The sequence below is a fragment of the Carya illinoinensis genome, chromosome 2, assembly GCF_018687715.1.
Source record: "Carya illinoinensis cultivar Pawnee chromosome 2, C.illinoinensisPawnee_v1, whole genome shotgun sequence".
In the NCBI taxonomy this organism is placed as follows: Eukaryota; Viridiplantae; Streptophyta; class Magnoliopsida; order Fagales; family Juglandaceae; genus Carya; species Carya illinoinensis.
Genome location: NC_056753.1, coordinates 31,955,811 through 32,081,965, shown reverse-complemented (window position 1 = coordinate 32,081,965; position 126,155 = coordinate 31,955,811). Strand labels below are relative to the sequence as shown.

Sequence of the window (126,155 nt, the reverse complement as noted above, 5' to 3'; positions counted from 1 at the left end):
GAACATAAACAGTAGGTCATATAAGAAAGTTGTCAATGCTAAAAACCTACTTCATCAACATGAAAAGTAGATTAGTAATAAATTATATAACATGCAAATTATAATATAACATTATTTTATATAAATTATAATTTATATATAAATTTATATATGTGATTTAAAATTTCTATTCATTCTTTATATAAAAAAAGAGAAATGTAAAATAATTCTGTTTAAATATATTTGCCAACTACATTTACGAATACATTATTCAAATAAAATATTATTTCTTTATTAATTCAAATTCATTATGAAACATTAAAATCAAATAATAATATCTTATAAAAATTTTAGTATTTTATTTCTTTATAAAAGTTACATCACTTTTTAAAAATAATTACTTTATTAAATTAAAAAAACGTACTTTGCACGTTGCTATGGGTAGGTTTGTTTCCAATGCTTTGCCAACTACATTAAAATTTCGAGTGTTAATAAAAGAACTTCGTTCTCCAAGAAAAATGGGCACTTACAAAGGGTGTTAAAAATGCACATCAGTAAAGGCTGGCCAAAAACACATTGATTTCTATGTCTGTTAAAAAGAATAATTATGGATCCTTTTAATGAGCATGACAATTCCTATTTAAAAGTTTTCTTTTAATACTTTTCTTTAAGCCTACAGATTTTTTGTTTTTTAATACTTTTTGCTAATTACTATTTTTATTTTATAAATGATATATAAAATCTCAGTAGTAATGTTATTATTTGTTTAATTCACAAAAAATGTTACTCATCATTTCATATCATATATTTTATATATTTTAATATTATTTTTTATTTTTTTATTTTATTTTTATTAAACTATTAAGTTGTTCTACTTATCATCTATACACTACATATTTATTATAAAAAAATAAATAAAATAAGTATGATGTGTAAAAATGATAAGTAGAAATTATCATTGATTAATTTGCTATTCAAAATTTATTTTATAGGAGCATCGACCATATGTTAAAAGTGTTGCGGAAAAATTATCAAAAAAAATTTGAAGGATTCAAGTTTATATAGATCCACAAAAATTGAAGGAGAAAAAATATAGGCATTTTAATGTCCTCTCTACTGAAGTAATGCAAGATAAGGAAAATGTTAGATCGTTATCCTAGAATTAAAATTATTTCAAATAGCTTTCATAAAATTATAGACGATGCTTATTTATAGGATCATACTATAGATTCTATTAATACTATTCTTTTATAATATATTACAACGTGTAATTATTTATTAATTATATAAACATTACATCGTTAGTTATTTAATTAACCAAAACATTACATTTTTATTAATAAAAAATTAGTTCTTAACAAAAAAAAGACATAAACTAAGCAAATGTGCATTGCACGTTGCTTCACCTAGTATATATATATATATATATGTACAAACAAATTTATAGACATAATTAACATGGCATAATTTAATTTATAAGAGATTTGAATTATAAACTTCTCTTGCTAATTAAATTTATCGTGTCAATAATATGGAGAGTGTGTTTTGGCTCACAGTTAGAATTTTTCATCTAAATTTTAACAATACAAACGCTAATTATCTGTTAGCAGACATCCTATTTTGCTAAGTAATTAATGATAGATGGATGGAAAAATTAATTTTAAAATTTTAAAATATCAAATATAAATGCTATAATTGAAAAAAATAGAAGTCACTATTTGTAAACTAGTGAAAATTAAGATAATGAATTTCTAATTAACTAAACTAAAAAGAGAAATACTTTAACTATAAAAAAAAATAATATAAAAATAAATTCACAAATTGACATAACTTGATATAATACATTCGGTCATGTCAAGTTGGGTTTGTATTGTATATAAGCCGAGCCAAAATTAAATGGGTGAGATATTCAAGCCCAACAGGTTAATTTTGAGTAGGGATCATGTTAGATTTGCAGTTTGTGATAAATAAATGAAAAATGGCAATTGTACTTTCTTTCTTTTTCAAACATTTCATCTATTATTAGAAAATATGAAAGTATTCGTACAGACAATATTTAAAAACTAAAACGTCACAGGTGGGTCTTTTCCATTATAAAAATCTAACAAGGATGTAGGGATTACAATAAGGGGAATGTTTCCAAATATAAATTTGGATGCAGCTCACTGCGCAATGGAATGCGCGTATCAATTTTCATTTCGATATATTTTCCTAAGCTCCCAATTTTGAAATCCTTTTAGAGCAACCTTCATATCTTGAATGATTGGTTGTGCAGTCCAATCTGGGACATAATTTTGATCTTTGACAGCTTTTAATGTGTTTAGTGAGTCCCCTACAATCAATAATTTCTGAATTTGGTACTCCTTTGCTTCTTGGATTCCTATTAGCATTGTTGTAGCCCCACCCTGATTAAGATTTGTGTTGCAAATGTGCTTTGTAATTACAAAGATAATGGAACCATCTAGTACTCTACAGATAGCTACTGCTGCACTTTCTTTTTTTCTGACCGCAACATAAAAGGTAAGAATGCAATGATCCACCGAGAGAGGCTTTGATGAGTTGCTAGGATTAATTTGATTATTGCCCCAATCATCACAGTGTTCTTTAAACATTCTTTTGGTGGAAGAAACAAATTCAGGTAAATCAAGATTTAAAGCTTCTTGAAGGACCTGTTTCTAAGGAACCATATATTATCTATAGTCAAAACAGCAAAAATCTGGAAGTGATGTTCATCTTCTTTTGAAGTTCCTATTGTGTTAACTGGATCCAGAATATACTTAATCCACCTGTTTGTGTCATCTTGGGTATAATAGGAAATATTTAATGGCTAGGGACAGTGTCGCCACAAAAATCTTGTGAAACTACAATTCAAAAAGAGGTGAGATTGGGTTTCTTCTCCTGTGTTACAAACCGAACATTCAATATCATCAGGATTCATCCGGACTAAATTCTTTATTCTGTGTCGTGTTGGGATGATGTTGTTTAAGATTTTCCAACACAATAACTTAAGCCTATCCTGAATCTTTAACTTCCATAATTTTTTCCACATTTCTTCTTGAGTGTTATTGTTCTCTATCCTATCCTGAATGTGGGAAATGCTAATGTTAGCAATAGGCTGATTTAACACTAAACACACTAGATTTATGATGACTCCATATAGGTTTATCAAGTATATTTTGAAAGTCATATTGAGCAAGAGGGATCTTTTCAATCTCACCAATAGTATTTTGTTGGAAGAGGGCTTGTAGTAGGATGGTATTCCATCTTTTAGGTTCTTCCATTGTTAATTCCAATACTCGAAGAGAAAGATCTATTGGAATGTTTGTATCCTTTAGAGTTGGTTTAAAATTTAAGTTGTTTGGAATCCAAGGATCAATACAAACCCTCGTATCAACTCCATTGTGTATTTGGTAACAAAGTCTTTTTTTTTTTAGGAATTCCTTTTGTTTGAGGATACCCTTCCAAATCCACGAGTCAATAGGTTTTTGATTCATATTGAAGAAGGATGATCTATTTAGATACTTTCCAATAAGAACTTTTCGCCAGATGGTGTTTTCTCCTATAAGTATCTTCCAACCAATTTTTGTGAGTAAAGCTTAATTAAAATCAAACATCCTCCTGTTACACAGACCACCCATATATTTTGGTCTACAAATAGAATTCCAAGATTTGAGTGTAAGATTATGAGATTTTCCATCGAGGAAACCCCACCAAAATCTCATGAAGGCACGATCTAAATTGCTAGCTATACCTCTTGGAATGACAATTGTTGACATAATGCAAGAGGGCATAGCACTAGCAACAACTTTAATAAGGGTGGTGCGTCCAATTTGAGAGAATAATTTTGCTTTCCAACTCTCTAATTTTTGAAAATTTTTTTGCTAAATTTCCTGGAAGTGGATTTTTTTCAACCCATTGAGTGATAAGGGTAGACCTAAGTATTTGATGTTTGGAGAAGCATTCTTTAGCTCAAAAATAGATTTTACACATTGTTTTTGGCGAAGAACTGTATTGTCACTGAACTTTATTGATGATTTACTGACATGGACTTTTTGACTAGACTAAGAAGAGTATGTCTCAAGACAATTTTTGAAACTATTTGCATTAGACCAACTTGCAATTCCAAAAATGATAAGGTCATCAGCAAAGAGAAGATGCGAGATAGGGAGATTGTTTCTGCTAATAGAGATGTCTTTAATGTTCCCATAAATTTCTTCTCAAGTAATGAGTTGAGAGAGTACTTCGGTCCCTAGAATAAATAGGAAAGGAGATAGAGGATTGCCTTGCCTCAGGCCCCTACTAGGTTTTATAAAACCTTTTGGAATGACAGAATAGGATACCGTAGTAACACATTCTTTTATCCAATTGACCCAAACTCCATTAAACCCAAGGCTTTCCATTATTCTAATAATAAAATCTCACTCCATGAAATCAAACGCCTTTTCCATATCTATCTTGATTGCCATACTTCCATTGTTTCCTTTTTTCATTTTCAAGAAATGGAAGATCTCCTGAGCCAGAATTGTGTTTTCCTGAATTGTTCTATCAAGAATAAAAGCAATTTGAAAATGAGAGATGATTTTTGGAAGAATTTTCTTAAGCCTGTTCGCCAATATTTTTGCTATCACTTTATAGCATACATTTGAAAGACTAATAAACCTAAATTGGTGGACATTGTTGGGACTATTTATCTTTGGTATAAGAGCAATGTGAGTATGATTAACTTCTTTGAGAAGTTTGCCACTCATAAAGAAATTGCGAACAGCTTTGATAAAATTATCTTTAGCAATTTCCCTATAATGCTTATAAAAGAGACTAGTAAAACCATCTGATCCAGGAGCTTTTTTGGAATGGGTCTGACGAAGAGTTTTGAGTATCTCATCCTCAGAAGGAATTTCACATAGGAACATATTTTCTTATTCAATGACTTTTTTAGGAAAGAGAGACTCGAGATCATGACTTAAAATTGGATTAGAGGTTGTATACACAGCTTTGAAATGATCCAAGAAAGAATTTTGAATGACATTCGGATCCTCAATCCAATTGTTTTGACTAAGTTTTAAATAGTCAATGGTATTTCGACGTCTTCTCACAGTGGTTGAAAGGTGAAAAAATTTGGTATTCAGGTCCGTGGTGGTTAGCCATTGTACTCTAGATTTTTGTCTCCAAAGGATCTCTTCTCTTTTAAGTAATTCATTCAGTTTTGCTTTAGGTTCTTCCTCTATTGCCATAATAAAGAGATCTGGATCTTTTTCTTGGATATCCAAAAGGGCTTTGTTGGTTTCACTAATTGAGGATTGAATATGCCCAAAGTGAGTCCTATTCCAGCTCTTCAAAGCACGTTGAACCATTTTGAGTTTTTTAAGCAAGATGTAGCTCGGATTTCCAGTGAAATGACTATTCCTAGCATTTTGGACAATCATTTGACTAGTGTGATCCCTAGTCCAAAATTTTTCAAATTTGAAATTTGAACTGTGAGGCCTCATTTCCCTTGTGTTGAGCACAATAGGAGAATGATCAGATGCACTTAAAGGGAGATGTTGGAGGGAAGAATTTGGGAACAAAGTCAACCATTGATGATTTGCAAGACCTCTATCCAAAATTTCTCTGATGTGTTATGTACCTTTCCTATTATTTGTCCAAGTATATTTGGGCCTATGATATCCTAGATCAATCATGCCACTTTTATTCATGTACTCCATTAGACCATAGTGACTAGAGGAACTAGCAAAATGGCGACCCCAAATTTCTCATTTTGGCTTAGAATAGAATTAAAGTCCCCTATATCAATTCTAGGTCCTTCAAAGTTTGATCCATTTACTATTAATCTGATCCAAAAAGCTTCTTTTTTACTATTTTGTGCAGGGGAATAAACAAAATTAATCAATCAAGGTGTGTGCACAGGGTCCGAATACATAAGCATGGTGATTATATTATAATGAACATAAACTGGTTCTACATCAAGTCTATCCACCCATATTGCCAAAAGGCCCCCCCATTTATCATTGGAATGAGCATATACATGATTTACAATAGAGAAACCTAATCTACGTACTATATTAGACACATCCGATCTACACAAAATCGTCTCCATCAAGAAGACTAAATCAAGCTTTTGATTCCTGATTATGCCCTTTAAACTTCTAATTGCATTGGGTCGGGCAAGGCCCCTACAATTCCAAGATAAGATTTTCATTTCTTCCCTAGTGGCAGTTTTAGCCCTGCCACGGTAGCCTTATCATCAAAAGAAACATTTTGGAAAAGTTGTATGTTACCCGTTTTGAATTCATCTCTCTGGTATGGAGTAAATCGAAGCCTTTTTGACCTTCTGCATACCATTTCGTTTCTTCTTTCAACAGGAACCGCTTCTGATGCAGATATGTTGTGATAAGCTCCATCCTCCAAGTCTTCTCCTTCTCCAGTAGTAGTGAAATCCTTCCTGATTAGAGTTTTCTCTGAGTTAATCCTAGCTTGAGGAGGAGGGGTTATGGGTTTGAAATTTTCAGTGAAGGAGAGTTTGTGTGCTGATAGGAACACGAACAGCTGGGTTTCGATAAACTGGTTTGAAGATGAAGGGTTTTGGATAATTTTTTCAGAAACGATGTGAGCTGGTTGATGGAGTGGATTGCTTGTTTGTGTTTTATCATGAAATTGACTGGTTTGATACGACAAGTTGAAGATATCTGGAGATTTGTTGACCTCTGTTGGGTTGCTAAGCGGGTGGGCTAGTTTGGAAGCTATGACATTAAAGCATGTGGCTTCCGTGTTGGGCCGAAGTGAAAAAACTGAGCTTCCTAAGGGGCTCACTAGCAAAGAAACTATAGAGCTTTTGTTTGAGCTTTGTAAATTCTCGAATTGAGATAATATTTGCTAAAAAAGGCTTTTGTCCGTTTCTTTGTATTGATAAGCTTCTGTCGATGCCTCCTGCTTACTAGAGTTGATAGGCTTTAAAAGGACCTTGTCTGCTTTTAAAATATGGAGGAGCCTTGTATGTCGTTGGATCAACTTTATTTAGCTCAAAGGACTGGATCATTTCTGCATCTGGTATTATTTGCTTAGCAGATGTTGGCATGTAATGAGTAAGAGTAATTCCCGAATTTGGATCTTTCAGAATTGTCTCCCTTGTTAATTCTTTGCCACGTGTTTCTACCTCCATCTCGCTGAGAGCCATGCATGCCAGGCTTCCATGGACATCTGAGATATTACTGTTTTGATCATCTTGTTTAAACTGCCACAAATGTTGAGTTGATGAAGAACCTTCCGATGATAGAACTTTTTGCTAGGTTGTTGATTCCTTCCCTTTACCCAGTGTCAACGGAAATAAAATTTTTGTTTCTGAAATATCTTTATTTTTGTACTCAAACAATTTTTGCTCGAAAATAGACCTTCTACTAGCTTGACTTTCTGCACGCATCCATGACCCATAATTTGATACTTCCGTTTTTGTTTGAAAAGAGGGACACACCTGTTGAAGATGACCAATGCATCCACAACAATAACAAAACTCTGATAGTCTTTCATATTTTAAAGTAACCCATGTAGTTGGTCTACATTTACGCACCAGATGTACGCACCAGAGGGAAGCCTTCAGGCAGCGGTTTCTCCACATTAATTTCTACTTGTATGTGCATGTACCGAGGAAACAAAATACCAAGATTTATTGCTTTTTCGATCTGAATGAGGTTTCCAATCTTTGAGCCAATTTTTGCTGCATTATTATTTGTCATATATTCCAGAGGAAGAACGTGTATCTGCACCCAAAAGACAAACATCTTTGTATTCATTTCAATAAGGCTTAAACCAAGTGGCCAGCTAACAACGACCATATGAAAACCTTTTATATTTCATGGTCTTTGTTATAAGACCCTTTGCTTTTCCTGCTCAGATGAGAAAGTGAAAGGAAACATATTGATGTCCAAATCTTCTATGTTAAGCCGAGGCAAAAAGCTCCATGCTGACTTTATAGTTGCATGAAGAGCAGATTTACTACTGTTTGGCTATTGAAATTTTTTATCTCAAACACAAAATTCTCATCTCATCATTATAACTTTCTCAAATCTCCATACAAAATATAATAAACAATTCAACTTTTTCTTAACTTTTTCAAATCTCAAAATAATAATAATATTAAAATATAATATTTTAATATTTAATCTTAAAACTCAAAATTTTCATCTGAAAATTCTCAGTGGCCAAACAGAACCATCTGAAAATATTTTAACTGTTTGGCTAGTTGAGATGATTCTTCCAACTAGAACATGGGCCGATAGCTGCGAAGCTACATCAGTTTCAGGTTCAAGATTTAATTCGCTCCAATTTGTACGGTTGGTCTTGTTTGATGCTTCATCTGGGTTTTGCTTGGGGAGCGAGAGTTCCATGGTTTCTGAAAGTATGCAAAGTGCAGTGTGATAGACAAGCAGGATCAAGGGTAAAAGGGTGAGGGTGATGAGATTTGATAGGGGCGGTGATTTAAAGTTGTAACGAAGGAGAGAATTTAATGCAGTTTTGGAAGGATTCAAACTAATTTTAAACTCAGAGTACTCTTTTTCAGGAAGGATTTGACTCACTGGGGAGATGGGGAAAACTCATCGTGGAGCTGGTTTTCACTTAGCTGTATCTTGAGATGTGTAATTATTAAAATGGCAATCGTGCTTGTTTTGTCTTGGGTTATTTCTCTTCAAAAATGGAGTTCGGATCGTAAAAGAGTCATGCATTAACCCAATCTATTTAATTTAACAACCCTTTAACCTAAACTTATTTTAATTTTGTATTAAGTTCACGAGTGTGTCAACAACTGCAAGACCTAGAAGCAAAGCAACCACTACATTACTGCACTTCCATCTCGGATGGGCTAAGGGCTCTATCGGATATTTTACCTTCTTTTTTTCATCACTCAATATCTGATATGTTACTTGAGCATCTAACGTACGCATTTTTTTCTTTTTTCCTTCTTTTTTTTAAATGATATATTAATATATGTAATTGGTATCGAAGGCTGAAGATGAAAACAATTTGATGCGTCACAACAACCAAAAAAGCATTTTCTTTCTATTTTAATTTATGGTTCTTCCAAATTTTTGTGAGAGCCAATCGGTATTATAAGATCAGATCAATCTATGGCAGTATCATGCATATTAAGCATCCATAAAGGTTCTGTTATCATGCTTAGGACCAAAGTTTTGAAATCCGTTCCGGAGACCATTCCGGTCGAGGCACTGGAATGGAATATTTCGGTACCGGTACGTTTCGGTGTACCGGTTCGGGATTAATTATATATTATATATAAATATTTATATGTATATATAAACTAACAATTAATAAAATAAATACATATATATGTAAGTGTGTGATATGTATATGTGTATATATATAGAAGAATTAAAGATTTATAAAATGAATATATATTGAAAAAAATCATAAACTTGAGTTAAAACACAAAAATAAAGGAAAAAAATTAAAGAATAGACAGATTATTAAAAGTAACAATATTTCTAGTGCACGGAAAGAGGTATTTGAATTCTAAAAGTACAATTTTATTCATTATTTTTCAACTTATTTACAAAAGAGTTTTTTTTTTTTTTTTTGGGACCGGAATTACTATTCTGGCCGAAATACCGGAATTACTATTCCGGCCGGAATTGACCGGAACGGCCGAAATTTGACCCGGAACGAAATAGACACCTATCCGGTTCCGGTCACTGTTCCGGCACGAAAAATTCCGGCCATTCCGGCCGGAATGGTTTTTAAAACCTTGCTTAGAACCCTTCATTAATCTGTCCTCATGTGTATCCATCCTTCCTTCCCTCTCTCATTCTTTCAATGTTTCTTTCTTCAGTTTTTTGAAATATACAGTGACATAAATTTTCCCGTTTCAATTTTGTAAAAAGTGCAGGTGACTAAATTAAAGACAATATCTCCTCGCTGGGACTTTGTTGATGCCCCTTGTGAGCATGCTTCCTATTGTAGAGGATGTAAAACGCAAAACCTCTCTTATGAGGCTCAGCTTAGTGATAAGGAACAAGCCCTTGAGTTGTTGACACATGTTGGCAAGTTTTCTTGTAAAGAACTGGAATCCCTTAACATCATGAAGCCAATTGTTCCCTGTTATATCCAGTTCCATTATGGGAACAAGATTAGAGCTGAACTAGTAAAGAACCACAAAACTAACATCTTTAGCACAAGTTTAATCAGATCAAGAAGAGCGTATCGCATCCCAACCAAGATATTTCACTCGTACCAGATAATCATATAATTAAGAATCACCCAGGAAATGATAAATTGGTAAACAAAAGGAAGTGAACACAATCTATGCTAGAAATCTCAAAATTGGCACATCCCATGCATTTTCAAGTTTTAAACCTCAAGATAAGTCTTGAACAAAACAAAGTCAGATTTTAAGTATAGACTACTAAACTAAAATGTAGCTTAGCTACAAACAAAATATAAGATTGTGAAACTAGTGCTTCATGATCAACCACTGCCCATAACCAAACTCCTCATTCAGCAAGCTGCTTACTTCTCTGAAGAATTGGGTCCACGCTTCTTACCAAATCCAACTACTGTAAGATAAACCAACCAATAGCACACTTGTCAGTTGGTTCCGTTGACAGGTAAACATGACTCATAGAAAACAGTCAATCAATTGTTATAGATATCACATAAATATATATATATATATGCTTTTTTGGTTATGCTGGGTAAAAACAGCTAGGAAAGGAATGGAATTTTGAACCCGTACCCTTGCCCTTCATCCCTTATATGTAGAAATAGATGTCATTCAATCTAGACCGCATTAACACATCTTACATGACCCTTGGCTATCGATAATTCACAAACATTAACCTCCTCAGAAACATACTTTTCAAGAAAAGTACGTTGACCCTCTCAAAACCCACATGCTATCAGTATGAACCTAGAATACTAGGCCTGGGGAAAATCAGCAACGGCCTTGTTAGATACAGGTAAGTAATACAATAAAATTAAGGCCATGATTATAATTTTGTAAAAAGAGAGGGTCAATATGCAAATGGTCACATATATATTCCTTTTTTTATGCAAGTAATAATTCTTTATTAATTAGCACAAAAACGAAACTAAGGTACACAGAAAGTATACAAAACAAACACCTAGCTAAGAAGATAAAGATACAAGGTCACATGTATACTCTTATCCTACAATGTTTCTATTCTTCCTAGTGTAAGGTGTTGAACAATGGTGTTTATCAAGAGCCATGTAATGTGGCAAGTTTTGAAACATGTATTCCTGTTAAAAGTATAGATCAGCAAAATCCATGGCATGGGTTGTCATGGGTTTTGCCCCTATATCTCGAGCAGCTGAATCATAAAGAAAGTGGATTCTATGACCAGAGGTGCCTGCTATAGATGCATCAGCCAATGTTACCATTACCAGTGAAACTAAGCTCAAAATGAAATTTGATGCCCACTTGACCCCAAGCCAAAATTGAGCTGTTTTAATTCATGCCAAGCATTCTTCTTGCATGTTATTTTGATGCCAAAAACTATTTTATGGAACCAATACAGGGGATACATCAATGGGACATTTCATACCCACTGGACACCAAGCCACAGAACATAACAGACAATTATACGACTCTATAACCATTAAATAAAAACATTTTACAAAACACTAAGTGATATCGATATTGGGAGTTAACCATGCTTTATAAGAACAGCTAGCCATCAACTAAATGTATGCATGCATGCACACTTTATATTCTTAGAAATTGTTCCATTTAAATGAGTGGGTTTAACTCAAATTCCAACCAGAAAATTTTCCCTTTTTCAGGAACGGTCACGTAGAACATTTCGCAGCCACTATTCTTCTTTTTTCTTTTTTTACCTTCCCAACAGTCAAAAAACCAATTGTAGGTTACAGTAATACACAATCCAAAGCACTAAATAGAACTAGTAGACAAAGAGACATGTGATAAGATTACGAAACCTAAAATCATTATAGTAGAGAGAGAGACACTGACCGGCGGTGACGAAGCGGCGATTGTACTGCATACGCTTGTGGGCGCGGCCTCGCGGCTTCTTCTTCTTGTCCTGCTTGGCCACCTTTGGAGTCTGACCCCTCACCTTTCCGGCACGTGCCAGCGATCCGTGAACCTTACCTGCTCAGTTTCACAAAACCAATCAAAATACACGAAAACATATCTTAAATCTATAACCTAAAACAAAGAAATTAAAGTAAGGAAAAACTGGCGATATCGCTAAGGAGAGAGAGGTAGAGAGCCTCGAATTACCCATGAATTATTTTTAGAGCTTCTTGCTGTGATGGAACCGCCGGCAAACACTTGACGAGCAAGAGAGAGGACTCAGATCAGACCCCGAGTGTGTTGTAGAGGCTAGGGTTTCGTGGGAGGGTATAACGCGGCTGTTCATCGAGATCAACGGCTTATATTAGCTTAGTTAGTAGATGTTTGACCTCATACGCTGTCGTTCTCGTCCATCTCCCGCAAAATCTAACCGCCACAAACACTCAAAAATTAATAAAAATACAAAACATTGTAACCATATTAATTTTCAGAGAAATGATGTTGGCAATTCTAATTGTGTAAACATCGTGCAGTTATTTTTTTTAAAAAATAAATTAATATAGAATTTATATGAAAAAAAATTAATTTTTTAATCGTAGATCTCACTCTTTTTTAAAGTGATTGTGTGACGTTTGTATATTTCATAATTATATGTAACATTACTCTAATTTTAATACGTTAAATAAATAAACATATTTTTTTGTTTTTCCTAATTTTTAATTACAAATACTTGGTCTATAAAATTATAAAACTTATTTTACTATAAAATATATTTGATATTTGATATCGAACCATCAAATTATAATTTAATATTATAAATTATTTTATAGATAAAATCTTTATTATAAAACTTATTTTACTATAAAATATATTTTATATTTTATATCGAACCATCAATTTATAATTTAATATTATAAATTATTTTATAGATAAAATCTTTATTACTTCTAACAGCAACACCCTAAATTGCTAACAAGTGTACACATGTTAATCATTATGATAAAATTGATATTTGTGGAAATAAATCTCTATGTTTTCCCTTAAAAAAATCATTATTAAAGTTACCTTATTGTATTTAGAATACAATTCTATTATATATAATTATTTTTACGTAATTTTTTATATATTTTATTAATATAATTAATTAAAATAATTATTTTATATTAAAAAAATTGAAGCAGTAAATCATATTAATAAAATTTGTAAAATATATATAAAAATTTTATTTGATGTCTATATTTTATGAAATAATTAATGATAGATGGGCGGAATTTTACTGAATTTTAAAATCTCTAAAAGAATTGTTATAATTGAAAAAATCAAAGTGACCTTTTGTAAACTAGTGAAAAATAAAATAATAAATTTTTAATTAATTATATTAAAAATCAGAGCACCTATATGGTGGTGCGGTGAAAGTGCTACATCCCCTGAGGGATGTAGCCAGAACTTTAAGCACAAAATTTTCTTTTTATTTTTTATTTTTTCATCATTTTTTTATATTTTTAAATATTTTTTTAAAATAAAAAATTCGTAATATTATTAAATCATTTTTAAAAAATGATTTGGAAAACTGTTCGGAAACTATTTTCGGGTGAAATAGCATTTCTGTTTTTTAAATCAAACGACAGTCACAGTTACATACTTAGAGCATCCCCATCCGGTTTTCCAAAGCACTATATTTCTTATAATTTAGGATTTATTTTAGAATTTTTATCAAAATACACCCCACATCCGATTCCCTATTTTAGGGAAAAGGTTTAGAGAATAAACAGTAAGTCCCTATATTTGGGGACTCACTATTCATTCCCTAAATCATTTTTATCAATATTTTATTCTAATATATAAAATAAATAATTTTCCAATCATCTACACTTTCTCTCATATTCATATTTATTATAGTTTTAAATAATAATTTTAAAAATAATTTAATTAATTACGAAAATATAAAAAAATTAATTTTAAAAATATTATCATATTCACAAAAAAATAATTTAATTTTTTTTTTTAAAAATATTTACTAGAGTAACAGTTCAAAAAATAAGAAAAAATATTGAGTAGTTAAATTTGTAAATAGAAGTGAAAAAAAAAGTAATAAAAAAAGAATAGAAAAATGTTATTTAATAGAATAGAGATAAGGATGGGGAATGAGATGCAGAAGGTTTTTGAAAGATGAATAAAATTTAAGGAAAAATTTGAGAAAATGTGATTTTAAATTAAATTATAGGGATGAGGATGAGGAATGGGACGAGGATGCTCTTACATCTCGTCGATCTCGATACAAATTTGCAAATACAAAGACTCAATGACCAAACTACCCTCTATCCCAGTCCAGCAGCCAGAGGCACGGCCTTTCTTCCTTCCCCCACGACTCAGGGAGTCCAGTGCTTACCAAGCGCCTAGAATGGCGACTCTGCCGAGCCATGGGCTCAGGAACCTGACTACTGCGCGCCCATGGCTCCTAAATCGTCGTCCTTCTTCAACCTTTGCCTCTCTATCTTCTTCCTCAATGGCCGAGGACTCGGCCGAGGCTCCGCAGCCTAGCGCCTCCAAGCCCAGTAAGTCCAACAAGTCATACTTCCCGAAGCGAGGCCAGACCTTGGAACTTCTATGTGAGTCCCTGGCTTTTAAGGGGAAAGGTCTGTGCAAGGTGGCGGATACCGGGTTCGTTGTCATGTGCGACCGCGCACTTCCCGGTGAGCGATTCATTGGGCGTGTCACTCGCAAGAAGGAAAACTATGCGGAGGTATTTTTCAGGCTCGGTTTGGTTTCTGAGAAAATGAAGCAATCAATATGGGGGAAAATAACTTGTCGGCTCTCATTTTCCTTTTTTGGTTTTGAGTTTGGAGGTCTAAGGTGAGAGTGGGTGTGTCCGGGTTCGAGTGTTTGTATGAGTGTTCATGTGAGAGAGGAGTTTAAGCCAAATGCCAGACCAAGATGACTATTGTGGTTGAATAAGAGTCTGACATCAATTGGTCGAAACATTTAAATATAGGTTCAGTACCTCAGTAACGGTTTATGGGGATTGCATAGGTGCTTAAGAAATGCAGGGGCGGAAATCGGAGTTGTTGTTCTTGGTCTTATTCTCCTGATAAATTACATTAAATCAAAATGAAAATTTGGATCTGATCATTTTTCTCTGTTCAATACTCGATTAAGAATTATCGTTTGTTATGGTGATGGTTTATGGACTTATCATCTGGATTCTGGAGAGACCTTACAGCTTTTCTGAATTCAGTCTCTACGGTTCAGTTACTTCAGCTTTTTTTGCTCCCTTAGGTCTTGAAGGATGCAATTTTATATTATATGGATTACGCATGGATTACTTTGTCAATTTCTTGATATGGATTTTCATTTAACCCTCGTAAGATCTAAAACTTAAATATGGAATTGGGAACGTGGCTCTCCCATAAGGCTCATTTGGAAACCCTTGGTGATTGGATTAATAACTGGGGCTTGGCTGATGAAACTGACTAGAGCTGACACTTTGCGTTGTTATGTTGAGCCCGGGTCGTGTCAAATTGGGTTCGTGATGTATATGAGCCAAGCCAAAATTAAATGGGTCGGATCCTCAACCCCAACTGGCTAATTTTGAGTTGGGTTTATGTTAGGCTCACGTTTTGTGACAAAAAAAAGGCAGTTGTACATGCCGCATGCTAGGTTTTTTCTCTTCAAAAATCGAGTTCGGATTGTAAATGAGTACCCTAATCCAACCCATTTAATTAAACAAGTCAAACCCTTTAACCTAATCCTGTTAATTTCGTATTGGGTTTGTGTCAAGTTCACGAGTTGTGTCAACAATTGCAAGCCCTAGAAGTGAAGCAAACATTACATTATTGCACTTCTATCTTGGATGGGCTCTATCTGATATGTTACTTGAGCATCTTAACGTGTGCAGTTTTTTCTTTTTCACTTTTTCATGATATATTAATATATGTATTTGGTATCAAAGACTGATGATGAAACCAATTTGATGTGTCACAACAGCCAAAAAGTATTTTGTTTCTATTTTAATTTTTGGTTCTTCTAAGTTTTTATGAGAGCCAGTCAGTATTAAAAGATCATATCAATCTATGGCAGCATTATTATGCTTATTAAGTATCCATAGAGGTCTGTCCTTGTGCTTATAACCCTTTAGTAATCTGTCCAAAATGCCAACAGTGCCCCCGCGCGCGCGGGGGGGGGGGGGGGGTGTGGGGGGAGAGGAGGGGTTAGTTGACTGGAAGTGGAAGTTAATAGTGATAATAGTGATAGACATGCAACTTCGAATAGTGGCGCCACTGCATCAATTCTATATTTTAGTGATAGGTGTGCAACTCTGAATAGTGGGACATGTGTATCCATCCTTCCTTTCTCACATTCGTACAATGTTTCTTTTTTTTGCCTTTTTGAAATATGTAGTTACATATAATTTTTCACTTCTCAATTTTGTAAAAAGTGCAGGTGACTAAATTAAAGACAATATCTCCTCATTGGGACTTTGTTGATGCCCCTTGTGAGTATGCTTCCTATTGTGGAGGATGTAAAACACAAAACCTCTCTTATGAGGCTCAGCTTAGTGCTAAGGAACAACAAGTCCTGGAGTTGGTGACACATGTTGGCAAGTTTTCTAGTAAGGAACTGGAATCCCTTAACATCATGAAGCCAATTGTTCCCTGTGATATCCAGTTCCATTATAGGAACAAGGTTAGAGCTGAACATAAACCTTGTCAATTTTGTTGCCTTAAAGTTTTCTGAATCCATTAATTCATCTAGTTTTCTTCGCACTGTAGCAGCTTTAAAATATCTCTTATTTGATGGAGAGTAGAGCACTTGAGCACTTGGCAAGATTTTTGCCTGATTGTGAATAATGTTGTACTAGAAAATTGGAGTATTTCACCAAACACATACTCCTATAGTTTTTTTTTTTTTTCTTTTTAATAGATAATAAAAGATTTTATTCGAAGTAAATAGTCATAGCTCAAGTACACAGGAAGTATACAAGAGAATACACCTAAGTACAAGCTAAAGCAAAAACAGTACTAAGTGAAAGCAAAAACAGTACAAGAGAATACACCTAAGTACAAATGTTGATATCCCTCACAAGATTGTTCACCCAAAAATTTAAAGTGCTAAAGAAAAAGTCCCTAAATTCTGTCATTGTGTGTTCACAATCCTCGAAACACCTCCCATTTCTCTCAAGCCATAAACACCAAAATAAATGTAAGGGAATCATTCTCCACTCAGCTGAGCTGCCTCCACTTCCTCGACATACTCCTATAGTTTTGTTTGGTTATTGGTGCTTTGATCTGAAGGAGGGTACTCTCAAACTATAAGTAGGATGAGTTCACTTGTTTAATTTGTTGGCTCATTAATTGATCACTAATTCATTGTTGGAAATCAAGTATATGAAAGGCATGCCATTATTTAAAGATGAAATGTAGGATGCTTAAGCTAAATAACGGTACGAGTTTGTAATATACACCATTAGATTAAAAAAGTAGGAGCTTTATTGTAATGAGAGCTATGCATCTCATAATAGCCAAGTATGCCAACTCCCAACCATGTTATGTCTGTATCTCCTGTTTCAATTTCATCATTCACTCCAACTTGATATCTCTATTAATGTAGAACCCATGGCTGTCCTATACTTACTGTGAAAAAAAAGTGTATGAGTAGATTATTTGAAATTTTTAAAACATCCTAGCTGCCACTTTTGTGCTTCTGCAGATGGAATTCTCCTTTGGTTCTCAAGAATGGTTACCTAGGGAATCATTATCAGAGAAACAAGACAGTAATGAGAGTTATGCACTGGGACTTCATGCTCCTGGCTTTTTTGACAAGGTTCTGAATGTGAACAAGTGCTTACTGCAAAGTGAGCCTGCCAATGTGGTGTGTTATATTTTCTTTGGGTTATTAGATGCTCTTGAATGTTGAAATAACTTCTTAGATAAATTTCTTAGCATATTTTGGAAATTTCCAACTGTGGAGCCAGGATTCTGTCCTTGCATAGAAGTTTCAGGGTATGAATGAAAGCAACGAATTGCTATATTTTTACCAGTAAATAAATGAATGAAAGCAATGAAGACCTATTATAAATGCTGGTTATTTCTTGAGGTTTATTGCAATGTTCTGTGCACAACAATTTGTAAGCTAGTGTAGGATGCACTTGCAAATCTATGAATCTTCATCTTTTCTTGCTAAGAAGATAAAAAGTTCTTGAATTAATTGCTTTTTATTGCCAAGATGTTAGCTTGCTTGGAAATGGGTTGTATTTCCTTCAATATCTAATGAATTCCTAGTGCTACCTACTTTCTCTGCAATAGGTTTTTGCAATTACTCTCACTTCCTGTGCCATAATTTTTACGATTTATCTTCTTCATCTGCTATTGTTTAGCTCAAAATTTGCACCTTATTTATTTTTTGATTTAGTATTTGGCGGATACTAGATTATTTGACATTACGTTTTTACTTTGTCAGTGAAATTTGTTAGAAAGTTGTTCTTTCCCGCCTGTTTGACTTGCATTTCTGATATATAGGTTCTTGCAGCTATCCAAGATTGTTGGAGAGATACACAACTAGGTCTTTCTGCTTACAATGTTCATTCTCATGCTGGATTTCTTAAGCATTTAATGCTAAGAACTGGAAGGTACTGTGCATTCTGTAACATCTGCTTTTACATTTTATAACCAGGTCTTTTCTATTTCCTATATTTTAACTTGATGTAATTTTTTATTACACCTGCATTGGTATGAGTGAAGGTACATATACTTTAAAGATATGAGCTTTACTCAACGATGCGATGGTAAGATCTTACTTATCATGGGCAGTAGTAAGAACGAAGAAATTTGAAGTGCAAACAGAAGCTAAAATGTGTCAAAAGACACTTGGGTAGCCTGTTGATAGTCTTATTCTGAAAATGTAAATAAGAAATTGGTGAAACATACATGAGGAATATGATCAGGCGCTAAATTGGAAAATTGGAAAACTATCAGTTGATAATATTTTCCTAACCAATTGGCAAAAAGGAATTTGAAATTTTAGCACCCCTTACCTGTGCTTGGTATGGGTTTATGGGTCTTCGCTTTTAGAGGTAAACATTGTATTTGTTGAATGTTTGGTCAAAATCATAGATATAAGTATGCCATTAGAATTTTCTTTTCTTTTTTCTTTTATACTTTGGGTCTTTAATCAAAAATGAGTTCAGCATATCTTGTTCTTGGTGTGTTCATGGGTTTAATATTATCATTGCAAACTTTGTTTTCCCTTTAATATAACGGTTATGATTCAATCATATGATGGTTTTAGCATAATTGCTTTATTTTATTCCAGGGATGTGAAGACCGGTCTGCCTGAACTTATGGTCAATTTTGTGACCTCATCTTACAAGCCAGAGCTGCTGAGGCCCCTAGTTGAGAAAATATCATCAGCTCCTGAAGTGGTTCGTAAGAAATATTTTTAACATCATTTTATTCCCATATACAATGTTTGTGTTTTACTTTTGAAGCAAACTTATAGTGTAGTCAATTTCCTTAAGTGTCTTTTTTTCTACTGTTGGGTTGGATCGGTACCGATTAAGATCAGTTGATGCCCAAAAGACTGAGTAAAGCGATGATTCCTTCTCTCTTTTTGGGTGGGAGAGGTGTGGCCATTTGGAGGTCTCTTTGTTAAGATTGGCTACCTTTTGGTTTTTTTTGTTCTCATTTTTCCAGTGCTGTGTCATTGAATTCATATGGCTTAAGTCATACTTTACTAATCTTCTTCTTGTTTAACTTTTTATTTTTTGAATGGCCAATAGGTAAGCATAATGAATAATGTAAATACCTCTATTGGTAGCACTTCAGTTGGGGAGGAAGAATACACTTTGTATGGAAAATCTACCATCACAGAGATCTTAAGGGGGCTTACATTTCAAATATCAGCTAACTCTTTCTTCCAGACAAACACTCGGCAGGTATGCCTACTGAAATTGATACATTACCCAGTCCATTCTTGCTTTCATACTATTTTACTACAAGTTCTTGCTCAATTTTCCCAGTTTGCTTTGTTGATAATTCATAAGTAAACGTGTTTTCACTGCTTAGGCAGAGGTATTGTATAAGCTCATAGAAGATTGTGCTGGTCTTAGAGGCGATGGATCAGAAGTTGTTCTTGACCTGTTTTGTGGGACTGGCACCATTGGTCTGACTCTTGCCCAAAGGTAAACCTCTCTTTCTCATGCCTTATTTTTTCCCTGAAGTATTGTGAATCTGACTCATTTTGCCTTCATTTTCTTAATTTGTCAGGGCCAGACATGTTTATGGATATGAAGTGGTTGCTCAAGCCATTGCAGATGCTTGCTTGAATGCCAAGCTGAATGGAATCCACAATGCCACATTTGTCCAGGGGGATCTGAATAAAATTGATGAAAGCTTTGGCAACAATTTTCCTAAGCCCGACATTGTCATTTCAGGTTATTCTGATGCCTCCTCCAGTATAGATTCATCTCATTTTGCATAATTTTAGTGTCAGAGCAGAAAGGTTCTACAATATTACAATTAGCCTTGACATACATCAATAAGTTATAAAATGAAAATAAAGCTTCACTGTCTGTTTAGCTGGTGGATACAGACTTCAATTATTTCCATAAAACATGTACTTTTTTTTATAAGCATAAAACATGTAATGCTACCGGTCACCTTTTGGTTCCAAATACATGATATAGAAACACGTTTAAGTTGCAAGTAAACTTGGCGATATTGATTATGATCCATCAACTTGCAATTCCATCTTGCACCTTTGATGTTTTAGTTTCATATTGACTGAATTGGCCCCATAGTCATTTAATCCGCAGAACCAATTTTCATGGAGCATTAGAAGTCAAAACATCGTACCTATTTTGTCTGAAGGGAATCATCTTGCATCATTATGCGTCAGCATTATCCTCGTTTACTTATATGTTGCACCTTTGATGCCTTTAGTTACATTTTCTGGTATTCACTTTTGATGAGCATGCACAGCATTGTTTTGCTTTGTTTTGATGTATGAAATCATGCAGATCCAAACCGTCCAGGAATGCACATGAAGTTGATTAAATTTCTACTAAAGCTCAAGGCACCACGCATAGTCTATGTATCGTGTAATCCTGCCACATGTGCACGTGACCTCGATTATCTATGTCATGGCGTGGTATGCATCAGTTCTTTTAACTCCTCTGTTCGTTGGTTTCCAGTCATTTGATTGTTTGAAAATCTTTTGTTGTGCAGATAGAGAAAAATATACGAGGTGGTTACAGGCTGAAGAGCCTACAGCCGGTGGACATGTTCCCGCACACTCCTCACATTGAGTGCATTTGCCTGTTGGAACTTTGCTGATTTATATTTGTAACAATAGTTCTCATCAACGTGTAGGCACCAAATCGGGCTTGTGTATCTGATTCTTTCCTTACAATTTTGCTGTTGGAAATAGATTTAGCTCAGGTGGAGAAGAAGTGGAGCTGGAAATCAGTGGGGTGGAATTCTTTTGTGCCCCTTTTTAGTATACTCTCTCTCTCTCTTCTTCTTTTTCTTTGGTTTTGATGTTTTAAATGGCCAATTTCTGGTGTCCTAGATGGCCTCTCACAATTTATTCATTTAATTATCCATTTAACCCATCAATTTCTCAAAAAAAATTCTCCTGCAATGTGGTTTTTTTGTTTTTTTGTTTTTTTAACCTTTTTTAATTTTTGAGATCAATGTGGAGTCATATATGATGATGTGAAGAAGTAAGCCGAATCCTTTCATCGGATGCATGAGACAGTTTGAGCAAAAACCACTTCTAGTTCTACTTGCTTGTTATCTGCCGCTGGTTCTAGCCCCTTACAACTCTCTGGTGAAACAAAGATACGTTCTTGTATTCCTCTCTGTTTTATTGCTATTTATGAAAATAAAAATTTTATGTACAGTCACTATTATATAATTCTTTTATACACTTTACTGATGTAATTGATTGAATATTAAAAAAAATTGATGCAGCTAATCACGTTAATGAAGTGTTCAAAGAGGACAGAAAAATAATTGTAGAAAGTATTACTCAATTTGAAAAATGGATTTTATTGAAGTTTGTGGAAGTTGTGAGATCCTCTTCAAATATATTTGGATTGGAAAGTTTTTTAAATGAGCTATTATTGGAGTTTGAAAATATTTGGACATATTGGAAGAAAACTTCTGTTGAGTCTTTTTTACTTTTTTTTTTTAGTTTTGTAAAAATTATTGTGGATTTTCTTTGTTATGGAAAGTGGTGTACTTATAATTTTACTTACTATTTTATTTATAATATCAAAAGTTTTATATGTAGTCACTTTTGCATACTTGTTATGTACTCCATTAACGAGATTTGAAAATAAAAATCAATAAATCAAAAGTCTGTGACCTGAATGACTCCCAAACTTTCAAAATGGAGATCTTAAAACCTCCTCCAAATATATAAAAATAAAAAATAAAAAATAAAGAGCAATTAGAACAGTTCTTAGACCCAACCCAAACCATTCTTTGAAGTTCCAAAAAACACCATAGTCTTTTGAAACTCCCTCCAAAAAAAGAAAATGGGCCAGAAGAAACGCTCCTCGGCTTCCAATCGAGACCCCCACCGTCTGGCTCCGACGATTGTTCAACGACGATCACTCAAGATTGCGTACGTGCCCTCAATGCTGGGAACCGCCCCAGAGCCCTCAAACTCATCAACCAATATTCCCTTTCCCTCCACCCTGACTTCGCCATTCCCCAATCCATCCGAGGCACCATTCTCCACAAAATCACTTTGCTCACCCATGACTCCATAGCCAAGCTCAAACTTCTCTGGAAAGCCAGCGATTCCCCCTACAACTATCCCCAAAGTCGGTCACCTATGCCTTATTCTAGTTGTTTTTTAGTATTTGCTCCTACTACACATCCAATGACAGAAACGACCATTTTTCCCCCATATGCACCATAGTTCCCTCCCACCTATCTGATTTACTAGTTCTTGCATTAGTTTGACCATGATAAGGCATTCATCACAATTGATAGTACCCAAGCTATGCAGGCACCAGACAACACCAAAACGGCTGCAAAAATACACGGCACAAAGACAGGCAAAGACTCTACAGCAATACATAGCACAAAGGCATGTAGTAGCAATTGAGGACTCTACAACAGTACACGGCACAACAGGCCAAGGAATTCTCAGAACCATATCAGCGAATATGCTTGTATAGGAAATAGGTTGTTATGTATTGAGCACTATAAATATTGTACATAGATGGACAGGAAAATAGAGAGGAAATTATTCAAATATTCCTTCATCCCAAAGAGGCATTTCAGTGAACACTAAAGAGTGCATCGGTTTCTTCTTACTCTAATAGACCACCTACAATCTTCTTATGATCTCAAAATTTTCCCGACCCAAGTAATCCTATCATATCCGCCCAGAGAAAATGTATTTTGGTTCCCAACATGAGCAGAAAAACCGGATATTGACAATCACCCAGTAAGAATTAATAGTCTTGAATGGCACCTTCTTTGAGCAAAACCTAACTTGCTCATTGGTACATTTGATCGCCAAAATTTAAACAAAAGTCCAGTCCTATAAGATTGAACATGGATGATATATCCGGCGTTTTGATTAAGAAACACTGTCAATTGCCAAAATAACCATGCACATGCTTTTGCGCATGTATAAGGCTTTTTACAAATTCATTGCAATGCAAGCACAGAACATTATTGGATAAAGTTGCATTTATTATCTCCGCAACCATAGAAAATTGTGACATGCAACAAGGCCCACCACCATGTTATACAAGGAATGCTATTCATCTTCAATATGTCCCAGTCCAGCAAGTAAAAACGACTTTCCTTCCCTAGAATATTTATCTGGGTCGATCTTGCATTCTTGTATTGTATGCTGGCAAGATCTTCGACAGGTGTGTCGAATAATTTGGAGGATTTGAGAAGTTTAAATTGGATTGTTGTCATTTTGCCTTTACAAATTCAATCTGAAAAAGATCTCCCCTATCAACTTGGAACCAAAATATAGTGTTCGATCTGCAAACATCATGATTCCCCGTCTTTAGCTGATGATGCAAAAAGAATCTGATACTTCACAAAAAGGATGTCCCACTCTTTCTCTATATTTATCATCACCAAAATATATTGTACACGTAATCGCTTACAAAGATTTACTTTTATTAAATGTTAAAAGTATTTTTCTTTGAGAAATGTAGTGAGATATTTATGTATATTGAGTTGTTGGACACACTTGCACATATAAAATGACACATGTCACTCTTTCTTTCCTAGCCATTACACCTCACCATTTCCTATATTGACCGCATACCCTTCATTCACATACTTGATATCATTCCATGGACATAGACCCCCACTTCTTCCAATACAACCCTTCACATTTCTAGGCAATCCTAATCGTTTCTCTTGTACAAATTCGCACCCTTTCTTGGGCTAATGAAAAGTCATACTTGTCTTGTTGGAGAAGTGTGAGAATGCTCTAGAACCATCTCCCAACCCTGGCCTATATATACCCTAGGCCAGCTTCCAAGCAATTCATTCCCTCATATCCCACCAAATATTCCCAAACAAAGAGCGAGTGATATCTAGTTTTGCTCAACTTTCCTCTTATCTTGTTCAAGTGTTGTCTTACCCAAATTATTTTCTATATTGATGTATTGTTTCTATCAATAAGAATACATTTTTCCTCTAGTTTGATCTTTCTTCTATCTTCCGGTTGTGAGTCCATGGGCTAGTGTAATTTTGTTACCCTACTTGAGAATTGGTTGTTTCTATATATTGGAAACCATATTTCTCTTCACCTACCACACACAGCCACCACCATTCTCCCATAGCATCTCTGCTCCTGTTAAGCTCTAAAGTCAGCATCTCCTTGTTCCAGTCATATCAAATTAATTCCTATGGTAAGAATCAAATTTTCTGTAGTTTTAAATTCAATAACTTCATTCAATCTTTGATTATTTTTGCTCTATGTTTCTCTCCTTTTGGGTTAATTTTGATTAACGTGAGTTCCAGCAACAAGTGTCGACTGTTCCTTCTGTTTTTCAAAAAGCTGTGTTCTTTCATAGATTTTTGTAAATCTTGAACATGTGAATTTTCGATGAGAAAAATGGCTTTTATATATATATATATATATATATTTATTCAGGAAAGTGGCACGAAACGGACGGCACGTGGGAGTGGGAAAAAGAAGAGCATTCTATCGCTGGGACCGTGGGGAGGAAATGGTGGGGCCAGCTGGGACGATGGGATCTACGATGGAGTGAGAGAAATCACTCTTTTTTATGGCCTTTGCATCGATTCCATTCGTGTGGTCTATGATAAGAACGGTACGCCCGTCTTTGCAGAAAAGCATGGAGGCGGAGGAGGTTATAAAACGGTTGAGGTTAGTATTTTTCTTTTACTAAAAGACTCTCTAATTCAGATTTTATTATTATTAAAATAATTTTATTTAAAATCTTTACATCACATATGACATAATTTAATTTAAAAAATTAATTTTAAAAATTAAATATTGTAAATTATAATACGTGGATGATGTGTGGTTTTAAGGCTTTCAATGAACATTCAAAAGCAACATCATTACAAATTTTTCATCTTGCGATTTTCAATGAAAAACCTTAATTTCCATGAACATTCAAAGCAATACCTATTACCAACCAGTTTTTGCCTGCATTCAATGCAGATAAAGCTGCAATGCCCAGAGGAGTTTCTAGTGAGTGTGAGCGGGCACTACTCTGTGTTTAATGGGGGCCAAGTGATCCGATCACTGTCGTTCAAAAGCAACAAAAGAAACTTTGGGCCATTTGGAGTGGAAGAAGGGACGCCATTTACTTTCTCCATGGACGGAGGAAGTATCGTGGGTTTCAATGGCAGGAGCGGTTGGTACATAGATTCCATAGGGTTCCGGGTGTCACATGTCCAACCTGGAAAGCTCTTCCAAAGGATTCAGAAGGGCCTTCAAAGGCTCACCAATACTGTTTCAAGGCCTTATGCCCCCAGAGATAATGAAATCTAAGCTCATCACCACACTCCATTGCATTCCCATCCACTTTTGGTGCTTAAAATAATCTGTATTACACTTGTTGAAGCTCTTACATGACAATTTAACAAGTGGGAAATGCTTTTAGTGTTAACTCGGTCAACTCCAACTAAATTTATAAAGCTATACCTATGGAAATGTCAGAGTCTGGGTTGAAAGTCCGTCTGTTTGTGGGGGCCATGGGCCATCTTATACTTAATAGTTATTTTCATTACTCGTGGAGATCTTGTTGTATTAATTGGATTTTAGTGGTAGTGGGTTATTGGGCTTGACCCTTAGAGAAATGTACTTTTCAGTGTAGGCCCATATGGGGTCAACCTTGTTGAAGTTTCCAGACTATATGCAAGGAGCTAGGGTTTTACTGAACTTAATCTAGAGTGATATAAAATTTTGTGTGTTTCTTTCTCATTCTCTCTCTCATTTTCTTGGAGCAGCTCCCCTCCAAGAGGACAAATCAATGTTATCTTCTTTTAATCCCTTAGGTGTGTTTCACGAAACTTGTTCGATCATGTTCTGGATTCATGGAAGTATGTATTTGTGGGAATTTTGCAAAGCCTGCCGAAAGTTTTTTTGCAAAAGTTGACTGATTTTCCTTTAAAATACTGTGGTTCTGATGATTTCGGGTACATTGGGATTGCTGCAATGCATTTGGATACCAATTTTCCTTCAGCGGGTGGTAATTATGTACTATTTATGTAATTTCAGCGATCGAAAAAAAAAAAAGGTACGAAAGGACAGGAGCTATTCAAAATTTTGCATGCAATGACGCTAAACATCTTCCAAGTCAGTCTGGGCTGAATTGAAACCTCATGCTCGGAATACCCGTTGGTCTGTTTTGTACGAGTCAATAGCTTGGTTTTTTACACCTCAACCAAAGGTCTTTTTTGTTCTCATTTTTCCAGTGCTGTGTCATTGAATTCATATGGCTTAAGTCATACTTTACTAATCTTCTTCTTGTTTAACTTTTTATTTTTCGAATGGCCGATAGGTAAGCATAATGAACAATGTACATACCTCTATTGGTAGCACTTCAGTTGGGTTGGAAGAATACACTTTGTCTGGAAAATCTACCATCACAGAGATCGTAAGGGGTCTTACGTTTCAAATATCAGCTAACTCTTTCTTCCAGACAAAACACTCGGCAGGTATGCCTACTGAAATTGATACATTACCCAGTCCATTTGTTGCTTTCATACTATTTTACTACAAGTTCTTGCTCAATTTTCCCAGTTTGCTTTGTTGATAATTCGTAAGTAAACGTGTTTTCACTGCTTAGGCAGAGGTATTGTATAAGCTCAGAAGATTGTGCTGGTCTTAGAGGGGATGGATCAGAAGTTGTTCTTGACCTGTTTTGCGGGACTGGCACCATTGGTCTGACTCTTGCCCAGAGGTAAACCTCTCTTTCTCATGCCTTATTTTTTTTCCTGAAGTATTGTGAATCTGACTCATTTTGCCTTCATTTTCTTAATTTGTCAGGGCCAGACATGTTTATGGATATGAAGTAGTTGCTCAAGCCATTGCAGATGCATTGCTCGCTTGAATGCCAAGCTGAATGGAATCCACAATGCCACATTTGTCCAGGGGGATCTGAATAAAATTGATGAAAGCTTTGGCAACAATTTTCCTAAGCCCGACATTGTCATTTCAGGTTATTCTGATGCCTCCTCCAGTATAGATTCATCTCATTTTGCATAATTTTAGTGTCAGAGCAGAAAGGTTCTACAATATTACAATTAGCCTTGACATACATCAATAAGTTATAAAATGAAAATAAAGCTTCACTGTCTGTTTAGCTGGTGGCTACAGACTTCATTTATTTCCGTAAAACATGTACTTTTTTTTTTTTTTTATAAGCATAAACCATGTAACGCTACTGGTCACCTTTTGGCTCCAAATACATGATATAGAAACACGTTTAAGTTGCAAGTAAACTTGGCGATATTGATTATGATCCATCAACTTGCAATTCCATCTTGCACCTTTGATGTTTTAGCTTCATATTGGTTGAACTGGCCCCATAGTCGTTTAATCCGCAGAACCAATTTTCATGGAGCATTAGAAGTCAAAACAAGGTACCTATTTTGTCTGAAGGGAATGATCTTGCATCATTATGTGTCAACATTATCCTCGTTTACTTATATGGTGCATCTTTGATACCTTTAGTTACATTTTCTGGTATTCACTTTTGATGAGCATGCACAGCATTGTTTTGCTTTGTTTTGTTTTGATGTATGAAATCATGCAGATCCAAACCGTCCAAGAATGCACATGAAGTTGATTAAATTTCTACTAAAGCTCAAGGCACCACGCATAGTCTATGTATCGTGTAATCCTGCCACGTGTGCACGTGGCCTCGATTATCTATGTCACGGCGTGGTATGCATCAGTTCTTTTAACTCCTCTGTTCGTTAGTTTCCAGTCATTTGATTGTTTGAAAATCTTTTGTTTTGTAGATAGAGAAAAATATAAAAGGTGGTTACAGGCTGAAGAGCCTACAGCCGGTGGACATGTTCCCGCACACTCCTACATTGAGTGCGTTTGCCTGTTGGAACTTTGCTGATTTATATTTGTAACAATAGTTCTCATCAACTTGTAGGCACCAAATCGGGCTTGTGTAATCTGTTTCTTTCCTTACAAATTTGCTATTGGAAATAGATTTAGCTCAGGTGGAGAAGAAGTGGAGCTGGAAATCAGTGGGGTGGAATTCTTTTGTGCCCCTTTTTAGTATTCTGTCTCTTCTTCTTTTTCTTTGGTTTTGATGTTTTAAATGGCCAATTTTTGGTGTCCTAGATGGCCTCTCACAATTTATTCATTTAATTATCCATTTAACCCATCAATTTCTCAAAAAATGTTCTCCTGCAATGTGGTTTTTTTTACCTTTTTTTAATTTTTGAGATCAATGTGGAGTCATATATGTTGATGTGAAGAAGTAAGTCCAACCCTTTCATCGGATGCATGAGACAATTTGAGCAAAAACCACTTCTACTTCTACTTGCTTGTTATCTGCCGCTCGTTCTAGCCCCTTGCAACTCTCTGGTGAAACAAGGATACGTTATTGTGTTCCTCTCTGTTTTATTGCTATTTATGAATATGAAAATAAAAATTTTATATGCAATCAGTTTTGTATATTTTTTATGCATTTTAGTGATATAAATGGTTTGAGTATTAAAAAAAATTTGATATAGTTAATCACATCAATGAAGTGTGTAGAGAGTACATAAAAGTAATTGCAAATAGCATTACTCAATTTGAAAAATGGATTTTATAGGAGTTTGTGGAAGTTGTGAGATCCTCTTCAAATATATTTGGATTGGAAAGTTTTTTAAATGTGCTATTATTGGAGTTTGAAAATATGTAGACATGCTGGAAGAAAACTTCTGTTGAGTCTTTTTTTTTTTTTATAAGTTTTGTGAAAATTGTTGTGTATTTTCTTTGTTTTGGAAAGTGGTGTACTTACTATTTTATTCATAATATTAAAAATTTTATATGCAACTTTTACATATTTATTAGGTATTTCATTAACGAGATTTGAAAATAAAAACTAATAAGTCAAAAGCATATAGCCTGATTGACATAATTCTCAAACTTTCAAAATAGAGATCTTAAAACTCCCTCCAAATATATAAAAATAAAAAATAAAAAAATAAAGAGTAATTAGAATAGTTGGTGGACCCAACCCAAACCTTTTTTTGAAGTTCCAAAAGAACACCATAGTCTGTCGAAACTCCCTCCCATAGGGGTGTACAAGAAACCGGCCAACCGATCTCCACCGACGGCAACCGACCGGAACCGGCCGGAACCGGCATGAACCGGCGAAGAACCGGTCGGCCGGCGGTAGAAATAATCAGGAACCGAGGTCGGTCGGTTCGGTTCCGGTTCGCACACATAGGAAACCGATAAACCAGCCGACCCTATATATATATTTTTTAAATATATATCTTATATAAAAACGACGCCGTTTCATATGAAACGGCGTCGTTTTTATATAAGACTTTATAAGTTGGACGACGCCGTTTGGTCTCAACCAAACGGCGTCGTTTGGTTGGGAACGGGTTAGGGTTATTACCCTTCCCGTTCCCCCCTTCCCTCTTCCCTCTCCCTATTCTGTTCTGCCGCCCCCCCCCCCCCCCCCGATTCTCTCTCTCTCTCTCTTTGATTCTCTCACTCCGTGACTTGCTCCGTTGGACGCCGCCGCAGGCTGAACCGGTGAACCGCCGCAGCCCATCTCCTCCCTCGCAAGCCGGCCTCTGTAAGTATATCTTGTGATTTTTCAATTTTTTTGTTCTGTTATATATATTATTCGAAATCTATTTGTTATATAGATATAATCTGTATATATAATGTTATATATAATGTTATATATATATAATCATATATAATGTAATCATATATATGATGTATATAATCATATAATCATATATAATGTATATAATCTGTTATATATATAATGTATATATATTAATCGTATTTTATATATATAATTATAATGTTATATTATATATATCTGTTATATATAATAATATGATTATATATATAATGTATATATATATAATCATATATAATGTATATAATATGTTATATATATAATGTTATATATATATATATATATATTATATATAATGTATATATATTAATCGTATTTTATATATATAATTATGTATGTTATATTATATATATCTGTTATATATAATAATATGATTATATATATAATGTTATATATATAATCATATATAATGTATATAATGAATAATCTGTTATATATATAATGTTATATATATATTATATATATAATGTATATGTATTAATCATTTAATCGTATTTTATATATATAATTATAATGTTATATTATATATATCTGTTATATATAATAATATGATTATATATATAATGTATATATATATATAATCATATATAATGTATATAATCTGTTATATATATAATGTTATATATATTATATATATAATGTATATAAATCTGTTATATAATTTGTTGTGTAATGTGTATATATATAAAAGATTAATTATTTATATAAATTGAGAGAAGATGAGTGAACAACTTAGATTAGAGTCTTAGACTTGTGATGTTTGCCATGTTGCAAACTAGCTGCTGGGATATTTTGTGTTATGTTTGCCAATTTTCAAATTTGTGATGTTGTATAACATTTATATTTTGTTTTATAATTTAGATGGATTCTTCTTCGTCTCCTATTGATGTTGATACAAATGAAACTCAACCAACCATTAATTTGGAAGATGTGAGAGAGACCAATGTTTCAAAACCCCTTACTGCCCCTACTAGTAGTACTTGTCCATTACCTAAGAAACGGAAAGGGACGGACAAGTCGATTGTATGGGATCATTTTACGAAGGTGGATGGTTGTCCTGTAGATGATCCAAAAGCTAAATGTAATTATTGTGGCAAGATGTATGCTTGCCACTCAAAGAGGAACGGAACTTCAACGATGCAAAATCATTTGCCTTCATGTCGTAAAAATCTCCATAAACGTGGACCTTTGGATAAGTATCAAAAAACATTGACAGGTGAGGCATCACCTGAGGAGGGGATTGGAGAGAGTGATGGTAGTACATTAAGGACTCTTGTAACTCACAAATTTAGTGAAGAGATTGCGAGGTTGGCTATTGCAGAAATGGTAATTTGTGATGAAATGTCATTTAGGGTTGTTGAAGGACAGGGATTTAGAAAATTTGCTTGGTCTCTTGAACCCCGGTTTAAAGTTCCATGTCGTGTCACAGTTGCAAGAGATTGTATGAAATTGTATGAAGTAGAAAAGGGGAAGCTTAAAAAAGTGTTTAGAGATGGTGGCATGAGGATTTCCTTGACGACAGATACATGGACATCAGTACAGAATTTGAATTATATGTGTCTGACTGCACATTTCATTGATAAGAATTGGAAATTGCAGAAAAAAATAATTAACTTTTGTTTAATCCCTAATCATCGAGGGGAAACCATTGGAAGATATGTTGAGTCGTGCTTGCTTGATTGGGGTATTGATAGAATATTTACTGTAACTGTTGATAATGCAAGTTCGAATGATACTGCAATTTCCTATTTGAAACAGTTTTTGACAGGAAATTTGTTGGGGGGTAAGTATATGCACATGAGATGTTGTGCTCACATATTGAATCTTATTGTGAGTGAGGGTTTGAAGGAGTGCAATGATGCAATTACAATGGTTAGAAATGCAGTGAAATATGTGCGTTCATCCCCAGCAAGATTAGAGAAGTTTAAGAGATGTGCAGAAAAAGAAAAAATTGATTGTAAGAAAATGTTGTGTCTTGATGTACAGACACGATGGAACTCAACCTATTTGATGTTGGAGGCAGCTGAGAAGTTTGAGAAGGCTTTCAGGCGGATGGAGAGTGAGGATTATAATTTCCTCTCTTACTTTGATGATGGGCACATGGGACCTCCTAAAGCTACAGAATGGGAGACAGTGCGGGTGTTTGTCAAGTTTTTAGAGATGTTTTATGAAGCCACTACGAGATTTTCTGGATCTTTATATGTGACAGCTAACACCAGTTTTTTAGAGATTTGTGATCTCCAAACAGAATTGATTATGCTGAGTGAGAGTACTAATACTTGTTTGAAGAGTATGGCCATAAACATGAGAACCAAATATGATAAGTATTGGGGGTCATTAGATAGGATGAACTTGTTCATGTTAATTGCTGTTGTGCTTGATCCACGAAGCAAGTTAGGACTTCTTTCTTTTCATTTGAAGAAAATCCATGATGAGTTTCGTGCTGAGGAGTTGGTTTCGAATGTGAGACAGATATTAGCAGATTTGTATGAAGAGTATAATGCTACATTCGGTTCCACCACAAGTACTCCAGTTTCTCAACCCCCTCCAATATCTAGATCCATGAATGTTAGTGATGGCAAACATGAGACTAAATGGTTCAAGGAGTGGTATAGGGCATCTTCCACCATGGGATCTAATATTACCAAAACTGAAGTGGATCGATATTTATCAAATGCTTGTGAGGCACTCAGCGAATCATTTGACTTGTTGACTTGGTGGAAAATAAATGAGGCTAACTATCCTATACTTGCGAGGATTGCACGAGACTTATTAGTCATGCCTGTTTCCACAGTTGCATCCGAGTCAGCATTTAGCACGGGAGGTCGTGTGCTTGATCCTTTTCGGAGTTCGCTGGCTCCGAGAACTGTTGAGGCACTTATTTGCACTCAAAATTGGTTAAGGCATCCGGCAACACACATTGATATCCGAGAGGCGATGGATAATGTCGAGAGCTTTGTAGTAGAATCAGGTAATGTTTTCAAATTTTCATTGTAATTTAATTTTGAATTCACTAACATTTGATATTTTATTCTTATTTATTCTTATAGAGTTGACCGCACAATCGAACGTGACAAGTATTGACGATTGAAGATTGAAGACTTGAAGCAATATTTTTCATTTATTTATGTTATTTGTTGTGCTTGTATTTTTGCTATGCTTAAGACAATTTGATTTGTTTTTCAAATTTGTAATATGTAATACTAAATATCTAGTGAAGTTGTTTTTATTTATTTTTAATTATGTAGTAAGTAATATAGTAATTAGTTAGTTAATATGATGAATGCTTTGGTTATTTATTATTTTTATTTATTTATAATATGAATTATGATAAATGATGAATTATTAGTTAACAACAAAAAATTAAAAAGATGTTGGATGATGAATTCAGGAAAAATATATATATATATAACAAAAAAAAAAAAAAACCCAAACATATTGGATAAAAGGGCCAAAACAGGGCCTCAAACCGGGCCCAAAACCCACGGCCCAAACAGGGGGAACCGACCGGAACCGGCCGGCAAAGGAACCGGCCGGTTTCCTCCCCCCAGCACGGTCGGTTTCGGCCGGTTGCTTTATTTTTTTTAAGGAGCCGGTCGGTCTCGGTTTAGGCCTAAAACCGAAACCGGCCGGCCGATGTACAGCCCTACCCTCCCAAAAAGAAAATGAGTCAGAAGAAATGCTCCTCGGCTTGCCGATCGAGGACCTCCACCGTCCGGCTCCGACGATTGTTCAACGACGATCACTCAAGACTGCGCACACGCTCCTCAATGCTCTCAATGCTGGGATCCACCCCAACTCCGTCATTCTCCAATCCATCCGAGGCACCATTCTCCACAAAATCGCTTTGCTCACCCACTACTCCACGGCCAAGCTCAAACTTCTCTGGACAGGCCGCGATTCCGGCCTCCAAACCCTTCAATTGTCCCCAAACTCGATCACCTACGCCTTATTCTTGCTGTTTTTGAGTATTTGCTCCTGCTACACATCCAACGACAGAAATGACCCTTTTTCCCCCATATGCAACATAGTTCCCTCCCACCTATCTGACTTACTAGTTCTTGCATTAGTTTGACCACCCACAATCTTTTTATGATCTCAAAATTTTTCCAATCCAAGTAATCCCATCACATCAGCCCAGAGAAAATGTATTTTGGTTCCCAACATGAGCAGAAAAACCGGATATTGACAATCACCCAGTAAGAATTAGTAGTCTTGAATGGCACCTTCTTTGAGCAAAACCTAACTTGCTCATTGGTACATATGATCGCCAAAATTTAAACAAAAGTCCAGTCGTATAAGATTGAACATGGATGATATATCCGGCGTTTTGATTAAGAAACAGTGTCAATTGCCAAAATAACCATACAAATGCACATGCTTTTGCGCATGCTTTATAAATTCATTGCAATGCATGCACTGAACATTATTGGATAAAGTTGCATTTATTATCTCCGCAACCATAGAAAATTGTGACAGGCAACAAGGCCCACCATCATGCTATTCATCTTCGATATGTCCCAGAACCGCAAGTAAAAACAACTTTCCTTCTTTAGAATATATCCTCTTTTTATCTGGGTCGACCTTGCATTCTTGTATTGTATGCCGGCAAGATCTTCGACAGGTATGTCGAATAATTTGAAGGATTTGAGAAGTTTAAATTGGATTGTTGTCATTTTGCCTTTACAAATTCAATCTGAAAAAGATCTCCCCTATCAACTTGGAACCAAAATATAGTGTTCGATCTGCAAACATCATGATTCCCAGTCTTTAGCTGAGCTGATGCTGCAAACGGAATCTGATACTTCCCAAAAAGGATGTCCCACTCGTTCTCTATATTTGGCATCATTTTGTTAAATGTTAAAAAGTATTTCTCTTTGAGAAATGTAGTGAGATATTTATGTATATTGAGTGTTTGGACACACTTGCACATATAGAATGACACATGTCACTCTTTCCTTCCTAGCCATTACACCTCACCATTTCCTATATTGACCGCATACCCTTCATTCACATACTTGATATCATTCCATGGACATAGACCCCCCACTTCTTCCAATACAACCCTTCACATTTCTAGGCAATCCTAATCATTTCCCTTATACATATTCTTCCCCTTCTTGGGCTCATGAAAAGCCATGCTTATCTTGTTGGAGAAGTGTGAGAATGCTCTAGAATCATCTCCCAACCCCTATATATACCCTAGGCCAGCTTCCAAACAATTAATTCCCTCATATCCCACCAAATATTCCCAAATAGAGAGTGATATCTAGTTTTGCTCAACCTCCTTCTATCTTGTTCAAGTGTTGTCCTACTCAAGTTACTTCCTATATTGATGTATTGTTTCTATCAATAAGAATACATTTTCCCTTTAGTTTAATCTTTCTTCTATCCTACGGTTGTGAGCCCTTGGGCTAGTGTAATTTTGTTACACTACTTGAGAATTGGTTGTTTCTATATATTGGAAACCATATTTCTTTTCACCTACCACACACAGCCACCACCATTCTCCAATAGCATCTCTCTGCTCTTTTGTTAAGCTCAACAGTCAGCATCTCCTCGTTCCCAATCATATCAAATTCTTATGGAAAGAATCAAATTTTCTGTAGTTTTAAATTCAACAACTTCATTTAATCTTTAATTATTTTTGCTTTATGTTTCTCTCCTTTCGGGTTAATTTTGATTAACGTGAGTTCCAGCAACAAGTGTCGACTGTTCCTTCTGTTTTTCAAAAAGCCGTGTTGTTTCATAGATTTTTGTAAAAGCTTGAACATGTGAATTTTTTATGAGAAAAAATGGTTTTTTGTTTTTGTAGGAAAGTGGCATGGAACGTGGGAGTGGGAAAAAGAAGAGCATACTATCGGTGGGACCGTGGGGAGGAAATGGTGGGGCCAGCTGGGACGATGGGATCTACGATGGAGTGAGAGCATTCACATTGGTTTGGTCAAATGAAATGCTTGGTCAAATTTTACATAATTTGATTCAAAAATTCTTCACATTGGATTGAACAAATCTAAAATAATTTATACTTTTACTACAGTGGTTGGCTAAAAATAGAAGACCACTATTCATTTATCAAATATTAAAATATTAATTTATCATTCCAAACAAATAAATTAAATTAATTAGATCAATATAATTAACATTTAACATTTAGAATATAATTATTATTAACATTTAATAATATTTTTTAAAATTAATTGAATATAATATAATTATTATTAACATTTAACAATACTCTTTTTAATATTAATTTAATTAGAATATAATTACTATTAGCATTTAATAATACTTTTTTGTAATATTAATATAATATAATATAATTATTATTATTAATATTTAATAATACTTTTTTAAATATTAATTTAATTAGAATATGATAAGAACGGTAAGCCCGTCTTTGCAGAAAAGCATGGAGGCGGAGGAGGTTATAAAACGGTTGAGGTTAGTATTTTTCTTTTACTAAAAGACTCTCTAATTCATATTTTATTATTATTAAAATAATTTTATTTAAAATCTTTACATCACATATGACATAATTTAATTTAAAAAATTAATTTTAAAAATTAAATATTGTAAATTATAATACGTGGATGATGTGTGGTTTTAAGGCTTTCAATGAACATTCAAAAGCAACATCATTACAAATTTTTCATCTTGCGATTTTCAATGAAAAACCTTAATTTCCATGAACATTCAAAGCAATACCTATTACCAACCAGTTTTGCATGCATTCAATGCCAGATAAAGCTGCAATACCCAGAGGAGTTTCTAGTGAGTGTGAGCGGGCACTACTCTGTGTTTAATGGGAGCCAAGTGATCCGATCACTGTCGTTCAAAAGCAACAGAAGAAACTTTGGGCCATTTGGAGTGGAAGAAGGGACGCCATTTTACATTCTCCATGGACGGAGGAAGTATCGTGGGTTTCAATGGTAGGAGCGGTTGGTACATAGATTCCATAGGGTTCCGGGTGTCACATGTCCAATCTGGAAAGCTCTTCCAAAGGATTCAGAAGGGCCTTCAAAGGCTCACCAATACTGTTTCAAGGCCTTATGCCCCCAGAGATAATGAAATCTAAGCTCATCACCACACTCCATTAACGCCCACCCATCCACTTCTGGTGCTTAAAATAATCTGTATTACACTTGTTGAAGCTCTTACATGACAATTTAACAAGTGGGAAATGCTTTTAGTGTCAACTCGGTCAACTCCAACTAAATTTATAAAGCTATACCTATGGAAATGTCAGAGTCTGGGTTGAAAGTCCGTCTGTTTGTGGGGCCATGGGCCATCTTATGCTTAATAGTTATTTTCGTTACTCGTGGAGATCTTGTTGTATTAATTGGATTATAGTGGTAGTGGGTTACGGGGCTTGACCCCTTAGAGAAATGTGCTTTTCAGTCTAGGCCCATTTGGGGTCAACCTTGTTGAAGTCTCCACACTACATGTAAGGAGCTAGGGTTTTACTGAACTTAATCTAGAGTGATATAAAATTTTGTGTGTTTCTTTCTCATTCTCTCTCTCATTTTCTTGGAGCAGCTCCCCTCCAAGAGGACAAATCAATGTTATCTTCTTTTAATCCCTTAGGTGTGTTTCACGAAACTTGTTCGATCATGTTCTGGATTCATGGAAGTATGTATTTGTGGGAATTTTGCAAAGCCTGCCGAAAGATTTTTTGCAAAAGTTGACTGATTTTCCTTTAAAATACCGTGGTTCTGATGATTTCGGGTACATTGGGATTGCTGCAATGCATTTGGATACCAATTTTCCTTCAGCGGGTGGTAATTATGTACTATTTATGTAATTTCAGCGATCGAAAAAAAAAAAAGGTACGAAAGGACAGGAGCTATTCAAAATTTTGCATGCAATGACGCTAAACTTCTTCCAATTCAGTCTGGGCTGAATTGAAACCTCAACCAAATTTGATTTGCTCGGAATACTGGTTGGTCTGTTTTGTATGATTCAATGGCTTGGTTTTTTACACCTCAGAAGGTTTTAAGACTTTGGTACTCCCTCCATGAAAAGTCAGAACATCATGATGAGAAGAACCATGCAATCCATTCATTCGTAGAACCTTCTGAGACTAAAGAATAACTTCGGCCGTGCATATAAAGCCCCGGGTCCTGGAGTGCAAGGATAGCACCAAAAATTGTCCGAAGTTGATCTCGCAATTCCTTCCCACCAAAAAGAGAGAGATGATGCTATAGTTTGCCACCTAGCATGCATCAAACCTGAGCTCTCTGCCAACGGCAAAGGAGGAGATATTTAGCTACCTGGATTTAAACCATGAATACAAACAAAACTTTAACATACTTGATAAGATAATTCAAACAAGACTTTGTTTTAGTACCATTGGTCCAAATTTCTTCAACATTATTTCATCACACAACAATGGCAAGTTTCAAGCGACTAAAAAACAAACCATCCATGTCCTGGATTAAAAACTTATCTCTCAATTCTACCTCGAGGAATCACAAACAGTTTTCACAATTGAGCAAAGGTTCTCAAACACTGCAGAAGAGGATCCAGGCAGCAAAGTGACTGGAAAAGTTTAGAGGAAACATTACCGAGTTAATATCATTACACATCCAATGGAAGAGAAGCAAAATAAACCCTGAAGCAGTGAAATCACAGACTGTATTTTTGAGTCTCGCAGGCAGCTGCAGGAGCAAAGACAATTGTACCTGGTGCAAACTTTCACAACATCCTCCAACAAGTGCAGTAAACCACAGGCGATCGACACTTAATCCGAATCCTCGTATACTTCTCCATCATCAGATAACTCATCAAAGGATCTCATATCAAGCTGGTAACGAAGTATACCCCCGATCCCACCAAACCCTCTGCAAAATTGTGATCCCTCTTGAGATTTGTTGGTAACAAATTCAAGTGTGCAGCCAAACCGCTTATACTCATTGGCGAACCACTCAAGTAAGGACATCTTCTCCTGAACTTCCAAATCCGCAGAGGTAGCTGGATCCCGAAAGTTGCTCTGATCAGCCTCTTGTTCCTTGTTCAGGTGCTTTATTATTATCTCACCAGTGGTGCTGTGTTTCAGGACATACCTATTAATGTCCAAATTTTCCCAAACAATAAGTGTTTCTACAGCACCCATTTCTAGAGCTTTCAATGTGTCCTCTACGCCAAAGACATATTTCCCAGTATCCTGGCTGATCTCGTCAAAATATTTCCCAATAAGGCGTTTCTCTTGTATAAACTTCACATTTGACAGGATTTCTGATGACAGCTCAATAGCTTGATTGAAACCATTTTCGCCTCCATAAGAAACATCAACCACATTCAATATCTTTGCCTGCAATCGAGGATCAAACATATCTGACTGACTCAGCTCAGTTTTGAAGTCGGCAGAACCTGCAAGTATTAGCCCAGAAACATTAGGCTGACTCGTTGCAGGATTAATGAAGAATTGTGTGGCAAGTTCTGCAGTTTTTCTCACATAGTTGTGCCTCTTTTCCATCCGAAGACGAGCAAACCGCAGAGCTGACTGCCCTCCTCTTCCATGCTTCTTTGGTAGATCAACTGTGAATTTATGAAGAACCTCTCGTGTGTTTCCACTCAATGTCCCAAAAAGTGTGCCATTTCCATCCATGACAATAAAACCAAACTTGTCATCAGACTCTAAGAGTTCATTTAGGGCTTCTGTGTGAAACTTATTATCACAGAGGTAGAGTGATGCATTTATAGGCTTAAAAGGCTCGAAGTCAAACGTGACCTTCTTTTCCTTCCCATCCTCAGTAACAATTGTTCCAGTATAAAGGACAAGCCCATTGGGAGGAACCTTATTATACAGCTTCAGCCTCTGTTGAGCAGAAGTAATGGCGGCCAAAACCGACTGACGGTTGACTCTGCTTTTGATGTTTGAAGCAGTTCCAAATTCATCACCCAACATCTTAGTCACACGAGATATTTGATCACGTGGAGGCATTATAAGAGATATCATGCTGGTACCATTTCCTCTTGCAGATTCCAGGGCTTTGATCAACTTCTTGATTTTCCATATCTCGATATTCTTATCCGTTTCATGACCATCTGCCATTGTTTGTTATGATAGACACAGCAATACCAGCCTAGAAATATGTGTAAGTTAGAAAACCAACATATTTAATGCCAAAAAAGGTACTAATATTTTTTTTTATATTTTTTAGGTAAAGAGATTAATAACGCCCACCGTGGGACTCCTTTTTTTATTTTTTAAAATGTGTTTTTTCCAATAGAGTAACTAGTTTTGGCCGGGGTCCTCTAACTTTTCCGGGCTTGACTTGACACGGTCAGCAGTACTGGGTCCCGGTAAAAGAGAGGCTTGATGTGGCTTTCACTAGTCACTCTACTGGGAAAACCACATTTTAAAAGTAATAAGAAGTTTTATTAAATCAAGTAAATAGGCATAGCCCAAGTACACACAGGAAGTGTACACGAGAAAATGCCTAAATACAAGAAAAAGGGTACTAATATCAAAGATCCAAGGGCATTAAAACCTAAAAATTATAAGAGCAGAAAGAGCACAAAAGCACACTTTGTGCACAACGGTCATAATAAGTTCACTCATATTATGAATGATATGCTAACAGTACTTCACATCCGAAAAAAAGGTGCAAATACCATTCACAGATATCAGCCTTTTTTTATTTTATTTTTTCCCTATCTTCTATGATTTTCATCCTATTCTACGGAAACATAAGACTATTCTGCGACAATATATTATTACTAGAAAGCCTATTTAAATCAAAATGAATATTTCCACAAACTTGAAATTCCTCTTTTCTCTTTTTGATTTAAGTCATTGTCTTGTTCATCTTCCCACAAACTTTAACACTATTTATAGCCATCTTTCAGGATGGATTTTACATGTATGCATCTATGTAGATATTAAGCAGAATATGTAACAGATATGAATAGACAAGAAGCTGGCCATTAAGTTGTCAAGATTATTTAACAATTTACAACAACTAAGAGACAAGTTGATGGTAGGACGGCAATCATACAATCGTGATGAGATTTCCTGATGAGATTTTAAATAATCTAAGTGACAACTTCTAATCCAAATTTCCTGTTGAGATTTTACATAATCGTACTGTCGTAGGATAACATGAAAGAAAACCAGATCGACGATAGACCATATACATGAAGAAAAGAAAGAACTAAATCGTAATAGCACCCAAATAATAAAGAAACGGTTACAAGTTTATACCTCAACGGTAACCACGACCTGGAAGAAGAGCAGTCTCAGCTTCCGTGGAAGCTCTCCCTCTCCCTCTCCCTCTCCCTCTCAAAGTTGCTTAGTTACTCTTGCTGGGAGCTAGGGTTCTCTTCTCTTCTCAAATCTCTCTATTTTTTATTTTTTATGTCTTGGGGTAGATTATTGATGATATTGGGGGCCCAATCCAAACTTTATGACCCAATTAATGCTTTATTCTCCCCAAACCAATAAATCTGAACTCGACTCGCTTATTTAAAATTGAAGACTGGCCTATGACGGGCTTTCGGCAGATAATCTCTCTCTCTCTCCCGATAAAGGAACGTGATTCTTCAGCTAAATTTTAGAGTTATGACATGCGTTTAAAATGAGAAATGATATATTAAATATCGTGTATTTTTTTAAAATAATAAATAAATATAAAATTTATGTAAAATTTAATTTTAAATTTTGTTTCAAGTAAAGTCGTATACTAATCTACATATCAATACTAATTACTTCATATTCAAAATTTAAATTAGTACTACTGTTTTCAATACAAAATTTTTTTTGACCAATCACGTTAAATTGATACACTAATATAAAATTTTATTTTTGACCAATCACATTAAATTAATACACATATTATTACGCAGTATCCTTGCAATTAAATTTTTTTCAAATTTTAAATATATAAAACCACTTAAAATATATTAATCTTAATAGAGGTGATTGAAAAAAAATAAAAATTAAGACAAAATAACAGTATTTTTCTTGATATCTTAACATTTTTATTATATATCTTTCATTTCTTCGAGATTTTTTTTTTTTTTAAAGAAATTTAGCAAAATTTTGTAAATCAATTTTTTAAGCAGTTTTTGCAAGCCCATCCATATCCTCCGGTGGCTTTTCTGGTTCTGAAATCTCCATGACGGAGAAGCAAAGATCAATGCATCCACGCTTTGCGACGTCATTCTTCACGGCCTCTCCGTTGTTTAGAGATAGCGAGACAGACTTCTTTACCAACATGGTCTGTTTTGGAGCTTTTTGGACTGCTGATCGTTGCAGCTAAATGCCCAGAGAACCACGTACCGATGCATTAGTTGCTGAAAAAACATTTGCACGAACTTATGAGGCTAGAGAACGAACCAAACAAAGCAACTAGGCGCGAGACAAACCCACTCCCAATTGAGTTTCGACAATTCATGGCCAGATTCATTTTAGAAAAGTTAGTAAATTGCTCTTTTATGTACAAATGAAATGGTCTAAAATTCCTAGAACAAAAACTATATGGAATAGCTTGGCCGATAACATGCTACATTATGATATGACGGTTTGAGGTTCTGAAAGATCTTCAGCCTTTACCAATCTAGTCCGGTTATCACGGCAAACTTAAGATAATAGCACATTGGTAAAGATTGCTAAGACACCTACGGCCTAATTTTTGACTCACCATCAGCAAATACGAGGAATGAACTCATGTACTCGTTTTACAAGTAAACTTCAGAATTCAACTGCCCAAAAAAGAAAGCATCAGTCTATTAAAAAAAAAAAATCTCAAGAATAATAAGGAAATTATGTTGAGGAGAATCAAAACCACGGAGGAAGCACACTACAATTTATGAAAACCCCTGGCTCATTTCCTACTGGAAACTCTCACAGCCTGCCTGTTCCTCTTCTTGACACCAGATTTGGAAACTTTGGGGCTCCTGTGCACAGCACTCAACCTAGCAAGGGCGGCTTTCTTTAGATCAGGCCTGTAGTAGTTATCCGCAACCTGTAACAAGTGAATATAAACGATCTTAGAATATAACTTGGCCTTAATTGTCACAGCATTGTAAGATTGAGAACCAAACACTACGAGGAATATAAAAGTGCATGGGCAAACAAAGCATGCACACGATTAGAAAAGAAATGGTAATCAAATGACCTTGATGTCCTAATACATAAACGAATGCGATAGTGCAGCTAAAAGTTTTTTGAAGACTGAAGCTCTGAAGCCAAGCATAAAGTACATTTCATCGAGAAAACCATATTATATGGTTTCTTCTTACATGTTAGTGGCTCATCACAGCGTAAAGAAGAAATTTGGGGGCAGAAAATAGATCAAGATTTCGAGTGGAGATAAAGCTTCCAGTGTGTCTCACCTCAACATCTCTGAAGAGACAAAGTACTTGTATATGTAGCTCCCCCCCCCCCTTCTCCTCTTCCTTTCTCCCAAATCTAAAAGGACCTAGCTTCTGAAATTACCTGGTTGGCCACTGCATTTGCCATCCTGCGGAACTCCTTTTTCATCAGAGACTTGTGAAGCAAAGCAGCAGGCTTGTTCTGTTTCTTGGTCTTGGTTGTAGCAAGCAACACCGATCTATCTTTGCCCTCAGGTTGAATGGTAACTGTTTTCTTGTTTGCCAAACCTGATACATCCCAATAAAAAGGCACATTCATGAAACATGCATAAAGATCCTTGACTACTCCTATCCACCAAATATAGCTAAAGTATTATTTAAAAAAAATAAAAATCAGCTATGCTTCAAGAAAATCAGAACCATATGATATTTTAACTTGGGTTCTAAAACCTCAGTTCCGGCCACTTGTTCCACGAATTCCTTAAGACTTCCAATATAAGCAACAAAATTTAAATGAAGAAGGATTCGCCCGAGTTCTCATTGCATTTATCAATAATAAATATCAAGTGTGTTGCTCTTCTAGGAAAAAAATATTTTCAGATCTATCGGAAAGGTCCATGAATTCACGAAATAATCTTCTTTCTATATAGTAGACTGCTAAAAAGGATGTAAAAACTTCAATTTGGTTAATATCCCGCCGCCCTTCCACACCCAAATCAAACAGAAACTCTTACATTAAACTTAAACTAAATTGATTTGAAGTACATAGAACTTGAACTGGTCGGCCAAACTTGAACCATATCTGCGGAAACCCGCTGCAACTCCCATTTCTACAAAACCTAAATAATTCTGAAAAATGAAACTTTTCAAACTTTTTAACCGTAAAATCCTCCACTCCACATACTCGGAAATAAAACAAACATAAAATTCATTATTCATAATCTTCTCCAACAATTTAATGTCTGATGCAGTTTGTTAAATATAAAAATTAATAAATCAATATTTAATTATCTCTGAAACCAAAAAATACAGAACTTTGTTTCCTCTTCCGTCTCAAACCAAAAAAAAAAAAAAAAGATCTCTAAAGTACACAAAAATCATAAATTAAAAGCTTTCCTATCCTTTTCCTTCTCACAGCGCAAAACAAAAAAATAAAAACGCGGAGTTTGCCTTCATTATCTCTGAAACCAAAGAGACAGCAAAATGACCACGGTGACCCTACTCATGACGACAATAATCTGACACTTCACAAATAGACAAAAACAACAACGTAAGTAAAATCAACACGAGAAGAAACCATCCTATTTTTTTTTATAAGTGAGAATCTATCGTATATTTTTCTAAAACTAAACATAAAGCCAGCTAATAATCTAACCAGAGTGCTTGTAGGAGTTGAGGTTGTAGAGGTTGTTGCTCTCCTTGCTGAACTGCACGCTGGCCGTTCCATTCCCAAACTCCTTCACCAGGAACGAGTTGTTCTTCTTCACCATCTCCCATATCAACTGCCCGGGTACTGTCGCCATCTCCTTCCCTGCTCCTTGCTACACCAGATAGAAATTCAGAAAATAACACTAGGTCCAAATACACATCCACAAATATATATATATAACGAGAGAGATAGGGACCTGTTTGTTTCTGTTTATGAATCCGTGCCGGGGGGTATTTAGAGGGTGGAAGCGAGGGAAGGGTTTATGTTGCATTTTATATTGGAGCCCTAATTTTCTGCATTATTTTGTTGGACTGGGTGGGCACGGTTCATTTAACCATATTACGCCCATGTCCTCGGAAATTCATTGCTCGGGAAGGAAAAAATGAAAAATCTAATTATAAATATAACTGCGCATTAATATATTGATCAAAAAAAATATTTTATTAAAAATAATATTAATTTAAATTTTAAATAAAAAAATTAATATTAATATATAAATTAATATACAACTTTATTTATACATAACAAAATTTAAAAAAAATTATTTAAATTATACGACAATTTATATAGAAATGATAAGGCTATAACCCAAAAAGACATCAACGATGGTATAGTCTCAAATAGATACATGTAATTTTTTTTTTAAAAAGTGAATTCTATTAAAATAATTCTTTTGTACTTTTAAAATGAAATTAATTTTTTTATAAAGATTTGTAGACTTTTGTCAATTTAAGACTTATATAAATCATTTTTCAAACTTATTTACACTATTAAATAGAGTAAAAAATAAGGATGGACCTACGAAGACTCTTCCAAGAAGTAAAAGGACTTCCAACAACAAATAGCCTCTAAACATGATTATGCCTTGATTGGATCAAAGTCTTGCCCAACTTAAAAGAAAAATATATTTACTTCTCATCATCCTATACATCATATCACACCTATATTTAAATATATATATATATATATACCCATCCTCATCAGACTTGGAAAACCTCTTGATGAGAGAATTTCAAATTGTTAGAATCTAGTATTTTAAATTTCATTCCGATAATCGTTTAAGTAGTTAAACAAAATATTTTAATACTGGTGCATTTAAGTGTACCATTTCAAGATTAATTATAGATTATATATAAATATTTATATATAAATACATATAGCTTGATGGCTTGATGGCATATAATTCGAACCCTCCACCCCTCCTATAAAAAAAAAATAGAATAAATATATATATATGTGTGTGTGTATGTGTAAGCATGTGTCATGTATATGTGTGTTTATATGGAAGAACTAAAAATTTATAAAATGAATATACATTAGAAAAAAATCACAAACTTGAGTTTTGAGACAAAAGCAAAAAAAATAGAGAAATTATTAAAAATAATGATATTTAAGAAAAAAAAAATAGAATGAGAGGCATATTTAAAGTTTAAAAAATTTAAAATTATATAAATATATTTTATATTTAAGAATTAATTAAATAGTATTTATATTTAAAATTCACAAAAATGTTATCTAAACACAAAAAAATTACTAATACAATCCAAAACGGAATAGGTTTCAAAATGCCAATTCCGGTAAGAATAGTCAGAATTTGTCCGAAATAATCAAAATAGACCGGAACGAGCAGAGTTTATAGCAAAACAAAATAATGAGGTATTATGTACCAAATAATAGACTGAAATGAAAATTTTCAGCTAAAATGGAACGAAATTTAAAACTATGATCCATATAACTAAGAGGATTTCATTGTTCTACTGAAATCTCCATGAAAGAGAGAAGCAACGACCAAAGCGACATCATTCTTCACGGCCTCCCCGTTGGTTAGAAACAGAGATGCTTATTGTAGCTAAATGCCTAGAAACTATATGGTGCACTAGTTCTTTTTTCGCTTCTCTTTTGGGACATATGGTGCACCGTTGCTATGAAAACATTTGCACGAATTCTCAGGGTTCGGGAACTAAACAAGCAAACAGGCGTGACAAACCCATTTCCAATGACACGACTTTTGAACAATCCATGGTCAGATTCCTTTTAGACAAGTATTAAATGATCTTTCTCATCGTTCTTCAAAAGATCAATCTAGCCGGAATTCAACTAGCCCAAAATAAGCATATCATGATGCTAAAATAATTAGGTAAAAAGCGACTACATCTGTCTATTAAACAAACAAACAAAAAAGCATCCCGAGAATAAGTTACCACAATGAAGATGGAAACAAAAAGGGAATCCAGAATACTGTGGAGAATCAAGACATCATCGGAAGAAGCACAATACAAATATATCATACCCCTAACTCATTTCCTACCGTAAACTCTCACAGCCTGCCTATTCCTCTTCCTGGCACCAGATTTGGCAACTTTGAGGCTCCTGTACACAACACTCAACCTGGCAAGGGCGGCTCTCTTTAGATCTGGCCTGTAGTAGTTATCTGCAACCTGTAATTAGTGAATATCGCACGATTTTAGAATATAAACTGGCATTAATTGTTACAGCATGGATAATTAAGAACCAAAGACCATTCTGAATGGAAGGTCCAAGGACAAACGATGCATATACACGATTAACGAACAATGTTATAAGGAAGAAGGTAATCAATCGAGATTAATGTGCCAATACATACAATATGAGATACAAAGCAGTGAAAAACTGTTTGATCACTTGAAGCTCAGAAGCCAAGCGTAACAAGTACATTTCATAGAGAAAACCATATTATATGCTTTCTCCTTACATGTTAGAGGCTCATCACTGCAGAGAGTTGAAATTTGGGGGGAAAACTGGATAAAGATTTTGAGAGCACGTAAGTTTCTAGTATGTCTTATGCACAAATCTCTGAAGAGACATGGTACTCAAATATGTAAAGTACTCAATCAAATTTTGCCAAGGGCATGTGCACCCATTGCCAATAAAAAAAATTATGTAAAGAAAAACTGTTTGAACACTGGAAGCTCAGAAGCCAAGCGTAACAAGCACATTGCATCGAGAAAACCATATTATACGATTTCTTCTTACATGTTAGTGGCTCATCACCGCAGAGAGTTGAAATTTGGGGGCAAAAACCAGATAAAGATTTTGAGTGGAGGTAAGTTTCAAGTATATCCTATATACAAGTCTATGAAGAGATCAAGTAAAGTACTCAAATATGTAAAGGAAAAAACTAAATGAACACTGGAAGCTCAGAAGCCAAGCGTAACAAGCACACTTCATCAAGAAAACCATATTATACAGTTTCTTCTTACATGTTAGTGGCTCATCACCGCAGAGAGTTGAAATTTGGGGGCAAAAACCAGATAAAGATTTTGAGTGGAGGTAAGTTTCAAGTATATCTTATATACAAGTCTATGAAGAGATCAAGTAACGTACTCAAATATGTAAAGGAAAAAACTAAATGAACACTGGAAGCTCAGAAGCCAAGCGTAACAAGCACACTTCATCGAGAAAACCATATTATACGGTTTCTTCTTACATGTTAGTGGCTAATCACCGCAGAGAGTTGAAATTTGGGGGCAAAAACCAGATAAAGATTTTGAGTGGAGGTAAGTTTCAAGTACATCTTATATACAAGTCTATGAAGAGATCAAGTACTCAAATATGTAAAGGAAAAAACTAAATGAACACTGGAAGCTCAGAAGCCAAGCGTAACAAGCACATTTCATCGAGAAAACCATATTATACGGTTTCTTCTTACATGTTAGTGGCTCATCACCGCAGAGTTTTGAGATTTGTGGCCAAAAAGAGGATTACAATTCAATGAAGAGATAAAGTGCTCAAATATGTAGAGGACACCCCCCCCCCCCCAAAAAAAAAAAAAAAAATTCTAAAAGGAGCCAGCTTATGACATTACCTGGTTTGCCACAGCATTTGCCATCCTGCGGTACTCCTTTTTCATCACAGACTTGTGAAGCAAAGCAGCAGGCTTGTTCTGCTTCTTGGTCTTGGTTGTAGCAAGCAGCACCGATCGGTCTTTGCCTTCAGGTTGAATAGTAACTGTTTTCTTGTTTGCCAGACCTGATACATCCCAATACACAAGCACATTTCAGAACACTTTTTTTTTACAAGTCCCTTTCATAACACACATAAAAGACCCTAAATTAATCCTACCAACAAAATGTATTGTTCAAGTCCTGCTCTCTCTTCTTTTTCATAAGAAATAGTTCAAGCCACGATAAAAAACATTAGAAAATAAAAAGTAAATCAGAACCTTGAGACATTTTAACAAGTGCTAAACTCCGTCAAGAATTTTAATACAGAGCAACAAAAATTTAAATAAAGAGAAAATGCTGCGATTTCTCTCTGCATTTTTCTAGCACGTCTTTAAAATAAGACACTTTAAGAGAGGAAATGCAAAAAATGCATCTTCAATTCTCTCCAAAGACCAAAAAGTGTGTCTTTTTGGACTCCAGGAACAAAAATATTCCCAGATAACAGGTATCAGACAGGTCCAAGGTTTAGCAAAATAATCTTCTTTCTATATAGTAGACAGCTTGGAAGATAAAACTCAATTTCCTTAATGTCCCACAACCCTTCCCTGCCATCAAACGGAAACTGGTACATTAAACTTGAACTAGTGAGCCAAACCTAAAAAGAGATCTGAGGACTCCTGCTGCAACTCCCACTTCCACAAACCCTAAATCATTCTGAAATATGAAACTTTTTAAACATTTTCTAACTAGTAAAAAAAGTTTCAAACTTTTAACAGCTCCTTTCCTTCCAAATAGTCGGACAAAACACAAACATAAAATTCAGAATTCAGAATCTTTTCCAACAAATTAATTTCTTTAAATAGTAATAAAAAACTTTAAAAAGAATTCCAGCCCCAACAAAAAGGGGGGAAATGTAATCACAATTATTTTCTCAAAAACCAAACCAAACCAAAACAAATTTCCGATTCCTTTTTCATGACCTAATTGCTACAGACAAAATACAAAACCTTATTTGTTCTTCCGTCCGGGAAAATCATCTATAAAGTAAGCAAAAAACCAGAATAAGTTTTCCTTTCCCTTTCCTTCTCACAGACCAAAACGAGGGAAAAAAATGCAGAGTTTGCCATCATTTTCTCTGAAATAAAAGAGACAGCAAGACAATCACGATGACTCCACTCATGAAAGACAACGAAAATGAATCTAACACTACCAAAATATAAAAATTCAAGATTAAAAAAAAAATTAAAATCAATACAATCAGAATCCATCTTATTTTTTACTAAACAGAAAGCTTGCGAATAATCTAACCAGAGTGCTTGTAGGAGTTGAGGTTGTAGAGATTGTTGCTCTCCTTGCTGAACTGCACGCTCGCCGTTCCTCTCCCGAACTCCTTCACCAGGAACGAGTTGTTCTTCTTTACCATCTCCCATATCAACGGCCCCGGTACTGTCGCCATCTCCTTCCCTACACCTCGCTACACCAAATCCAATCATTAGATAAACCATGGTAACCAGAAACCCATCACACATGTATATACATACAATAGAGAGACGGATAGAGAGAGCACCTGTCTGGTCCTGTTTATGAATCTATAGTGCGGAGATTTGGAGAGTGAGACAGAGGGAAAGGAGTCGAAGGACTGAAGTTATTTATATCGGAACCCTAATATTCAGCACTATTTTGTTGGACTGGGTGGGTATCGTCATTTCACAATATTTACGTCCATGTCCTCGGAACGTTTCTATAGGCCGGCCCCTAACCCTATACCCTAGTTTGGGAAGGAAATTTCGTTTTGATTATACGACAGTTCGTATAAGCTGAAAGGGATCAACGAATACGATGGCAATGTTTTTGTCGTTGAGTCAAGTAAATCCAAGATTGGTTGAATTTTACTAGGTTTTCTTTTAAATAATATTCTTATTTTCTTGTTATAAAATATATATATATATATATTCTTATTTTCATATGTTACACGTCTTAAATGAAAAGTCATCTAAGTAGCAAACACATAACAGATTGAAACCACTTAATTCTTAAAAGTTAGTCATATTAACAAGTGCAATACTGTGTAACAGAAACTTCCAAGGGTGAGATCGAAAAACTCTACCTTGGACAGGTTCTTTGACATTACAAAAAATAAAAATAAAAAAAGTGTAACAAAATTTAGAATAAAATGTTTATCCATTTTTCAAAAGGACGATGCTACTGTGCTGCCCAGTAGGTCCTTTGTAAATTTTTTTTTCTTTTTTCATTTCACATTTTTTTAATATATTTAAACATTTTAAAAAATAAAAAAAAAAATACCAATACATTTAAAATCACTTCCTTAATCACTAAATAAAAAAAAATATTAATTTTTTTTTTTTTGTGACCAGCAGTCACTTCGATGGGGCAAATAGAAGGGGCATACAAGCATTTTCCTTTTCAAAAATATTATGCATCTCACTTTTTACTACTTTTTTCCTTTAAATTTTTACTTTAATTTTTATTTTTAAGAAAATAAAATATCCTTGATTCTATTAATAACTCTAACTTATGACCAACAAAAAGAAAAAAACAGCGTAGTTACTATTTACAAAGACTACACCTTAAATAAAATAAAACAAAACAAAACCAATGTGCCAAAAATCCAAACTGTATCCTTTATGACAAAAATAAAAAACACTCCGGCCTACACAAACTGAAGCAAATAGGAACACCTGATCTAAGTTAACATTGCCTGTGGCTGTGGTAACGTTGGCTATAGTCTTGCTTGGGTCCAAGTCTTGCCTGACTCAAAAGCAAATTTGTACTAAATGCATAGGGCCATGCTCATCACTAGTTCAAGAGAATGCAGCGTGTTCAATGAGGCCATCCAAGAGGACCAAGACTTGCAAAGGTACAGGGAGACAAAGAGCAACGGTTACATTAAAGAATTTTAATTGCATTAAATACAGAAGTACAAGAGGGGTGAAAAATTGAAATGCCTGGAACGAACTCCCAATTACATACATTAAAGATGCTGCAGTTCAGAAGAAATCATCATCACTTTTTTATTGAGACCAAATCAAACTGACAAGAGATGCCCAACACCAACTTCATTCTTGAGGTTCAAAACTGAAGACAAGATATCTGGATTCAAAGGAATGAAGCTGTAAATAAAAAGGCTCATTGCAGTAAATTTCAAAACATGTCTAAAAACCGAGTACACTGAATAAAGTTATTGCCTCCGAATCAACCTGAACCCAAAAAATAATTACCTAATATCAGGTCAACAATACCCAATACCAGATCTTTACATAATGTTACATTATGTACAGAGCCAAAAGCAGCTTCCATTAATTTTACTCCTACAGGTTCTACAAGGGACCGTCATGAAAGTGTACAAAGGATGCCTACCTTACCAGTAGAATATATGGTGCCGCAGACTGAGCATGGTTAAATAAAACAGCAACGTGGCTGCTGAACTGAAAGGAAAAAAATAAAAATACCTAAGACACCAAACCAAAGTCACAGGTAGAATCCAGCAACTGCAACTCCTCCACCAGAACCAAATTTATGGGATGCTCGATGTCAACACACGGTGTGTTGGCCTTGCCAATCCATTCACTGCTTCGTTTATTCTACTGAATACTACTTTTAGTGGGATACAGGCTACAACAGGACCTTTAGGCTTATCTACCACTGGTTTCTGCTCTTCTTCGGACTGCTTGTGACCAGTCAAGGAAGAAAGTTTCCGTATCTTTTTAGACAATAACCCAGATTTCTTTATTTTTGGTAATTTAACAGGTGAAAAACGGGGTTGCAATGCCAAGAGCTTGGCAGGAGCTCTTCCGGATACTGAATTTGCCCTGGCAGCATTACGCCTTTCACCAACTTTGAGATTACACTCCATGCTTCTCAACAGATAATCACAATGGCCATCATCCAAAACCTCGACTGTGAGAGGGTGACCAACAATAGCTTTACCATTCAACTTACTCATGAGGGAAACCAATGGCACATGCTGTGGCCGATAGCTTGCTTTCACTTCAATCTTAACATCATACAGTGAAGCATCAGTGGAAATATTTCTGACAGGAAAATCTGGTATCTGATATCTGGAGTGAACTGTAAAGCGGGACTGACGATACGGAAGTGACCTTTGGGGTGTCAAAGAGCCTTTGGGTGATAGATTCACTTCAGCTATTGGCACTCTTGTATGAGAATCCCTCTGAGACATTTGCTTGCCCCAGTCCCTGAAACCATTTACCGAGCCTTCGGCAACTGATTTGCACTTTGGTCGCAAGGTACAATTATATGATGTGAGGCATCCACCAACGCCAGTGCCATCAACTTTCTGATCTGAACCCTCCAAATCCTCTATACCTGCCAAATAAGCATTGGATTCATCATCCATGTCCACATATTTTCTGGAGCCCTGTTTTCTATTTTTACTTAAATGTCTTGAATTCCTCTTTCGTTTTAACTGCCACTTTGAAGTACCTTTCTCTATCCTCTGGCTAATATTAGTAATATGAACAGTAGCTGTACTGGTAGAACCAGATTCATTAAGTCCCTCATTTCTCAACAATGCAGCTTCAGCTTGACTACCTTGACAAGATTGCCTTCCCAAAGCGACAGACACGGGTATAGGCGAAAAACCTGGCACACAGATCATATATCAGCACAAGGAAACATTTATACTCTTCTTCACTAGTTCACAATCAGCTGAACAAATAAACAGAATGCTTCGTTACACTACTAGCTAGTTTGCATGAAAATAACTCCTAAGAAACTATATGGAACTTTTGACCATGAAAGTAGAACTTGAAACACTCAGCTGACTCATGGATGAATGGCATATGTCCTGTCACCTCTATTATATTCCAATGTAAGTTAACCGTAAGAGGCATAGGCAACATACAAATAACATATACAAGAACGTATACAAGAATACCTAATTACAAGTAGAAAATGAACGTCTTACAGTCGTAAATTAAAATCCAAAAAAGAAAAAGAAATTCAAATGTCTCCGGACAAATGCTTGACACACAACATCCACAGAGCCCAATCAGATATTTCAGGAGATTTTTTGCTTTTTTTTTTTTTTTTTCTCTAGGTAGGAGGTTGATAGCTACAAACAAAAATCCATCGTCTATCAAGGCCTATAAGTTCCATTTTTTTGGAGCTTCAAATTCACCTCTCTTCCAATGCCATCTAGATTGCCCTCCATCGTGTCACCATTAGGGCATCTAGATGGCATTGGAAAAAGTTAAGTCTTCATCTATTTAGCATTAATCCATCAATCTCTACCAAGAACATAATGCGTCACCTAGTACCTTCCTCCGCATATCGCATCCCCCCTCCCGGGGACCCATGGGGACCAGCGGGGTGGGCGCACAGCATCATACACATAAATCTTACAAGTGCATATGAACCCAAACACATGTACCCATACCGTTTCCTGCTCAAGGAATATGTATAAACACTTTTTTATGTGTATACATACATAAACCTTCTTTAGCCTAAAGAACAGGACTTAACAGATAAATTTTCCATTTTGGCTATCTGAGAAAATAATCCTGAGACCCAGGCTTAAGCCTGCTAATTGGGTGCCTAAGTATGTGAACAACCATTTTAATGTACTATTCCTATTCCTATCATCCTCTTTGGTGGATTTGTGGAATGGCTCATATTTTAAAGGGGTGGCTTTTGCTTTCCTTCCTTTTCCCCCTTTCTCTTGAATATACCCACATACTATGAGGATGCACTTAAGAATTTTTTTTTTCTTGCAATTTTTTTCTTTTCAGTTAACACCCATAACGTGAGAAATGAAAGGAGCATAATCTTAAACCAGAACAAATATGAAAACGGTAACAAATAACTTACACTGTTCTAAAGAATTTGGTTGTATATATGCAGCATACCTTTCTACCAGACCAAGTTGCAATCAACTAGAAATAATAAATATTTATCATCAATTTGAATGTCATCTGAGCAAGAATGAGAAAGATGAAAAAAAGATGCTATGCACATTTGATATTAATGAATTTTATCATTTTAACTCAAGAATACCTTCAGTGTGTTTTTCCTCCCCAACAAATGGCACATCAAATAACTTATCAGAAGAACCATTCTCAGCTAACCCAGCTGTGCTGGAAATTTCATTCTCCTTAGTCTTGTAAAGGATTTGGGAAGCATCACAGGCATGTTCAGAAGCATTTAAAGGGACTCCATTCTCACACGAAACTCCAGTGCTGTCAGAATTGTTGTTCACAATCACAGATTTCTTTGAGTCATTAGATTCCAGTCCTGAAACCCTGCTATCAGACATACCCTGAAGAGGTGAACCACTTGAACTGGGAAATTGATCACAAATAACTGGAACAGAAACCATGGCTGTACACTCCAAAACCTTTGTCAATGGTCGGCGACGGTTTTTCCTTTTCAAAAATTCATGAACATTTGCCACTTGAGATCTCTTCCTTTTGAGTGACGGCAAATAACCTTTGCCACCATTAACAGGACTCCCATTAGATATCCAATTCCCGGCACTTGAATCACAGAGTGAAGCACTATCTTGTTGAACTAGATCGAGCATCCCTCCAGCTTTTCTTTTTGACATGACACCCATGCCCAGGTCCTCAAGTCCTCTCATACGCTTAACTCCTTCTGTTCCATCATCCTCCGAATCATTTGGGGTCCTTCTTCTTCTTCCCAGGACAGATTGCACCTTAGCAGGATTATTATGATTTGGCTCTTCAAAAGATAAACCAGATTGAGATAACTCTGGTGCTGAATTTGAATTGTCTTCAGAATCACTAGCATCGTCACCCCGATCCACGTTTTCTTCAACAGAACGAGACATGCTAGGTGACTCTCTGGCTGAACTACCAAGGTCACCACCTGAATTATCCCGTTGAAAGAAATCCAAGCGATCTGTGCCAAGGCGAGTACTCTCAATCTCAAGAGCATGGATAATGGCATCTTCCCTCCGAGCGTATTTAACAGCTTTTTTATTGGAATTAGCTGCAGATACCTTTGCCTTTTCAATGCATTCATCATATTCCCCACAACGAAATGCCTTAACCCTCTTAGATTTTTCAAGATTATACCAATCCCTGTACCAACAAACAAAGAGGGATTCTGTCAACAAATCCATACATGTTAAAAATAAAAGAGAGCTGAACACCACTATACATCATTACAAAAGCAGGAGGGGGGAGAAATCAATCGTCAAATTGATATTACAAATTATCTTAACTACTCCAACAAATACGTGTCACTAAAGAGATAAATTTGGTGCATGCATAAACAACTCAAAAGTCACATCTAACGGATAAAGAATGCCATCACAACCATATCAAGGCAAATGAAGCATGGAAAATGTGGAATTTTGAGGTCTCAAAAGATCAATAGCGGTAAGTTGAGGAGACTTTATGGATCAAAGCTTAGGAAATTGTTTTTCAATACTTTACTCCATTGGTCGGTTGTAATTGATTTCAATGGAATGAGTTTCCATGAATTTCTTGTATCGCTAAACTAGCACGCTAAGGTGATGCTCTTGTATATCTCCTGTATACCTGGGCTTTTGCCTATTGATCAATAAAATTTTGTTTAACAAAAAAAAAGTTATTTATCAGTACGAGAAAGAGTCAAAAAGAAGCTGAGAGAAAGAAGATCAAGTTTGGCCATCATAACAAGGTAATTAATATTTATAAAATAAATAAATATTAAAAAAAAAGAAAAAAAAAAAGAAAAAGAAAACAACAACAACAACAACAACAAGGTAATGAATAAAACATATCACAACTGATTGTTTTCGCTCTCCTAAAATTTGCATATTCTTTCAAATAGATATGGTTTTTGCACCATAACAGCAATGGCATAACTTTGGAAGGAGGGATGTCTCCTAACAAAGAGGGTCATCATGGTGGCAATAGCATGTATCTTATTTCATAAGCAAGTTTTCCTCTCTGTTTTTTCTTTTCTTTGGTTGGGCCCACTTCATTAAAAATAATTTCAATTTTACATAACTCCCCTTCACTTGCAATCAAATTGTAAAATAGTTGTAAAGAGATGTAAGTTTATCATTTTCTTTTTCTATTTACCCAAAAGGTAAGAAAAAACCCTTCCGCGAATGATCAAAACATGGGAAACGAGAGAAAATAAGAAATCCAGAGAGACTGCATCCTGCTTCATAAACATTTTTTGTGTATGAATGCAATGCCGGTTACAATGCGTTCTTTTAATGCATAACAGAGATAAACTTCATATCAAAGAAAAGACTAACTAATGCCATTAACATTGACATCACACGCTTGTAAAGCAAATTAGTATCGCTGGCCATAGCCTATTTCGAACAACTTTACTAACAATCATGTAAAGCATTACCAACAAAATAATGGCAAAAACCAGCACCTCAACAAAAGCATTACCAAAAGCTCATATCTGAAACAACGCAAACCAGATACATACTAAGAAAAACGTAAAAAAATCAGAGACCCGGCCAAGATAGGCAAGGAGGGAGAGCAAGTGTAAAACAAGAAAGAGCACTCACACACTTGCGTCCTCGCGGCCCAGAAGCTTAACGGGAGTCCCCGATCTCGGCGAAACCAAGGAACCCTCGGACAACTCGTCAAGGCCCATTATGCGGCCCGGCCACCACGACCCGTTTCGGCGACGGACCCAAACCAATCCGCCCACCGACGCATCGATACCGTTGGATTTAGCCTCACCAGAACTACTCCCCATCTCAGGAGCAACAACAAATAACAGCTCAAACAAGAAACCCAGTAAAAAGAAAAAAAGAAAAATACTATGATCTCAAGCAATCAATCTTGACCGTCTATTCTTTAGTCCCAAAATTGATCCAAAGCCTCGGTTTCATGACCATATGACTGAGCTTCTCAAACCTAACAACCAGAAGCAACAAAACCCAAAAAAATAAATATACAAAAAATCACAATATTACATGCAACACGAAACCCGGAAAATAAACCCAAAAATAATCCAACCATAAACTACAAATATGCACAAGGGAAAAAGAAAAATAAAAACTCACAGAGAAGATGGAGATAAGGAACTTTGATTTGAGGATTTATGAAGAAAGGAGATCTGGCTGGAGAGGAAGAACTAAATATGCGTACGGTAATATCTTTAGAAAGAGAGGATCTGAATTTAAATTCTTTTTCTCTATTTTTCCATCAAGTTTTTTTTTTTTAAACGATTTCTCGGCTATTTCTGCGATTCTCTCCGATCTTCTGTAGTTGAGTTTTGTTTTTGATATTTTTTCAAGACCTGGCCTGCGGCTCTCAGAGCGTGCGGATATAGAGAGACGAGAGAGAGCGAGAGTGACTGAACAGAGTTTTGTGGGGAGAGAGAGACAGCAAGCTTGGGTGCTTGGATCGAACGTACCCTTTTGGTATCTTGAGAGTTGAGAGAGAGAGAGAGAGAGAGAGAGCGGGAGTGCCATAGAAAATGAGTGTAAATAATTTTTATCTCATTTTATTTTATTATTTATTAATCATCATTATGTGGTATTTAGGCAGTAAAGTCATATCAGATATTTTATAATTATTAATATAAAATAATAAATAATAGTAAAAATATTCTCAAAACACTCCATTACCTAAATTAACCTTTAAATATAAATATTTTTTGATATTAATTATTATAATTTTTTCAAACTAATTATTACAATTTTTTTATATTTTTAAATAAAAAATAATTCAACTTTTTTAAATTTTAAAATAAAAATATTATTAAATAATTATATTATAAAAATATTTTAAATTTATAATATTTTTATTTAATTTTTTATCTATTTTTATCAAAATTTAATAAATACTTAATTTAAATTATCTCATTATTATTTATAAACAATCTTATTATTATTTTCAAAATTGATCTCATTTATCTAACATCCAAAAGGTAAAAGAGGGCGTCATATACAGTTTTATATGTACGGTTTGGAAAACAAAAACCAAAGTTTAGAAAAATGTAGAAGAACTGACAACAATTTACAACTCTCGTTTTATTTTGATTTGATTTATTTGGCTCTCAAGCTTATTAATAAATCACGTCATTTATTCCACTTAAATTGTATAATTTAAATTTTAAAATTTTTAAAATTAAATTATACTATTATATAAATACTTTATTAAATGTGTTATTCATGCCAATTTATAAATATTGATGTTCTTTTAATTTATAAATATATATCTTTTTTTTTTTAAATACACTAGACTTGCCTATCTTATCCAATATTACTCGTATTTTTTACGTCTATAATTTCTTAAGAAATGATAGTTACAGTCATAAGTATGTAAATGTTGTACAATTACTTTAAAAAAATTAAAAAAATACTAAACTCAAGTAAAAAAAAAATTAATAATTTTTTAATAATAAATCATACTTTTTTAAAAAAAAATTATATGTCGCTTATACAGTCCATAACTATATATAACATTATTTTAATCTATTTATAATATACACGCACCACATTGTTTATTACCTAACATGTCCTTTTATCTTTATATTCCTAATATTATTACCTTTTACAACACGTGTGCCACTTAAAATTTTAAATTCTCGATTTATTCTTCTCATTTATTAAGGAAATATACATAATTCTTCCAATTACCATCCAATTTACAATCACCTCTTTAATATATCATAGACACATCACGCATGACCGTCCTAATCTCACTAAACGATAAGCTTTCCCCTGCATTTAAAAGATTATCACAAATGAGTTACGTTAGATAAAATTACTTTTACGTAATTTTTATACATTTCATTAATATGATTAGTCAAAACAGTTATTTTATATTAAAAAATTGACGCATCAATTATATTAATTAAATGGATAAATAATACACAATAATGACTACACATAAATTTTTTAATTACAAATATCACTGACCAATGACATCATTTGAACACTGAAGTCATGGAAAACTGAGGTTGATAAGGAGTATTGAAACACCAAATGGATGCCTCCGACGATTCATTGAAAGTATTCTCATATTTTCTATTATTTGTCACAGTGAGAGAGTAGTGTTAGTTAAAAACTTTTACACCATACATAATTTATGCAATATAGTTTTAAGTGTAAGATTTAAATTTTAAAATTTATCTTAAAAGACAAATGAATTATGCTACTCATCATTCCTATACACCACACACCATACATTTTTATTATTTTTAATTATTTTTTGTTTTATTATTCTTAAACTTATTAAATTCTCATACTCATCATCCATATATCACACATTTAGTAAGAGAAATAAATAATAAATAAGTGTATTGTGCAGTGTGTGAGGATAATTAATAGACTTTTCATATAGTATGTTTAGAAATAATCTCATCTCAAAATTTTCAATTTCATCTCATTCCCAAACATAATTTAAATACAACTTTTTCAAATTAATTATTACAACTTTTTTGAAACCAATCATTTAAGTTATTACCAACTTTCAAACAAAAGATAAAAAATAATTCAAATTTTTTAAATTTAAAAATAAAAATTATATTATAACAATATTTTAACTTTATAATATTTGTTATTCAACTTTTCTCTTTCCTTTTTCAAAACTAAAAAAATACTCAACTCAAACTATCTCACTACTATTTATAAATTATTTTACTACTATTCATAAAATTCTCATCCCATCTCTCTCCCAAACAAGTCCTTAGATTCACAAAGATATTAATAAAAGTAAAACTCATGATGTGGTTAAATGTTATATCTACATGTTAAAAAAAAATGTTATATCTACTTTACTAAAAACCTACATATAAAATATACGATCTAATCTTCTATACAGTTTACAAATAAATTATATAAAAATAAAAAATAATAATAATTTTATAAAAAAATTATAAAATAAAGCTCTTAAATTAATGTGATTAAATGCTAAACATATATATATTGCATTAAATGCTAAATATTAGATCTACTTTAAAAAAATATATTATAATATGACATGTTACAATGTGAATGTCCGCATGAACCAAACATTTATTAATGAATATATTTATGTAGATGCAAAAGCGTTTTGGTATGGGACGGACGGGAGGTATATATTAATTAATTATCTACACTTGTCTCACATGCATCCTAAGGGCCCCCATCGTTCCGTTTCCCACGTACCGTTACGAGGATACGTGGTGTAGGGATGTAAAAACAAGATCTGAAATGGACGGCTCTAGTTATATTTCTAGTTGCTGGCTCGGCTCATCCGTATGGCCCGATCGATAAAAGCGAGTTGAACTAACTTGCAGGTTAAATTTGCTTATTGTTGGTTTCTATTAGACTAAAACGTTTTAACAGACAATAGCTCCTTAAATCTCAAACAGTATGTCATCTCTCCTCAAATTTCAAACCCTAGCCAGATGCATATGCTAGAGTTAGAGAATAATAAGAGGAGATAGGAGCCACGGAACAAGAGTGTTAGCAAGACGATGCTTTTGCAAAGATGTTGAATGATGGGTGCGGTGAGGGCATCTCTTCATGATTCGAGGGGCTAATCGTTATAATCGTAAGAAACATTTTTTAAGGAGAAGTCGTTGACGCTGTTGGCACGGAGGATGGAGGAGAGGCTTGCTTGGGTGTTGCATATAGCGTGGGAGAAGGGAAGAGGAGCGAGGAGGGAAGATGCAGAGAGTAGATGCGAACTTGGGTATTGCATATAGCGTGATTAGTGAGGAGGGAAGATGCAGAGAGGTCATGGGATGAGAAAGAGAGCTCTAAGAGGTCATTCAAAGCTAGGCACAAAACCAAACCCACATATTTTAAGATCCATATTTTTTTCTCCTTTTGTTTCCTTTACTTCTTCCCAAACATATCACATAAATATAATTTCCTACCTAAGCAATTTAACCCAACTGTTATTAATTTTTTTTTTTTTTTTTTTTTAAAAACGAAGAGAAAAAAAGGGAAAAGTAAATCTTACTATCTTTAATCATATCAAATGAGGTGAGTTAGATATAAAAGGAGAGACAAAATGCAAAATGAGAAAAAACAATATCAATTTTTATTTATAATTCAAAACACAAAGTATAGTTGCCGTCTTATTATGTATGTTTACATGACAGATTTTTTTTATATTTTTTTAACTTCTTTTTTGTGGACATGTATTTTAAGTTGGCCATATTGCATGGCTCGTCTGATGAGAGCTCGCAATGCATGAAAATAAAGCCGATACCACCAGCAACTAGAAGACACCAAATAGCAATACTTCTGAATCTGAGCAATACTCCAAGAAAGTAACGAGTTGAAAACAGCAATATATCATTTTGGTTTTATTTCCTATCTAATTAATCCAATATTTGTTCACAATATGGTAACAGTCATCGAGGCATCTCACGTGGTCCAAGGAACAATTGCTTTACCATTAAATTGCCAGCCCCTTAATTTCTATTCTACCCACTAGATCTGATCTACCACACATTTTTCTTGCATCAAGTGTCTCAATTGTTCTGCACAAATTACCCTTTTCCAAGTCCTCACCTATTACATTACAAATATGTTACAAAAAAATATGTCATGCTTTTAATGATTTCCTGTCATCAACTCCAAAGACGGATCTTGAAATCCGCATGGTATCTATCATCAATATGATCTTCAGCTTGCCACCCATAATGAGATGCACATCTCCATGACATTAATAGGGGCAGATGACATAAATCAAATTTGGGAAGCACGGGCATTATTGTAAGAGTATTTCTCTTTTCTATACACATCCTTGATCAGTCATGGCTTGGGCAATACTCAGAAAGGCAGAGATGACTGCTCCATGTACCAAAGCTCTGTCAGACCAGCAAGAAGAGAATAAGAAAAACTGACTTCAACAATTAAATCATTGGACAATGACAATACATTAATACAACTCATCAGCCAATTTTTATTTATTTATTTATTTATTATTATTATTATTTTCTGCCTTGAAACATGGAAGGCCATCTGGGATGGAAAACCGAAGAAATGCTAAGCGCTACATAGATTCATTTGGTCCTAAAAACAGTACGTTAGAAGCTCAAAACAATTTAAAAAGGTATTACAACCTGGACATGCTTTTAACAATCATAGATTCAAAGGGAACCATAGATGTGGTTCTCCAACACAACACTAAACCCTTTAATATTCACTGCATGCCAGTCTAACTGAGAAACCAGTCATAAATGGAGACCACTTCCCTGGTAGTTAAATTATATTTTTGTCCACAGAAGGAGGGCAGAGGAAATAACTTTGTTCAAGGTTTTAATATCATCATCAATATTAGTAGAACTCACAAGAGATGGGCCATGGGGGAGATTCTTTATTAGGCCAAAGAGTAATGTTATATACAGTTGTGTAGTGCGCAAGCGCCACACAAATGTTTTGAAAAAGTGAGGTCCACTATTAAAAAATTAATTAATTTTTTATGTGAATCCCGTATTTACTCACTTTTTGCAAAAGCATTGCACAACACTTGCACACTCCATGACTACAAATAGCATTTCTTTAGGCCAAATACCAAGCTAACTCAATTGCAATGGAATTTTCACAAAGAAGATACTTGCAATATGCAGAAAAGGACAACATAAGCACAACCAACTATTATACAAACGTAAACAGACAATAACTTCATGACCTGATGCGATGTGAACAAGGACTTACTCAGGACACTCCTTTTGATAACCGAAATCAGCTGCTGCTTTAAGGGCTCTCTGGTAAGTCTGTTTTATTGCTTCCTGCAGAGAAAATTGCACAAAGGAGATCAGAAAATTGTTGAAAAAGACAAAAAAGGAAAATCACCAAATCAGATCAAGCTCTAAAACAAAAAAAGGCAACAATCTTCAAAATGAAGCCACAACAAATTTCACACCAAGTTTTTGCCCATAGAAGTTAAATGAGCAGCACAAGTCCTTCTCCTTCTCCCATTACTCTCCAAACCTCCCTTCCCCCTCGTCACCTTTTCCCACTTTTGGATAAAGAAACGCATTTAGTTATTACCACACAAGATCCCATTTGGAGTTTAATTGAGTTTTACCTGTTTTGATTTTCAATTTTGACCATGCTTTTAGCATCCAGGGTGACTAAAGTGGTTCATTGTCATTGCATTTGCTAGTGAAAACCAAGATATGGAGAAACAAGAATATGCAATGACGATCCTTGTGAAAATCTCATGGTGTTTTTAAAAATTTATGCTGTGGTAATACGGACATTTTCTAGATGAATCTCCACTGACACAGCCGATTACCAATGGATATTTGATCCCAATCAGTTGCATTTTCTTAATAACCACTATGGGCATCTGTTGGTGTAAAAAATGCACAGACAACTTTACCTGCATTACGGAATAGGTCATACTAAAGGATCTCAAGGCTTAGAAGTCCTAACCTATCTGTACAACTTCACGAACATGTATGCTTCCAGTGACCTTCTAATCCAAATTTTAGCAGTGAAATATAAAATGACACTTCCACAAAACATTGCCTTCCCAAAACATACGTGTTAGTTTCAATCCAAATGTGTTGCAGCAATATAAAACGGGACCGCTTTTCATCAAATTGGATTGAATGATTCCGGAGTTATTTTTTCTGTAAAGAATGAGTAATTGGATTCTGAAATAATTAAGGAAATAGACTTTGTTGGTTTGGTCAAACTGCTCCAACCCATAAGAAATGGGCACTGCTGCTCGGGGTTTGTGAACTCCTGCAACTATTTCAGTTCAAGACTTCCAATGACAAATACATAGCACCTCACCTGCAATTTTGACTCAAAATCCTCTGGTGACCAATGCATCAAATTACACTCATGATTTAATTCAAGTTCTCCAGCAACAACCTGCAACCATGTAGATTACAAATTTAGCATATAAAAGTGAACATAGAGTGGGTGAGAATAATAACCAAGGCCCTTACACGGAATTGCAACTAAACATCAAGCTTAGCCATCCCCCTTGCTAAGCTTAGGAAATAATAGTTGTTAAAGCAAAATTATCTCACTACAATGGTCAAATACTGGATTACTGCTCTTGTTTTACTACATCTACGGCAGTTCTAAATAGCATTGCACTTAGATATATGTAAGGTACACCAAATATTTCAATATGAATCCCTGAACTCCATATATTAATGGATGAAAAAAGAATTGCTTTTATTTAGTTTAAATTGAAAATGAAAGCACATTTCTGAGTATTCGAATAGATTTGATCATAGTATTATTCTAGTACATGCTAAAAAGGCAGTATATGCATGGTTTGGAAAAAGTGGAGTGGCATCGCACCCCCCCAGCACCAGCAGCCATTGCAGGAGCAATGAGAATATTTGCTTTTCGTAGAACATCAACCGCCTCAGGAGTACAAGGCATGTTCGAACCTAGAACACAAAACATTGATTCACTGATGTCATCATAATTAAAGAATTGGGGAAAATACACACAACGCTCAAGCTATCACCCAATTTGCAATCAACACCCCCCCCCCCCCCCCCCCCCCCCCAAAAAAAAAAACCAACCAACCCACATAACACAAAAAAAAAAAAAAAAAACTATCAAAACTTTAAATGTACCGACATTTCCTTTTAAAGAGTCAAAATTACGCCTGAAAAATTTGTAGGGGTAATTTTCAAAAAGACACTACAACCTATTAAATTTAAAAAAAGTGACCCATGAAATCAAACACATGACGGCAGCTGGTACAACGCATTTTTTGGTAGTTTGGGGGTTGATTGCAAATTGGGTGGTAGTTTGAGGGAGTTATGCATATTTTCCCTAAATAATTAAAATATTATAAACTAAAAGCTGTAATGCATCATATTACTACCTTCTACTAGTACACGACAACCTGAATTGACCAGACTGATGGCATCAGCCTGATCAATTTCATTTTGGGAAGCACAAGGAAATGCAACATCACACCTTTCATTCCAAGGTTTTGCTTCATCATAGTACTTAGATCGAGCATAAGTCTTGGAATAGTCTCTGCCGATGCCACATTTAAAAAAATGGGCAGCTTAAAGTTATTAGAGATAACAATTTAGTAAATAGACTTGAATAGAGGTTGAAACACACAAACCTCAAACTTCTCTGTTGAGCTTTGATATCTCTCAAAAATGTTATTTTCACGTAATCAAATCCATCCTCATCCACCAAATACCCCTTTGCATCTGTTAATTATTTTGTCAGAAAAGTCATACTTTATAAGACTGCTTATCGGTAATACATAATCATTGTAAAAGCTCACCATAGTCCTAATTCCAAAAACACAATTGAAGTTATATTGAAGATTTATCAAATTTGAAAGAAAACGCTACCAGATACTGTGATGGGAAGAGCACCATATGCAATAAGCTTCTCCAGAACATGCATTGCTATCTTCCCAGAACCGCTTACGACACATCTGGGGAAAAAAAATCATAGAATAATAGTTAAAAATAATGAACTTGCACAAACTTGAATTACTTCCCATATTCACAAACTTTCAAATGAAGTTAGCATAAAGCATTCAAATTTGTATGAACATAAAAAACCTGAAAGATTTGTATCTGAAGCAGAAGGCTAAGGGCATGTTTGGATAATGAGATGAGATGAGAATTCTGTGAATGGTAGTGAAATGGTTTGAGTTAATATGTTTTATTGGGTTTTGGGAAAGGAGAGAGAAAAAGTTGAATAAAAATATAATAAAGTTAAAAAATTATCTGAAGACTAGTTTTGTTTTGAAATTTGAAAAAGTTGTATTGTTTTTTGTTTTTTGTTTGGAAGTTTGAGAAAATTGTAATAATTAGATGAAAAAATTGAGGATTTGAAATTGAAATGTGTTTTGTGTTTGAGTGATGTTTGGGAAGGAAATTATGAGAAGATGAGATAATCTAACTTCCCAAACAATCCCTATACCTTCATAACGCTGTCTAAATAGTGAAAAAAAAAATGCAGTATTCAACAGTCAATGAAGTAGAAAATTCCTAGACAATGGATTGCAAGTATCTTTAAAAAGTCCGCAAAGTTGAGCGAGAAACCTTAATCCTTTGAGTTCTTTGTTCACATCTGCAAGCATGAGCTGTGCAAAGAAAACCTGCAGAAGCATGAGAACTTTGTTAACGGGGGAACTTATTGCACCCACTAGAGAGACAGATACTGAGTGTGGGAGGGAATTTAACACATACGGATGTGCATAGTCAGCCAGACATGCACACACCATCAAATTATCCACCATCCACCCACACAATGAAAGCTTCAGAGAGTTATAATAGAAAGTACCAGGCCATAGCCAGTAGCTTCAGTCCGAAGGCTAGAGCCAGACCAAAATATCCTTGGCCCTGTAAAACTTCCCTGCATAAGTAGGGCATACATATGAAAGCATGAACACAAGAACTTAGTTTTCTTTCCGTGGTGAATAAGTAGTAATCCCAACAATTAATGATCACGATAAATCAGTCAGATATGTTACACATGCATGTATGTATATATGCTTGTGCTTACATATTTATATAAAGAAGAAATTACTAGAAGAGTGACACGTAAATCAAGAACAACCATAGTAGAGGTTGGTTCAGTTAAATTATTTGAATTGTTTTCTAAGGTGACAAAAACACAACAAGAAAGAAGACATGGCAGATTTCAGAAAATAGCTTAACACGGGTTTCTTAAGTACCTGAAAATGACCAGCTAGTCGTCTATATTGTCCAAACAGATACCCCATTTCCCGAGTACCAACACCCATCTCCTCCGATGGAAGGTCCTAAAATGTAGAGGACATACCATGTACATTAAGCATTGAGCATTCACCCGATGAAAAAAGCAGAAAGAGAATGGAACCTGATTCTAATTACCTTGTCAGGACCCAGGTAGCGATATATCTCATTCATGAAACTTTGGCAAAAGCGCATAATCTGCCAGCTTGTGAGAAGTATTTCAGAAATTCCACAAAAGGTTGAAAATTTTAAAATATAAGACCATCAATTAATGGAGTGAAGCATTTACCTCATTATCACTTTTTCCTTTTGGATCAAAATCGCTTCCACCTGCCGCACCTCCAAGTTTGTATGGAGATAATGCATTCTTTAAAGTCTGTGGAAGGAAAAACTAAAGGATTATAGACCAGCCACAAGACATTAGTTACTTCCCAATATAAAATTTGCATCCCTTTTGAGATAGGATGATCCATTTTTTGACTTCTATCATAATGGTACTTATTTTTGCTCAGCAAGATTGAAACTAGGAACAACAATGTGAGAGAGTCAACCAGTAGCAGCAATTGTAGAGTCTTTAAGGTTTCAAATATGCAAATCAACTTAAAAGAAGGTTGGAGAAAATTTTGACAAAGTCTTAACAAGAATTTAGCACATTGAATTACAGGATAAGTCAAATAACACGAGCACCAGAAATACTCCAATACCTGTTCAAAACCAAGGAACTTGGCAATACTTAAGGTCATTGATGGATGAAAACGAATACCACCCCTACATGGACCCAATGCTTGGTTAAATTGAACCCGAAAACCTCGGTTGACATGCGTTTCACCTCTATCATCAACCCATGGCACTCGGAAAATAAAAATACGCTCAGGTTCTAACAACCGCTCCATAATGTTGACATAACTGAAACATATCACATCACATTATAAGCCTTGCCATAAACTTTACTGCATACACCTTTTGCATTAGACGGTGAAGCACAAATGTAAATACACTTCATTTTAAAGCACTCACTGAGAATTCTTTGCAATCACTCTTTCTAAAGCATGAACCGCTTCTTGTATTGATTGTATGAATTCAAACTCATAAGGATCTCTTTTCAGCACCGCTTCAACAATAGATCCAGCAGTTTTTGACATAAGAGCTTCATTTCAGGAGAATCACCAAAACGGGCCAAAGGGAAAAAGTCGCCAAAAAATAGAGAGAAAAAAATAAGTTCGTGATTATGTCATGCAATTATGTGGGAAGTACAATATATGTATGCAAACATCTGATTTTGTTGTGATAACTTCAAATAAAATCTTGCGTCTAAGTCTTGCTGTAGAGGAACAAAAGGGATCGATGGTCTCTATAGAAATCAATTGAAAAGCTCCAATACATTAATCTAAACTTTCTCACCCCATTCATTATAGAAAAATTTAAAGGTGCTCTTCTTTCATACTACAATGAGAGACAGAAATAAAAGGCACCTATGCATGTAGGAGAATCAGTAGGTATGTAAAACTAGAAGGATGTATAAACTGTCCTTGCAATTACTGTCATTCTATACAATTTATCTTTCTGAGACAATAATCTAACCATCATATGGGAAATAAAGATGTCCTATGTGAGAGCATATGCACCCCCTCCCCAACACAGACACGTGTGTGATTGAGAGAAGACAAAATATTGTAATAGGATCATCTTGGAGCAGCGATGCTTCTCAATTCCTCTTAAGACCCAAAACTTTTCTACACTCGGAAAGTACTAACACTGGTCCTATCAACCAAGGCTCATGCTGTCCTTGGATCAAAAAATTACAAAAGTCTTTTATTGTTTTTTTTTTGGGGGGGGGTGGGGGTTGGGGAGACGCCTTGTCGTTAGGCCTTCACTTCACAGTGACCCTTCTCCAGTCAAACTGGCATAAGTTCAAGGATAATCCGCGTAATCACAACCATCCTTCATATTGTGATCTATATATTTTAAAGCTCTATGGCCCTGTATCCTTATTCAAAGGAACTTAGAAGACTTTTATTTTATAAGTAATGGAGCTCTGAAGCTGGAACTCAAAGTTAGCAACTAGAGATAACATTGTGCATTTTTTTATATAAGTTTGTATACTGGACAGTGTGGTTGGGGGCCTGGATCGGATGGCCTTTCTTTTGACTGCCAATGAGGATGACATGAATTGGTAGAGGGAAATTTTTAGGAAAATGAGATTTATGAGGTGTTGGGATCAGGCACAGGGCCCTAATGCTTTCTCTTTGGATATTTTCCAAACTTGTTGGGAGGTAGTGAAAGAAGATATTATGAAGGTAGTTCCGAATTTTCATGCCAAAGGAAAATTTTTAAGGAGCCTTAATGCAATTTTATTGATATAATTTTAAAGGGGTTATGGATATTAAGGACTTTCGGCCTATTGGTCCTTTTAGATAAGTTTATGGAATCATAGCCAAAGTGCTTGCCAATAGGATGAAGGTGGTTTTGGAGAAGATTCTGTCCAAATCACAGAACACTTTTATTAGGGGTGGTGAATCTTGGATCCAGTACTCAAGCTAATGAATGCCTTGGTTTGAGAATACAATCATAGTTGCCTTTTGTGAATGCCAAGTTTCAATGCAGCCCAGAGAAATTAGAAAATAAGATTGCTAACCTTTCACATAGATTGGCTTGTCAACAATAATCTTATCCTTAGAGGCCATCTGGAGACGAAGAGCTTCTTTGTGAAGCAAGCTGTTGTTGTGTTCTTCCAGTGCACTCATCTGCATATTCCGACTACCTTCATTCCCGTAAGGATTTCTTCTATGCTTCCTACCATACTCTCTACATACAGAGCAAAATATTCTTGCCGTACCCTCCTTCACATCAACATAAGCCCATTTGTAGGTATCAGCCCATTCCTCTCTCCATCTTTTCACAACCTTCTTCTTCCTTTTCGCCTGTTGCATCTTTGACATATCTTGATCATCACTGGGAAGCTGAGAAACCATCACCATCTGCTTTGTCTCATCATGCTCTTCTGAAGAAGGTTCTTGAGGGGGGCCGACAATGAGAGGGGTGTTAGCAAATGAAGGATCATCATCCCCAGGGCCAATTTCTAAATCTATCTCTTCTCCTAGCTCCCTAGCCACTAAATGATGCCTCTGTGCCTGCTGAATCAGGTTCATATCATCCATTGTGGAATTCATCCCTACTCCACTTACCGGTCGCAACATGCAGCATGACAATCTGACCAGCACCTTAAAATCCTCCAATCTGTTAACATAAAGACAACGCATCACTCACATGACTAAAACTGTACCATTCAACTAATTAAGATACAAAACAATTTCAAAAAAGAAAACGAGTTAAAGGTTTTAAGAAAACATTAACTGGGATCAATACTAAACTGAACCTCATAATATCTATAATCTTTAGTTGGTCACACTTCAAATGCAATGAACAAAGCTGTACCTATCCATCCGACTGATAAATAGTCGAATATCACATTAATTAAGTGCAATCAGATACACAGTCAACTGGTCTGTATCCAAATTCAAAGTAAATGTGGCACCTTAAATCAGAAAACTTCTTGAAGCTTCCCAGTTATCTCTAGCACCAATACTCAGTTTCCCCATCTTTTTGGAGTTATTTTCACAAACAAGCTAAGAAAAGAATTTCATAAATCCTATCTCTTTTATGTTTTGACAAGTAAAATTCAAAACTCATTTTTAATGTTTTCATGGCCCTTTTCATAAATCATATATCTGCAGCTCTTTGGCGAGAAAAAAAAAAAATCCGCAAGTGAGCCTAGCATATCAATTAGATATGTTTTAGGAAAATTTTTGGGAAGGAAGGCAACAAAAACCAGGAAATCCAATTACATACTGCTCAATTTTCATAGTATCCAAACTAGAGTCCTCAAAAAGCACTCTAAAATCCAAATTGAATCAATCACCTAAACCAAGGGAACAGTCAATTACACCCAAAACTAAAAACACTTACAAAAAATCTACAATTATTCAAAACCCACGAACTCACAGACAAGAATTATGAATTCGGAACTAAATCAGCAATCATCGTTGATTCTCCACTACTAGTAACTTATTTTCCAATCTTAAGGTATACCCAGAAGTTTAAAAGAAAGAATATCCTCAATTACCTTAATTATACTACAGAAAATATGAACTTTGACCCTCCCAAGTAGTACTCTCAGGCTGGTCCTTGAGCACTGTTTTTTAAGTTTCTTCTCCAAAACTCGTTCTTTTACAGTTATAAATTTCTCAAACGACGAAAACTTGAGACTGAGATCGTGCTCTTCCTGACTCAGATTCTTCCTCCTATATTCACTAGTTACGGAGAGATTTGTGGAAGCAGAAGATAAAAGGGTGAAGATTTTTATGTGAGTTTTCTTGGTCTAGTCACTACATTACCGCAATTATTTATTGTTAATTGTTGCCCTTTCTTTTCTTTTTTTCTTTCTCGTGCAAATTCTGGGTTGTGAGACGACTGGGCGAAAGTAAAAAAAATAAAAACTTCATCGCCTCATAGTTTTAGACGCATTTAATAATGTATTAAATATTTTTATGTATTAAAATATTTATATAACAAGTATTTAATATATTAAGTAGAAAACAATTTTATAACTGATATAGATTTTGTAAATTAAAAACTAGATGGATCAGTCCAAATATCCTTTCAACTTAGTATTTAAATATATTATATTATATTATATATAACAAACATGATTAGTATAAAAATAATATTTCAGCCTATTTTGATCATACAATTTAAATAGATGAGATATTTTTATTAAAAATTGAATAAAATATTATTATAATATAATTTTTAAATATTAATTTTATTTTAAAATTAAAAAAATTAAATTCTTTATTATATTTTTATAAAAATTTAAAAAATTATAATAATTATATAAAATAAAATAAGATACTTTAATTTTATATAACTAAATCATCAGCATTAAAATACGGATTCATTATTTTTTTAATAGAATAATTATTCTCATTTTATTTTTATTACATTAAATAATATATAAAGACATCTGAGCCTTTGCTGCAACTTCCAAGTCTCACAGGCTAGCTACTATGGTGGTGGAGGCCGTTCATTGTTTGCCATTACATTTAGCGCACACCTCTTCAGTCAGAAATGGTCCTCCCTAGTACGACAGCATTAAAATACCTACCGCACTTGCCACCCGCATAATTCTACCCGAACATGATACATAGATGAGCAATGATACAGATACAGTCCATTTTCATTTTGTTTATAATTTAATAAAAAAAATATTTTTTTAAATTCGAAAAAATCAAATTAAAATAAATATTTTAAAAATATATAATAAATTTTATTATATATAATATTCTATTTATGTGATTGATTAAAATAATTATTTTATATTAAAAATAAGTAACGCAATTAATTATATCAATAAAATACGTAAAAAATATATAAAAATAACAATTTATAAAATTTTTCTTTTTATTATTATTTCCTATTATTTTAATATTTTATATTATTTTATCACTTTTTAATTATGATTTACAAATCATCTAAAATCATCTCACTAACCAAAACCCAGCTGCTGGGAGACATGGGAAGAAGAAATGATTGAGAAACAGCCTCAATGGGTCATTTTGGTTTCCCTCAGTTTTAAGGAACAGGAACCTTTTCATAAAAAAAAGAAAAGAAAAAAAGAAAAAAAGAAAAGGAACAGGAAACATCAAAGATGAGTTTTTTTCGTATCTCCCTGTCTTCCTTTTTTTCCCCCTCACACGGGAAAATGGGAGAACTTTATAACGATTAGCAAAATGTACAAAAACATTAAAGTTATGTAAACAAGTCCAAAATCCCAGCCCCAGAAAAAGCAGGCCAAACAAAAACAAAAGGCCAGTCTTGAGTACAAGGGGAATGTACAGAGGGCACTATGTGCAGATACATTGATTATGGGGTATGAACAAAACTTGTGGACATCCAATCTAACTGGAGCTCCTCTTTGTAGCAAAATTGGCATTCTGATATGGTTCCTTAATCATCAAGGTCATCACAAGAAAATGTTCTGCCTTGAACATCAAAGCATAACTTCCTTTCTGGTGTTCTTCCACGATCATCCCCTGGATAACCTTCATTTCCTAAATGAAAAGATTTTACCTTCTTGTATACAAGAGTGCGTAAGATTCTTCTCAATCTTTTTCAAACGAGACTGCAAAGTCTTTAATCCTTTGCTTGAGGTCCTGTAACATGCATGAATGTTCAGACAAAAGGTGCTTTTTGGTTTTTTTCCGTGACGTTTTAAAAAAATGACTCACAAAGAAAAATATAACTCAAAATTGAAAGCTTTTTGGAAGAATCACCTTTAATTCTTCATGAAGCACGTTAAATATTTTCTTCAGCCTTTTATGTTTCTGCAAGGTCAAAACAGGATCAGCAAGAAATAAGAAAAGTAGAAAGAAAGCTGCACGTATTCATTCTGATAGCAAGCACTTAGAGATTCGGAAGATATGTTTACTAAATCCTCAGATATGTCCCTCGAAATACAAAATCTTAGAAACCTAAACCCATTCAAGTGGGTTTATTAATTGCAGAGCTTCAAATAAGAACGTTTACTTGCCAGTAAAACTACAGCTAATTCAATTGGCTATACTCGTGATATTCAGGATGAAAAGATAAAAAGCAATCAGAGAGTTGAGAAAGAGCAATAGAGCAGCTGAGATGAAAGCACAATCGCAAACACAAGTTGATTTATTTAATGCATCTCAATGGCCCGCGTGTATCAAGTTTTACCATTTTCTAAAATCCTTATAAGGTTCAATAGTATACATAACCATCAAAGTTTCAAGAATAATGATAAAACTGCAAAAGAGGTAAGATCTAACAAAATATAATTCAGTCACATGCAAGTTTCAACTGAGCACTATCATAGGCCTGCAACCCGGCCTGATAAAGCCGGTTTTGTACCCGACCCGACCCGCAAGACATCATTTTAGGCGCTAACCCGAACAAACTGGATCCGAACAAAACCAAACCGGGTCGAACCCGTATGACCCGACTTCAAAAACAACGTCTTTTTCATGCTGTTAGAAACGAAAACTTTATTCACAAAGAGATGACAAACTTGACAGCAACGAAAACTTATTCACAAAGAGAGGAAGGGAGAGAAGTGGTCTGGCGAAAGAGAAGATCCCGAGCTGAGAAGGTGACTGTCTACAAGGTCTGCCACAGATGCACCCATCGTCGCTATTCTCATGGAGTACGTGCTTGGGTTCCCTCGACTCGCTGCTCAAGACCCATGGAAAAGATTTCGTTGCGGTTTTTTGTTGTCTACCTCCTCCCCTGCTCGAAGGCCATGGCCAATCTCACGACCCATGAAAAATAATTATGTGCCCGTTTTGTTGCCCAGGTATTTCGCTCTTCACCTCCTCCCCTGCTTGTGGCCTCATCTACATAGCCCATGCCCGTTTCTTCAATTCTGTCAAATAGGAGATTTGGTTCCGCGGGCTATTTTCTTTTCTCTTCGGCTGATCCGATGGAAGATGCCTTAAGGTCCTTCAGCTGATCTGATGGAAGGGGTATGGGATTTCTCATGAACGGGACTTGGGTGGCTACTGGCTAGGGTTTGAGGACTGGATGTATGTCGGACGGGTTGACTCTAATATACAAACCCGTTATTAATTGGATTCTCCAACCCGCTCAAATAATAACCCGATAAAATACGGATCGGATCGGTTCATTCTAATCGGACCCAGCGGGTATACGGGTCATATGCACAGCCCTACACTATCATATCATCTACCAAGTATTCAGAAACTACTTGCCAATTTTCTTGTTCAAGTTCAAGTCAGATGCTTCATGCCGGCATTTTTTATCACGATGCCCAAGTCTCAAAGATTAATTTCATTACTTGCACTTAACATGAGTTGGATGCTTTGGAATTCACCATCTACTGTATTGAATATAAAATGGCGATTATGTAATTGTAACTACCCAGTGTCGGTCGACACTTGAGTAGAGTCACAAGACAATGCCCCCTAAGATCAGTTATATAATACAAGCAACTCCCCACAATGAGGCCAAAGTTTAAAGGTCTATCAATGGGTTAAGCAAAGGGCATTCTGAAAAAGAAAAGTACAAAAGAATACTGTTGAATAATGCATCCAACCAAGAGAACAGAGTGATCAATCTTTTTAATGGGCTAGATTTTATCCACCAAACATTGGATACATGTTACAAATGCAAAATATACCATAAATGTAGAAAAAGGCATACCGTTCCACATTGACGATAGGAATCCATCAACTGCAACTTTATGTCATTGTATCTCTCCATATCCCTGCCTTTGGCAAAGTTAAGGTCTTTTTCCAGTTTCTGGAAAGCATTCCTACATATAACAGGTATTAAATAGTTTTAAGTGGACACGATTTCAGATCACAAAGCCATATAAATCCTTGTCAAACAAGTAAAAAAAGATCAAAGGCAATCACATCTTCAAACATGAGTAAAAGGAGTTCTACACTACCTGTAACTCTCCAGAATCTTGTTCAAGGAAGAATAACTATCATACTTATCACGAAAATCTTGCACATATTCATTATACCTGACATTAGAGAAACATTATTTGAATCAGTACCAGAAAATTACAAGAAACAATCCTTAACATTAGTGGCATGTTAAATGGCCATTAATGACATAAAATTCACGTCTACTTACTGAGAAAAATCCTTTATTGGTCCCTTCAGCTCTGGCTCATCCTTTTCATACTTGGAATAAGAACAACTATTCTCATCGGAAGAAGAATCCCTCCTCTTACGATCACTATTATTTCCCTCAGCCCAAATGGAATCCTTTCTTCCATCAGTCAACTCTACCATTGTATTAGATGTTTGTTTTTTGGTTTCCTTTATGGAGTGAGAAACTACCACTCGTTTAGCGTCATGCTGTTGAGGAGCACTTACTGGTGTTTTCTTATTGCTTTCACTGTAGCTTTCCAGACCAAACCCTTGGGTGGCTTTTACTTCATTCTGTCTAGATTTATTACTCCCATCTGCCAATTTGTTAAACTGTGGCACAACTTCAGCATGATCAACCTTTGAAAGGGGTTGCAGCTGAGATTGCACAACTCGTTGGTGAGAACTCCATAGATCTTCAGCCTGATCTTCTGTGTTCCTTTTTTTATTTGAGCCTTCTATATTGCTAAAAAGCCCAGAATTTAGATTGTGCGGGGATGGCTTTCCTGATTCTGAAGTTTTCTTTCCAACAGGTTTTCCTTTACTTGAATCTGAATTCCAGTTATCTGAAGAGCACGGTTTATTGTCTGACTGTTTAAAAGAGTTTTTGCTTTCAAGTTTCTTTTTAACTGGTGTTTCCTCAGGCCAGGGCTCGCGAAGTTCACCCAACTCCAAGTCTGAAAGCTCTCTCTGAAGTATGCTGCCTTTCCCATTAACCACAGGTGATACATTCACTCCTGTTGTAATGTTATCCCTTGGCGAAGATCCCATGAGCGAGCCCAAAAACTGTCCACCTTCACCATGTTTCCGGTAATGTGAGTCAAATGGCACTGATTGTCTACCACCAGAACCACCTTCTTTGAAATTTTTTGAAACCTTTTTCTCATTGGCATAGCCATCATTTGGCGTATCTTTATAAAGTTTATCTTTTTGCACGGAGAAACTTTGAACATTCCTTTCAGAGTATTTACGGCCGCTCTCAGCACGCTCATCAGGTTTCTCTGCTGTATCAGGAGCCTTTGCCCTCGTGCTTTGATCAAAGGACCTTCGACCAGATTGTTGGAAATCTGAACTAGATTTTCCAGGAAATACCTGGTTGAATCCTTTTTGTAAGACAATATCAGGATTCCCATCCCTAACAGCTCTATTTGTAGCTAGAATGGTAGGACCCTTATAAGGGTTTCCTCCAAATCTATCAGGGGATAAATTGTGAGAGCTCTCAGAGAATTGAGCATCCTGAACCCCAGAAATAGAAAGTTGGACATCTGCTTTTAACCTTTTTACGCCATCAGATTTCTCTTTGAAGTGCTTCACATCAGAACCCCTTTTGGGTTTCCCTTTCAATGTTCTTTCAGAGCTGTCAGACTGCTCATGTTTGAAGCTGTCCTTGACTGCATTTTCCCTTTCCGTAAATGAACTTACTGCATAATTTGGGTGCTCAGGGACATCATCATGATTAGGGGAAAATGGTTTGGTCTCTTCTATCCATTTTCCACCCTCTTTGTCAGGAATCGGGCTAGTTTCTACAGCCATTTCCGTTCCATGTTCAACATCAAGGAAGTCTTTTTCAATCTCAACTGCATCAGATCCTTGATCATCTTGCTTCTCAGCAATTCCACTCTGTACAGTCTTGCCACCAGTACTTTTCCACAGAATGGGTGAGGAAGAGAATCCAGGTTCAGAGGGCTGCAATTTACGTTGGGGTTCTTTCTCATCATCACTTGTCATTATATCTACATCCTCGTCAGAACCCTCCTTACTGTTGGAAGACGCATCACTTTCACTGTCACTGCTACTCCCACTCCCACTACCCACCGGGCTTCTGCTTTTACTATGGCTTCCACTGTCACTTGCGCTATCACTGCTGCCACTTTCACTATCGCTATCGCTCCCACTATTGCTAGAGCTGCCAGCTTGTGCTTCACTATTATCAGAGCCCATCTTTTCACCAAACAGATCAGGTGAATGTTGTTGGACTTCCATGTTTGCCAATGCAGTTGTTCCTCCAAGTTTAGAGCCCAAGTATCCCGGTTCTTCCAATTCATCAGGAGAGACTTTCTCTTCAAAGCTTGGTTCTGCAGCACGTGTCTGAGCATGTTTGTCCTCAGCAGTAGGCATCTGGTGACTGTTATCTTCTGGAGAACTAGAAAGATCAAAGGATACATTATAACCACAAAAAGGAACGCAAAGAAATTCATCCACTTCAACAGAGTGGGGGAAAACACACTCAATAATATGAGAACTCTTCGCAAACTTTTTGCTATGGCTCAACCATCATTTTTAATTAGCTTTTACAAACATGGAGTCCCAAAAAGTAGCGTATACAACAAGACTAGTAATGGCTCCCATTATTAGAAGGTAGAAGTACCAAAAACTAGTGGTGAAAGAAGCACACAAAGGAAGCATGGGTCAATATTGAATTATATGACCTGAAAGATTCATTCACTTTAGTTATTGTCTTAGAAATAAAATTATTCCTCCAGCCAACACAATTTCTCAGTAACTAGCAATATGTGATATGCTCAGTGCATAGCTGCTTATACTTTTAAAATCAATTCTTTGCCAATGGATGGTTAAGACTTGAGAACAACTGGGGCAATGAAGAGAACACTCACGTGACACATAATCTCAAAATAAAAAAACAGAGAATAAAAAGGGAAACTTCACTGCTAAAATGACCAGAACAACCAATCTATATCAGAAAACAACACTTACCTTCCGCTTTCGGACAAAGGTTTCTTGAGGGTTTCCAGTTCCACCTTGGATTTCAAGAAGTATCTTCCCGGTGCTTGAAAAGTTGCAATCTGAAGCTCAAGATTAATGATAGGACATCAGATCACTTAATATTCTTACAATAAAAGCATCCAGGATGTCTCCACTTACCTTTCTAATAATTGGCTCAATCTTCTTTACAGAGTTGGGAACTGTATCTCCAATAGCTTTCTCCAAGGCCTAAAAACAGGAGAGATGGAGAATCAAATCATGAGTTTGTTCCCAAACTGAAGCATATATCATGTTTAGCAATCAATAAACTCGCATTCATATGCGTACCTTTAAGCTCATACCCTTTGGATTCTCTGTGAGTAAATTAATCAACATGCTTTGCAAATCCATTGGTTTAGCTCCATCATTTCTTTTGCGTCCTGGTGTTTCTCGTACTACATTAGTAGTCTTGGTTGGGATTTCTTTCTCAGAGCTAGGAGCAGCTTTCACTTTACTGATGAGCTGAGAGGGCATTGGATCTTCGATAGTCGCATGACTCTTGGATATATTTGCATTCTCCAGTGGAGCTGCTGGAAGACTTGATTGCTCTGGTGGAGATAGAAGAGATGGAGATGTCTGTCTGATCTTTGCTGTAGTTGTCGAGGATAATCCAGATTTGTAGGCAGATTTAGGGAGGCCACCAACTATGAATAGTAGACATTATAGTTCAATAAGAGGGGGAAATCAATAAGATGCCATAGAGAAGAGTTCAAACAGTATAGAGAAATTGCATCTCATAGTTATTTAAACTTCTGAATATAAAGCAGAAAGATACATTATGTTGAATACTAATATATTAGAAATAGTTACAGGCTCTACAAAGGCTTATGTCACCTTGAGGTGGTTCAACCTTGCGCTTTTTAAATGCAGGCTCTTTCTTTTGTTTGTAAGGCCTCCATGCATTAGCTGGAAACACAGGAAGATTACATAATTCAGACAGTTTGTGTTTCAGTTTTTTGGCAGAATATAAATCAGTACCAATTAAGCCTAATAGAGCATACAATCCTATTCTTACCGCATATAACAATCTTAGAATCATACTATTGACATGGTTACTTCAAAAAATCAGAAGGGACACTAAAGTCATTATATAGAGACTAAAAATAAAAAAGGAAGAAATATGCTGCCAAGAATTAAAAAGAGAGCAAGAGAGAGAGAGAATTATACAATGTCTTCTGCGGCAATACCTCTGTTTTTAGGTCTAAATGAAAACAGGAATAACAAACTTACTCTCAACAGCAGCTATTTCCTTTATCTGACTCTTCGAAGGTGGGTTCCCAGGGTCTAAGACAATGGCTCTGTTGTCAAGGGAAAAGGCAAACAGTGCTAAAAGACATAAGTGCAAGATTCAAACCAATCAGCTCAAGGGTATAACAGTAATTAAACCTTCCACGAAAAGTCAAGATACTGAAATCTAGCGAGAGATAACTTTAGTTGTGCTTTCAACTTTGCAAAAAATAAATGAATTCGTTGTCAACCAATAAAAAGTTGGTCGTTGAAGGGTTTTGCCTCAACATTGTTTATCATTGTAAATTATCAGAACTCTTTCATATTTCCATTAACATCTGTAACAAATTTGAACTGGAGTCAATCCGCAACAAGTCCATAGCGTGTTGAGGAAATCCACAACATCTGTAACAACAAGTTTATGCAGTAAAAAGAGATAATAAAACAGAAGCAAAAGATAGCTGCAAGTTACGAATAGAACTAAAGCACATAATCCCTATATATTGAAACCAAAAATTTTAGAACCATCATTGATGATTATCAGAAGACTTACTTGCGTGCTTTGAGCTTGCGTTCAGCTTCCTCTGACATCATCTTAACATGTTTCGTTGTTGATTCATCCAATACACGCTTCACATTCAGCTTCCACCAGGCACACCCAGATTCAACAAGCAACCCATTTCCATCTTCACCACTTTGGCATTCCTCATAAATGTCACATAGGTCGCCAGTTTCTCGCGAGCATGTAAAGCTAAACTCCTTCCCACCCACATCAATAACCTGGTGCAATAACAGACAATTAAATATTGATATTGTTAAAGGCCACAACCATGTAAAAAAGTGCTGCAAACAGAGCATCAGAGAAAGTTAATGTGCACCTTTCCATGCCAAAATCTTTTTGAAGGTAGGGGTTGGAGTTTGAAAAGACACAGAGCAGCTAGGGCTGTTTAAAAAAAAAAACAAGCTAAAAAGACTACTTGCAAGCCGCTAGGGAATGGCTTGGCCAACTCAAATCTGGCTTAGTTCATTTATTAAATGAGTTGTTCAAAAACACAAAATGATAAATGATAAACTTATGTAAAACTTGAATGGGCTTGTAACTTTTTTTTTTTAATTTTTTTATAGAAAAATATAACTTTAAGGTAAGAATATTTTAAGTATTTAAAAATAAAAGAGGAAATCAAGTTCCTAATAGATGTTGTTTAAATTCTTGGGAATATAATCAGTGATATATATCTATAAAAACTCAAAGTTGGTTTGTCAAAATTTGTAACTATAGGATATGATATAAAGAATCTACTTTTGTTAAAATTAAGTAGCTCATGAATACACTCGAACTTGTTCAACAAAGAATGAATTGTTATTAATTTTTTTTATAAGAAGAACAAGTGTTTGTGAGCATAAAATATAGTTTAGCAATAAGCTCAAATTCGACTCGTGTTTGAATAAAACTTTAACAAAGGTTGACCACCCATTACTTTTTCATGAGTAAATGAAATTTTATTAATAAAATTGTGAATAGGTGAGGCCCAAGTACACAACACGTATACAAGAAGTGTCACCTAGTCAAGCACTAGAAATAGATGCAAGAAAATCTTGAATGCTCAGTCAGTTGAAGACTAGGCCTCGTTTGGTTGTTGAGATGAGATGAAAAATCTATGAATAGTAGTAAAATGGTTTGATTTAATATATATTTAATGGAGTTTTGGAAAAGGAGAGAGAACAAGTTGAATAAATATATTATAAAGTTAAAATATTGTTAGAATATAATTTTTTTAATATAATTTTTGTTTTGGGATTTAAAAAGTTGAATTATTTTTTGTGTTTTGTTTGGAAGTTTGGGAAAGTTGTAATGATTAGATGAAAAAGTTGAAGATTTGAAATTGAAAAGTGTTTATGTTTGAGTGATGTTTGGATGTTGAGATGAGATCCCATCTCATCTCAACATCCAAACGAGCCCTAAAGCAATTGCCCATGAAAATATAGCAGTTGCTCCAACTCACTCGTTGACACCCCCAAAAAGGGCAGCTTAAAATATATTCACAAATTTAACAAATAATACAGGTACAAAGGGAAAAAAATAAAAGAAACAAAATATATATTTAAGGGGAAAAAACAAGCTCTGGATAGATCATAGTTTTCAGATGAGACTGCTGCCAAATGTTGAAAGCCAAAACAACATTAAAGATCATGCATGCAACAATATTAATAGAATAAAACATATGAGATTGCTTTGTGTAAGGCTGACCCTTCCCTAGAAGGGGAGGTAAAGCCTTTGATGCAATTCATAGGGAAGAAACAACCAGCAATGTACAATATACAATAGCATTAGAAATGAGTAACAACCAAAGATACACCAAAAGTCGGTCATATACATTCAAGGAGAATAAGCTAAAGGATATGGCCAGGGGCCCTAGAATCCATCTTCCCAGTCCAGAACCTATCCTCCACATATCATGTTCATGGAACAATTAAAAGGTAACGATGCTGCTCTAGTGACTTTTAAGATAATTTAGCCCCTATAGTAGGTGGAGAAATGGTTTAAATCTTGCAATACAAGCAATACAGAATACGACAATTAAATAGACATCTTCACCAATCCTTTGACGTATTCAATTCTCTCTCCATTACTGCTACCACTATTTGTTGGGAAGTCACCACATTTGATTGATGTTATGATTAAGGAACACATTTAGACTACACAAGCAAATTCTTTTGTTTCCATCCATTTAATCTGAGTGACTTAAATGAGTGATGAATTCTCATGCATGCTGGTTCTACTCCAATTGATAGCACCAAAAAAAAAAAAAAAAGCTCTAGTTCGAGAAGGAGATGTCATTTAGGCGTTGTTTGGGAACCCATCTCATCTCCTTCCCAAACACTCAGACACAAACACTTTTCAATTTCAAATCTTCAACTTTTTTATCTAATCATTACAACTTTCCCAAATTTCCAAACAAAACTATAAAAACAATTCAACTTTTTCATTTTCGAAAACAAAAATAAGATTTTATCAATATTTAAACTTTATAAATTTTTGTTTTTTGTTTTTATGATGGGGGGAACCACCCCATGGCAGAGCCCTTAAGACTTGCCAATGGAACCTAAACCCCCAGCGAAACTAGTACAACAACCCACTACCATGACCTCCCACTTAAATTGTAGTTTGATCCTAGGGGGAATCGAAGCTGTGACATGGGGATCATGCACACAAGTTCTCCCTTACCTTTTTATTCAAAATTTTCTCCCTCCTTTCCTAAAATCCAATAAAATATCTTAACTCAAACCATTTTACTACTATTCACAGATTTCTCATCTCATATCATTCCCTAAACGAGCCCATGGTCCAAAGACCAGAGAATACAAATTCAATAGAACTGCTAAAGAAACTCATGGAGCAATCAAATGTGAGTGTACGCATGCAAGAATGAATACAAATCAAGTTTTTCATGGAATTGCTCCAATTTACCCATGTAGCGGGGAAAAAAACAAAATTTATTAGCTAAACCTAAATTTTGAGAAAAAAACCCACGTTCTAACTAGGATAATTGGCATTGTGAATACAAATTGGAATAATACAAACAGATCAGAGTACAAGCTTAATCAGCAAACACACAGCATAGCTATAGACAAACTTTGTATATCTCACACATACATTGACAAATACGAACTCTTCTAGAACTTCCTCACCAAACTCCCAATCCAACTATCACCATTCACATTCAAACAGAAATAACGAATTTAAACAATTCCCAACTGAAATAAAAAATGCGAATGGAGAAAATCCCAGTTTTAGACGGATATTGGCATTTGATTTCAAACTGAATAATTTGACTGCCGCCCAATGGAAACCAAGAAGCCCATGGACTAAGTACAGATGTGTGTGTAAATATATAATAAAAATAAGTTTTTTGTAGAGTTGCTCAAATATACCCCCCATGTAGCAGAAAATTAACAAAATTTATTAGCTAAACCTAAATTTGAGAAAATAGCCTACAATCTTTCTAGGATAATTGGAATTTTGAATAACAATAAGAATAATATAAACAGATCATGGTAAAAGATTAATCAACAAAAATACAGCACAGTTTTAGCAAACTTTTTTACATCTCCCACGTACATTGACAAAAAGGAAATCTTCCAGCTTCAAATTCATCACCAAACCCTCATTTCCACTATCAATATTTGAATCTAAAAAGAAATAACGAATTTAAACAATTCCCAACTGACAAAAAAACCAATAGAGAAACTCCCAGTTTTATACGAATATTGGCATTTGATTTCAAATTGAAGAACTTGACTGCTGCCTGGTGGAACAATACCAAGAAGCCCACAAACTAGTAGACATATATATATATATATATATATTTGTAGGTAACAAACAAAGCACAATCTATCCTATTAACTTAACGAAAAAGCCGTACCCAGCAGATATTCCATCCAAACCTTAGATTAACACGAGGAATTTTTTCATTTAAATGCAAGTTTGAGGAATTTAACCAATGCACGAGAGAAATTTAACAGAGAAAAACACGAGCTAAGTAAACCATAAGCAAAATTCGCAATTAGCATAACTAAATAAACGGAACCCAGTTGAAATTTCGATAAGAAACTTACATTCCCAGAAGAATTACTCGCAGTCACGTCGAATTTAATACGCGCAGTCCCAGCCTGAGCCTCCAGGCGCTTGATCTCATCGACCAAGTCCGGCGCGAGCCGTATGATCATAGCGAAGGCGGGCGGGTTGTTCCCCGAAACAAGGCGGAAGTTCTCTTCCACGGCTGCCGGCGCAGCGGATTGGATGGAGCCACGGCTGCGAGGATTGGACGCCGAGCCGGAGACACGTCCGCCGATGGATAGGCGGCCGGCTCCAGCTGGGCCTGACTGGCGGTGAGGTGGCGGTAGAGGGTGTGAGGAGTGGGGCCTCTTGGCTCCGATTCCACGGGCCGCACCGCCACCGCCGTTGCGGCCGAGCTTCGACGAGCCTCCGTACATTGAAAGAGAATAGACTTGGAGGCGATCGTACTAGTTGAGTCTCAGGAGGCAGCACGCAGAATAAAAGTGGGCCTTTTTTTTTTTGTTTTTGTTTTTTTTTCAAATTTCTTTGAAGTTGGGCTCTCTGCCTTTCCTTTGAAGATCGAACGGCCAAGGCCTGGCATGGTCAATTTTATGTTTTCGTCCTATTCAATTATATATATATATATATATATATTTTTTTTAACTGAATGTATTCGATTTTATCTGTTAAATGATTTAAAGTGACACATTCAGTGACGAGAGAAGATGAATTAATAAATCAGTTTTTCCTGAATGTATTCGGTGGTAACATACCTATAATAAATTTGTAAAGATGATTTCTATAGCATAAAGAGATTATATAAACGAAATATCATAAACTGGCATAATTTCATCAAATTTATTAAATTTATTTTATAATAAAATTAATTTTATAATTAAATAAATTATATAAAATCACGTTAATTTATAAAATTATTTTTATATAATCTATTTGTCACCAAAGCATTTCCATTTATAAAATATGAAAACTGCAAGTCTAAGAAGCTTTATAAAGAGAATAAATATTTAGGAATGATTTTGCCATTAATTGTTTTAAATATACCACTTCCTGGAGCTTGCATTTACTGACCAACTTCAAATATCACCCTTTTATTGAGACTTAATAATCTACATTATATACTTTATTCATTTAAAATTATGCCACATTATTATTATTATTATTATTATTATTATTATTATTATTATTATTTTGGATGATAGGTTTTGAATTCAAATTTTTTATTTATCGGGTTATATATTATCGGACTATCACACTTTTTTTATAATCTATATTGTACATTTAATTCATGTTCAAAAATTGAAAGATAATATCTCATAATTTATAGCTCTCACTCTCTGGACCATAATGTATAGAGAAAGAGAAAAAATAATAATAATAATAATAATAATTTCACCATTTTTTCGTCGGTGTAAAACAAATTGGTTGTAAACGGGTTGGGTCATCCAAAACCGGCCCGATGATACACATGCAGGTCAATGAGGTCATGCAGCGACCCGTATTCGCACTGTACGAACACCCAATTCACACTCGGAGTCAATTTGGGACAAGATCCGAATTCGTACTCGGACTCTATAAAAACCACGCAGAAAGCCACAGAAACACGTTGTCTATATTTGCCCCTCCTTCAAGCTAAGCACTGCAAAACACGAACTCTCTCTCTCTCTCCTCCTCGATTCTTCAACGCCAAAGCTTCACAATATGATTACAGGTCGGAAACCCTCTTAAGCTCGATTTTCATCGGGATATATCTCATTGACCGAGCCCAACATTACTGTTTTTGCATGTTGTTTTGAGTATCCCTGTTCGTTCATCTGCGGTTTATGGAACAATTAGAGCTTTATTAATGAGTTTCCTATGATGTTTAGGATTTATGAGATTTCTTAATTTCAGATTAATTATGTGGGTTTTAAGCAGTTTGTCTGTTCCTGTTAACTCTGTAACATTTCGAGGTTATTGATATTTCTGAATATTAGGATTTGGGATTATAGCGGAATCCGACTTTTATGTATGTTTTAGGATTCGAGAAAATCTTTTTTGACGTATCGCTGGTGTGCAATTGTCTGAGATTTGAACTAAGTTTCTAATAAGTGAGCATAAGTCGGTTTTGTTGCTAGCCTTGTATCCTCTTTGAGCATCGGGTTTGAATTCTACGTCATAAGAAGCCACAGTGCTCGAGTTTGAAACCAAAGATTTACGATGCACACATATGCGTCTGAGCGTGTGGACTTTCATTAAACCCTTCTTATTGCGCGAGGGTGTTGTATGCCTCTTCTTTTCCTTCTTTTAATTTTATTCCTACCCAGATCTCTTGATTTTTCCCTCGTTAAGTCGGATTAAATTCAAATGCTCATGTATTAAGGTTGCATTAGTTTTTGTTCACTTCGGACATGTAGTTGATAATGAAATGCTTCTAGAAGTCCCATAAGTGTCAGATTATTCCTTTATTTAAAAAAAAAAACGATGGTTTTTCATTGGTCGCTGAGCTTAGGGATCAAATGTTGATGCTTTATCTAAATCCCGACTCTCTTTTTGGTTTTTCCTTTTAGTTTTCTTTTGATCCTGGTGCTCTCATTATATGTTTTGTTTCCCTGTTTCTGAAAATTGCAATATGTATATCTTTATAGTGAGTGTAAAGTGGCAAAAGGAGCTGTTTAAAGATGTGGAAATCGATACTACGCAGCCTCCTTATGTCTTCAAGTGCCAGCTCTATGATCTAACCGGGGTTCCTCCTGAAAGGCAGAAGATTATGGTTAAGGGTGGTTTACTCAAAGTAAGTGTATGCCTTTGTAAAGGATGCTAAAATCTGATCCATATCTTGATTCGTTCAAATCACATGATCATACGGTAAATCCGTGATAAACTTCACAATTGATCAGATTTTTTGCAAATTTATTTATTTTTTGTTCATAACTTACGCTCGCACTTTGTTGGTCTTGAACTTGTAACCGCACCCTCCACCTCACACTTATATGGGGAGGAGGTGCAGCATGAGTGAGAGCTCATGGAAACTAGATGTAAGAAGCTTATAAATTCCCAACCACTTTCTTTTACTTTTATTTTCTTGGGATGATGCAGGATGAAGCAGATTGGTCGACATTAGGAGTAAAAGAGGTGGTTTGACCTTCATATTGTACTTGCCGCTGATTTTGTTTGTTTTTCTATAATTTTTTCTTATGTAATGCATTGCATTTATTTTGTCTAGGGTCAAAAATTAATGATGATGGGAACTGCAGATGAGATTATTAAAGCTCCAGAGAAGGGACCTGTTTTTGTTGAAGATCTTCCAGAAGAAGAGCAAGCGGTTGCCATGGTAAGAATCAGATCTTCTGTTCTGAAGTCTGCACATATTTTTTTATAAGACAAGCTCTGCACATCTTTTGTTCTTACTTTATGCTATAATTACTATATGCTTTAATCTCGTGAGCTAGTTAGGAACTCAATTTTGCAAAGCCAATTGAAATGAGATATAGATTGGGAAATGAATATGCATTGGTAATGATTGACTTGGACCATGGATATTATGGATTTGGAGAAAAAAAGAAAAAGAATTAGTGGAAATCTCTTCCACATTTGAATATGTATTGGTGCAATATTCTTCTCTTCAAATTCATGGAATCAAACAAATTATAACATAAAAAGTTTTTTTTTTGGGTCACTTTTTCCTTGACAATCATGACCATGCTGTGCCTATTTTGGTATCTCCTCCACCCATGGATGATGAGATCACAGTTGATTTCCCTGTGGTTGTGTTGTATATTTAATTATGTATTTTTGTCCTTAGTTTAAAAATTAGGATTTTATATTTTTTTAACCTCATTTAGACCAAATTTGCTTTGAAAATATTTGAATTTAATTGTGATATTTTAGTCTTTTCCTCTGCCGTATGGATTTCTCACCCCATGCTGTTTCTGCTTCTAGGGTCATAGTGCTGGTCTATTTAATCTTGGAAACACCTGTTACATGAACTCCACAGTACAATGTTTGCATTCTGTTCCGGAGTTAAAGTCAGCTTTGGTCAAGTGAGTGTCTTCTTCATTCAATCAACAGGAATTGTTTCAGAATGTGTTCTCTGAATTGCTGTTTTCATAGTTAATTTGCAGCATTTAATGACTGAGATGCATCACCTGAAATTTGATTAGGTATTCACACTCTGGAAGAAGCAATGATGTGGATCAGTCTTCTCATATGTTGACTATAGCGACACGTGATTTATTTAATGAGCTTGATAAAAGTGTCAAGCCTGTGGCACCGATGCAATTTTGGATGGTTTGTTCACTTGTTTTACCATTTGAGTTAATATTGCACCTCCTTCTTCTTTCCCTTGCAACCTGGGGTTACCTGTGGGATTTACCAGAAGTTTAATTATGGCATCAGGGAATTTGCAGTAAAATCTATAGCATAAATAAGAAATATTTTGAACAAGGGTGGCATGCCCCTTCCACCTTCTCCTACAATCTCTTGGCATATGTTGCCTCATTCTTGTGGGTTCTAAAACTGTTATTCAGTCTATGCTTTGTATTATTGCATTGCTAAGTTTAAGCCACAACACTTCTAATGAATTAATTTTTGCTAGTTCCCGTGTACTTGGGCTACGCCTGTAAATATCATCCATGAAAATTTTCTTTGCCGGTTAAAAAAGGTTTTCTTTGCTAGTTTCTATACATCCATCTGCCTGAGCCTCTTTGTAGGCACTATTTCTTACGTTGCAATCTCACTGATTAGTTTATATTGCATTTTTCTTACTTGTGGTGGAGGGAGACATCATGTTTTTTTGTTACCATGTTTTCAGGTGTTGCGTAAAAAGTATCCTCAATTTGGCCAGCTGCACAATGGTGTCTTCATGCAACAGGTTTTAAATTACCTTCTTCTTAACAATCTCACTGACTTAATTTGGTAGCAAGTATATCTGTTCAATTTTAAATGTGTAACAGGATGCTGAAGAATGTTGGACCCAGATTTTATATACACTTTCTCAGTCTCTTAAATCAACTGATTCTAGGTATTTTTCTTGTTACTTGGTAGGATGTGCATTTGTCATGGAATCAATGTTGGCTGCACGGAAGTTTATCTTGGATGATTAATCTTAACAAACTTCCCAATGCTCACCCTCCCTTTCCCCTTTTATGAACTTCTGTTGCAGTTAATTTTTGTTAAAAGTACCATTGAGCAGTTCCTTCTGTACCGCTTTGGTCCTATTCTGTTTTTTCAGCACTTATCAGTTAATTGTTCTGGTTTTACTTTCCCACTAGTTTAACACCAATTCTGTACGACAATTCTTGCAGTGAAATTCCCCATACCGTAAAGGCCCTCTTTGGCATCGAACTTGTTAGCAGGTAGTTATACGTGTCATTGTTTCATAATTATGTTTTGACTTAAAACAGTAGTATTAGTTTGGTTATTACTCCCTCCATCTCCCAATAGGTGAAAGTTTACAAATGATGCACATTTTAATGAAATGAACACTTCCAAAAATACCTTTAGATGGGTCGGGAAAGGTGGGTTCAAATTGGGGAAAAAAACGTGAATTCAAATTTAAGATAATATGAGAAGTTAAATGGGTAGTATCTTCATGTTTTGAAACTTACATCTATTTTGGGACGGTCCAAAAAAGGCACATCGTCTATTGTGGGATGAAGGGACTATTGGTTTTTGTAGGCTGAATTCCCTAGCTTGTTAATACATTAATGGTACATTGGTGTCTTTTTATGATCCTTCTTTGTTTTTGTAAAACCAGAAAGTTCGTTTTTTTATTTTTTGGTATGAATGTGTTCTTTTGCTGGTGTGGGCCAGGGTGCATTGTCAAGAAAGTGGTGAAGAAAGTTCAGAGACAGAATCAGTGTATTCACTTAAATGCCACATATCACATGAGGTGAACCATTTGCATGAAGGACTAAAGCATGTAAGTGTTATCATCCAATTGTGAGCATCTAACTACCATGTCCATTGGAATTTGTGCTTGCTGTGCTCTGTATCTTGCTAGATCAAAACTTTGGGTGGAATATTTCTCATTTTGGGTTTGGTGATTCCAAAATCATAATCTGTATATTCTGTTGCTTTTAGTTAAAAGAGGACCCTCTATTTTGGAGCAGACATTTTTGGATGAGCTTGATAATCTTATTGTTAATTTTCACTTGTTTCTGTAGGGTTTAAAATCAGAATTGGAGAAGGCTTCCCCTTCCTTGGGACGTAGTGCAATTTACTTGAAAGAATCTCGTATCAATGGCCTGCCAAGGTACAACTTGCTTCTAATTTTAAAGTAATATTTTTCCTTTTATAGCTTAATGGGATGAATTTACTAAACCCCCAAAAACCTCTTTTTAGCATCCCTTTATAAGCCTGAATTGTGTGGATCTTCCTATTTAACGTCTGAATTATATCCTGATAAAAGCAACAAGAAATTCTTCTTTGGATGGTTCCCTTGTCATTTTGCCAGTTTATGTAAATTCTTATGATTACTGTAACTTTTTTTCCTCAAGGTACTTGACCATTCAGTTTGTGCGTTTTTTCTGGAAGAGGGAGTCAAATCAGAAGGCCAAAATTTTACGGGTAATGCCCGGTTTTTTCTCCTGTCATATTGTTACACTGTGGAGGTTGGATTTGTATCTTTCACATCATTGTGGAAATTGGAAAAAGTAAAAAAAAAAAATAAAGAAAATTAAACTTTCATTTAAATGTTTACTCTGAGTGGTAGAGTTCGAATATGATAAGTGCACATGTTGTGTTTGTCTATTTCATTCATATTCAATGTTATTTAAAACTGGTAGTATTAATGTTAATCAAGATTGTTTACTTGTCTCAGAAAGTGGATTATCCTCTGGAGTTGGACGTTTACGATTTGTGTTCAGATGATCTCCGCAAAAAATTAGAAGCTCCTCGCAAGGTTTTCTGCTTGCATTTGGCTTCATTGGACTTCAAAATTACATCTCCATCTCAAATTTTTGATTGACACCTTTTTGTTGTGTTGGACATTTTCTTTTCTACAATATATAATTTAGGTTTTGAGGGATGAGGAAGGTAAAAAACTTGGTTTGAAAGCTAGCAAGAATGCCACTGATTCAAAAGGCGATGTCAAGATGTCTGATGCAGAGGTGACTACCCAACCTAGTTACATGCATGTGCAAATGCGTTTCTATGTGATAAGGGAATTATATAATGTCTCTTGTTTGCACGCAGGGATCATCAAATGGAAGTGGCGAACTGTCTATGACCGCATCCCAAGAAGGTACCGACCTATACTATGCATGTTAACCGAACTCGGTGGTCAATCATAGATTTCATTGGGGTTTTTGGAAATCTGGTGCATGTGGTTCCGTGTTTCCACTTGTTGACTGATTCTACACTGCAGGGGGTCCATCAGATAGTGAAACACATTTGACTGGAATTTATGATTTGGTTGCTGTGTTGACTCACAAGGGTAGGAGTGCCGATTCAGGGCATTATGTTGCCTGGGTCAAGCAAGAAAGTGGTGAGCTCTCTAGGATATACCGATTAATACTCTGTTTCACAAGCTTGTACTGAATATAAGTGTTCAACTGACGAATAACCACTGGTCTCAGGGAAATGGATTGAGTATGATGATGACAATCCAATCGCACAGCGGGAGGAAGACATCACTAAACTGTCTGGAGGAGGTAAGATTGCAGTTATGTTGACTCGCATAATGGCATTAAGTTGCCGTGGCACAATTGCAGCCATATAAAAGTTAACATAATAGGCATCCGTTTTGTTAGGACTGACCTGACTCTTTACTTCCTTTTTTCTTCTTTTATATAGCTTTCTGTATAAATGCCAATGCAAGTCACTCCATTACTATCATCCTGCATCAATGCTAAAGTTTCATAATTGCTTGTCACAGGTGATTGGCACATGGCCTATATATGCATGTACAAGGCCAGAGTCGCCCCCATGTAATTTTTCCTTTAAGGTCTCTTAGCCCCATTGAAGTACCCCTTTTTCATATTTAAGAGGGACTATTATGGTAGATCAAGGATTGTAAAAGGAATTGGAGTTAACAAAATTGCCTGTATTGTACCTACCATTGGTGCTTTTTTTTAAAAATGTGTGCTGCAGCCTTCAATTACACCCTTCAATTGGTACAAAAATACAACAGTTGGTGGTTTTAGTGAACAGGTTATGATGGTCCATGTTCTCTGCGGCCACACCCAGCCAGGGTTCCTTTTTTCCTTACCTAGAAAATAATTACTATCCTAATTGCTAATCTTCAATAACCCAAAAAAGCAGGCAGTTATTGTTGCTCCTCAACCCCACCTGCCATCCAATTACTGATTGTTCCACTGGGCTCATGCCTATTCAATTTCCTTTCATCTTGAAATTCAAATTAGCTTTGACCCACAAGAAAAAGGAAAAAACCGTACAAGACCCTTTCTTTATACATTTACTCTATATGTATGGACCTAATCATTAATCTTGCTTTGTTTTCTCCTTCTCTGCACCTCCCACGATGACTGGCTCATTCATTGGTCTTCATGTATCTTCACCGGAAAGAGGGAAAAAGAAAACCATGTTTTGTCGTAGTGGTTTTCCATTTTATTACCTTTCAATAATCAACAATTCAAGTCGCCAATCACTAGGAGACAACAAACTGGCACAAATGTATTTTCATAGGATACCAAAAAAGTGGAAAATGGTGAATCTTGACTGTTAAGCTAACCAAATGCTTTTCAGCAATTAGACCGACAGCTATCCTCAGCTTATGCCCCAACGTTACAACCCTGGACAATAAATTGAAATGAGATAGAGTGAAAGTTAAGTAAAATATTATTTTTTAATAATATTATTATTTTGATATTAAAAAAGTTGAATTGTTTATTATATTTTATGTGAAAATTTGAAAAAATTGTAATAATAAAATGAGATGAAATATTAAATGATGAGATGGGAACTTGGCCTAAGAATTTTGTCTTTTTCGAGCCATTCCAGTTTTAGTAGTAACTTTTGTTTAATAATACACATAATGCAAGAATGGGATCCACAAAACAAACAGCAGTAACTTGGAAGGAAAGACAAGGTTCCCATCAGTACAATCGTGAACAAGAAAATTTTAAAATATAAGTTTACACATCACATTTTTTTTCTTTTACTGAATATTTGGTATATGGATAATGAGTAGAAGAATTTAATTAGTTTAAGAAAAATAAATTTAAAAATTATTTAAAAAAAGTGTGGTGTGTAATACGTAGAGATAATGAGTAACAATGTCCCGTGAAGAAAGGTGTCACTGGCAATAAAAATGAGAGAGAAAAAAAGAAGGTATTTCTAAATATACAAATTTTATGGAAATTTTATGGGAAAGATGACTCGAGCTCTGTACCAAAAACTGAGAAGCTTCATTACATGCATATAAAATCTTGATCTTTCCAATCCTAAGATTTCACATCTATGAGGAGGCAAGGCAACCCAAGTGGACGGCATAGATTATGTGCATGGGTGCCACACTCTTATTGATAGGCAAAGGCTACACTTAATGGGGAGTAGGAAGCAAAGTCATACTCATGGTCTAGTGTTCCATTTTGGTTGGCAACTTGGCAAACAAGTGTCGAGGCCAAGTCAAAGGTCTCGAAAACTCAATAAATGATTTCTCATTTACTACCCAAGAACGAAAACCGTTTAATGGTTCCACTTCTTCACAAAGGTTATATTCAACAACATGAAGCCATTAAATTTTGATGACTATCGTGAATCTCAGATATCGTGCAAACGCAACATGTGTAATGCATATGTTGTATCATTTATCTACCTCATACAAGTAAATTATCTACTTTCTCTGATGAACGAGTCCTTTAGAAATTAGTTAGATCGAAGGCTCCGAATGGTGGTGTTAAAAAGGAGGAGAAATGCTTTAACCGTGAAAAGATTCTATAAAAAAGTAAAATTGTAAAATAGATCTAACATATTATATGAAAACATATTAATTTGTAGATTTACTTATATAAAATTTCTTTATAATTAAAGAAAACAACTTAAGACCTATCCCACTTTTTATTTTTTATTTTTTTGATACATTAAGAGAGGTGGGTCAAATCCATGATCTCCATTTTGGAGACGTGGGTCATGAGTCATGCCGCATGCCCTTGGCAAGACTTATCCAACTAGAGGCAACGGTTGATCGGTCATTATTAATTATGAGACTGCCTGCCCACATCAACATAGACACAATTTCTATAATGGGATATTAAAGTCCATACGGAGCTGCATGCGTATTTTTATAGATCGAAATGGTAAAACTTTAGGTTGGTCCGATGGGTTGTGGCCCTTGATAGGCGAGAGAGAGAGAGAGTAATTGGCGATTCAAATTATTTGGTTGAATGTTATCACGTCAACTAAACGAAAATAATTGATTCCCACAACCAACCAAATCAATTTCAACAGAACTTTCAACTGTTTTGAATGGTAATATTAATTAGATCCAACCATCGATCACTTGGGTATCGAAAGACTTCCATGCGTAACTTCTCAAAAACTTGGTCTCATACTTTTGTAATTTGTAGAAACTATAGAACTTTGGACTTCGAATGAACGAAAAGATTTCAAATCTAAAAACCCTGTGCAATTCAAGAATGCCACACACACACGTACATGCAAACTATACAATGCATTGATGTATAAAGATGGAACAATTTTTCATGAAGATAATGATTTTCGAGTAAATTAAACAAATGCAGCATCTCCCAAAGTTCAGACCACCCAAGAAATAATACTAAGTAGTTATCATTTTCTTCTTGTCTCTTTTCACTCATACAGGGCATAGAAACAAAAACCACACAGAAACAGCAAAAGGAACCATTTCCCTACAAAAGGATGCTAGTGTTGTATGTCACCCTCAATAGCATTAGAAAATGCTACAATAAGCCAGCCTTATTCACGCTCCTCTGTTTAACCATATCCCTAGTTTCTAAGTAGAAAAATAAATTAAATAAAAGACACTAAACTCTCTTTTCTCTACTGAAAACTTGAACCTGGAGTGTAAATGGCAAGATCGGGCCACCCATTACCACCAGTCCAACAGCTTGAATCGCCACTCTGCAAACCTACATAACTCTCTGAATTGCTATCCCTCTTCATGTCCATTCCCGGGTCTCGAACAGAACTCGTTTCCAACACATGGCCCGAATTCAAATTCTCTGCAAAGTCATCCAATTGCAACATTTTCACACCGGACCCATTGGGGTTCAGACCCTCCAGAAGACTTCCAAACTGCCCAGTTGATGTCAGAAGAGAACTAAAGCTCCCTGAGATATCCAGAATCCGACGGTCCTGATCCCCTACAGTAGCACCATAAATCCGGTTTGGGTCATGCTCCGGACCCGTGTTCTGCACCACCGAATTCGATGTTGCTGATGATGAAGAGCGTTTTGGGTTTGATGCCCGCTTTGTGTTCTTGCGGGTTCCACCACCCACTGGGATGTTTCTCAGAGCACCGCCTTTGGTCCAGTACCTCCTACAGTTCTTGCAAAAGTGGCGTGGCTGTGAAAGGTTATAGTTGTTGTAGTAGCAGAACTTGGTGTTTGAGGAATCACAGCGCGGGCATTTGAGTTGCTCTTGCTCTGGGAAATGCGGTTTGGTGGGTTGGAATATTGCTGGGTCTTGCATTTTCAAATTGAGACCAAAAGAACCAGAGCTTCTAACCCTTTGTACGTTGCAAAACGTATTGGAAGGAGTAAACAGAAAGGATCGCTTTTTGGGGGATTTGGTGAGTTGGGTTTTCGATCCGGAGGAGAATCCGATTGAGTTTCAGAGGGCGAATGAATTGAGTATTCAAGAATAGAAACAACAAAAAAACGATTAAATTTAAGCTCAAAAGTTACGGACTTTCGAGGAATTGGTGAATCATGGTTTTGTAAGGAGATTTAAAACGTGTTGTAAGGGTGGAAAATAGATTCTGAGTTCTGAGACTTGAACTTGACTGGGATTTAGAGGATCTAAATTGGGATTATCAAACGATTGATTTTGAAGCTGCGAATTGGCAAGAAGGCAGGGCAAACATAGACGTGAAAAAAAGACAGGTTGGATATTCTTCGTACTCAGAAGTGGGTTTTCATGGAAGAGACCACACAACACATGACCGGCAGTCCTGAAGGCGACGCAAAAAGTTCAGAGCTGTAACAGTAATGATGTTTTAGCTCGTGGAGGAGAAAGAAGAAACAACCGCGGGCAAACCACGAGAATTTTTTTTTTTTTTTTGGCTTTGAAGTTTGAGCCTGTACTTCTGTGGACTGTGGACTGTGGAGGAATCTAGCAATTTTCAAGTGGAATTTGGTTTCGTAGGATTAGCAATTCTGGAGCGCTCGCAGGATGTAGAACAGCACAATAAAAAGGGTCTGAAAAATGTTGATGGAGATGACCTATCCCTGTGTCAGCTTGAAAATGACGAGCAGACTTCGAACATAAACCGAAACCGTACATACTCTCTCTCTCTCTCTCTCTCTCTCAAGTGTGGACTTTGTCACTGCCAATTGGCTAAGCTCCTCCTGGAAAATGCCACTACCTCCACTAAAAACCTTCTTACAATACTTAACTAAAAAAATTAATTCTCTTCTTACTCGAAGATTTCAAATAATACATGGTGACATATTTTGTATAAAAAATTTCCTACAGACGTAAAATATTATATAAAAATAAACTTATAAACTCACGTAATTTTACATAATTTGTTAAATTTATTTTATAATAAAAATAATTTTATAATCTGACGCATCAAATTATATTAATTTATAAATTTATTTTTATATAATTTTTTTATAATTAAAATATTTCTCTTTATATAAACCCTAAAAGTAAATAATATTCATCAACAAAATATGGTAATATTAAATTTGGAAGGCATGATATGACTTACACTTCCATGTGTATCTTTTAATCAGAAAACAAAAAAAGGCATGTCTGCCTTCATGAACATTTTTTTTTTTTTTTGGACCTTTTTTAATCAGCTTCATGAACAGCTTATAAGTGAGTGCATGCTGAGCATATATTCCCATAAGTTGGCCTTCCAAAAGTAAAATTATATTATATTCTCTTTCAGTTTTGTGCAAAATTGCATTTCTGTTTGTTGAATTTTATAGCTTAATTCTCGCTGATTACGCTTCTAATTATTGCTCGTACGAAGTCGCGAATGTATTTACCCAGCTCAAGCCAGAAGCTGTTAGCCGAAGCTGAAAAACAAGCTTGCGTGCAAACAAAGCATAAGGCAGCACCTGCATCATTTGGTTTTTTCAGCAGCAAATCAAGACCGTGGAATTCTTAACTGGACAAATCGGAGCGGCCAAAGTGTCCATGGAGACGATTGACGAGTCGTCGCGTTAAGTTACCGTCAAGATGTGGCAGAGCCCCACCCCTGAGTGCTATAAGCACTACTGTGAGTGCTAGAGTGACAGCTACATCTATGAGATGGATCGTGAAATTATACGTGTCATCACCGACTGTGGATTCCACTGGTTTGTGTTAAGTGGACATGCTGTCCGTCTTCTTTGCTTACGCCTTTGACTCGCTATCGTTTAAAGGCCCCACAACTCTGTAGATATATATATTAATAGACGGCTGGGATCATTTGATATAATATGAACGTCGTTGATCAAATATATCATGCCTGGAAATTAACCGTCGGTAAATGCAGCTAGCCTAAGAGCAGGGTTGGGGCATAAGATGGGATGAGACGTATAATTTTTATCTAATTTTATTTTATGTCATTCTATCTTATTTTTAAATATAATTTAAAAATATTTTAAAACTAATTATTATAATTTTTTCAATCTTTCAAATAAAAAAATAAAAAATAATTACAATTTTTTTTAAATTCTTAAATAAAAATAATATTATAAAATTATATTTTTACAATATTTTAATTTTATAATATTTTTTATTTTTATTTTTTTTCATTTCTCAAAACTCAAAAAATACTTAACTCAAACTATTTTATTACTATTTACAAAATTTTTATCTCATCTCACTCTCTAAATCTGCCCTAAATGAAATAGACGACTGTGAGTATGAGAATATGACATTCTAACAAAACCGTTTATTTTAAAGAGAAATGATACATACGAATTAAAATATACAAGTCTGTAAAAATTTTTATAAAAAAATATTCCACTATAAACAAGTGCAAGCAGTTTACTTTTTTTTTATGGGGTCTATATTTTTATAAAAAAAATTGTATAAAATTTATTTATTTAAAACTTATACTTAACATTACTCTATTTAAAAAAAAAAAAAATAGATTTTGTTTTGTAAACTACTTGTGGTATTCTATATCTCATAAGGACAGTCATTTTTTTAATCTCCATTGATCAACTCTATTTTTCAAGGAAAATTTTATGTGCAGTCATTTTTACGGACTCATTTGTGCATTCCAGTGATATGATTGGTTGTGTATTAAAAAAAATTAATTCAGCCAATCATATCAGTGGAGTGCACAGAGAGTGCGTAAAAATGACTGTATGTAACATTACTCTTTCATTAATTGTATTTTGAGCTATGTGATTGCACAAAAATTTGTAAAATTATCAAACATAGTAGATTTTACCGTGAGAGAATCCATAGACGCTTTAATGCTGAATTATGTAAATATATGTGTTTATCTCTTTATTCATATTATATATGTTTTATTTATTATTTAACTCATGATGTATGAGCACCGTCTGATCATTGTTATATCAACCCTTATGCCATCATTGTGAGTCATTCGACTATGTTATTGGACTCCAACTATGTCGGAAAACTGCATCAATGGTACTCATTTTCTGAAATATTTCGAAATGATGAGAAGAGAGCCGGCCAATACATTTTTTTTTTTTTTGAAGGTAATATCAGCTTGAATCATGGACGTTGGCATAACGGAGATTAATTAAGGATGGAGGAGGAGGAGGAGGAAGGATGAAGTAGTGCGCACGGGAAGAGATCTAGAAAAGGAAAAAGGTACTCATGGAATGCATGTGGAGTGGAGAGACAGCACGAGGAGGCCGCATGATGGGAGGTTGGAATCAAGTGGCAAACGGTGGGATTAATTGGACCCACTTCCATGCACGAGTGTTGGATCTTTTTTGAAAAAGAATCAGAAAACAAACAACGAACCATATATGCATCCATGTTTTATTTTAAGGGTTTTTGTTCTCGTAAGGAGTTTAATTCAGTACTGTCAAGCATGATTTGCCTTTAATGGGTACAAAGTCTAAATGAAATAAATTGAAATGCTACTATTAATTTTTTATTCCTTTTTTTTTCATTTTGGCAATAATTTCATCACTAATTCTATTAAAAACATATTGTTTAATATATGAAACAAAACTATTTGGTAATGTAATCGATCGGTTTCTAATATATGTATATATATATATATATATATATATACATGCAGCAACATCTCTGTCATTTTCTTTCATTTTTTAATGAACTCAGGACAGAGACGTTCATGGAAGGAAGGAAGGCTTGATATTTTCTGAATTAATACTCCACTCTAATTTAATAAAAAATAAAAAAATTTGGTATCTGATCATTATCCGATCCCACTGCGCGCGGCAGTGCTGGATCATATATAATTAAAGGTAGTATCTGAACACAATTAATTATATAATTAGACTTCTAGTGGGGACGTATAAGGAACAGTCGTATCTGTATCCTCTGATTCCCGGCCAGTTCAATTCCGCTTGCAACGTATAAACGCGGTGGCTTTAGATGGCCTGCCCCAGCCCCGGTCGGGAATCTGGAATATTGACCGCCTCAGCCGCCCACGATCTGATCTATTTGTTTTTGGTACGTACGTGTCTGCAGATTGCATGGTCGACCCTGGCCATGGGAACTGCATATAGCTTACGTCAATTTAAACCGCTATTAGTTTCACATTCCTCCTTGCCGACATTAACATATATATATATATATATATATATTCATGACATTTTGGCGACATCTGAATCCTTTTCTTTTTTCTGCAACCATTGTTTTTGGTTGCAAATGGAGAATAATTTGAAGAAAAGAACGTCCACTAAGTTATATACGATCTATTGTAAATCTTGACCAACTCAGGCATGTTCCCTATCAAAGAGTACGTGTACGCTTGATGTATATTATTATTATTATTTTTAATAAAATTCTCGTGCAAATCCTACTGGCCGGCCAATTTGCATTTGAAATTCCGTAATGGCCATTGTCTAAAACCAATTAAGAATATATCAGAAATTAAAAATGCTAAAGGTACTGCAGGTTGGTTCTTCGATCTTCAGTAGTACTGGGTTCACGTTGAAAATTGAAGAATATGACAAGATCATGATCGATGTGAGATACTAAGGAAGGTTCGTACGTATTCTTGTCCTCTTTTACTATGCGTTGCTTCGAACTCCAACATCTCATGTATTCTTGACGCAAATTCCATTAATTCGCTAGCTTCAGTACTAGTTTCAACCAATTAAGTCAATGCTTTCACATGCATAAACGGGTAATTCATGATTGTGATGTTTTTGCAAAGGAAAACACTACGTACTTGCCGCCCAAGTTGACCACTCATTAAACAATTTTAAAAAAAATAAAAAAATAAAAATAAAAATAATAATTAAATAAATCATTTTTAGTGGATTGATTTTTTTTTTCTAAAAATATTTTTAAATGATAAAAAAATGTGAATTAAAAAAATTGAAAAAAAAATGAGACGTTGATTTTAGCCTAACGATAAGGAAGAGCAGTGCTACTCAACTTTTGCAAATAAGAGATGACAAGTTAGATTATAAGTTTGGAGGTAGGGGTGAGAACACGTGACACGACTTATGAATCCAACACAAACATAATATAAAATTAACGGGTTTGAGTTTGATGCTAACGATTTCAGGTCAATAACAGGTTAACCTGCTTAATACGAAATCAACCCGTTTTGATTCATTTGGAATTTATTTCAAAATTAAAATTTTATTATTATTAAGTTGTAATATTGGTATTTCTCAACCATGCTTATGCTTTTATTGTTGGAATTGTAATTTTAGACCTATGCTCATATTTGCTTTTGTAGGGTTTATAATATTGGTTTTATTATATGTTAAAATTTGAAAAATATTGATATATATTTTTTAAGATATTGTGGTTATTAATAAATATAGATTTTAACTTTTATGTAAAATTATATTAATTATGTGACGCCCCCAAATTCCGTTCGGGATTGGACTGACATTTGAAGTATCGAGACATGTAACACAAGGTTACCTGCCCCCGTTCATGACATATAAGATGTAATGTTCCTAACATGCATATAATATTATGCAATATTCGCAGCGGATAATTTTTTTCTTTAGCAATACTATGCACCAAATTGAAAATATCTCAAATGCTTAAAACATACTTCATACATAAAAGACCCATTAAACAGATCACAACACTAGTCCAAAATGGTTATGATCCAAAAAGTACTAGAGATGCAACTCCATCGTACAAATAGTAATTTACGTTAATTACTATATTAACATTGATGTCGCACCGTCGCTTAGTCAACTGTGTCTAATTGATCAGCTCCTGATTCTCCTTCAAGTCCTGTAACAAGATCTACCATTCGGGGGGAATGGTAATTGAGACTACCAAAGTGAGATTTGATTACAAATCTCAGTAAGTTAACAAAAAACTTCCACACAAGCTAATGATGCATGGATGACAGTAAAAGCATAAATGCATAATCAAATTCATAAGTAATTAAAGCATAACTTAGCGTACAACATAATATAATTGACATAACTTAAATTAAAACATGAACTGAACTTGACTTGACATGAACTTAATCTGAAACTTGACTTAGCATGAACTTGCTCTGAAACTTGAATTAACATGAACATGATATGAAACTTAACTTATCATGAACTTGTTCTGAAACTTGACTTAATATGAACGTGATATGAAACTTGACTTATCATGAACTTGTTCTGAAACTTGACTTAACATGAACTTGTTCTGAAACTTGACTTAACATGAAAAATACATACTCCACAGTTGTTGTGGCCCCATGTATTCTACACAAACTCAATATGAAACGTGATTGGAATACGAAAGGACTAAAACCCTGACGTAACATAACGTGACTTGAACATAACTTGAAAGACATGACCAACTTGAGATAGAAACATTTCGTAACATGACATAACATATAATAGACAACATATTTAACATGACATACTTGCAACAGTGAATATTACATGACTTGACATACATATAATAGATGACATACTTAGTATGACGTACTTGTAATGTATAACAATACATGACAGAACATATTATGTAACAGATAAAATCTGATGACAGAATAAATTCTGTATAACAGACAATTACGTGATAAATTGGCATGACAAGACATATATGATAACACACATACATACACTGTAGTTCTTTTACTTAGCACACATACATAGTAGACTGCTAGTAAGTTAAAAGCTAATTTACCTTGATCTCCGTGTTTCTTATAAAACCTCAAGCACGATCACGAGGAACTGTAATTAGTGATTCTAAAAGTTAGCACTAAATTACTAATAATTTGAAATATGAAAAATAATACTTAAATAGTAAAATTTCCATTTTACTCTCTACATGTAGGAAAATGACCGTTTTACTCATAACTTAAGGATTTTGCATACTAACTCCAAAAGTCATCAAAATTTACATGTCTCATATAAATTTTATCGTCAACTCAAATATTAATTTAGAAAAATTTAAAACTAATCACAACTATTAAAACTCCATAGGCCCGACATTCTCATATGCCATTTCCATTTATTTTTGTTTTTAACTTGTTTTGATCAACTTTTTGATCTATGACTTATAAATATGTGATCTTCAAACCAAACCATCACATGGTTTAAAAAGATGTCCTAAAACATATATAAGCTTCTAATTCAAGATCACATGGTTAGAAATTAACCAAAACATAAATTTAGCCAAGAACATCCACACTCTGGCTTATCTGAATATCTCTTTGCATAAAATTTCATATCTTTGAAACTAACATCAAATATCTTCAAAATAATAATATAATATGTATATAAGATGCTTAGGATCCTCCAATAAAATTATCAAAGTCATTGGAATAGGTTTAGACTACCAAAGAGTTAAACTTTCTCAAAACAGAAACTGTTTTTCCTCTTCCAGTTTCTAAGTTTCTAAATCTAAACAAATCTTTCATCAAAACCTTTAATCATGCAAAAATCATCAACCAATAGTCATATATATATGTTAACAATATTCCATAAAAATTTCGGACCAATATCTATCCATTAGCTTGGTCAAAAACTCCAAACTATAACATATTCTCTAGTTTATCTTCCATAATGACCTTTCTATAGTTTACATAATATTTGACTGACCAAATGATCTTCCAATGGGACAAATAAGATATCCACGTAAACTAGACTAAAAAATGAACAGTTTATATGAAGGAGACTTTATGATAAAATACTTACAAAAGCTTCGAAATGAGTGTGCAAAAGAACTCCTAAAAGCTGCTTGAGAGAGAGTGTTTGGTATTCTTTTAATGTAAAGTGTAAATGAGATAATTTCGTGGGCAGGGGTGGCTGGAGATACTTATGGATGAGATATGAAAGAGATGAGGCTGGAGTGAGAGTTAAGTGTGGGACTCTCTTACCCGGAGTGAGAGTTAAGTGTAGGACTCTCTTACCTAATAATATCCACGGAATTAGCTTAAAATATTTTTATCCAATAATATCCACAAAATTAGTTTAAAATATTTTTATCCAATAATATCTACAAAAATTAGCTCAAGATATTTTTATCCAATAATATCTAAGTTTTGAACAGACGTTTCGTCCGAAAATATGAAAAAGTGTTATTGCGCCATAAGATCTTAAATAACCCTCCGAGTCTAATGGCACAAACCATAATACATTTTGACACTTCTAACTATCTCCAATAATAAAAAACACTTCTGATATCATAATGAGTAATAACACTAACTATGTAGTTAGCTTAAAACCTATATGATTAATGGATTTATGAAAACTTATATACTATTTACGAGGTTCCTAAAGTTAATAGAAATTCTACAATTAAATTTCTAGCGGGCTGTTACAAATTAGGTCAAATGAATTATGCGTTTTAGTTCAACCCATTTACATGAAACAAATATTTTTAAATGAGTCATGTCGTGTTAACATATCTTTAATTAATTATTAAACGGGTGATACAACACGATACATTATTTAAATAGGTTAGGTTGGAATTTGAAAATTTGACACGTTTAGCTTAATGTGTTAAGTTCGAGTTGACTTATATAATTAAATGTTCATAACTTAATATGACACAAAAACACGATTTAACTCTCCTATTTGAAGGTGCTGAGTAGTTTTAAGTCTAAAATAAATAGTTGAATTGAGTTTTTTTACGAATACCTTTAACAAAATAATAAAAAATAAGAAATAAATAAATTTTAAATTTTAAATTTATATTTTTTCATGAATACTGATAATTTTACATCTAAACTTTTCATATTATATTGCAACTTAAAAGGTAATATTGACCGATAAAAACAATCTATACACGAAATATTAAAAAGAGAGAGTATATATCAATTATAAACTAAGTTTTATATTTAACTGAATAATAATTTATAACCGTAACGTATATTTAAAATGTTTTTAATTAAGTAGTGCAATTAAGTGCCCCTCGTTCTCGGCCTCGGCCTCAGCCTCGTCATTGTTTGCGACTCCGACTAAACTGGACTCGGGAAGAGATATGGATCAATGAACGTACAAGCAGCTCCAGAAACTGTCTGGTAGCAGGTGGAAGTGTATTAAGTGATGGTAGTCATACCATATGCTTTTTCTTTCCTATCATCATAGCCCACAAAGTCCCAGGCTTCAACAGTTCTAAGCATGCCTCACAAGCTCTCAAATTATATAGTTTTGCAATTTTATGGTGCGAGTGTGACACTTATTCATGACATTTTTTTTTACCTTGTTACTGATAACTCAAATAAAAGTCCAATCTGGTGTCAAACCCACATACAATGTTTATTTTCTTTACTGATGATCAAATTGGAAACTACAAGAAATATTAGACTAAAACATCATCGGTTAATGTAAACAACCATGACAAAGAATCAATAAAAGAAATTGATGCACTGCAAGTTTCAACATCTCCATCCCAGCAAGATTTCTGAGTAAAAAAGAAAGAAAAAGCTACATTTTATCTTGAAACTAGTGGCATATATTGAACATCCTTCAGTGTTTCGTTGTAGAAGAGCTACAATCATCCTTTGTTTTCCCCGACTTCGACCCAACACAAATGTAGAACATAACTGCATCTTCCCTTTCAGAAAAAGATACGGAAACAAGCTAGGACAAAGAAAAGCAAAAAAATTTTGGTGGTTGTTAAGGGAGGTAAGGAAGTAAAATGAGCCGCTGCCCACCCGGGAACAAAATCAGGTTGCTTCCTCGTGGATGCGCCAGCAGCCACATCTGAACCTTGATACCAAAAGTACATGCAACAGATTTTAAGGGGCAGCTGAAATGCGAGAATCTGATGTAGCCTTCTAGTCACTGGTAGGCGGCAAAGGCAGAAAAGCCTTCTCCCACAGCAAATACATTTCTTCCTGGATTTTCTTTATGCATAGTACATGTATAAGCTATTTGCAGCAGCACAGGCAATTGAGTGTTCAGTTGGGTGCCATGCTAGGTGCAGCAACTTCGTTGTAAAATCGAAAGAATTTCCATTTGCATCAACCCCAGGGCTTTCTGCTCCTGTTCCCCAACAGGGAAAATGACATTTAAGTTTTTTAACAATGAGGTTGAGAAGACAAGAAACGCTTCTCAGGAAAAAATAAAAACTTAGTAAAAAATTAGAAAGGACAAATAAATAAACAGACAGCAGCGGTGGCAACCTCGTCTAACAACTCGTGTTATACTACTGCTCAGGGATCTGGAAGGCCTTGAAGGGGTCTGAACTTGGCGCCTAAATATCAAAGTTTATATATACAGTTAGATAAACCATCCTTCAAGCCATTCTGGTCAATATCTTCATTTAAAATTACCTCATCGGGTTTTTGCTGGCTTCCAAAGTTGTTGCCTCGGTAGTTCCCGGTGCACAACCAAACACACGAAATAGATTGCTGGGATAACATTGATACATGAGATGCCAAAGTGAATAACAATGAGGTTACAAAGGGAGATGTAGGATAAAAACACAGACCTGTAAGAGCCTGTGGCGACTCGTAATCCATCACCACTCAGACAACACTCGAATTTATCAAAGATCGAATCATTTTCATATAAATCACAGAGCTGGATGCATTCAATAACGGGTTATCAAGCATGAAGCAAACACAGCAGCAGAAATCTTAGGTTCAGTATAGTGAAAAAAGTGGGAACCTCACCTTTGGTCTTAAATATTCATGAACCTGGAAGGTTGAAACTGGACCTGAATCCATATTGATGTCCCATAACTGACAAATAAGTAGCACATACTTGAGTTATGAAACAGGGAGCAACATAAATATATAAAAAATATTTTTTTATAAGTATAAATATATAAAAAATATAAACATCAAATCTATAGCAAAAATTATGCTAAAACTTCAAAGCAAATACTCATCACAAATTATTATTTTTTTTTTGTTTTTTTTTTTTTGGGGGGGGGGGGGGGGGGGGGGGGAAGAGAGAGAGAGAGAGGAAAAAAGAAAGAGTAATGCTACTCATCATCCCAATTTTCATTATCTCACGATGTGGCATTAGATGATTAGAGAGTATTTATTATATTTCACTTGTGAACCTACTATCTAATGCCATATCATAGGATGATGAGAAAATGGATGATGAATAGATTTTTTCAAAAAAGAATAATCAATGGCAGGAAATAAAAGGCATGAGAATGAGCATTCAAGAAGTGTAAAGATAATTATTTTTTTATGAGCACCAATTGTCCGGGAACAGCATCCACACTAATTCCGGAGGTGCACAGGTCCTCGGTAAGGAGTTTCCTGCAAGTGCACATTGGGTAATTCAAGAGGAAAATCCCCCAGTCCAATGGCTCCTAGAGATTGTTTGCACCCAAGGGGATTTGAACCTTAGACCTGGGGGGAACACACCCCCAGTCAGATGCTTTATGCTCTTATGAACAAAAACCCATCAGAAGTAGCCCCTATAAATTTGCAATGGCACCATTAACTATTGTAAATAATATAGGTTAGCCTTAAGCCAATTAGATGAAGATAATAATTCCAACTGTTTTCTCCTAGAAGGAATACTTTTGCAACGAATTCCAGCCTAACCCATGTTTTCCTTCTGGGTGTATCTTTTTTGTTTGTTTTTGGCAGGGAGATAACAGACCTAAAAGGCTAAAAGTGAGAAGACTCGAAGAAATTTCAGTTGTCTCCTCCTCCCTCTCTCAACATAGGTAACATGTTTTATGAGTAAGCTATGCACAGCATAACCCCTTTGCCCTTTATGGTAAGAGTAACCACAGTTTCTTCCCTATTCTTATTAAGGGAGGAATTCCATTTGAGCTAGAGAGCTCATTGGTGATACTAAAATTAACAGGACAAGAATAGACATTAAGGGATGGTCAATATAAGTTGAGACTATTGACATCAACTCTTCTACTGGATCTATTTTGCATCCATTGCTTTCCCTAGAATGCAGAATCATAATAAGATGACGCAACAAACCCATTAAATTGGGAAAACATATAATTCGATAGTTGTCGCATATAGAATTGCTAGCCTGATTATTCATCAACATGAATAATTTAACATATCAAGTGCACTAGTCCTCATCTCTAACATAGCACCTTTATCTATGTTTTTGCCAAAACTGTTAAAAAACAAAGTGGATACAAAAGAAAGAGGAATAGAACCTCGTTACCATTCTAGGTGTTCTTGAGTTAAAAAATCATAGTGGTTGTGCTGAAATTGAAACAGATTTCTCTTATATTGTCAGTTAAATTAAAGTATAAGGTATGTTACCTAATTTCCTTTTTTTAACTGGTAAGTCATACAACCTGGGCATTGAACCCACAATCTCCACTGTCACTCCTTAGGTTGTACCTCCTTCAAAGCATCAACAAGCCAACCCTTTTGGCACTGACAGATTCTGCCTGCCAAACGTACCCAATCTCTCTCTCTCTCTCTCTCTCTCTCTCTCTCTCTCACACACACACACACACACACACACAATCTTTTCTTTTATAGTTACACACACATCTTGAAAGCTTTAAATGTAGCATCTTTCTACATGCAGTCCGTAAATGTGTAACCTTGGAGTTTGTTATGGTTCTCCTAAACTGGGGAAATTCTTGGACTGACATTTCTTTTTCTTTTTTTCAATAAGTAACAATACCATGCATTATTCAAAAAGTGCTAGAGGCAAAATCCAAGTACACTGGGGGTATACAAAGGGGAACACCTAATTTAAGGAAGGTTAGGGGAAGCAAGATCCCATTATATACTTTTTTTTTATAGGTATCCCATTATATACTTAGCAGGCAAGTATCAGGTCTTTGATACACCATGGCGTATATCTCTAAAGAATTTATGCTTTTTCGAGGATACAGAACATATTCATGGCAATCATACCCTTTCAGCACCTTATGGGACTTACAGATGGATGATTCTTTCACAGATCAAATGGAGCCACATAAACTTGTCATGGCATCCTTAAAAGAGCTTATACAGAATCACATATGGCACTCCTAAGAGTGATAAGTCATATTACTTCAAAATTCCATACCACATATGAAACAAATTAAAAGGCCAGTATAGAAAACCAAACCTTAAGGGTCATGTAATCACGACTAAGTATATATCTGCCATCCTGTCCAAACTTAATATCTGAGATTGAAGCAATTATCTCTGTGAAAAATGATCTTGAACCAGGTGCCTCCTGTTCCTCAAACCTGTATCCGAAGGGTATCATGGGTGAGCCCAAGAGGGTTTTGGAAGAATTTATTTTAATCTACATGCTGAGGCCCAAAAAAGTGTTTTATTTATACCGTTTCCCCATCTAACAATTTGCAAGCCAAACAAACTTACGTGGTAGCTGTACCATGACCAAAATAGTATAAAAACAAGTTAAACACTTACAATTTGGCATGAGAATCACATAAAGCTGATTGCCGCAAATCAATGAGGCGGATGGAGCCTTTTGAACTGCTATATGCTAATGTATTACAATGAGTAGGGTGGAATTCTGCTGATGTTATCACCTCTGAAAGAATAAATATAATCTTCAAGGCTGGACAAATTTTATCATCTAACAAAAGGTTACCACAAAAAGCAGAAAAACAAGCAATCAAAAGGGAAAATGTCATACAAGGAAAAATAATCCAAGTTTTCCCACAAATCTTCCCATTTTCCCTCCACTACCCAATCTAATGCAAGTTATCCCACAAATCTAACAGCCAGATTGAGCTTTAAAAACATGCGTGACCTTGTAATGCATGTTTGCACGCTTACACAAACATACGCATACATAATAAGTTTTAGCCCAGGACCATGCATCAAAAAGAATACATGAAAATAAAACAGTATCTGCTAACAGTCTACAACTCAGTAACATAAACCAGCTTTAAAATTCTAAATACAACCCTAAATACTAGACAAGAAGCTTACCAGTCAGATCCTCCATATTTGCAGGCTTCACATCCACAATATTGAAACTCTGACTGCTGATTTCCAAGTTCCAAAGATTTATTCGAAGATCATCCGCAGATATAAAAGTTTCACCATCGCTGGAAAAAAGTGATGAGAGAGCAAAGTGATCAGTGAAAACTTTAATAAACCAAGTCGAAGATGAAGGCAAACAATAATAATTGAATGTGTAATATTTACAGTTAAATGTTTCATAACTTGATGACAAAAGAATGAAAGATGAAATGATTTGCATAAACACTTATTACAGCATACTATCTATGAAAATATGGTGCTAAGTCCCAGAAATTCAATAGTTCAAAAACATCATGAAACAAGGTTTTGGCAGAAATCATATTAAGAAATAAATGGAAGCAAAGGATAGCACTAAGCATGCTGACTCCAAAGAATGAATCAGTCGTGACCAAGATATTTGTCAAGTCTGATGACTGGAATGTCTTGCACCATCAAGGATTATGCCTCCAGCATAAACATCAGAGCCAATCAAATGCTAGCAAGAATCAGAACAGAATCTTTGCATGAAGGACTATTTGACGTAATAAAGGCAGAAACTGGGAAAGAAAACAAATCTTACATAAAGTTCCATCATACAAGGTCAGGAACTAAATCTCATTAGCCCTAATAGCTCAATATTCTACGGTATTCTCTGCAAACCAATTTACTCTTCTGTGCCCTATCCATAAATATTTTTTTTGATAATTAATAAGAGAAATTTTATTCCAAGTAAATAGGCATACCCCAAGTACACAGGATGTATACAAATGAGAACACCTACTTACAAGCTAAAACAGAATACAACTAAGGCAAAACATTACAATCATTCCCATCCTTACAAGATTCTTCACCCAAAAATTTAAAGTACTAAGGAAAAACTCCCTAAGTTCCCCTAAAGAATGTTCACAATTTTCAGAGCACCTCCCGTTCCTCTCCAATCATAAACACCAAAGCAAGCACTAGGGGATCATCTTCAACACTGCAGTGCTATTACTTCTACCCACAATACCTTGCCAGCATGCAAAGAAATCTACCACACGCATAGGCATCACCCAAAAACTGCCAACCCTCGCAAAAATCTCATTCCACAAAGAAGTCGCCACCTCACAATGAAGGAAAAGATGATCAATTAATTCACCATCCTTCTTACACATAAAACATCAATCAACCACCAGTAAGCCTCTCTTCCTCAAGTTGTCTGTGGTTAAAAACTTAAAATTTTCCCAAGAGACACCAGCGAACAGAAGAAAGCAACCTTACTAGGCACCTTGGCTCTCCAAATACTTTTCCAGGGATAATCTTTGACCCCATAATAGGTTAACACCTTGAAAAAAAGAACTCACTGAAAATCTGGAATTAACTGTATGCATCCACTGCAGACCATCCTTCCTGTTCTGATCAAGCTTCATCTCGTATAATCTTCAAAATAAATCAGAAACTTCGCATACTTCCCAATCCTGTGCATCTCTAGTGAATTCCACAGTCCAGTGAATCAAATCGTTAGAAAAGTGATAGGAATCAGCCACTACAGCCCCTTTATCTCTAGCAATCCTAAAAAGATTAGGGCAAACATCCTTAAGAGGTTAATCCCCACACCAAATGTCATGCCAAAAATAGATCTTTGCCTCATCCCCCCACCTTGAATTTAGTATTCTTGACAAGGACCCCCCATCCGTCGAATAGACTTCCAAAAACCCACCCCAAACATCCCTCTTACTTCATTCATACACCAACTCCCCCACATCCTCCCATATTTAACATCCATAATTTTGCTCCAAAATGCATTACTCTCACTATGATACCTCCAAAGCCATTTCCCAATAAGAGCTTTGTTGAAAAGTCTTACTTATATATATATATACAAAAGTCTTAAATTTTGCACTCCCAAACCTCCACAAGACACCATTAAATATAGAGAAGGTTTATCACTAGGGCATTGCAAAAGGTGTCAAGAGTTAATCCTTTATTTACCACAGATGAGCATGCACAGTTGACCATCAACAGCAATAAACCAGAGAAAACCAAACAGATGCATGAAATGGTTTTCAGATATTTGGTCTCAGCAAAACAAAACAACTGCGGTTCTCAACAGTGAAAACCCATGCCTTAAAATCAATGTATGATTTTTTTTTTTTTTTTGGGGGGGGGTGTTGCCCTTGTACCTTGCTAACCCGGTCCTCCTAAAGGGCTCAATCATTTATCTTATTGGAAAAACATCTCAGGTACACTTAAAGTTTGGCCCCTTTTTTATATGGGTGATTGGGGGAGTGTTTATTCCAGAAACCCCTTCAGGGCTATGTGCCACACAATGGGACGTAATTTTGATAAGATCCCTTGTTCAATGACAAGAGACTTTCAGCAGCTGAACCGATTGACATCCGGAGGTTTACACATTATCACTTGAAATTTCGTACATTGGGGCAGTTAAACAGGGATAAGATATAAGTAAAGCATGGATAGAAAGACAAATACCAGCTTGTTTCTTAAGACCCTAAGACTAGTAGCAACTGAAGAAGCAAAAAAGTCAAAACATAACATCAAAAACACAAGTGAGAGTAGAAGAAATGGAAGCACCTGTTATTTGAAATAGAATTGATATGGTAGTCATGAGCATGAGCATATACCCTTCGACATCTAGCCATGAGATTGGTTTCATGCGTAGTTACCTACATATTACATAACCAATGTATTAGTGCTGCATAAGATTAGGAACAGAATTAATAAAACTTAACAAAATTAATGGAAATCAACAAAATTTTCTGTTTCTGAAACCTCCCACCACCAAGCAACAATCAAGAGCACGCATGGACATGATGACAAGAAGAGAGCCATACTTCAAAGCCTTAGGTACTCAAGTGCAAGGACCAATACATCCAATTACAATGAGAAACAAAGAGATTACACTTGCCAGAGAGTGTGTTGTTAACCGAAAAAACTTCAGAATCATGAACACGTGCAAATACGTACATTATAATAATTCAAATGGAGAAGACTAAAAATATTTACGGAAACAAATTGAGAGAAGTTTGACCAATAACATCTAATTCTCCAAAGAACTGTGCCCATAACACACGAGCATATTCAATTCTAGGAAATTTGCAGTTGCACTTAGATAATATGTGTGCTAAAGCCCAAATCTGAGAACCAGCTGAAATCATTGCAGCTTGGAGAGGCTTCAAGGTGTGCCTTGCTGCACAATATGTTCTTGTTCTTTGGTTCATCTTTCATATTGTTGAAAGTTTATTTAAGTTTTTTTTTTTTTTTTTTTTTTTTTTTTTTTTTTTTTTTTTTATATATAGGTAATCAAGATATTATATTCATAGAAATAGGCATAGCCCTGTTACACAGCTAGTATACATGAGAAACACCTAGCTAGAGGTTACAAATTAGAAATATGTAAGCTTATTTAAGTTTATTTCCAAGCAAGTGGCAAAATGATTCACAATGATTCAATTTAGACCCATTTTAAGATTGTCTATGTTCCACTTATCCAACAGAAACAAAAATTCTAGAGTGCAAAAAACAAAATCAATAGATTGGCTCAAGTACAACTACCATAGGTAAACGTAGCGATGGGATGCCCCCTGGTGGGAATGAGAAGTCATTACTCGATCTGTCTGGGTATCCTCCATTTGCAAGATATGATCTAGAGCAAACCGAATTACTCGAACTAGCAACACTTCCATTTGCAACAGCTTTTAAAGGGTCCAAATTCATATCAGAAATTTTCTTGATCTTCTTTTCTTGGACCTGCGATGGCAAAACAAAACAGTGGTTATCAAATATCGCCACCCATAGCTGTAGTCTGAGAGAAAATAATGAATGTGAAATTATTTACAATTCTTTGATCATCATAAACATAAGAAAGAACAAGAATACAGGGAATTCACAGAAAGTGTGCTGGTAGCATAGTTCAATAAGTTTTTTTTTTTTTTTTTTTTTAGGTACATAGTTCAATAAGATTGCTCTCGCTTCGTACGCATAGGTAAAACAACTCAAGTACTTGATGCAATTGAACTCTTATGAGCTCACTATCCACCATTTACTTATGGGGAAAGGAGACATCATCTAGTCTAGATAGCTTTGGCTTTATTTATACACTCTTACTCCATTATCTTTATGACATGTAGTGATAAGAAATCAGGCAATGGGAGCAACCTTCAGCAGGTAAATCATTGTAACCATCCAACATGTGTAAAGCACGTAATATTGCATTTATTTTTTGTTCCTTTTTCATGAACAGAAGTACAAAATACACCTTTTTAAGTGAAATTTCAGCACATGCATGTGGGATGCATTTCTAGACAAGGCAAGCACTAGAATACAGTCACTAACGACTGACTAGAGATTTAGGCATGGTTTGGTTACCAAATACCAAACTATCTCATCTCATTTCGTCTAATCATTACAACTTTTCCAAATTCTCATACAAAATATAATAAACAATTCAACTTTTTGAAATTCCAAAACAAGGCTTACGCCTATCTTTATATCAATAAAATTTCTTATTACTTATAAAAAAAAATTAATATTAAAACATTATATTATAACAATATTTTATTTAACTTTCAACAAAACATCCTATCTCTTCTCATCTGAATTGTAACCAAACGAGGCCTTAGTCATCGGACCTCTGATAAATGATATCACTGAAGGACTAAGGTTAGGTTTGGTAAGTGATAAGAGAATTTTTAGTTTTAGATGAAAGTTTAAATATTATTATTATTTTAGAATTTGAAAGAGTTGAATTAGGATTTGAAAAAGTTGAATTGTTTATTATATTTTATATGAAAATTTGAAAAAGTTGTAATGATAAGATGAGAATTTTGTGCTTTATCTTACTTGCCAGACCTAACCTAAAAGATTTATCCTCATGGACTATCCAAAAAGTCCACAGAAGTGCCAACCTTTCTGCACACAATCTCGCCAGCCAGGCTGCTTCCTCAGAGATAGTAGGAAGCATTCCCAATTCCCGCATTCCAAGCCATCTATACACCCTCCCCTTCCACGGACCCCCCATGATCCCCCTCCCCACTTTCTTTCATTTTAGAATATGAAATTTGAACGCAAATGCGTCCTTTTTTTGGAAAAGTAAGAAGTATATTAATCAAAGAATAGGCAAAATGCCACATTCATTACAAAGAATGTCCTAAACTACGTAGGAGCAATAGATCGCAAATGCGTCCTTTGCACCCAAGATTATGAATAAATGCAATAGAGAAAAAACAGATTATTAACAATTAATTACAAATTTTGATAGTTGGCAATCCTTCAACCCAATCCATGAATTTCACTTAAATTATATATATATATATATAGAGAGAGAGAGAGAGAGAGAGAGAGAGAGAGAGAGAGAGAAGAGAGAGAGATTGCTTCACATCTTACACCAAATATACCTAGAAAATAGACAAACAAGGAAGTTGAAAATTCCAGAAAATATTTTTTACTAAAGTAAGTAATATTGCGCCAAATAATTACCAAATGCTTTGATCAGTAACTAATTAAAAACTCGGAAAACTAAAAACACCATAAGCTCCTTTCTTACCTTCCAAAATTTAATTGTTTTGTCATTCGTAGAAAGAAGAAAGAGAGCACCATTGGCTGTTTGGCACCATCTAATTTTGTTGATTTTCTCCTCTATTTCCAAGCTCTTGAGATAATCAAACTGGCACAAAGAAATGAAGACATTGCTTTAAGCATAAACAGTTTACATTCCAGCATTCAATGACATAAAATGAAGCAGAAGTAACTGATGAAAAAAAAAAAGCACCTCTGGTTCATGGCTCTGAAACTCAGTCTTGTAACGGAACTCAGGATGCCTACCAATTGGATAATCCGTCCTCTCCAAATCTCTTCTGGAGCTTCCATGCTAAAAATTACCATATACAAAGAAGTAAGATTGTCGCAGCAAACAAGAAATGTATTATAATATACCGACATTTAGTTTAGGAAGATCCAATGCATGTAGAAAGAACATACATCTTTTGTATCAGTCCTCTCAAAGAGAACCACCCGACCCCCACGGTCACCAGTAGCAAGATGGTCACCAGTTCTGTCAAATTCGATTGCTGAAATGATATCAACTGCAGAAGGAAAAACAGAAACACGAATTAATAAACCCCATTCTACCCACATATGCTTGTGGATTTTTTTTTCCTGCAAGTAATCGAGAGTTCTATTGATGAAAACAAAAGGCATAGCCCATGTACAAAAGATGAATACAAAAGAGACGCCTAGACAGGATTATCAACAGATGCTTATGAAAATCTAAATATGCTACAAATAAATTTTCCAAAATTGCCTGAAACCCAAAAGTTAATATGCTTAACTGCTACCCCTTCTAATGTTATGACATATTTCTTTCTTAACAAGTAAACATTTCTCCGAAGTTGATGATATAGAAACAGAACCTTGTGGGATTAATTTCCAAACAATACCAAACAATCAACAAGGACTACCTCAAAAATAAATCAGCCAACCCATAGTATATGGATGAATTGATCTAATGTGATAAAGCACATGCACGAATTAAAAAAAAAAAAAACAGATGCACAGATTACTTTCACAAAAGAAAAAGCAGAGGGATTGGGTTTAAGTTTCTTATGCAATTGGCACTTGTTAGGAAAAAAAAAAAAAGTAATTTTGCAATTGGCATCTGATGCCAATTTTGTCACTCTAATTCAAAGATCTCACACGTGAGTTCTCACTATTTGTGTTATTACAATAATGCTGCACTTAATTTCAAAAATTTTTAAGTAGATCCAGATTCTTTGTTTTCAGCAATTTAATTTCAGACCAGAACAATAGATAAATTAAAGTACATACAAATGAGATAACCTTTCCTACATGATAAGAGCTAGGTTGTCTCATCAAAGCTTAATTCTACCACTCCAATAAATCTTCAATAACATTTTCTAATCCGACCCATTGATTGGAGCAATCCACTTTTCTCAGTCACCAAAAGCACAAAACCCTCATGAAAGTACAAATCTAACCACCAATCCTCCTGTTCTCCATTCGAGCTATTCTCTACACTATTCTACATTGTGCTTGAGATACAAATACAGAGAGTTGCAATCTCCATGTGGCTTGGTTCACACAATGTGTTCTTAATTATATGACGACTCTGAAAAATGTAGCTATCTTTCCCTTCTAAATCCAACTAAGGTTTACGAGACAACTATTATCTACACTGAAGTGAGGCAGAGCACCACAACAATCGCTTTGGACATGATTTTAACGTACAGGGTAAATATAGTCCAAACTTGCAATCACAGGAGGCCACATTTCACTTTTAATTTTAAGTGACAGAAGGATATTCATATAACACTAGTCAACGAATAAATAGAAAACTATGATACCAGCTATGGCAGATGGGAATCAACGCGTTTGCAAATGTGAACTACAAATTATAACCCGAAAACAAGCGCATGCATCACAACCACCCGCCACTAACTCAACCAAGTTCAGTTCGACATCCTCAACTTCCTAATCTGATGAATACCCGATGCAAACTCAACTTATCACATACCCATCCAAACCTCACGCGTACAACTCTCCCTCATATTCCACACCCAAAACCCAATCTTCCCACCAAATCAAGATCCCGACCCCACAACAATACGACATATCCTCCACGACCCACATCCCAAAACCACAGTTTCTCGACAGACCACGATCTAAAACGGATCGAAAGGCAAAAATAAAACCTAATCCCAAAACTTTACAGAAAACATCAATTTGGATCCAAAGGGGCAATATATAATTTCTAAATACCATGATTGATATCATCACGAGTGTTATTATACCTTCCTGGACTTCTTCACCGGCCGTGCGTTCCCCGAATACCTGAGAGAATTTCCACTCTAGAGGCTGAGGCGGGCCCACCGGAGCTGCGACGACCTCATCGCCACCGTTCATTGCACCCAGAAACCAAAATCGGCGTATCCAATCGAATCCCACTAATCCAATCAGTGCATCGAAGATCGCTTTTCTGAGTTCACAAGGATCCTAGCTTCAAAATTACATCGAGCAAATCAAAAGTTCCCATAAAATGTTTGGTTTTTAATTCAACCATTGAAGCACACAAACAAAGCCAAATTTTCTCTCTCACGATTTTTTTTTTTTTTTTATTTCTTTTAACTTTTCTTCCTCTCTATCTCTCTCTAGAAGGAGAAAATTGGGATTTTCGCGATAAATGTGACTGAGCAAACAGTTCCTTGGGCTTCTGAGGAACAAAAACACGAACACAATCACACATTGCACTTCTCTCTCTTCCCCTGTGTCTTGTTTGCTCCCAATAATGGGCTTGTAATTTTCTTTTTAATAATTTTCTGAGCTCTCATAAAATTACCGAAGAAAGCGAAAGGTGGACACGTCAAAGGGCCTTTGTGTTGGAGGAGATGCAGTGAGAAAGGTGGAGTTTGATTGGTTGGTGAGGAATGCCATAGTTCGACCTGGTGATGCTAATATTGAATAAATGATTGGAAACCAAAAATTCTATTTTTAAATCATGTCTAAATTTCATATAGTAAAATATTTATATAATTTAATTTAATTTAAAAGTAAAATTTTAAATTTTATATATTAATAAGAAAATTTTATTATTTAATTGATATGTATATTATACTTTACTTACGGATTTGATAATAAATTAACTCAAATTTGATGGAGCGGTTAAAAATATTAAACAAAGAGTAATGTTTCATCTATAAAAAAAATTATATAAAATTAATTTTATAAATTGATGTGACTTTATATAACATTTTAGATTTGTTTTATAATAAAAATAATTTTATAATCTAACTGATTATATTAAATTATTTTTATGTAATTTTTTATAATTAAAGGATTTTTGGATTGTCGGAAGATTTTCTAAAACGACAGGCATGTGTTTGTCCGTCTTTTTATATTTAAAGCCTTTTTTATCCCGAGTTTCAACTTTTATCTTAAGGTTGAAATTTGTGTTGGGGGTTGAAAAAGGGCATAAGTGAAGGGTTAGAAGGTAACAAAGGTGCCTACTTTAGGGTGAGTCGCATTGGACTTATGATACGGTAGAAATAATGCAAGGTTAAATCAATATTGGATTTTTCATCTTTCTTTCTTTTTTTATATATATTAAATTCCGATTCACCAATTGTTCTATGGTGCGATTCTTAAGCCATCCAAAACGAGTGGTTCCTCCATCACTTAATTTCTAACTCTTTCTAGAGTGGAGGGAAAGACATTCCTCTACTACGTACCCCATGAAGAAGAAGAGTGACTTCATATAAGATTTTGATTATGGCGAATATTTAATTCACCTAGATGCAAGTCTTTGAAATATATAGGAAAAAAAAATGAAGGATCAAGGTTTTTTATCAAAGTTACTTTGTAAGGAATAAAACCTATTATATATTAGAAAGGAAAAATCTATATACCACACTACAATCTTATTATCATATTATTATGTAAGATGTAACATATTTATTACTATTGAATGATCATTTATCGGATGATTCTTTATCATCTAATACCATATATTACATAATATGATAAAAATATAATGAGTATGAAATATAGTATTATTCACAAAAAAAAAATGTTAAAGAGATCTATAAAATGCACATATTTAAATAAGAAAGAAATACACATTGGCGCATTTCTTCGATCTGTAGCGCCCTCTTTATAAATTTGATAACAAAGTGGTCAGAAATAGAAGAGGGAAAGGGTGCACATAGCGACAACATGGAATCATGGATTAGGGGATTGTAAAGATTTTACTCAAACTCTACAGGTTTAAAACCATATGAGGATAAATTTATAAAATTTAAATTTTATAACATTTATTAAGTATTGAATAATGTTTTAGTCACAAATTTTTTTTATAAATAATAAGTTTATAAATTGACTTGATTTGATGTTATAGATTAAATTATAAAATTATTTTTATTATAAAATAGATTTAATTTATCATGTTAAACTACTTGATAAATTTATTTTATATGTGTGCATAAACATGTTGCAATGGAACCTTATTTGTTCCTGTGCATGATTTTATATTATTTGATAAACCCGGATGGTAATCTCGGCCCAGGCCTCGTGCAAACCTGCCACACAAATGCAACTTTCCAGCCCCAGGCTCGGAAAAAGAATTTGGTCCAGAAACCAGAGTCTTTTGTGAAAAGACAATTTGGTCCAGATCAGCCTTTTCGTCTATGGGAGTAGGATTGGGCATAGATATCGAGGTCCAGTGAACATGTAAAAATGGGGCATCGTAATAAGAGTGTGATCAGACTATAAATAAAAGATAATTTATATATATATATATGATAAATACAATTAACGTGGGTTTATATATTTATATATTTTAGGAGGTAAGTAAAGTTACCCAATTGAAATTTATATATTTAAAATTTGTGTATATGATTTTTCTGATCTCTCGAATGTTACTAATTATATCGTGCTCATGTTAAATAAACACGTTCTACGCTGATCATTATTATACGTGCATATGACTATTCAACTTCCATTTCATTCTCATTTCTCTCACTGGTCTAAAAAACAAAACAAAGAAAGAAAGAACAAAGGGGCCTCTAGGGGACATTCCGCGTCAACTTCCACTGAATTTGAGTAAAACATCAGCTTCCACTGCATGCGATTTATTTATTTTTGTAGATCCATTATTAAAAAGAGAATTGCAGAGTTGGGTATTGGGGGTAAGATCATTGATTCTTCATGGAATGCATCATCCCCACAGTTCAGGAATCCAATTTACCAATTTGCTCTATTTTTGGATCCTTTTTTTATTCCTATTAACGAGCTCAAATTCCATCAATCTTATTCAAAAAAACAAGAAAAAGTAAGTTCAACTTATTTAAAATAAAAAATAGATACAATCGTAGATTGTGTAAATGACGTGTACTATTTTTAAAAGAGTATGGGGTTCAATATTAAAAAAAATAAATTCCTTTTAATAAATCTTATATTTATTTATTTTTTTAATGAATACCTTTTATGGCTACAAATATTATTTTTCTTAAATTTTTAATGTTATCTTGTGACGAGGAAGACAAATACTTATTAACAGTATTTTGATGGTGAAACTTTAGCAAACCAAACCAAAATAAAACATGGAAAAAAATAAGGGATTATTTAGATAGTGAGATGAGATGAGATGATTTCTTAATTCAAACGGCTTCTAAATATATATAGATAATATATATAAACTTTATATATTAAATATTATCTGTAAATAATATAAATCAAGCATTAAATAAGTAAATTTTATCTCTATATTTTTCTAAATTATACAAAGTATTTAAATAAAGGTATCGTAAAAAATTCTTTTAAAAAAAAATTATTTCGACCGAATATTATAACGTTTTTTCACTTACGGAGTGGAGTAGTTGGTGGAGTGCGTTTCAGAGGTGGCCATATTGAATTCAATTCCCCCAGAATCTTCTCTTCCCGCGTCTTTCTCTGTTAGCAGAAGCCTATTCACAGTTGGATATCCCGTTCAATGATTGAAGTCATTAAATCCTACGGCCGAGACATGGATATTGTTGTGCCTCCGGCCTGTCCGAAAATCACACAAAATAATTTTAAAGTGGTTCAGCAAATTGCTTACCTCCACTGGAGCCTCTTTTATAGAATTTGTATGAGATTTACAAAACACTCTACAAAATTCTATTTCTCTCTCACGTTCCTCTTTCTCTCTTCACCCACTGCATTTATCATCAGAGGTCTCTTCTATTTATAGGAGAATAGTAGCCCACCTGTTGCAGCTTCTTCTGACTTGGGAGAGGGTGGGTGGCCTAACTATGGTAGGTGGTGGTGGGTGGTGGTGGGTGAGCATGAGTTGGTGGCTGCAAACTCAAACTCATTTCACACTCACACTTACACTTGGGTTGATTTCAACAATCACCCCCTCCACCCAAGTGTGCCATACCAGGATGCTTACAAACTGATTCATTCTTCAAATGAATGCACCACATTATTTGACATGAGAGACTTCTGCTATCGAATACGCTCCAATGCACCCGAGGGTGCTCAGCAGTGTTCAATACTGATCAAGTCCAAACAGTGTTGGAACTTGATCCCTGTGACGACCTTCGTCAACATATCTGTTGGATTATCTTCAGTGCCAATCTTCTGAAGTTTGATGTCATCTTCTTCCAATATTTCACGTACAAAGTGAAATCTGACATCTATATGTTTTGTTCGAGAGTGATATACTTGATTTTTGGCCAAATAAATTGCACTCTGACTGTCACAGTAAACGGTAACCTCTTGCTGCTTAAAGCCCAAATCTGTTACCAATCCCTGTAATCAAATAGCTTCTTTCACGGCTTCTATTACAGCCATGTATTCAGTCTCAGTTGATGATAGTGCAATTGTTGACTGCAAAGTTGATCGCCAACTAACTGGTCCTCCAGCCATAGTGAACACATAACCAGTTGTCGATCGACGTTTGTCAAGATCACCTGCATAGTCTGAGTCAACATATCCAGTTACTAGACTATCTTCACTCTTCTCGAACCTCAAACCAACATCTACGGTTCCCGCAATATACCGTAGAATCCACTTAGCCGCATGCCAATGAACCTTTCCAGGATTATGCATATAGCGACTAACCAAGCTAACGGCCTGGGAGATATCAGGTCGTGTACACACCATGGCATACATTAAGCTTCCAACAACACTTGCATATGGTACATTCTTCATGTAGTCTCGCTCTTCATCGATTTTAGGAGACTGCAATGCACTAAGCTTGAAATATGGGGCCATAGGATACTCACCGGCTTCGTCTTCGAGTCAATGTTGAATCGTTGCAGTATTCTCTTCAGATACTGTTTCTGAGTAAGGTGAATTGTACCTTTCACCCTATCTCTGCTGATCTCCATTTCCAGTATTTTTCGTGCTTCTCCTAGATCTTTCATTTCAAACGCATTACTTAACTGAGTTTTTAAGCGATCTATCTCCTCCTTGCTTTTACATGCAATTAACATATCATCTACATATAAAAGCAAATAAATGAAAGATCCATTTGCAAGTTTTCTGAAATATACACAATGATCGTATTGGCAACGAGTGTATTTCAGATCCAACATAAAGCGGTTGAAACGCTTGTACCATTGCCGAGATGACTGCTTCAAGCCATAGAGAGACTTCTTCAAACTGCATACCCAATTCTCTTTGCCAGCTTCTTTGAATCCTTCTGGTTGAGACAGATAAATCTCCTCTTCCAGATCACCATGTAAAAAAGCTGTCTTTACATCAAGCTGTGCTAACTCAAGATCATATTGTGCAACCAAAGCTAATAATATCCGAATGGATGAATGCTTCACAATAGGAGAGAATACTTCACTGTAGTCAATTCCCTCTGTCTGAGCGTAGCCCTTGGCTACCAACCTAGCTTTGTATCGCACTCCATTTTTAGCAGCTTGATCATCTTTCTGATTGAAGATCCACTTACAACCAATTGTCTTCTTTCCTTTTGGAAGCGGCACAAGTTCCCAAGTCTGGTTCTGGTGAAGAGACTGCATCTCTTCATTCATCGCCTTTGTCCATTCAACTTGTTCACTGGACTGTACGGCTTCTCTGTAAGTGGTTGGGATCTCACCCCCTTCAGCTGGTAATGCATATGTCACATAGTCTGAATAACGTATCGGTACACGTTTCTCTCGTCTCGGTCTGTTGGTTGCTATTGACTCAGGTTGACTTGAAGGTATTGTGACTGGATTATCAACCTCATCTTGTCCATGCTTTCCCAACTTCTTTGAAATAAATTTCACACTCTGTGAATCATCTGATGTTTCGCCATCACTGCTGCCTTCACTAGAATCTTTATGCTTATGTGACTTAAGCATCTCAGATTCGTTGAATGTAACATATCTACTGATGATTACCTTTTTGGACTCTACACACCAGAGTCTATACCCTTTTACACCGATACTAAAGCCCAAGAATTTTGCTTTCTTGGCTCTAGGATCAAGCTTACTTTTTTTAGCATGATAGTAAGCAGGACATCCGAAAATGTGTAAAAAGTCATAATCAGTAGCATGTTTACCTCTCCACATTTCAATGGGCGTCTTCCCATTATTGGCAGCTGCTGGTAGTCGGTTAATGAGGTGACAGACATAGGTTATAGCTTCAGTCCAAAATTCTTTACTGAATCCAGCATTCAGCAACATACATCGCACTTTCTCTAATAAAGTACGATTCATTCGTTCTGCCACACCGTTCTGCTGCGGTGTACCTCGTACCGTGAAATGTCTGACAATTCCCTCTCTCCGGCATACTTCCATGAAGGGGTCTGAAGTGTACTCACCTCCATTATCAGATCTGAGCCGCTTGATCTTCCTGCCGGTCTGAGTCTCAACCATTTTCTTCCAATCAAGGAAGATTTTCAGCACTTCATCTTTATTCTTCATCGTATACACCCACACACGACGAGAATAATCATCAACAAAAGTTACAAACCAATGTTTACCTCCCAAAGATGCATTTTGGGTAGGTCCCCAAACATCGGAATGCACATAGTCAAGAATTCCCTGTGTATTGTGTACTGCAGTTCCAAACTTGATCCGCCTCTGCTTCCCCAATACACAGTGCTCACAGAAAGACAGTTTACATGTCTTGGCACCTTTGAGTAAGCTTTGCTTCACCAGTGTTTGCAAAGCTTTTTCTCCTGCGTGTCCCATACGCATATGCCAAAGACTGGTGGTGTCGGCATCAGTCTCATCTAGTTTCTTACAGCCTGTGGAAGCCCTTCCATCAACAGTACTTCCTTGCAAGAAGTACAGGTTTCCTCGCCTCAAACCTTTCATTGCCACCTGAACTCCCATTAGTACTTTGAGAGTTCCGTCTTCAATGGCGATTCTGAATCCCTTTGAATCTAGAGATCCCAGTGAGATGAGATTCTTCCGCAAGTCCGGAACGTACCGAACTTCTGTTAGAGTCTTGACGCTGCCATCGTGTAGCTTTAACCGAATGCTACCTACTCCCTGAGTCTTACAGGCACTATCATTGCCCATAAGTACTGCTCCACCATCAATCTTTGTGAAGTCAGTAAACCAGTCCCGATTGGGACACATATGATAGGTACATCCGGAATCCATAATCCATTCATCGGAACGACAAATGGATGATGAACTTGCCAAGGAAAAATCTGACTCGTCATCTCTGTCCACGACATTGGCTGTGTTGGGTTGATTCTGCTGTTGTCCCTTCCGGTTGGGACAATCCTTCCTCCAGTGTCCTTTGTTGTGACAAAAGGAACACTCATCTCTGGCGAGTTTTCTGCCGACTGATGAACCACGTGATGTGGCTCGGGTTTTCGAATGAAAACCTTTCCTCCTTCCGGGATGCCTTGACTGTGGTCTCCCCCTTACTATTAGCGCTTCACTTGATGTATCTTGATGTACCTGTTTATCTTTTCTCCGGTACTCATTGCTAATTAAAGAGCTAGATACATCTTCAAAACTAATCTTTTTCTTCCCATACAATAGAGTAGTAATTAAATGCTCATATGTATCAGGCAAGGAATTCAACAGTAGTAAAGCCTT

The 126,155-nt window shown here is 35.2% G+C and overlaps 12 protein-coding genes, 6 non-coding genes and 1 pseudogene across 31 annotated transcripts; 4 read left to right on the top strand and 15 right to left on the bottom strand.

The window, feature by feature from the left end:
* Window positions 1-9,731: 9,731 nt before the first annotated feature.
* On the bottom strand, window positions 9,732-12,404 carry LOC122300983 (40S ribosomal protein S30). Of its 2 annotated transcripts, none has more exons than XM_043112028.1 (3): window positions 12,245-12,404; window positions 11,975-12,112; window positions 9,732-10,080 (listed from the first exon to the last, which is right to left on the bottom strand). In XM_043112028.1, the coding sequence occupies exons 1-3, from the start codon at window positions 12,246-12,248 to the stop codon at window positions 9,881-9,883; spliced, it is 342 nt and encodes a 113-aa protein (XP_042967962.1). In that variant the 5' UTR covers window positions 12,249-12,404; the 3' UTR covers window positions 9,732-9,880. The 2 variants fall into 2 exon arrangements, with proteins under 2 accessions (XP_042967962.1, XP_042967963.1); XM_043112029.1 differs by lacking the exon at window positions 9,732-10,080 and adding an exon at window positions 10,289-10,538.
* Window positions 12,405-14,320: 1,916 nt separating this feature from the next.
* Window positions 14,321-21,673, top strand: LOC122300981 (uncharacterized RNA methyltransferase CT0009). Its single transcript, XM_043112026.1, has 10 exons — window positions 14,321-14,780; window positions 16,478-16,720; window positions 17,744-17,905; window positions 18,553-18,662; window positions 19,346-19,454; window positions 19,812-19,967; window positions 20,098-20,213; window positions 20,299-20,465; window positions 21,051-21,181; window positions 21,259-21,673. The coding sequence occupies exons 1-10, from the start codon at window positions 14,340-14,342 to the stop codon at window positions 21,364-21,366; spliced, it is 1,743 nt and encodes a 580-aa protein (XP_042967960.1). The 5' UTR covers window positions 14,321-14,339; the 3' UTR covers window positions 21,367-21,673.
* A 2,712-nt stretch (window positions 21,674-24,385) lies between these two features.
* On the top strand, window positions 24,386-26,482 carry LOC122300982 (jacalin-related lectin 19-like). The gene is made up of 3 exons (XM_043112027.1): window positions 24,386-24,935; window positions 25,181-25,417; window positions 25,718-26,482. Exons 1-3 carry the CDS (start codon window positions 24,933-24,935, stop codon window positions 26,048-26,050), a joined length of 573 nt encoding a protein of 190 aa, XP_042967961.1. The 5' UTR covers window positions 24,386-24,932; the 3' UTR covers window positions 26,051-26,482.
* Window positions 26,483-36,222: 9,740 nt separating this feature from the next.
* On the top strand, window positions 36,223-37,911 carry LOC122301895 (annotated as a pseudogene).
* A 334-nt stretch (window positions 37,912-38,245) lies between these two features.
* LOC122300978 (eukaryotic peptide chain release factor subunit 1-3) lies at window positions 38,246-41,988 on the bottom strand. 3 transcript variants are annotated; one of them, XR_006240106.1, is made up of 3 exons: window positions 41,608-41,988; window positions 38,966-40,486; window positions 38,246-38,671 (listed from the first exon to the last, which is right to left on the bottom strand). XR_006240106.1 is itself a non-coding variant. In XM_043112021.1 (2 exons), the coding sequence occupies exon 2, from the start codon at window positions 40,453-40,455 to the stop codon at window positions 39,142-39,144; it is 1,314 nt and encodes a 437-aa protein (XP_042967955.1). In that variant the 5' UTR covers window positions 40,456-40,486; window positions 41,608-41,988; the 3' UTR covers window positions 38,721-39,141. The 3 variants fall into 3 exon arrangements, 1 of the variants encoding a protein (XP_042967955.1); XR_006240105.1 differs by having other exon boundaries at window positions 38,246-38,638; XM_043112021.1 differs by lacking the exon at window positions 38,246-38,671 and having other exon boundaries at window positions 38,721-40,486.
* Window positions 41,989-43,055: 1,067 nt separating this feature from the next.
* On the bottom strand, window positions 43,056-45,485 carry LOC122300980 (60S ribosomal protein L28-2-like). Of its 3 annotated transcripts, XM_043112023.1 has the most exons (5): window positions 45,344-45,485; window positions 45,094-45,259; window positions 43,843-44,006; window positions 43,209-43,369; window positions 43,056-43,106 (listed from the first exon to the last, which is right to left on the bottom strand). In XM_043112023.1, exons 1-4 carry the CDS (start codon window positions 45,416-45,418, stop codon window positions 43,229-43,231), a joined length of 546 nt encoding a protein of 181 aa, XP_042967957.1. In that variant the 5' UTR covers window positions 45,419-45,485; the 3' UTR covers window positions 43,056-43,106; window positions 43,209-43,228. The 3 variants fall into 3 exon arrangements, with proteins under 3 accessions (XP_042967957.1, XP_042967956.1, XP_042967958.1); XM_043112022.1 differs by having other exon boundaries at window positions 43,056-43,369; XM_043112024.1 differs by having other exon boundaries at window positions 43,056-43,369; window positions 45,094-45,249; window positions 45,344-45,466.
* Window positions 43,581-43,670, bottom strand: LOC122302066. The gene has a single exon (XR_006240313.1). It is a non-coding gene; the product is annotated as a small nucleolar RNA R24 (small nucleolar RNA).
* Window positions 45,486-47,245: 1,760 nt separating the features above from the next.
* Window positions 47,246-50,795, bottom strand: LOC122300977 (60S ribosomal protein L28-2-like). Of its 2 annotated transcripts, none has more exons than XM_043112019.1 (4): window positions 50,638-50,795; window positions 50,379-50,544; window positions 48,992-49,155; window positions 47,246-47,585 (listed from the first exon to the last, which is right to left on the bottom strand). In XM_043112019.1, exons 2-4 carry the CDS (start codon window positions 50,524-50,526, stop codon window positions 47,445-47,447), a joined length of 453 nt encoding a protein of 150 aa, XP_042967953.1. In that variant the 5' UTR covers window positions 50,527-50,544; window positions 50,638-50,795; the 3' UTR covers window positions 47,246-47,444. The 2 variants fall into 2 exon arrangements, with proteins under 2 accessions (XP_042967953.1, XP_042967954.1); XM_043112020.1 differs by having other exon boundaries at window positions 50,379-50,534; window positions 50,638-50,770.
* Window positions 47,811-47,902, bottom strand: LOC122302060. The gene has a single exon (XR_006240309.1). It is a non-coding gene; the product is annotated as a small nucleolar RNA R24 (small nucleolar RNA).
* LOC122302063 lies at window positions 48,092-48,183 on the bottom strand. The gene has a single exon (XR_006240310.1). It is a non-coding gene; the product is annotated as a small nucleolar RNA R24 (small nucleolar RNA).
* On the bottom strand, window positions 48,319-48,410 carry LOC122302064. Its single transcript, XR_006240311.1, has one exon. It is a non-coding gene; the product is annotated as a small nucleolar RNA R24 (small nucleolar RNA).
* On the bottom strand, window positions 48,546-48,637 carry LOC122302065. The gene has a single exon (XR_006240312.1). It is a non-coding gene; the product is annotated as a small nucleolar RNA R24 (small nucleolar RNA).
* LOC122302059 lies at window positions 48,768-48,859 on the bottom strand. The gene has a single exon (XR_006240308.1). It is a non-coding gene; the product is annotated as a small nucleolar RNA R24 (small nucleolar RNA).
* A 792-nt stretch (window positions 50,796-51,587) lies between the features above and the next one.
* On the bottom strand, window positions 51,588-58,492 carry LOC122300976 (uncharacterized protein At1g51745). Of its 3 annotated transcripts, XR_006240104.1 has the most exons (6): window positions 58,096-58,492; window positions 57,592-57,946; window positions 55,107-56,152; window positions 52,541-53,693; window positions 52,062-52,181; window positions 51,588-51,939 (listed from the first exon to the last, which is right to left on the bottom strand). XR_006240104.1 is itself a non-coding variant. In XM_043112018.1 (4 exons), the coding sequence occupies exons 2-4, from the start codon at window positions 57,783-57,785 to the stop codon at window positions 52,606-52,608; spliced, it is 2,328 nt and encodes a 775-aa protein (XP_042967952.1). In that variant the 5' UTR covers window positions 57,786-57,946; window positions 58,096-58,492; the 3' UTR covers window positions 52,197-52,605. The 3 variants fall into 3 exon arrangements, 1 of the variants encoding a protein (XP_042967952.1); XR_006240103.1 differs by having other exon boundaries at window positions 51,588-52,181; XM_043112018.1 differs by lacking the exons at window positions 51,588-51,939; window positions 52,062-52,181 and having other exon boundaries at window positions 52,197-53,693.
* A 3,812-nt stretch (window positions 58,493-62,304) lies between these two features.
* LOC122300975 (NADP-specific glutamate dehydrogenase-like) lies at window positions 62,305-72,147 on the bottom strand. 3 transcript variants are annotated; one of them, XM_043112017.1, is made up of 16 exons: window positions 71,836-72,143; window positions 70,348-70,949; window positions 68,730-68,859; window positions 68,417-68,618; window positions 68,002-68,088; window positions 67,851-67,910; window positions 67,673-67,759; window positions 67,279-67,350; window positions 67,038-67,093; window positions 66,336-66,421; window positions 66,098-66,188; window positions 65,846-66,003; window positions 65,308-65,399; window positions 64,786-64,866; window positions 63,697-63,770; window positions 62,305-62,846 (listed from the first exon to the last, which is right to left on the bottom strand). In XM_043112017.1, exons 2-16 carry the CDS (start codon window positions 70,907-70,909, stop codon window positions 62,771-62,773), a joined length of 1,914 nt encoding a protein of 637 aa, XP_042967951.1. In that variant the 5' UTR covers window positions 70,910-70,949; window positions 71,836-72,143; the 3' UTR covers window positions 62,305-62,770. The 3 variants fall into 3 exon arrangements, 1 of the variants encoding a protein (XP_042967951.1); XR_006240101.1 differs by having other exon boundaries at window positions 62,779-62,846; window positions 65,255-65,399; window positions 71,836-72,147; XR_006240102.1 differs by lacking the exons at window positions 62,305-62,846; window positions 63,697-63,770 and having other exon boundaries at window positions 64,785-64,866; window positions 65,308-65,422; window positions 71,836-72,147.
* A 1,142-nt stretch (window positions 72,148-73,289) lies between these two features.
* LOC122300974 (dentin sialophosphoprotein) lies at window positions 73,290-85,479 on the bottom strand. The gene is made up of 12 exons (XM_043112016.1): window positions 85,022-85,479; window positions 80,958-81,184; window positions 80,408-80,475; window positions 80,012-80,083; window positions 79,466-79,821; window positions 79,298-79,366; window positions 79,130-79,218; window positions 76,398-78,557; window positions 76,207-76,284; window positions 75,957-76,068; window positions 74,045-74,095; window positions 73,290-73,924 (listed from the first exon to the last, which is right to left on the bottom strand). The coding sequence occupies exons 1-12, from the start codon at window positions 85,397-85,399 to the stop codon at window positions 73,874-73,876; spliced, it is 3,711 nt and encodes a 1,236-aa protein (XP_042967950.1). The 5' UTR covers window positions 85,400-85,479; the 3' UTR covers window positions 73,290-73,873.
* Window positions 85,480-86,548: 1,069 nt separating this feature from the next.
* LOC122300973 (ubiquitin carboxyl-terminal hydrolase 7-like) lies at window positions 86,549-93,063 on the top strand. 2 transcript variants are annotated; one of them, XM_043112014.1, is made up of 18 exons: window positions 86,549-86,691; window positions 87,608-87,753; window positions 88,059-88,094; window positions 88,186-88,293; window positions 88,902-89,002; window positions 89,123-89,249; window positions 89,773-89,832; window positions 89,915-89,982; window positions 90,266-90,316; window positions 90,774-90,882; window positions 91,127-91,215; window positions 91,460-91,529; window positions 91,783-91,863; window positions 91,979-92,071; window positions 92,157-92,205; window positions 92,341-92,448; window positions 92,540-92,614; window positions 92,839-93,063. In XM_043112014.1, the coding sequence occupies exons 1-18, from the start codon at window positions 86,682-86,684 to the stop codon at window positions 92,892-92,894; spliced, it is 1,437 nt and encodes a 478-aa protein (XP_042967948.1). In that variant the 5' UTR covers window positions 86,549-86,681; the 3' UTR covers window positions 92,895-93,063. The 2 variants fall into 2 exon arrangements, with proteins under 2 accessions (XP_042967948.1, XP_042967947.1); XM_043112013.1 differs by having other exon boundaries at window positions 92,329-92,448.
* Window positions 93,064-95,690: 2,627 nt separating this feature from the next.
* Window positions 95,691-97,451, bottom strand: LOC122300972 (dof zinc finger protein DOF3.1). The gene has a single exon (XM_043112012.1). The coding sequence runs from the start codon at window positions 96,591-96,593 to the stop codon at window positions 95,943-95,945; it is 651 nt and encodes a 216-aa protein (XP_042967946.1). The 5' UTR covers window positions 96,594-97,451; the 3' UTR covers window positions 95,691-95,942.
* Window positions 97,452-106,132: 8,681 nt separating this feature from the next.
* LOC122300970 (serine/threonine protein phosphatase 2A 55 kDa regulatory subunit B beta isoform-like) lies at window positions 106,133-118,910 on the bottom strand. 3 transcript variants are annotated; one of them, XM_043112009.1, is made up of 14 exons: window positions 118,416-118,910; window positions 116,587-116,690; window positions 116,378-116,476; window positions 116,153-116,272; window positions 114,160-114,357; window positions 113,182-113,273; window positions 110,575-110,693; window positions 110,047-110,197; window positions 109,736-109,859; window positions 107,344-107,412; window positions 107,160-107,251; window positions 107,002-107,079; window positions 106,852-106,922; window positions 106,133-106,711 (listed from the first exon to the last, which is right to left on the bottom strand). In XM_043112009.1, the coding sequence occupies exons 1-14, from the start codon at window positions 118,525-118,527 to the stop codon at window positions 106,575-106,577; spliced, it is 1,566 nt and encodes a 521-aa protein (XP_042967943.1). In that variant the 5' UTR covers window positions 118,528-118,910; the 3' UTR covers window positions 106,133-106,574. The 3 variants fall into 3 exon arrangements, with proteins under 3 accessions (XP_042967943.1, XP_042967944.1, XP_042967945.1); XM_043112010.1 differs by having other exon boundaries at window positions 110,047-110,170; window positions 118,416-118,909; XM_043112011.1 differs by having other exon boundaries at window positions 110,047-110,170; window positions 114,163-114,357; window positions 118,416-118,908.
* Window positions 118,911-126,155: the final 7,245 nt, after the last annotated feature.

Coding starts and splice junctions, on each gene's coding strand:
- LOC122300983 (XM_043112028.1), bottom strand. Junction 10,081..11,974: donor TCGCCGCTTCGTCACCGCCG/GTCAGTGTCTCT, acceptor TGGATATAACAG/GGAACAATTGGCTTCATGAT.
- LOC122300981 (XM_043112026.1), top strand. CDS start 14,340: ATGACCAAACTACCCTCTATCCCAGTCCAGCAGCCAGAGGCACGGCCT. Junction 14,781..16,477: donor AGAAGGAAAACTATGCGGAG/GTATTTTTCAGG, acceptor TAAAAAGTGCAG/GTGACTAAATTAAAGACAAT. Junction 19,455..19,811: donor TATCATCAGCTCCTGAAGTG/GTTCGTAAGAAA, acceptor AATGGCCAATAG/GTAAGCATAATGAATAATGT.
- LOC122300982 (XM_043112027.1), top strand. Junction 25,418..25,717: donor GAGGTTATAAAACGGTTGAG/GTTAGTATTTTT, acceptor CATTCAATGCAG/ATAAAGCTGCAATGCCCAGA.
- LOC122300978 (XM_043112021.1), bottom strand. CDS start 40,455: ATGGCAGATGGTCATGAAACGGATAAGAATATCGAGATATGGAAAATC.
- LOC122300980 (XM_043112022.1), bottom strand. CDS start 45,418: ATGCAACATAAACCCTTCCCTCGCTTCCACCCTCTAAATACCCCCCGG. Junction 45,260..45,343: donor TCATAAACAGAAACAAACAG/GTCCCTATCTCT, acceptor TATCTGGTGTAG/CAAGGAGCAGGGAAGGAGAT. Junction 43,370..43,842: donor CAAATGCAGTGGCCAACCAG/GTAATTTCAGAA, acceptor CACTTGTTACAG/GTTGCGGATAACTACTACAG.
- LOC122300977 (XM_043112019.1), bottom strand. CDS start 50,526: ATGGCGACAGTACCGGGGCCGTTGATATGGGAGATGGTAAAGAAGAAC. Junction 49,156..50,378: donor CAACTCCTACAAGCACTCTG/GTTAGATTATTC, acceptor GGGATGTATCAG/GTCTGGCAAACAAGAAAACA. Junction 47,586..48,991: donor CAAATGCTGTGGCAAACCAG/GTAATGTCATAA, acceptor CACTAATTACAG/GTTGCAGATAACTACTACAG.
- LOC122300976 (XM_043112018.1), bottom strand. CDS start 57,785: ATGGGGAGTAGTTCTGGTGAGGCTAAATCCAACGGTATCGATGCGTCG. Junction 56,153..57,591: donor GGCCGCGAGGACGCAAGTGT/GTGAGTGCTCTT, acceptor TTGTTGGTACAG/GGATTGGTATAATCTTGAAA. Junction 53,694..55,106: donor GGAGGAAAAACACACTGAAG/GTATTCTTGAGT, acceptor TCTGTGTGCCAG/GTTTTTCGCCTATACCCGTG.
- LOC122300975 (XM_043112017.1), bottom strand. CDS start 70,909: ATGTTGCGACCGGTAAGTGGAGTAGGGATGAATTCCACAATGGATGAT. Junction 66,422..67,037: donor AAAGAACTCAAAGGATTAAG/GTTTCTCGCTCA, acceptor TTTTTTCCCCAG/ATGTGTCGTAAGCGGTTCTG. Junction 63,771..64,785: donor ATTTTGAGTCAAAATTGCAG/GTGAGGTGCTAT, acceptor TTTTCTCTGCAG/GAAGCAATAAAACAGACTTA.
- LOC122300974 (XM_043112016.1), bottom strand. CDS start 85,399: ATGTACGGAGGCTCGTCGAAGCTCGGCCGCAACGGCGGTGGCGGTGCG. Junction 78,558..79,129: donor CCTTTGTCCGAAAGCGGAAG/GTAAGTGTTGTT, acceptor TGATCTTTCTAG/TTCTCCAGAAGATAACAGTC. Junction 76,069..76,206: donor AAGATTCTGGAGAGTTACAG/GTAGTGTAGAAC, acceptor TGTTATATGTAG/GAATGCTTTCCAGAAACTGG.
- LOC122300973 (XM_043112013.1), top strand. Junction 87,754..88,058: donor TTAAGGGTGGTTTACTCAAA/GTAAGTGTATGC, acceptor GGGATGATGCAG/GATGAAGCAGATTGGTCGAC. Junction 88,294..88,901: donor AAGAGCAAGCGGTTGCCATG/GTAAGAATCAGA, acceptor TTCTGCTTCTAG/GGTCATAGTGCTGGTCTATT.
- LOC122300972 (XM_043112012.1), bottom strand. CDS start 96,593: ATGCAAGACCCAGCAATATTCCAACCCACCAAACCGCATTTCCCAGAG.
- LOC122300970 (XM_043112009.1), bottom strand. CDS start 118,527: ATGAACGGTGGCGATGAGGTCGTCGCAGCTCCGGTGGGCCCGCCTCAG. Junction 109,860..110,046: donor TGTGATTCTCATGCCAAATT/GTAAGTGTTTAA, acceptor CTTCGGATACAG/GTTTGAGGAACAGGAGGCAC. Junction 106,923..107,001: donor GCCAGCAAAAACCCGATGAG/GTAATTTTAAAT, acceptor TTTGATATTTAG/GCGCCAAGTTCAGACCCCTT.